A 127,548-nucleotide genomic window follows, 5' to 3' on the forward strand; every position below is an offset into this window, starting at 1 on the left:
CAGGGAATTTTTACTAGGATTAAATGTCAGGAATTGTGAATAACTGAGTTTAAATATATTTGGCTAAGGTGTATGTAAACTTCAAACTTCAACTGTACATTTATTAAACAAATAATAATAAATACAAAAATGTAACATGAGTTGTGGACATCCATAGGATCAGTAGTGTATGCAGTGTATGGAGAGGCCTCCTGCAACAAACAGACTACCAAACAGGAGAACACAGCAGACTGAGTGGAAGGGACGTCACACCATGTCTCTGTCACTAACAAATACAGTCATGGGTGGTAACTCTACATATCACTCGAGAGGAAAAGGAACCATTGGAAACACGCAAATTAGGCTTTACAACATACAGTGTTAAAACAACACCCAAAATGACTTACTGTCACAGTGTTTTTGTTTAACACTAATAGGAGTTAACTCTAGATCAATACTAGTGTTGAATACAAATAACACTGAGTGTTAATTACCCCATACATTTGAGTAACACTGGCAAGTGTAATGCAGTGGTAATTTTTTACACTATGGTGTGTTACATTTTGAGTGTTAATTTAACACTATAATCAGAGTACTTATTACACTATGTAGAGTGGGACCATACAGTATGTACTCTGAGATAGTATTCAAATGAACTCTTTAAGTTTTGATTTAACCCTGCAAAGTTTACTGTGTAACTAGCACCAAAAAGGGTTCCCCTATGGGGACAAACCAAATAACTCTATATGGTTCTACTTAGCGCCAAAAAGAGTTCCCCTATGGGGATAAACCAAACAACTCTATATGGTTCTACTTGGCCCATTTTTTTCTCAGAGTGTATGACCCACCACCACCCAACCCCTCTCCCCCCATCACTCGCTTACTTGTTCTTGGACCAATCAGAGGTCTGGATCCAGAAACCAATTAAGGCATTTTATTGTCATCTGCCCCCCGCTGCTAAATGGCTCTCAGTCCACTTGATTGACCAATCTTACCGGGAATCATTGAGTGTGAAACTGCAGCATCTGGTAATCTGATGATTAGAGAGAGAGAGAGAGGGAGGGAAGGAAGGAAGCGGGTAGAGAGAGTGGGGAAGTTAGAGGGATCGAGGGCGGTAAAGAGAGAGTGAGCGAGATAGTGAGGGAGAGAGAGAGAGAGAGTGAGGGAAGGAAGGAAGCGGGTAGTGAGAGTGGGGAAGTTAGAGGGATCGAGGGCAGTAAAGAGAGAGTGAGCGAGATAGTGAGGGAGAGAGAAATAGAGGGGGAGGGAATGTTTTCATGGAGAGAAAGAGAGAGTAGCGAGAAAGGAGGGGGGGTGATAGAGTGGTAAGTGAGGGTGAGTAGTGTAGCTTTAATACCAAGGCTTTCTCATTTTTACTCCCCCTTTAAAGAGCACACTGAAATTATCTGTCATTTGACCCTCTCTTTTTCTTTAATTGTTGGAGATGGATGATAGATCAATGTTGCTTGTAATTTGCTCACCTCTTAAGTCCATTAGTATTTTTTTGTATGTAAATGGAACAGAGATCCTATTCATTTCTATATGTAATTCTAAGGCATTATACCTTGAAGCTCTTTGTGTTTTTCCAAACTTATTAGAAGGAATGGTTTCCCTGTTGTCTTATAGAAATCTTGTGTTATCTTATGTTCCATTTTGTTCATTTTAGTCACATGAATAGTCTGTGATACAGCGTGTCTCTTGACATGGCACAGATTGTAAAGACATAAAAGCACATTTTATACTGTCCTTTCGCTGCTTCCCGTCAAATGAGTAATTAAGACAGAACACTGTCAATTTTTACAACTTACATACAGTATCTTAATAGAGACCTTAAGCTTTACGTTAATGGTGAAAGGGGAGAGGAGCAGGAGGAGAGTAAACGTATGTCTTTGCATCCATCACCTTGCTGCCGTTAACCCACACCACCTGCACCACCATCCTGTATCACCAGGGATACCCCACACTCTAAATCCTCATTGAATGACAGACTTTGGCACTATTTTCCACCATAGGCGAGCGGCACATCTTTCCATGACATCATAGGTCGCTAATAACCAGCCATCTCTCTGTAAGGTTGACTTACACTCAGGCACATCTAAACAAAAAGGTTGTTAGACAATGGTGGAATATCAGATTCATTCTGCAATCTTTGATATAGGCTTAGAAATGATTTGGCTCTGGACCAGGGTTTTCCAACGCACTCTGTACTGTAGATGAGATGATAGTCTTATGGCCTCTGTCTAACTTCCCCAGTCGCTTGAAATGATGCAGTTTTATAATTTCATTCTTCGTCCCAGTCAACATATAATAAGACAGTAGAAAAAAATGACACTGCGTGCAACGAACCAACATGCAGCTAAACCAACAGTTCCTGCTCTGCTCTGTCTGTCTTGTTCAGCCTTTTTATGATACTAAAAAAAAAACTGGAATCTCAATTAAACAGAAGTAAATATCAAAGTCCAGAGAGAGCGAGAGACAAAGTTTTACAATGTATAAGTATTTAAACTCTTTTCAAATTCACATGGCCACTGCTGGTCTTCTAATGGAAGCCACGTAGCCTTGTACGTATGCTGAACTGCACAAAACACTAAATACAGAATGAAAGCTCAGAATAGCTGTTATATAAAAAACATAAGAAACCTATAAAGACAATAGAATATTGTTAATTGTCTCAATATGGTCTGACACATTACAAGCAGAGTACAGCTGCACACAAAGACAGACAGACAGACAGACAGACAGACAGACAGACAGACAGACAGACAGACAGACAGACAGACAGACAGACAGACAGACAGACAGACAGACAGACAGACAGACAGACAGACAGACAGACAGGTAGGTAGGTAGGTAGGTAGAGGTTCCTTGGTCAATTCATAACACAACAGCTTGTAATTCATGAACTCCAACAAAACCGAATTTATCCATGGAATAGAGGAAATTAATCAAAATACTTCATGTCTGCATTTGTGTGGCACAGATAACATTTGTGCGATGCAGGTAACAATGATGGCATCTCATGCATTCACCACAATGGACATCCTTTCTACCCAAACAGCTAAAAAAGTGTATTGGGCAAGTTGGTGGCATTGGCAAGAGAGGGACACACACTCTCACTTCCTCATCAAAAACAGGTCATGTGCTTAAAACTTACTCTGGGCATGTCCAATTGTGCCCAGTCATTGATGGGTGGCACAGATTATGAAACTTCTCTGGCATTATATCAGAAACAGAGAAAGAAAACAGCCATTCGTGCCACGAGAAAATTCTAAAGATACCTCTCGCTCTTCCTCAAATGAAGTAAACACAGTGACCACGCTCTTTTAGAAAACTAAACGACCCGTTGATACTGATGTTGGGCATCAGTAGGCTGAAGGGAGGGCAGAGTCATATGGGGATGGCTGCTGGTGGATACAGATCGCTTGTGACTAGAGAGGGAAACAGCCAGGACACGACACACGATGAGCATGGTTAGTTGAACTCACCTGACTCAGTCAGAAAATTCTCTGACAAACACACAGGGGAAAGGGGATTCCTAGTCAGTTGCGCAACCTAATGCTTTCAACCTAAATGTGTCTTCTGCATTTATTCCAACCCCTCTGAATCAGAGAGGTGAGAAGGGGTGATCAGAGTGAATAAGAGACTATTCCCAGCTTGCTGCACACCATGATGGAATTCTGGAGTGGCTCACACTGTGAAACATGAAAGGCTCCATATTGAATTTCCAAACTTTGGGAGGAATTTCCATCAAATGTGACCACACCGCACGGGCAAAACTTCAAAGGCTTCGCTGAGGTCATACTGGAACTCCAAGGAAAGTGTTGATGTAACACTGTAAAGCAACTAAGTGCAGTTACTGATGAACTCAGATACAGCATTCTTTTAGAGCATTACTGTTGGTTGCCTATTGTGATAATTCTGTCAATTCAACAAACAATGCAGGTCTGGAATAGCCTGGTTGCCGTCTCTGCTATTACATTCTACTCCTTGCAACTCCTGTCATTTGGTCAAAGAGGCTGGCCTTTTGTCAATCTTCAAATATGAACATCTAAGGATTTGATCCTAATTTGAGAACCCTCACAGCTATCAGTCAATCACCATGTTTATGCAAATAGACTGATTAATTCATACATTTGATTGGAAACATTCTAAAATTGGGCATTCTGACGTAATGCATTAAATTGTATGTATTGGGCACGGGGAAAGAGGATTCCCATTTATTGCATTTTTACCACCAATCAATGTGATCACATCAAGGCACAGAAGCTCTCGCCATTCAAACTTCCCTGACAGTTCATTGTGAAGGCTGTGGCCAAGAGCAAGGTGCTTCTTTCCTGGAATATATATGTTTTTTAATTGCTCAAAGTTAGTGACCATATTGCTACTTCTGGGACAGACACACTGTAGGTGCTCCAGAGTGGGGCAGCGGTCCAAGGCATTGCATCTCAGTGCTCGAATCCAGGCTGTATCACAACCTGCCATGATTGGGAGTCCCATAGGGCGGTGAACAATTAGCCCAGCGTCGTCCAGGTTTGGTGTCGGCCGTCATTGTAAAAAAAGAATTTGTTCTTAAGAGACTTGCCTGGTTAAATGAAATTCAGCTAGGTTGGTTCAAGAGTTATAAGAGGAATAGAGAGAGGATGGAAGATGCATGAATTACGCAAGCAGGGAACAGTGAAGATACGTGTAAATTGGGAATTGATTCATTTGTATGCTAGCCTACTATAGTGAATTTAGGCGACCATCACTTGTGCTATGCAAGCCAGGGACAAGAACATATGAGCCAATGAATTGAAGTTGAACATCGCCAACTGCGGCAGTTGAATTAAATGTGCAATAAAAAAGTATAGTTCTCTAATATCACCCATTATGTTTAATGTAGCCAAGGCCTACTTTCTGATGGACTACAGATTTGAAGGTAGGTTTTGAACAGGATTTTAGGAAATGTGATTTCTGTGTGTCTGATATACGCTGGTGGCTTTGATTGATGGGTCCTTTGTTTTCTTTTTTTTCACCTTTATTTAACCAGGTAGGCAAGTTGAGAACAAGTTCTCATTTACAATTGCGACCTGGCTAAGATAAAGCAAAGCAGTTCGACACATACAACGACACAGAGTTACACATGGAGTAAAACAAACATACAGTCAATAATACAGTAGAAACAAGTCTATATACGATGTGAGCAAATGAGGTGAGATAAGGGAGGTAAAGGCAAAAAAAAAGGCCATGGTGGGGTGGTTGTGTGGGTGGGTGGTTGTGTGTGTGGCAGTTAGCTAATTCTCTCTATGTCCATTCAGAAAGTTTCCTAAAGTAGCCTGTTTATGGACTCCATCTCTTAATAATAAGAGAGGAGGGACAAACAATATAACAGAAATGAGCAAAACAAAATTGGGTACCACTTTACTTGACACCCAGCTTCATAACACATTATGACATGGTCTTAACCATTTCATAATATGTCAAAACAGCTGAGAACTTTTCATTCATAACCTGTTATAATATGGTCATAACTCTGTCATGACACATACATTTAGACCTGTTGTGACATGTATTAAGTTATTTTATGGCTGGTAATGACACCTACACAAGAGTGTCAAAACCCACATAAACAGCATGTTATATATACAGTGTCACAGTGTGAAAAAGTGTATTTTATCAGTCCAAATAAAGGGACACAGGATGGTCATAATGCTTCTTGACAGTGTCATAAAGTCTATTTTATCAGTCCAAATAAAGGGACACAGGATGGTCATAATGCTTCTTGACAGTGTCATAAAGTGTATTTTCTACCAGTTATTTCAAATATGATCAGAAAAAAACAATGAAGAATTAATTAAAACAAAAACATAAGATTTAATAGACAAACTCGATGGAATTGTTTTAAATATATATATAAATGTGGGTTTTGACACTTTTATGTAGGTGTCATAACCAGCCATAAAATAATGCAATATATAACAGGTCTAAATATATGAGTCATGATGGTGTTATGACCATATTATAAAAGGTTATCAAATCAAATCAAATGTTATCTGTCACATGGGCCGAATATAACAGGTGTAGTAGACCTTATAGTGAAACGCTAAATACAACAGGTGTAGTAGACCTTACAGTGAAATGCTGAATACAACAGGTGTAGTAGACCTTAGGGTGAAATGCTGAATACAACAGGTGTAGTAGACCTCACAGTGAAATGCTGAATACAACAAGTTTGAGTTGAGTTTATTTTTTATTTTTACAGGGACAGTGCACATTAATCAACGTTTCAGTAAAAGTGCCGGTTTTAGCCAGCCGGCTAATTTTCAACCGCAGTCCCTGGGCAGGTTATTAAAAACAATTACAATATAGACAATAGCAACATAGAACAAGCAAGACATAGCAACATAGGACAAGCAAGACATAGCATACAGACAGAGCAACATAGGACAAGCAAGACGTAGCATACAGACAGAGCAACATAAAACAAAAAGCAGCAAGACAAAATTCATAAAAGCAACAAAGTGTTTCCACACCTCACAAGCTACAGACAACAGACAACATGGAAAGCGGCAACACACAGCTAGGGACCATGTTCACAAATCTGATTGACCTTTAGCCATGTCTTCAAGCATTTTGTGAAAGTGTGATATGTGATGCAGTTATGTGTGTCTGATGGCAGTGTATTCCAGACATGGGAAGCTCTCACAGAGAATGCAGATTTACTAAAGGTGCTTTTCCTTAGGGGAACTATACAGTCACCTCTCATGGCAGACCTTGTGGATCTGCTGCCATATGTCTGGGTTTTCTGTTTAACAAAAATATTGAGTGGAGGGGGAGCCAGGCCATTAAGGATCTTGAATACAAGACATGCGTCGGTGTATTGCACAAGATTTTCCCAACTCAAGAGCTCATGCTTTCTAAGGATGTGACAATGATGATGGCTATTGGGTTTCCTATCAAGCACTTTGAGAGCCTGTTTGTAGACAGACTGAATAGGTTTTAATGTTGTACAGCAAGCTTGGGCCCAACTAGTCAAGCAGTATGTTAAGTGGGGGAGTATCATAGCTTTGAAGTACAGTTTTGCTACCTCTGTAGTCAAACAATTTCGTATAAATCGGAAATTAGCTAGGTTGAATTTGGTTATTTGAATGACCTTTTTCACATGCTTTTTAAAAGAGAGGTTGGAATCAAGTATGATTCCAAGGTACTTAAAATCGGATACCACCTGGAGCTTCTCCCCTGACACATAGACATCTGGCTCAGTAGCATCTGTTGCCCTCTTTGTGAAGAACATGCAAACAGTTTTTTTCACATTGAGATGCAAACACGAGTCACTGAGCCACTTTGTAACCTGGACCATTACAGTAGTGAGTTCTTGTGCAGCTTGTTGTTTGCTCTTTGCATGCACATATATCACTGTATCATCTGCATACATTTGAACTTCAGACCCAGTACAGACAGAAGGCAGATCATTAATGTACAGGCTGAACAGGAGGGGCCCCAGTATTGACCCTTGGGGCACGCCCACATCATAGCTACGAAAAAAAAACAAGAAAAAAAGCAACAAATTAAGGAGCAACAATAAAATAACAATAGCGAGGCTATATACAAGGGGTACCGGTACAGAGTCAATGTTCGGGGGCACCGGTTAGTCAAGGTAATTGAGGTAATATGGACACTACAGTTCAAAAGTTTGTGGTCACTTAAAAATTTCCTTGTTTTTGAAAGAAAAGCAATTTTTTTGTCCATTCAAATAACATAAACTTGATCCGATATACAGTGTAGACATTGTTAATGTTGTAAAAAACTGTTGTAGCTGGAATCGACAGATTCTATATGGAATATCCACATAGGAGTTCCCGAGGTCCACTATCAGCAACCATCACTCCTGTGTTCCAATGGCACGTTGTGTTAGCTAATCCAAGTTTATCATTTTAGAAGGCTAAATCATCATTAGGAAACCCTTTTTGCAATTATGTTAGCTCAACTGAAAACAGTTGTCCTGATTAAAGAAGCAATAAAACTGTCCTTCTTTAGACTAGTTGAGTATCTGGAGCATCAGCATTTGTGGGTTCGATTACAGGCTCAAAATAGCCAGAAACAAAGACCTTTCTTCTGTAACTCGTCAGTCTATTCTTGCTCTGAGAAATGAAGGCTATTGCATGCGAGAAATTGCCAAGAAACTGAAGATCTCACACACCGCTGTGTACTACTCTTCACAGAACAGCACAAACTGTCCCTAACCAGAATAGAAAGAGGAGTGGGAGGCCCCGGTGCACAACTGAGCAAGAAGACAAGTACATTAGAGTGTCTAGTTTGAGAAACAGATGCCTCACAAGTCCTCAACTGGCAGCTTTATTAAATAGTAGCTTCAAACACCAGTCTTGACATCAACAGTGAGGAGGTGACTCAGGGATGCTGGCATTCTAGGCAGCGTTTCAAAGAAAAAGCTATATCTCAGACTGGGCAATAAAAATAAGAGATTAAGATGGGCAAAATAACACAGCCACTGGGCAGAGGAACTCTGATTGGCCAAATGGATGAGCGGTTTCCTGTTTACAGCTCATTGAGTGTGGTCTTAGTGCCAGCATAGGTTTGTGGTGGTAAATAGACAGCTACGAAGGATATAGATGAAACTCTCTTGGTAAATACTGTGGTCTACAGCTTGTCATGAGATACTCTACCTCAGGCGAGAAAAACCTTAAGAATCGCTGTTCTGATTTCGAGAAGCTCTTTTCAGTCATTACAGATGGTGGCAGAGACATTACGTACAAAATAAGTTACAAATAAGGCAAAAACAACACACACACAATATCACAATTGGTTAGGAGACTGAAAAACAGCAGCCATTCTCTCCTGCACCATCAACATTGGTTGTCAGCTGTTTTGACACATGGTGTCATGTTATGACACTGGGTGTCAAGTAAAATGTTGTAAACATGTAAGAAAGTCATGAGGATCAGAATACAGTATGTGCAAGTCCCACTGGGTACACACTGGTTGAATGTTTCCACGTCATTTTAATGAAATGATATTGAACCATGGTGGAATAGAGGTTGAATTGACGTCTGTGCCCAGTGGGGTGCCTTTATTTCCTCTCATTAATGCAACTGAACTGAAGGAAGCGTAGCTTGATTGAATCTTGTAGGCTGTATCAATATTTCTCTCTCTCATTACGGAGTCCTCTCTAGTCACTTTGAACAACATGATCTTGACACTGCCTTTTCACAAGGGAATGACCGCGGCAGGTCATAACCATAGAAATAAGAAGTTTGTACACTGCAAAAAATAAAATGTTTATTCAATATTTATCATTGCTGATTAAATGCAGTGTTAACCATTCCAACTTTGGGATCTGTTTTATTTATTTTTCTTCTATTTAACTATGCAATTCTGTTAAGAACAAGTTTTTATTTTCATAGACAGCCTAGGAACAGTGGGTTATATGCCCTCTGTCTAGACATGAGCTCGAAACAAGGCCAATAATAATACCCAGTGTGCTTTGCAGTTCATGTAGGTATGTTCACTTTTCATGTTTACATTAACATTTTGGTAATTTAGCAGACACTCTTATCCAGAGAGAATTAATGTCAGTGCATTCAACTAAGGTAGTTAGTTATAAGCAACACACATCATAGCAAGTCAGTAACGGTTTCTGTAACCGTTACTGAGAATATTGTTGCTGTTTGGGCCGTGTAATTGCAAATGTATTTCTGTATTTTAAAAATGTATTTAGTGGTTTATTTTGCTAAATGATCTTTATGGTATTTATTTGTGTATTGTTTCATTTTTGGCCATCCTTGCTGACGATGAACCCAAAATTGAAGAGAGTCATGAGAAGGTCACTGCAGCGCAGACCCTGGTGAAAAATATTATTTGAAATCATGTAAAATACTTCAGCTGTGTTTGATTGAGCTTGCCAGGCAAAATGGAACCAATAGAGTTGAAGTGTCCCAAAAGTGTAAAACACACCAATCTTTAGTCTGCATTCCAGGCAGGCTAAAGCAAACGCTCAAAGTATTTGAAAGAAAGTAAAATAATCAGAGTGAGGTGTCTCATTTGTGTCTGGAAGTAGTTAGCAATCTTGCCAACGTTAGCCAGTTGTCTTGGGTGCTTGACTGCCGTTGTGAGGTCAGAACGCTCGGATCAACCCTACTACTCGGCCAGGTTGTTGAGTATGCAATCTGAACGCTCCGAGAGCGAAACGGTGTGAAATTTTGAATGGATAATCTGAAAACGCTCTGAATTTACAAATGCCCAGAGCGCACTCCAGATTGAATTTATGAACACACCCAATATTTATTGCCACTAGCGCAATTTGTTTTTGGAAGACAATTCACTCAGGATTTAATTTTAATCTGTGGCAAAACTATTCAACAACTTCCAAGACCAGTAACAGTTGATGACCAATCAGGGGGATTAGAAGCATCTGTTGGTTAAATGGAAACCAAGCTATTTTGCTAGCTACCTACCATCGTTGTCCTGTGAGTGTCTAACTTATTAATTAAACTTCCTAATAAACTTTTACATTTTATTAACTAAATGATGACTAGTTAGCAATGTCATGTTTTATGGGAGAGAGTGAAACATATTTTGTTGATACCAGTTTCAATCTGTCAGTGCCACTGACTGACTGGTTAGCGCATAGCTAGCTAACATTAGATATCATATTTTTGCACAATTCATGTGATAGGTAGCTAGCTAGATAACTCATGATTTGCCTATTTTTAGGTGAATACGTTGCTGTCTTTTAAAACCAATATGCATGTCAATATGCTAGTGTCACGGTTCAGTATCATGTTAGCTAGCCTAACAGCTAAGGTAGGTAGCTATCTAGCAAAACTATGAGTTTATTTGACATCAACGCAAAACAAAACTTTTGAAGATGGATAACCTTCCCCTACCCATGGTGTTGGAAGAGGATGTATTGGGAGGAGGATGCATCAAAACCCAGAAAATATGTTTGTGGTGAACTCATAACACATTTTTTGAGTGATAAATTAGTGTATCGTCTTCAAGATTGATAGGGTAAGTAACTGCAGGTATTATTCTCATACATGTAGCCCATAGATTCATGTTTTGTAACAATTAGAGCTTTCATTGCTTTAAAATAGTAGCTAGTTCATCTTGATCATGTGTTGTTCCTTCTCTCTTTCTAGAAGCAATCAGGCAAAAATAGTTTGGTTGTTTACTGTAAATACTGTACAGCAAGGTTGGGTTGTTGGTGCTGGGTTATTAAGATTGGGTTATGGATATTTTGACCCAGCCAGTGGGATAATTGTCCCACGTGAATTCCACCAGAATACTTGCAAGTAATTCTAGTTATAGTTAATGTGACTGAGTGACTGACGGGTATTTTGGCTAACTGAAAATGCTAAGTAACAAACGTAACGAATTATGAATTTGATGGTCATTCAGGTTAAATATCCTATCATAATTAGGTAGGTAGCTAATGTTAGCGAATGAACTAGCTAGCCATTTTCTGTTCTAATATGGTGTGGTAACATTAGCCTCGCGACCATGCTCTCAACGCAAGATTACTGAAGTGTTGTAACTAAATGTAGTTTTTTTTGTCAACGTTTGGCTAGTAGCTCTATGTCAGTAGCTAGCTAAATTTAGCTACCTTAGCTAGCTTAGTCTGACACTTCTTCTGGACTGTCTCGGACACTGTTTCACTCGTTAGTTACATTAGCTGGCTAAGTTAGCTGGCTAACTAGCTAAGTTACCATAGCTAGATTTTACTTATTCTCCATCTGGTTTAATTTAACAAAGCTATTTAGCAGGCTTATCTCATGCTTGCATGGTGATTGATTGAGTTAGCTAGCCAGCGTTACTGAACTGGTTGTCACTGGTTGCTGACAGTGGCAGCTTTAGTCGGACTTGTGTAGTTGAGGAGGATGGATGCAAATTCTGTTAGCTAGCTAATGTTAGAGTTTATCTTAAATTGGATGTAGTCAATTTAGTTTAGCTAACATTTCTTCATTGCAGAGGTCAAGACCAATGAATGAACAGCTTTGTAAACATACACTGAATGAGTGGAACCTTGCCTCTTTAATACCAACCTGACACACTACACCATCACAGGCTTGGAGCAGCTCATGGGCACTTCCTCAACATCAGTAGGTAGTATAGAGATATTCTAGATGGTAACCCCCTGGCTGACAGATCACTCCATGCAGATTTCCCCGCAGGCAGCTCGGGCGTTCGAATATCGGCCTGCCTTTCTAACCTCGAAGCTACTGCCACACCTATAAATTTTGCGTTTCCTCACTCCCTTGCCTTTGTTCAACCATTTGACCTGGCTTATCAACCCTTCCCTCAAAGTATTTAATTTAGAAATGTGGGTGAAACTATCCCTTAAAAACTCCCCACTCCTGGTTAAGCCAGGAGGTTAAGAGCAGTGGGCCAATAACTAATATGTCGCTTGTTCGAATCCCAGAGCCAGCAAGGTGCAAAAACACACTTTCTTTGGCACAACTATAGCCTGAAATAAAGAAGAACATAAAAGCCTTACACGCAGTGAGTGTTCTGTAAATACACGAGGGGAGGTTCTTGAGACACACACGTGAAAAGATAGGAATGTGGACCGACCAAGCTTGATCAGTAGCCGGGTCTTGCCAGGTACATGTTGAAAGATCTGTTTTGTATTTTGAAAATTGATTGTTAAAGGGAATTTATAATTCATTGAGTACTTTGTGCTCACAACAGAGTCAAATGTGAGAGAGCAGCCCAGATGACAAAGTGGCTGAACAACATCTGGCCGCAATCCAGAGGGCTCAGTGGACTAGACAGAATGGGGCCAAGACAGTCAAAATAGTCTGAGAGTATCCGCGTCTGCTGTATACTCCAGGCATTGTGTCTTACCTTTTTTACAAAAACATTAGACTGAATTTGATTCTGTTTGCTGTGATTAACTGACGTGACTCACAGCACAGGGAGAGCTGTGACCACACTGGCTGGAAAAGAGGAGATTTGTTAATGTAATATTCGCTAATAAATTGTGCAACGGGGTTTGATTGGTTCTTTCAAAAAAACTCTAGACCACCTTTACTCCACACACAGAAACACGTACAAAGCTCTCCCTCACCCTCCATTTGGCACATCTGACCATAATTCTATCCTCCTAATTCCTGTTTACAAGCAAAAACAAAAGCAGGAAGCATCAGTGACTAGATCAATAAAGAAGTGGTCAGATGACGCCGATGCTAAGCTACAGGAATGTTTTGCTAGCATAGACTGGAATATGTTCCGGGTTTCTTCCGCAGGCATTGAGGAGTACACCACATCAGTCACCTGCGTCATCAAAAAATGCATCGATGACGTCGTCCCCACAGTGACTGTAAGTACATACCCCAACTAGAAGCCACAGATTACAAGCAACATCTGCACTGAGCTAAAGGGTAGAGCTGGGACTCTAACCCGGACGCTTATAACAAATCCCGCAGGCCAGACGAATTACCCGGCCTTGTGCTGACCAACTGGCAAGTGTCTTCACTGACATTTTCAACCTCTCCCTGTCTGAGTCTGGAATACCAACATGTTTCAAAGAGACCACCATCGTCCCTGTGCCCAAGAACACTAAGGTAATGTGCCTAAATGACTACCGACCCGAAGCACTTACGTCTGTAGCCATGAAGTGCTTTGAAAGGCTGGTCACGGCCCACATCAACACCATTAACCCAGAAACTCTAGACCCACTCCAGTTTCCATACCGCCCCAACAGATCCACAGATTATGCAATCTCTATTGCACTCCACACTTCCCTTTGCCACCTGGACAAAAGGAACACCTACGTGAGAATGTTCTTCATTGACTACAGCTCAGTGTTCAACACCATAGTGCCCTCAAAGCTCATCACTAAGCTAAGGACCCTGGGACTAAACACCTCCCTCTGCAACTGGATCCTGGACTTAGTTAGTTGAGGTATTTTGTATATGTAGGTCGGGGTGAAGTGACTATGCATAGACAGTAAACAGCAAGTAGCAGCACTGTACAAAAAGGAGGGGGGGGGGCGATTTTATTAATTGTTCAGCAGTCTTATGGCTTGGGGGTAGAAGCTGTTGAGGAGCCTCTTGGTCCTAGACTTGGCCCTCCGGAACCGCTTGCCGTGCGGTAGCAGAGAAAACAGTCTATACTTGGGTGATTGGAGTCTGACAATTTTATGGGCTTTCCTCTGACATCGCCTATTATATAGGTCCTGTACTGGGCTGTTCGCACTACCCCCTGTAGCGCCTTATGGTCAGATGCTGAGCAGTTGCCATACCAGGGGGTGGCACGACCGGTCAGGATGCTCTTGATGGTGCAGCTGTAGAACCTTTTAAGGATCTGGGGACACCAAGGAACTTGAAACTCTCGACCCGCTCCACTACAGCCCCGTCGATGTTCATGGGGGCCTGTTTGGCCCGCCTTTTCCTGTAGACAATGACCAGCTCCTTAGTCTTGCTCATATTGAGGGAGAGGTTGTTGTCCTGGCACCACACTGCCAGTTCTCTGACCTCCTCCCTATAGGCCGTCTCGTCGTTGTCGGTGATCAGGCCTACCTGTTGTACTCGGCACACGTGACAAATCAACTTTTATTTTATTTGATGTTGACTTATATAATTTACAAGCAATATAGACAGCATACATGGTTCATATTTGCCATTTACCTTTGCTAGATCACATTTACTATTAAAAGCGTTATTAGTTTTTTTATAAAAAATATGACTGTCACGTTCTGACCTTTATTTCCTTTGTTTTGTATTTATTTAGTATGGTCAGGGCATGAGTTGGGTGGGCAGTCTATGTTTGTTTTTCTATGTTTTGGGGCATTTCTTTGTTTCGGCCTAGTATGGTTCTCAATCAGAGGCAGGTGTCATTAGTTGTCTCTGATTGAGAATCATACTTAGGTAGCCTGGGGTGCACTGTTTGTTTGTGGGTGATTGTCTATGTTGATGGCTTGTTTCAGCGCAGCTCGCATTAGCGTCACGGTTGTTCTTTTGTTTACTGTTTTTGTATAGTGTTTCAGTGTTCAGTTCTTTCTTTAATTAAACATTCAACATGAACACATATCATGCCGCATTTTGGTCCTCCGATCCTTCTCGCCTCTCCTCTTCAGATGAAGAGGAGGACGACCGTGACAATGACAAAATATAAATAGTTTTCTGTATCCCAATTTTGTTTTCTGGTTGTTTCAGTGTCTGCATTCAATACGCTTTGATCGAAGGACTTCCACAGGGCCGCCGTGTCCGAACTCAAAACGTTTTTGTTTTTATTACATTTATTATCTTTTAAACTTCCATTGGTTAATCTATTGCTCAGCTATCACTTGGCTCATGTACATAATTATGTAGTTGTCCCTTTAAACATCCTAAGGTCATCCTCCCCATAGTGCAAATGTTGTTTTTATTAAACAATTAATTTGTGAAATATACAGTTGACAATGTTCTTCATTTACCATGCTGATGATTTCAAGTTGTATTTTAGAATATATTTTTATCTGTTATCTGACATTGATTATATGTTAAGTATATTTACTACATTTAGTATGTTTTTTACTCTGAAGTACGTTCACTTAAAGTTATGTGATTTGGTTTATGTAGATATATTTCAATGTTGTTTAACACACAGTAACCAAAAACCTGATAGAATTTGCATATTCATACTGAGTTTGCAGCAACAGAATGTTTGCCACAAGTTCCCCAGAAGTTCACAAGTTGCCGCAAATTTACCGCATCAGTATGTCACAAAATTAATTTGCATGTGAAAATATGAGCTTGCCTCAAATTTGCAGAAAATTGGCCAAAGTTTTGCCACAACTGTTGTCCAGAAGCCTGTTTCTTTTTTTGGTAAGGGGGTGTAGTTCTGAAAACGCATTCAGCATGGATTTACAACAAATCACAAGAGCCTGTACAATCTAAATGAACCTAGCACCGTTATTGCTACAGTATGTCTAAACATTGTGCAAATAACTGGAGAAGATAACAGTAAACATGTACTGTAGATTATAGGGGTTGGGTGTAGCAAGGTGGAAAGTACAGTAAGTAGTTAAAAGCAGCCTTTTAGTGTCAGGCCATTGATATAGGGGTTACAAAGAGAGATGGTCACCAACTAACTATACAATGAAGAGACCGCAACAAAGATTTTCAGTAAGATCATTTATATACATATATGGCTTCAAAAACATTTGCAAAAATTGAAGTTGTTGCATTTTGTTGTTGTAAATGTGGCGCAAATAGAATAGTGTTAGGCACTTGCTCCTCGAGGAGAGGTTCCGGGTTTCACTGTGGTGTAGATAGCTGGTCTGGGTTGTCATTTAAAGATATGACTACTGTCTAAAGGCCTGGGGCTGGATTTCTACTAAGCTAACACGTAATTATTTTAAGATGGTCATATCAAGGATAATTTTGCTATTTGATTTGGAAAGGCACACACCTGTCTATACAAGGTCCCACAGTTGACAGTGCATGTCAGAACAAAAACCAAGCCATGACATTGAAGGAATTGTCTGTAGAGCTCCGAGACAGGATTGTGTCGAGGCACAGATCTGGGGAAGGGTACCAAAACATTTCTGCAGCATGGAATGTCCCCAAGAACACAGTGGCCTCTATCATTCTTATATCGAAGAAGTTTGGAACCACAAAGACACTTCTAAGAGCTGGCCTCCCAGCCAAACTGAGCAATCGGGGGAGAAGGGCCTTGGTCAGGGAGGTGACCAAGAACCCGATGGTCACCCTGACAGATCTGGAGAGTTCCTCTGTGGAGATGGGATAACCTTCCAGAAGGACAACCATCTCTGCAGCACTCCACCAATCAGGCCTTTATGGTAGAGTGGCCAGACAGAAGCCACTCCTCAGTAAAAGGCACATGACAGCCCACTTGGAGTTTGCCAAGAGGCACCTAAAGGACTCTCAGACCATGAGAATCAAGATTATCTGGTCTGATGAAACCAAGATTGAACTCTTTGGCCTGAATGCCAAGCGGCACATCTGGAAGAAACCTGGCACCATCCCTACTATGAAGAATGGTGGTGGCAGCATCATGCTGTGGGGATGTTTTTCAGTGGCAGGGACTGGGAGACTAGTAAAGATTGAGGGGAAAGATGAAAGGAGTAAAGTACAGAGAGATCCTTGATGAAAACCTACTCCAGAGCGCTCAGGACTTCAGACTGGGGTGAAGGCTCACTTTCCAACAGGACAATGACCCTTAGTACACAGCCAAGATAACGTAGGAGTGGCTTCGGGACAAGTCTCTGAATGTCCTTGAGTGGCCCAGCCAGGGTCGTGAATCCGATCCAACTTTTCTGGAGAGACCTGAAAATATTTCAGGTTTTTCTTTACAATAAATTATTAGCAATTTCTAAAAACTTGGTTTTGCTTCGTTGTTATAAGGTATTGTGTGTAGATTGATGAGAAAAAAAAACAATTTATACATTTTTTAAAAACGCTGTAATGTAACAAAATGTGGCAAAAGTCAAGGGGTCTGAATACCTTCCGAACTGTATATAATCCCATACATTGTTTGTACCGGGCAAGTCTTGTGAGGCCAAAGCACTCGGACGCTAGACATTTTCGTGAGAATACCGATTTTCTAGATGTCTCCTGGTCTGACAAGCTCCGCATCTGCGGTGGAAGGCTGACATAGAGGGATACAGTGGATTGATATGCAGCCTATGCAAGAAAACACATCTCACCTTAGACAGAAAGATTTTGATGGGGATTTTTGTTTTATGCTAATTAGATTTCCGTGGGGGCTCGGACATCGACTCTAGGGGGGTGGTTGGATGTATTTTTTTTAACACCAAGGCTAAATAATTCCAGAAAGCATTTTCATGGCAGAATAAACATTTACCAATAACATTAACATGTAATGAACACTTACCAGAAACAACTTCAAGTCAGAGTCAACACCAACTCAACAGTGATTTTAAGGTCAGAATTAACATTGAACAATAACCATTGACTTCCATGGTCAAAATATGATACAAATCATATCAACAGTTAACAATTCTACCTCGCTCCAAATCATAACTAACAAAACAGTAAATTGTCTATATAACAAACAGCAACAGCTACCTTACAATATATATTCTGAATATAGATCATCTGTAATGCATAAACAAATCGCATTGAATAATTATATTATACTTTTATGGTATTTCCCACATACTGTATATCAAAATACATTTTTCTTTCTGTACATAAGTTAAGAAATGTAACAGGCTCAAACACTTTTTTACGTTTGAAGATAAGCATTTTTCTGTAAAATCTTTTTTAATCAAAACAAATTCTAAGAAACACTTGAGCAACTACAAAACTTTAGAAGTGCAACATTTTAAATGAAAATTGGTCCTACTTGTATTCATTGAACTTATCTTTTTATTTAACGAGGGAAGTCAGTTAGGAACAAACTCGTATTTACAATGACAGCCTAGGAACAGTGGTTTAACTTCCTTGCTCTGGGGTAGAACAACAGATTTTTACCTTGTCAGCTCTGGGATTCGATCGGTTACTGGCCCAACGGTCTAACCACTAGGCTACCTGCCGTGTATGTTGTTGATAAAGTCTATTTTAACATTTGTACTTTTAGTTATTGTTTTTTTTATATATACAAACAGCAGCTACGTAAATGTATGTTACGAAATCAAAAAACAACACTTAAATCAAAATCAAAATAGTAACAAAAAGTTTATATTTTATACAATACAATTGTCTCGTGGATGATTATCTTAAAGCTGGCATTTACAAAAGTGTTTGCATCCCAAATTGCACTCTAATCCCTATGGAATTTAGCCCCAAAAAGTGCACTACAGTGCATTTGGAAAGTACTCAGACCCTTCGACTTTTCCAACATTTTGTTATGTTACAACCTTATTTTAAAATGGATTAACTCGTTTTCCCCCTCTCATCAATCTACACACAATATCCAAAAATGAAAAAGCAAAAACAGTAATAAAACAAAATAAATGAATAAAAAAAGAACATGAAATATCACATTTACATAAGTATTCAGAACCTTTACTCAGTACTTTGTTGAAGCGCCTTTGGCAGCGATTACAGCCTCGAGTGTTCTTGGGCATGATACTACAAGCTTGGCACACCTGTATTTGGGGAGTTTCTATCATGGGCCACTCAAGGACATTCAGAGACTTGTCCTGAAGCCACTCCTGCATTGTTTTTGTTGAGTGTTTAGGGTCGTTGTCCTGTTGGAAGGTGAACCTTCGTTCCAGTCTGAGGTCCTGAGTGCTCTGGAACAGGTTTTCATTGAGAATTTCTCTGTACTTTGCTCCGTTCATCTTTCCCTCGATCCTGACTAGTCTCCCAGTCCCTGCCGCTGAAAAACATCCCCACAGCATGATGCTGCCACAACCATGCTTCACCATAGGAATTGTGCCAGGTTTCCTCCAGACGTGACGCTTGGCATTCAGGCCAAAGAGTTCAATCTTGGTTTCATCAAACCAGACCAGATCTTGTTTCTCATGGTCAGAGTCCTTCAAGTGCCTTTCGGCAAACTCCAAGCGAGCTGTCATGTACCTTTTACTGAGGAGCGGCTTCGGTCTGGCCACTCTACCATAAAATCCTGATTGTGGTGGAGGGCTGCAGAGATGGATGTCCTTCTGGAAGGTTCTCCCATCTCCACAGAGGAACTCTGGAGCTCTGTCAGAGTGACAATTGGGTCTTGGTCACCTCCCTGACCAAGGCCCTTCTACCCCTGATTGCTCAGTTTGGCCGGGGGGCCAGCTCTAGGAAGAGTCTTGGTGGTTCAAACTTCTTCTATTTCAGAATGATGGAGGCCACTGTGTTCTTCTTCAATGCTGCAGACGTTTTTTGGTACCCTTCCCTAGATCACAATCCTGTCTCGGAGCTATAAGGACAATTCCTTTGACCTCATGGCTTGGCTTTTGCTCTGATATGCACTGTCAACTGTGGGACCTTATATAGACAGGTATGTGCCTTTCCAAATCATGTCCAATCAATTGAATTTACCCCAGGTGGACTCCAATCAAGTTGTAGAAACACCTCAAGGATGATGAATGGAAACAGGATGCACCTGAGATCAATTTCGAGTCTCATAGCAAAGGGTCTAAATACTTATGTAAATAAGGTATTTCTGTTGTATTTTTAATAAATGTGCAAAAATGTCTAAAAACCTGTTTTCGCTTTGTCATTATAGGGTATTGTGTGTAGATTGATGAGTAAAAAAAGGATTTTATACACTTTAGAATAAGGCTGTAACGTAACAAAATGTGAAAAAAAGTGGAAGGCTCTGAATACTTTCAAATGCACTGTATGTAGGAACTAGGGTACTATTTGGGACGGAGTCACTCACAATAAGATCTCTGTAGATACTGCATACCCTATCTTAAACTTTTCATTCATTTTAAACAATCAACATATTAATGTATTATTATTTACAGTGAGGTCACATATATATGCTGAAAGTTAGTAATGGATATTATTTTGAAATAAGCAAAAAAAAAATGGAAACAACAGAAATTGAAAGAATAAATATATAACTCAGTGCACACATGGCTGGTAAGGTTTGTGAACAGTCTATTCTAGCATCAACAACTTATCCATACTGTAAATGAAGAAAACAGTTACGTATCATATTTTCCATACACAATCCCTACGCACTGTGACAGAAAAAGGAAATGCAAAAAAAATAAAATAAAAATTCCCTTCAAGATGTTGAGAGGTAAAAAGTCGAGGTATGAGTGTGTGAGTGTGCAATAACTCATCTTGCAGACCTGATATCGCTCCCGGGCCTGGAATTTGAGACTGATGATTCATGTCCCAAAAGGCACCTATAGGGTACCATTTGGAATGCAGAGTTAGACTCTAACAGGTTACTCTGGGAATTACTATACATTACAATGCTACGTCCACTAACAAATAACATCTAAGCCTTCACTTTCCCAAACTTAGATTCTAAATCAGGGATGGGCAATTTTGATGGGGGTGGGGTCAAGAAAAACTTGGCTGCGTCTGCGTACCCACATCCGTTCCCACACATGCATTCAGAGATGGCCCTTGCCTTTTGGGGGCCCTAAGCTACATTTTGTTGAAATTCTACACATTTTGTCATGGGGGAAGAGAAATGTTTGTAGTTTTTAATATGATCTATGAGGGAGAGTGACTAACAAAATCAATGTGGGTTCCCCAGTCAGGAATTCAACCATGATTACTACAAGTTTAGATAGCTGGAGACTAGACTTAAAAAAAAAAATGCTAATTGGGTGACTGTCACTAGCTAGGTTTCCATCCAATTGGCGACTGATTTTCATGCAAATATTCTAAAATCGGCATAAAAAAAACTATATGTGCATTAACAGAGACGTTTCCATCATTTACTTATTGTGGATAAAAGGCTGTGCATGAGGACTTTGTACAGAATAAAAAATACAAGTTCAATTCATTTCCATCTCAATTTTAAATCTACTGATGGTGTTCTCACAAAATAAATTGTGCTATATAGCCAAAAGCTTGCAGATACAGTGCGGGTATAGCCTACAGGATGAGATTATTATGGAAAAAAGAAAGAGATTACCAAACGGCAGCCAAGCATCATTGATCATGTCTCCAGAATAAGACCCCCAATATTTATTGGAAACTAACATCAAACTCATCACCTTGCACTTTCACCACCCTGCGAAGTTCATTATAACTTATTTCATATGTAGCCTAATAAACAACATGCTTCCCCGACGATTCTTAATGGGAGGACCGCACAACATCTCGGGAAAATAATGTTCTAAATGAATAGGAACAGAATAGTAACAACTATTTTCAGCAAAATGTGAGACTATATACAGGTAACTGCCAAAATAAATCACCTGGACTGTGCTCCCACCCATCCAGGACATCTACTTGCCTGGGGAAGGCCTGCAGCATCGTCAAGGACCCCACACACCCCAGCCACGAGCTGTTCACTTCCTTACCATTGGGAAGACAGTATTGCATCATGAGGTCTGACTCCAACAGGATCAGAGACAGTTTCTATCTACAAGCCATCAGATTGCTGAACACTTGAACTGGACTGACCACCTGCAATGACTCTCCGCACCTCAGCACACATGCACTCACTCACTCACCCACACAGACAGACATGCGCATACACACGCACGCACGCACACACACCAACAAACAAACACACACACACAAACACATTCATGCTACACATATCACAACTGCTGCTACCAGCCTCTAATTATTATTGATAAATACAGCACAATTTAAACACTTGCCCCCCCAATCCCCCATTCTCCAAAACGTGTAAATATTGGACTATAAATGTATTATACTTATTCTAAAATGTTAATTTATTCTACTGAGCAATTTCCTTTATGTACATATTGTTATTTTGTAATATTTTTTTTATTGTTGTTGCATTGTCGAGAAGGAACATACGACTAATAAAACTCGAATAAAGGAAACACCAACATAAAGGTTCTCAATAGGTTGTTGGGCCACCACAAGCCAGAACACCTTCAATGAGCCTCGGCATAGATTCTACAAGTGTCTGGAACTCTATTGGAGGTATACGACACCATTCTACCATGAGAAATTCCATCATTTGGTGTTTTGTTGATGGTGCTGGAAAACGCTGTCTCTGGTGCCGCTCCAGGATTTCCCATAAGTGTTCAATTCAGTTGAGATCTGGTGACTGAGACGGCCATGGCAGATGGTTTACATTGTTTTCATGCTCATCAAACCATTCAGTGACCACTCATGCCCTGTGGATGGGGCATTGCCATCCTACGGTGGCATAGCCATGGTAGTCAAAATAATGTTCCTCATCATGATAGGATGTTAATTGCTTAATTAACTGAGGAAACACAACTGTATGGAAGCACCTGCTTTCAATTGACTTGTGTGTTATTATTTTGGCAGTTACCTGTAGAATAAGTACACTGACTACAAAACATCAGGTTAATTGGGTAACACGGTGTGGTCCGTGATAAACAGGGAAGCAAAGATGCAGGTCTAATATGGAAGAAAATAGCTCAAATCCTGTGTTCTGTGAGTTAAACTAGGTTCCATTATCAGCCTTTCAAATGACCACTAAAGCATACAGCGCCCTCACACCCACAGGCAGGGAGGGAGAGACAGAAAGAGGGCGAGAGAGAGAAGGAAGGAGTAGAGATAGTGGGAGAGAATATTAAGGCATAAAGAGAGGTGAGTGAAATCAAATTCAGGAGAGTGGGAGGGAGATATTTTGGAAGTGAGAGAGAATATTAAGGCATAAAGAGAGGTGAGTAAAATCAAATTCAGGAGAGTGGGAGGGAGATATTTTGGAAGAGGGAGAGAGAACAAGTGGTGTATTGGGAAGTGAGCTGATTTGAGAAAGGCCAGGAAGGGAGAGTTTGATTGTCAAATACATTAGATGATGAGAGAAAAGTAGATGGAATTAGGAATAGTAACTGAGGAGTGACTTGAAGAGGGAAAGAATGGAAGACCGATGAAAGGCTGAGGTGAGAATAGCCTAAAATGTTGGATAAGTAACCCCTTGCTACACCTCTCGGATTTGTCCTGTCACTGAAATACACTGAATCTATTATCACTGAACTAGTCTGATATGTACTATCACTGATATATAAATCACTGTGATTATGGCTATTCCTATGCTGGACTGGTTCCTGGGTACAAGGTTCAACATAGAATATCGGCAGTTTGAAAGGCTTTTTAATGCATAGACTGAGAGAAACTAAGACATTTCTGGTTTTAGGGAAATATGAAAAAATTTAAGAATATTCTGTATCACAAATATACACACAGCATATAGCATATACTGTGCATTTGGAAAGTATTCAGACCCCTTGACTTTTTCCAAATGTTGTTACGTTACAGCCTTATTCTAAAATGGATTAAATAAATGTATTTTGTCATCAATCTACACACAATACCCCATGTTGACGTCACAATACCCCATAATGACAAAGCGAAAAGTTTTTTAAATATATATTTTTAGCAAATGTATTAAAAATAAACAACATAAATACATTATTTACATTAGTATTCAGACCCTTTGCTATGAAACTCGGAAGAAGTTTGGAACCAATAAGACTCTTCCTAGAGCTGGCCGCCCGGCCAAACTGAGCAATCGGGGGAGAAGGGCCTTGAGCTGGAGAGTTCCTCTGTGGAGATGGGATAACCTTCCAGAAGATAAACCATCTCTACAGCACTCCACCGATCAGGCCTTTATGGAACAGTAGCCAGACGGAAGCCACTCCTCAGTAAAAGAAACAAGACAGCCGCTTGGAGTTTGCCAAGAGGCACCTAAAGAACTCTCAGACCATGAGAAACAAGACCTTCTGGTCTGATGAAACCAAGATTGAACTCTTTGGCCTGAATGCCAAGAGTCAAGTCTGGAGGAACGTGGGACCATCCTTACGGTGAAGCATGGTGGTGGCAGCATCATGCTGTGAGGATGTTTTTCAGTGGCAGGGACTTGGAGACTATTCAGGATCGAGGCATAGATGAACTGAGCAAAGTACAGAGAGATACTTGATGAAAACCTGCTCCAGATCGCTCAGGACCTCAGACTGGGGTAAAGGTTGACCTTCCAACAGGACAACGACCCAAAGCACAGCCAAGACAATGCAGGAGTGGCTTCGGGACAAGTCTCTGAATGTCCTTGAATGGCCCAGCCAGAACCCGGACTTAAATGTGATTGAACATCTCTGGAGAGACCTGAAATAGCTGTGGAGTGATGCTCCCCATCCAACCTGACAGAGCTTGAGAGGATCTGCAGAGAGGAATGGGAGAAAATCCCCCACTACAGGTGTGCCAAGTCTCTAAATGTCCTTGAGTGGCCCAACCAGAGTCCGGACTTGAACCCAATCAAACATTTCTGGGGATGCTCCCCATCCCACCTGACAGAGCTTGAGAGAATCTGCAGAGAAGAATTGGAGAAACTCCTCAACTACAGGTGTGCCAAGCTTGTAGTTGTAATGTGTGCGCTGGGAGTCGGGAAGCAAGTTCAGGGAGTGAATCATTTAATAAACAAATGAAAACATAATACAAAACACGAAACACGAACAACGCAGACATGAAACTGGAACAGAAACAATAACACCTGGGGAAGGAACTAAAGGGAGTGACATATATAGGGAAGGTAATCAGGGAAGTGATGGAGTCCAGGTGAGTCTGATAATGTGCAGGTGCGCGTAACGATGGTGACAGGTGTGTGCCATAAAGAGCAGCCTGGTGACCTAGAGGCCGGAGAGGGAGCACACGTGACAGTAGTGTCATACCCAAGAAGACTCAAGGCTGTAATCGCTGCTAATGGTGCTTCAACAAAGTACTGAGCAAATGGTCGGAAAACTTATGTAAATGTGACATTTCAGTTTTTTTTTTATTTTAAATAATTACAAAAATGTAAAAGAAAAAAAATTTAAAAAAGATTTTGCTTTGTAATTACTGTGTATTGTGTGTAGATTGATGCGGGGGCAAAAATCTGGGGGCAAAAAACAGTTGAATCAATTTTAGAAAGAGGCTGTAACGTAAAAAAAAATAGGAAAAAGTTGAGCGGTCTGAATACTTTCCCGAATGCACTGTATGTTTGAAGTATAGTAGCATATTTACATCGATAATATCTTACTCAGACATAATATGTCAAACTTTTTTTGACAACCTTATAGAGAAGCACCTTGAAGGGTGGGACAGACCCCACTTGAATGTGAAACAGAACCGACTCCATTCCAGTTGTTTTTGAAGAGCTAAAGCCAAACTAAAAAAGATAAATACACACTCGTAAAAACATAATGTGAGATCCAAAAAACTAAAATAACATACTAAACACAAAACATTTTTCACAATAAAACATTGCTTTAAGAGTCTCCAGCTTCTTCCAAGTACTGTTGAAGTGAATGGTATTGTGCTGCTATATTTACAAGGCCAACTTCAGACCAGCCTTTCCCTCACAGTCTCAGCCAGCGCAGTCCCTCCGTACACCTTGATCTTTGCAAATCTAAAGGGTCTAGATATGTGAACACAGTTTAGTGATGGAGCTTCCACCTGATTTCTTCCACCTTACATATCTGCAATGGATAGTGACAGAATTGGGACGGGCTGATGATAGTCCTCTGGAGAGGGGCAATGGTTTCTTTAGACTCTTCCATTCTCTTCATGAAGGCCAGTGGAGAATGTTGAAAAATCTGAAAAATCAAAACTGTAAAACCATCAATAACTGCATAATGAATCTATTAAAGGATTTGCAAAACATTTACCATTGAGACACAATTTAATAGTAAATATATGATATTATATTTACACTGTTGTATTATATTGCATCTCTATACACTAACCTGTCTGCTCTGAGTCGGAGAGGTGTGTGTGTGTCTTAGCCAGACACCCAGCTGTGTGTGGTGGTCTTCACCCCAACCCCCTGACTAAACCCCTGGGTGGTCACCATGGGGTCAAAGTTGAAGTCCAACGAGTCTCCGTCCATCAGCGTGTCATGAAGAACAGACTCCATGTCACACTCAAACCTCTCGATGGACATGTCGTCTAGATCACTAGGCAGCCTCTCCTGATGATGATGATGATGGTGGTGGTGGTGGTGGAACTGGGGATGAGCAGAGCTGGGACCTGGACCTGGTCTCCCATAACCATTAGCACTGCTGCTGTAGCTGGGTGGGGGAGCTCCATTGTGGTGGGGACTGTGGTTGTGACGGCCTGAGACTGGGTGACCACCACCACTGTGGGGCCGCTGCTGTAGCTGGTGGATGTGTGTCCTGAGGCTGGCTAAACGGGCAGGGCCCCCAGCGTGGTTGAGGCTGGTCAAGGGAATCAGGCCACAGCCGTTCATGGAGGGCCCAGATGGGGGAGGGCACTGGCCCTGGCTGTGGAAAGGCTGCAGATGTGGGTGAGGGTGTGGATTTTGAGTGTGGGACTGAGGGTGTCGTGTGTGTTGCTGAGGAGCGGGACTCATCATCTTCACACCTCCGTGCCCCCCCACTTGTCCCACCTGCCCCTGGCTGCTGTAGTTGGGCAGCATCCGCCCTCCTCCTCCTCGCCCTCTCCCTGACTGGGACACTACTGTCTCCATGGTGGGCATGGCCTCCCCACCACGGGGGTCAGCTACTTCAGAGGTCAGCAGCTCCTTAAGGAGTCCAGCAGGGCAGTTGTAATGGCTCCGGAAGTGTGCAAAGGACCCTGGAGGCTTGCTCTCTGGCAGCGTCTGCATGGGGATGGGGGAGAGATGTGGGCTGTTCATGCCTGGCCCAGCCTGGCCATAGAGGCACTTCCTGTAGTCCTGCTGTTGGGGTTGGGGGTTCATGGAGGGGGAGCTATAGGGGCTGTTCTGAAGCATGGAGGAGGGGGAGTACCGTGAGGAGTCGGGCCCAGACCCAGGCCCACCACATACCACCAGCTGGCCTTGATTCTTGGGGGACAGCAGGTTGAGGTTGTCAAGGAGACTCTCCATGACATTCTCTGTTCCGTGGTGACCATGATGATGACCCCCCATGGAGCCGGCCAGGCCCACTTCTGATAGGCTGGGCAGGGTGGCCATGGAGGTAATCTTAGGCCCCATCCCTACAGGGTAGCCCATATGGACATCGGCCTCTGATAGGTCGATGTCCTGTTCCAGGAAGGGAGAGCGACGGCCAGAGAGGGTGGAGGCGTCGGAGGAGGCACGCGTCCGGAAGGTAGTCCAGGCCTCAAAGTCATCATTGCTGTGGCTGTGGGAGTTGGGGCTGCCGAGCCACTTGGAGTACTGGGAGCCTCCCGGGCTGTCTGCACCCCCAACTACCCCGTCCTGGAGAGCCACCTGGGGAGACAGGAGCGGGACAGAGGTGAGCTCAGGTAGACAAAGGTACACAGGTGTACAGGCCACTGACACAAAGCTGACAGACGTGCAGAACAACTCTGCACAGTAGGTAAAATTAGAGATTGTTTTAGTTTCAGCACTTTGTGGCACCTCATATTAACCTATAATGGTCTAAGTGATGAGCCCCAATCACTTTCCCATATTGACAAACAAACACTGTAGAGGTGCTGAAATACAGCTGATGATAGACAGTGTATGTACTGTTCTGCTCCTTCCTACCTTCTTCTTGGCAGCCCGTCCTCTGCTCTTGGTGAACTTGCTGTTGTTGTCCATGGAGGCAGCTCTACGTCGGGGGGACTTCCCGCTCTTCCCTCCCTCGGGGTTCAGCATCCACCACGAGCTCTTCCCTGTCCCCTCGTTCTGCACACGAACAAAACGACTGTGGAGGGACAGGTTGTGGCGGATGGAATTCTGGAGGGGAGGAGAGTTTGGATTTAACATCATAATAGACATTGCTAATAACACCATTCAGGCATTACTTGTCTTCAACATTTCAGGATACAATCTATACTCAAATAAAGTCTTTCCTCTGATTTCCGATGACGGTGTAACTTTGTCTTCCTCCCCAGTATTCTTCCATTAAATAATCCATGATCTAACCTGACCTAATGTCCCTACGAAACACTACATCGTGTGACATGTCAGTGTGTATTTGAGGAGACAATTCCAACTACTTGTAGATCAAGTGTTGCCTCGTTACACCACACCACATCACACACATACTGTACGTACACACGCGCACACGTGCACACACACGTGCACACACACACATCCAGAGACTACACAAGGGCTGCCACAGTCCCATCCACTCAATATGAGCTACATAGGTAAGGCATGGCCTATTGGGCTTGAAAGGGAAACCTAATTTGCCAGTTTTTCATACGAGAAGGAGGTGGGAGTGAAATCAAATAAACAGGCCAGACGGACAGTGCCCTGCTACATGTATATACACACATCCTTCCTAAGGATGTTTTGTCTACGCTACATGTATATACACATCCTTCCTAAGGATGTTTTGTCTACGCTACACATCCTTCCTAATGATGTTTTGTCTAGCCAGCTTTATTTACCCGGATGAGACCTGTTGGCAGAACCCCCACTGGGCCTCTCTGGTGAGGGGAGGGAGTTTAAAAAAAAAAATTATAAATATATATATATATATATATATATATATATATATATATATATATATATATATATATATATATATATATATATATATATATATATATATATATATATACACAGTGCCTTGCGAAAGTATTCGGCCCCCTTGAACTTTGCAACCTTTTTCCCCATTTCAGACTTCAAACATAAAGATATAAAACTGTATTTTTTTGTGAAGAATCAACAACAAGTGGGACACAATCATGAAGTGGAACGACATTTATTGGATATTCCAAACTTTTTTAACAAATCAAAAACGGACAAATTGGGCGTGCAAAATTATTCAGCCCCCTTAAGTTAATACTTTGTAGAGCCACCTTTTGCTGCGATTACAGCTGTAAGTCGCTTGGGGTATGTCTCTATCAGTTTTGCACATCGAGAGACTGACATTTTTTCCCATTCCTCCTTGCAAAACAGCTCAAGCTCAGTGAGGTTGGATGGAGAGCATTTGTGAACAGCAGTTTTCAGTTCTTTCCACAGATTCTCGATTGGATTCAGGTCTGGACTTGCACTTGGCCATTCTAACACCTGGATATGTTTATTTTTGAACCATTCCATTGTAGATTTTGCTTTATGTTTTGGATCATTGTCTTGTTGGAAGACAAATCTCCATCCCAGTCTCAGGTCTTTTGCAGACTCCATCAGGTTTTCTTCCAAAATGGTCCTGTATTTGGCTCCATCCATCTTCCCATCAATTTGAACCATCTTCCCTGTCCCTGCTGAAGAAAAGCAGGCCCAAACCATGATGCTGCCACCACCATGTTTGACAGTGGGGATGGTGTGTTCTTTTACGCCAAACATAACGTTTTGCATTGTTGCCAAAAAGTTCAATTTTGGTTTCATCTGACCAGAGCACCTTCTTCCACATGTTTGGTGTGTCTCCCAGGTGGCTTGTGGCAAACTTTAAACGACACTTTTTATGGATATCTTTAAGAAATGGCTTTCTTCTTGCCACTCTTCCATAAAGGCCAGATTTGTGCAATATACGACTGATTGTTGTCCTATGGACAGAGTCTCCCACCTCAGTTGTAGATCTCTGCAGTTCATCCAGAGTGATCATGGGCCTCTTGGCTGCATCTCTGATCAGTCTTCTCCTTGTATGAGCTGAAAGTTTAGAGGGACGGCCAGGTCTTGGTAGATTTGCAGTGGTCTGATACTCCTTCCATTTCAATATTATCGCTTGCACAGTGCTCCTTGGGATGTTTAAAGCTTGGGAAATCTTTTTGTATCCAAATCCGGCTTTAAACTTCTTCACAACAGTATCTCGGACCTGCCTGGTGTGTTCCTTGTTCTTCATGATGCTCTCTGCGCTTTTAACGGACCTCTGAGACTATCACAGTGCAGGTGCATTTATACGGAGACTTGATTACACACAGGTGGATTGTATTTATCATCATTAGTCATTTAGGTCAACATTGGATCATTCAGAGATCCTCACTGAACTTCTGGAGAGAGTTTGCTGCACTGAAAGTAAAGGGGCTGAATAATTTTGCACGCCCAATTTTTCAGTTTTTGATTTGTTAAAAAAGTTTTAAATATCCAATAAATGTCGTTCAACTTCATGATTGTGTCCCACTTGTTGTTGATTCTTCACAAAAAAATACAGTTTTATATCTTTATGTTTGAAGCCTGAAATGTGGCAAAAGGTCGCAAAGTTCAAGGGGGCCAAATACTTTCGCAAGACACTGTATACCTGCTGAAGCGAGTGCTATGGGTGGGTGCTGCTATGGTGACCAGTGAGCTGAGATAAGGCGGGGCTTTACCTAGCAAAGACTTATAGATGACCTGGAGCCAGTGGGGTTGGCGACGAAATAAAGCGAGGGCCAGTCAACGAGAGCATACAGGTCGCAGTGGGGGGTAGTATATGGGGCTTTGATGACAAAATGGATTGCACTGTGATAGACTACATCCAATTTGCTGAGTAGAGTGTTGGAGGCTATTTTGTAAATGACATCGCCAAAGTCAAGGATCGGTAGGATAGTCAGTTTTACGAGGGTATGTTTGGCAACATGATTGAAGGATGCTTTGTTGTGAAATAGGAAGCCGATTCTGGATTTAATTTTGGATTGGAGATGTTTAATGTGAGTCTGGAAGGAGAGTTAACAGTCTAACCAGATACCTAGGTATTTGTAGTTGTCCACATATTCTAAGTAAGAACCGTCCAGAGTAGTGATGCTAGACGGGCGGGCAGGTGCGGCCAGCGATCAGTTGAAGAGCATGCATTTAGTTTTACTAGCATTTAACAGCAGTTCGAGGCCACGGAAGGAGTGTTGTATGGCATTGAAGCTTGTCTGGAGGTTTGTTAACGCAGTGTCCAAAGAAGGGCCAGAAGTATACAGAATGGTGTTGTCTACGTAGAGGTGGATCAGAGAATCACCAGCAGCAAGAGCGACATCATTGATGTATACAGAGAAAAGAGTCGGCCCGAGAATTAAACCCTGTGGCACCCCCATAGAGACTGCCAGAGGTCCGGACAACAGGCTCTCCGATTTGACACACTGAACTCTATCTGAGAAGTAGTTGGTGAACCAGGCGAGACAGTCATTTGAGAAACCAAGGCTGTTGAGTCTTCCGATAAGATTTATTGACAGAGTCGAAAGCCTTGGCCAGGTCGATTAAGACGGCTGCACAGTATTGTCTTTTATCGATGGTGGTTATGATATTGTTTAGGACCTTGAGCGTGGCTGAGGTGCACCCATGACCAGCTCGGAAACCATATTGCATAGCGGAGAAGGTACAGCGGGATTCGAAATGGTTGGTGATCTGTTTGTTAACTTGGCTTTCAAAGACCTTAGAAAGGCAGAGTACTGTAGCTACCGGGTGTTCAGGTTTCTGTTCCAGACCATCCCTGATATTCTGCTTATTATTTGTATTAGACACTATTATTTGAACTATTCAATATTCTCTTGTTTTGGAGTAAGATTAATGTCTAAACCCACTAACAATTTACATGATATGTATGATATGAAATAAAGTGTAAAGTGTTTAATTAAGTATAGTGGATTTTTTGGTCATTGAACAGTCACTGTTTCTGTTTTATTTGGTTGTCACTCACTCTCATTTTGTCTGATGATATTGCACAGATTTGCAGCTGCAGCTGACGTCCTTGATCATTGCTGTGGTTGTAACAATCCCTGTATGGCTGACCTAGGATGAAACCCCGGTCCACAACAGCACTGCATACCCACAAAGCAGCGTCTATTATCATACCAAAACCTTGATCTTGGTTGGGCTAGGATGACAGTACCTTAGGTCTCAGGGTGGGTGACGTCACCACACCATGGCTACTAGGGCATTCTCACTTTGTCTTTCCTTTATTATTTGCATCCTATCTCCTCAACTGTATTATATTGCAACTGTATTGGAGGAGAAGGTACAAAGTCCCTCCCCTCTGACCTACTTCTCCAATGGGTTTTTAGAAGGAGACTAGGAGAGGAATCGAGTAATGATGAATTGAGAAAGAGCCTAGCACTCACCTGTCAACTAGCTCACATGTGATACACACTCACCTCTCTTCTACACTCACTGACCTCGTCCTCCTCCGCATCAAACTCAGCAGCCAGCAGAGCAGACTGTGTGAACTGAGTCAATCTAGCACCCACAGAATTTGTGGATGTTTAATTCTGCTACATTGACTCTGATCACACAGTCGGTGGCTGAGTTATACTGTCGCTGGCATAGGAGGAGGTGAAAGGGTTGTGACTGTAGTAGAGGTGAGCTGCATGTGAGTTCTAATAGCCAATGTGATGTCATCCCTCTTGAGACTTGAAGTAGTGTATCCTCCTGTCTATCATGACGATATCTCTATTTTAATACTGTAAGCATCTCGGCTTACGGGAGGATCTCCTCCTGCAACTTTGCACCGATTTGTTTCATTCCGCTACACTCATTGTCCTCCTTCTCCAGTGGTTAGCATGCTAGCTACAAGTGTCATTTGGTTAGGGTTTGTGTCCTGGCCGGTCAGCCATACAAAGATGGAACTCACACATTACTACATAGCTGCTTTGCAGCCCATGTAAAAGTTACCCTTCACAGTGGTCACTCTCAAAATACATGATGGTTGAAATAAAGTTGCAATTTGTTTGCTTCATGTAATGTATCATCCTGGAGTAATTAATATGCAGTTCAACATTATCACCACAAGGTGCAGCATTTGTATTATAAGCTTTACTACATGTAAACAAACAACTAGCTTGGTCTTGTAACGTGAGGTTTATAATACATGTCTAGCACAAGCTAGCGGTTCATTAGAACTACAGTATGTTCCTTAATTGAAACTAAGTGGGCAGTACACCTGGTTAAAATATAGTTGCGTTTTGGAGGAAGCAGATGAAGAGCTAGGAGAGAGAGATTAGTGAGGGGGAGAGAGAGAGGTCGATAGTGGGGTAATTACTGCTGCTAGCTAACTTTGATGTAGCTAAACAATGTGGCCGTCAAACATTGGACTCGTATGCTAGCTACATTTAGTTTAGTTATATTGTTGGCTGTCGTGAGATAAATTCATCTATCTAGCTGGCTAACAAGGTAAGCTGATCTTTGTCTACCTTCCCAATGCTAACTCCGGTTATTTGCTGTGCTAGCCAAATGTAACACCATCAGATTAAACAGATAATAAACGGGAAATAAAACATTTCTGATGATTTTGTTTCGTAGATCTGGTAGCAACAAGTCAATGTGTGTATATAATTCATTTGTTACATTTTTGGGTTGGATCAATAAATACTAACTTATAATTTTGTGCTAGCTAGCCAACTAACTAGGTAGTTAACAAATATGGTGATCTGCAGGATTGGATGTTTACTGGAGAAGGTCTTGGTTGCGCTTGCATATAGAACATGTTATTGTTTTGACTGTTGAAAAGGTCTAGAACCTTGAATATAATCAAAAACATATGTGTAGATCTTTGAGGTTTGCACTCTGAGCCAGAGAGGGAGGGGAGGTGCTAGCCTTGCGGTGTGATTTAAAAAGAAACAAAACAGAGAGCATAATAGTGTTTTTTTTGTTTGTTTTACATTTCACTGACAGCACATATACACACGAATATGCATACACACACAACCAATGGTTGTAATCCTTTTCACAATAGCTCTGAGTAACACGTTTCCTGTAGAACTCCACCCTGTTTCACCTGTACAACCCTCTCCCACTCATCTATCAACTCCCCCTCAGAAGCATGCACATGCGCACACACACACACACCCTAACTGCCTACACCATCAAACAGAGAGAAAATAGAGAGAGAGAAAGAACAAAGGGAGGGGAAAATATCAAAAAAAGGTTTTCTTTTTACAGGCGGGGCCGGGCAGCATTACAAAAGACACCCAGAGAAACAGTTTGAAGAGCTCAGTAAACGACAATGGAAATAGTTCCCCACACAAATCGTTTCTCCGTCAAAAAACACAATAATGAAGAACATAACTGACAAACAATATACCTAGATGACAGTAAGTTGAGTTACAATTTCACAACCACATACACTACCGGTCAAAACTTTTAGAACACCTACCCATTCAAGGGTTTTTCTTTATTTGTACTATTTTCTACATTGTAGAATAATAGTGAAGACATCAAAACTATGAAATAACACATATGGAATCATGTAGTAACCAAGAAAGTGTTAAATAACTCAACATCTATTTTATATTTGAGATTCTTCAAATAGCCACCCTTCATCTTGATGATTGCCAAGTGTGTGCAAAGCTTTCTCTCAACCATCTTCACGAGGTAGTCACCTGGAATGCATTTCAATTAACAGGTGTGCCTTCTTAAAAGTTAATTTGTGGAATTTCTTTCCTTCTTAATGCGTTTGAGCCAATCAGTCGTGTTGTGACAAGGGTATACAGAAGATAGCCCTATTTGGTAAAAGACCAAGTCCATATTATGGCAAGAACAGCTCATGTAAGCAATGAGAAACGACAGTCCATCATAACTTTAAGACATGAAGGTCAGTCAATCTGGAAAATTTCAAGAACTTGTAAAGTCTCTTCAAGTGCAGTCGCAAAAACCAATCACGCGCTATGATGAAACTGGCTCTCATGAGGACCGCCACAGCAATGAAAGACCCAGAGTTACCTCTGCTGCAGAGGATAGGTTCATTAGAGTTACCAGCCTCAGAAATTGCAGCCCGAATAAATGCTTCACAGAGTTCAAGTAAAGAACACATCTCAACATTAACTGCAATATTTTTCAGTCACAAGAGAATATATACTGTATGAAAACAACGTTATAGTTTTTTGGTGAAGTGACAATGACAAGTGAATAGTTAGTCCTATCTGGTGTATGTGACAATAAAGCTTTTTTTTCTCTCTTCCAGCCCGACTTGGCCAGTGGGTTTTGTGAGGTAAGATATGATTAGCCTGGCTTTACTCAGAGGGGTTTAAGGCAACGCTGTCTCCACATGACTCACTTCCCTTCTGTGTGTGTGTGTGTGGGTTGAGTTGAGTTGAATACAGTAAGTACTGGAGTAATCCTGCAAACAATAATGAGGCATTAGGACATCCCCGGGATGTCACAAAATTGCCACCTAAAGTCATCTGGACTTTTTGTCATGGTTGCATGGAGGTTTTGCCTAGTTCCCAGTTAGTCCCAGGGACATTTTTGAGACACTATGTCATGGTCCCCTGGAGGTCTTTGTCACCTGATTGTCACAAAGAAACACCCAGCCCAAATGTGTTCTTTATTTACCCAGGGCACACACACCCTAGTTTCATTTTACATCACCCTTGTTACTTTTGCCAAGCCCATCAAGACCCTGATTGGTGAACCAAAACTGATCCAGTCACAACCACAGCATTCAACACAATGTTTTCAACTTACATATTTGACACACATGATGTTACGTTTATTCATACAGTACTTATTATTCAACATGTCGTCACCTGGGATTTGAACTCACAACCTCTTGATTCACAGCATTCCAATCCTCCTGCTACACCACCATGTCTGCATCATTGACTGATGGCCTTTTCGTTTCACATCTAAGTAAATGTCAGCTCTGGTAAAAATACACTGAAGAAAAACGATTACATTTATCATAGTGATTCAGGAGTAACATTAAAACTGTATAATGAGCCCCACCAACAACTCTACTGAAACCCCAAACTCAAATTGCTGAAATGAGTAAATTAAATCAGTGAGAGAATAGTCAGATTACCTGATAACTAAAATAGCAGTGCAGATGACATTATTTTGCTAAGTGCAGAGATGTATTATAAGTAATACATGTGGTTTGGGACACCTGGGACCATCACGTGACAAAAACCTCCAGGGGACAATGACAGAACGTCCAAAAACTTTCAGGGGACCATGACACAAACGTCCCAAGAATGTCCTAAATATGACAAACTGGGATCTAGACAAAACCTACCAAGAAAGTTCATGTGACCTTAAGGGGATCATAGCACAACGACCCAAGAAAATCCTAAAAACTCCCCTGGGACAAACCGGGAACTCTATATAAAGGTCCCGCAGAGAATGTTGCCTTCGGACCATCCTAAGGACTAGTAAAATTAAAGTTGTGAGAACGTCCTAAAAAGGTCCTGACATAGTGACACGCTGAGAACTTACAGGGAAGATGACAAAGGTCCCCCAGAGAACATTCCCTTGGGACTATCACTCAATGTTCTTATAATGTTCTTAGAACAATCCTAATAAATAAAATAAAATCTCAGAACATCATTGGGATAACATCACGTCGAAACCCTTAAGGGACCAAATGGGAACATCACCAAATGTCATCAGGACGTCCCCTGCTTGCTGGGAAGAGCTTAAAGAGAACGAATACACACACACACACACACACTCAATGACCAAGGTCAGCAGAAGGATGTAAAGGGCAACAACAGCATATACTAAAATTTTAAGTTCCAAAGTTGTATTGTCACGTGCACAAGCACAGTGAAATGCCTTTCTTGTATGCTCTTTCCAAACAATGCAGTAATCAATAACAGTAGTACTATAAAATAAAGTAGAATAAAAACAGACAGGAAATAGAAATAAGAAGAACACGAGAATGGAAGTAAGCTACACTACATGACCAAAAGTATGTGGACACCTGCTCACCGAACATCTCATTCCAAAATCATGGGCATTAATATGGAGTTGGTCCCCCTTTGCTGCTATAACAGCCTCAACTCTTCTGGCAAGGCTTTCCACTACATGTTACAATATTCCATTAAGCCACAAGAGCAATAGTGAGGTCGGGCACTGATGATGGGAGATTAGGCATGGCTTTGTGCACGGGGGCATTGTCATGCAGGAAAGGGCCTTCCGCAAACTGTTGCCACAAAGTTGGAAGCACAGAATTGTCTGGAATGTCATTGTATGCTGTAGCGTTAAGATTTCCCTTCACTGGAACAAAGGGGCCTAGCCTGAACCAAGACAAACAACACCAGACCATTATCCCTCCTACACCAAACTTTACAGTTGGTACTATGCATTGGGGAAGGTAGTGTTCTCCTGGCATCCGCCAAACCCAGCTTTGTCCATTGGACTACCAGATGGTGAAGCATGATTCATCACTCCAGAGAACGCGTTTCCACAGTCCAATGGCGGCGAGATTTACACCACTCTTAGTGTGCGGCTGCTCGGCCATTGAAACACATTTCATGAAGCTCCCGACGAACAGTTCTTGTGCCGACGTTGGTTCCAGAGGCAGATTGGAACTCCATAGTCAGTGTTGCAACCGGTGACAGACGACTATTGCACACTACGTGCTTCAGCCCTCGGCAGTCCCGTTCTATGAGCATGTGTGGAGCTGCTGTTGTTCCTAGACGTTTCCATTTACAGTTGACTGGGGCAGCTCTAGCAGGGCAGAGATTTAACACACTGACTTGTTTGAAAGGTGCCAGGTTGAAAGTCACTTAGCCCTTCAGTAAAGCCATTCTACTGCCAATCTTTGTCTATGGAGATTGCATGGGCGTGCGCTCGATTCTATACACCTATTAGCAAAGGGTGTGGATGAAATAGCTGAATCCACTCATTTGAAGCGGTGTCCAGATACTTTTGTATATAAACTCAGCAAACAAAATAAACGTCCCTTTTTCAGGACCCTGTCTTTCAAAGATCATTCTTAAAAATCCAAATAACTTCACAGATCTTCATTGTAAAGGGTTTAAACACTGTTTCCCATGCTTGTTCAATGAACCATAAACAATTAATGAACATGCACCTGTGGAACGGTCGTTAAGACACTAACAGCTTACAGACGGTATGCAATTAAGGTCACAGTTATGAAAACTTAGCACACAAAAGAGGCCTTTCTACTGACTCTGAAAAACACCAAAGGAAAGATGCCGATGGTCACTGCTCATCTGCGTGAACGTGCCTTAGGCATGCTGCAAGGAGGCACGAAGACTGCAGATGTGGCCAGGGCAATAAATTGCAATGTTCGTAATGTGACACGCTTAAGGCAGTGCTACAGGGAGACAGGACGGACAGCTGATCGTCCTCGCAGTGGCAGACCATGTGTAACAACACCTGCACACGATCGGTACATCCGAACATCACACCTGCGGGACAGGTACAGGATGGCAACAACAACTGCCTGAGTTACACAAGGAACGCACAATCCCTCCATCAGTGCTCAGACTGTCCGCAATAGGCTGAGAGAGGCTTATAGGCCTGTTGTAAGGCAGGTCCTCACCAGACATCACCGGCAACGTCGCCTATGGGCACAAACCCACCGTCGCTGGACCAGACAGGACTGGCAAAAAGTGATCTTCACTGATGGTTGGATTCGCGTTTATCGTCAAAGGAATGAGCGTTACACCGAGGCCTGTACTCTGGAGCGGGATCGATTTAGAGATGGAGGATCCGTCATGGTCTGGGGCGGTGTGTCACAGCATCATCAGACTGAGCTTGTTGTCATTGCAGGCAATCTCAATGCTGTGCGTTACAGGGAAGACATCCTCCTCCCTCATGTGGTACCCTTCCTGCAGGCTCATCCTGACATGACCCTACAGCATGACAATACCACCAGCCATACTGCTCGTTCTGTGCATGATTTCCTGCAAGACAGGAATGTCAGGATTTTGCCATGGCCAGCGAAGAGCCCGGATCTCAATCCCATTGAGCACGTCTGGATTTTGATCCCCCCCTTTGTTCAGGGACACTTCTGTTAGTCACATGTCTGTGGAACTTGTTCAGTTTATGTCTCAGTTGTTATGTCTCTTGTTATGTTCATACAAATATTTACACAAGTTTGCTGAAAATAAACGCATTTGACAGTGAGAGGACGTTTCTTTTTTTGCTGATTTTATAGTGTATATACAGGGTCAGTGCCAATACCATATTTACAATGTGCAGGGATACTGGAGTGGTAGGGGTAGAGATACATAATAATAATAATGATAATAATAATAATTTATTACATTCGTAAAATGTGCTTTTCATTATACAAGAATATTCTCTAATTGCATAAATAAAATAAAAAAAATTACACTCAGAGGCCAGTTTTATAGGTACACCCATCTCGTACCAGGTTTGACACCCCTTTGCCTACAGAACAGTCTGAATTCTCTGGGGCATTTATTCTACATGGTTTGGCGTTCAAACGTTTCTCAATTGGTATCAAGGAACCTAACGTGTGCCAGGAAAACATTCCCTACACCACCAGCCTGTACCGTTGACACCACACAGGAAGGGGCCATGGACTCATGCTGTTTACGTCAAATCCTGACTCTGTCATCAGCATGACGCAACAGGAACTGGGCTTGGTTTCTCCCACAGGACTGCTGCTGACTGGATGTTTTTTGTTTGTCGCACCACTCTGTAAAAAGGGATATATGGTAAACAGAGTAGCAGCAGTGTATATGATGATTATATGTGAGTGTGTGTGTGTGTGTGCGTAGAGTCAGTATGAATGTCTGTTCGTTTTATGTGTGTGACAAAATTAAGTGTGTGTTTGTTGGAGTGTGAGTGTGTGTGAGTGAGTGTGTAGCGTCCTGTGATTGTGCATAGAGTCAATATACACTACCGTTCAAAAGTTTGGGATCACTTAGAAATGTTGTTGTTTTTGAAAGAAAAGCATTTTTTTTTGTCCTTTAAAATAACATCAAATTGATCAGAAATACAGTGTAGACATTGTTAATATTGTAAATGACTATTGTAGCTGGAAATGGCTGATTTGTTATGGAATATCTACATAGGGGTACAGAGGCCCACTATCAGCAACCATCACTAATGTGTTCCAATGGCACGTTGTGTTAGCTAATCCAAGTTTAGAATTTTAAAAGGCTAATTTATCATTAGAAAAGCTATTTGCAATTATGTTAGCACAGCTGAAAACTGTTGTGCTGATAAATGAAGCAATACAACTGGCCTTCTTTAGACTACTTGAGTATCTGGTGCATCAGCATTTGTGGGTTCGATTACAGGCTCAAAATGGCCAGAAACAAATAACTTTCTTCTGAAATTCATCAGTCTATTCTTGCTCTGAGAATTGAAGGCTATTCCATGTGAGAAATTGCCAAGAAACTGAAGATCTCGTACAATGCTGTGTACTACTTCCTTCACGGAACAGCGCAAACTGTCCCTAACCAGAATAGAAAGAGGAGTGGGAGGCCCCGATGCACAACTGAGCAAGAGGACAAGTACATTACAATGTCTAGTTTGAGAAACAGACGGCTCACAAGTCCTCAACTGGCAGCTTCATTAAATAGTACCCGCAAAACACCAGTCTCAACATCAACAGTGAAGAGGTGACCCCCGGGATGCTGGCCTTCTAGGCAGAGTTGCAAATAAAAAGCCAAGTCAGGCCAGAGCTCTGATCGAGGCAGCAATACATCCTTCATCCACTGTTAAATACATACAGTTATTTGGTCATGGGTGATGCCCAGAGAGACGGGTGTTGGACTGGGACGGGAGAGTAGGTGTGGAGGCCTGCAGGTCTGGGCTTCCAGGGAGTAAACTGGACTCTCAGGCCCAGGGAGAGGGAAGGCATTGAAGCAGGGACCAGAAACAGAGTGGGCCCGTCCTCTTGGACTGTGAGTCAGGCCTGGGGGCAGAGTCAGGCCTGACTCACTGTGGCCTTCCTGGAAGTCGTAGTGTCACCAGGTACACGCGGGGGCCCCCAGACTGGGCACTCAGAGTCAGAGCAAGGGCGGCCGGACTCGGGCAGGGCCCCTCTCTGGCGCGGAAACGGAGCGGGGTGTCACAAAGTACATGGTTGGACTTAGGCTGTTGAACGTAGAGTTGGGACTCTATGAACAGAAAAAAGAGCATGTTACAATGTGTACAGAGCCTGTTATAGGTTACCAGGTGCACAGTGCGCGTTTGGGTCACCAGGTGCTGGTGGTCCCTGACAGCGGAGCAATAGAGTTCTTCGTGGCCGGGAGAGGGCTGCTTGAGTGTGGGGCCCAGGTTCACCTTGGGGGTGAGGTTATGGAGGTGGCTGAGCCCTGGCCGGGACGTGGTGATGGGTGATGCCCAAAGAGAGCCAATGAGGGTGAGGTAGGAGTCAGAACCAAACAGGGGTGCTTTGACAGTAGAAGAGGTCACCAGGTCCGTGGGAGCCTGCCTGGAAGTCAGGTAGACCCCAGGGAGAAGGCCTATGTAAATAGGTGTGTGTGACACTGTCCTTCAGGAGAGCAGAGCAGGCAGCATCTGTGGAGGTTGGCTTTTCTCTCCCCCTTTTTTCTGGCTTACTGGGCCTCTAGTGAGTGGAGGGCTTCTGAGGCCTAGAGGTAGGTGACTGGGTGAGTGACACTTTCCTTCTGGGGGGCAGAGTAAGTTCCGTGGGTCAGGGCAGGAAGCTGGCTGGATGGAGTGCCCCTCTCTGGGTCTCACCCTACAGTTACCAACGTTCGAACCGGACCTGTCCCCCCCCGGAACGCCTTCCCCCCACCTCCTCCACCCCTGCTGTCCTCACCTTATTCTATATTACACTTTATCCCAAAACTGATTTGATTATGGGAAAATGCACGTTTAGACATGCTCTTGTGTGCCAGTTATTAACGGTGAAAGTTCAACTTCAGGGATGGGAGATTTGACCACTCCTGGCAGGCTGACGACCCTGTGGTGTCAGACAGGCCTGTGTGGTGGTCTGGTACTCCAACCCCCCCCCCCCCCCCCCCTCTGGGTCTCCGCCAAACCGGCCATGAATGCCCAGCCCACCCCCAAGGGCCCCTGGAGCTATCCCCCCAGCTGGTAGCCTGTTCGGTCACCAGGTCAGACCCGGCGCCAGGGGGCAGATGAAATCAGCGAGCTACATTTTGGGGGGTTCTTGCATTGGAATTATATTGAATTCTGCTTATATCACACTATACCACAATAAACATAAAGTTGAAATTCAGAGACTCCGAGACCACTGAGACCATTGGTTGGCGGGAAATCTGTAGCCCATCACCGCTGCGCTGTGTCAGCGTAAAATAAGGGCATTCAAGTACAAGATTCAGCAGGAGGCATGCAAGTACAGTAGAGGTGCAAATGAGTGTTGGATTTATTTACACTGCGCTGGTGTTTCAAATATTTATTTACAAAGTTTTGACATCAAAATGTCGGCATTCAAAAGAAAAAGCCTCTCCTGGTGGGGTCTACCAGGCTCAGATGCTGCCTCTCCTTACCCAAAACGTTACTAACTAGCTGGAACTTCCTCAAATGGGCACTTAAATACACCTATATACAAAAGTATGTGGACACCCCTTCAAATGAGTGGATTTGGCTATTTCAGCCACACCCGTTGCTGACAGGTGTATAAAATCAAGCACACAGCCATACAATCTCCATACACAAACATTGGCAGTAGAATGGCACTGTCATAGAATGCCACCTTTCCAACAAGTCAGTTCGTCCAATTTCTCCCCTGCTAGAGCTGCCCTGGTCAACTGTAAGTGCTGTTATTGTGAAGTGGAAATGTCTAGGAGCAACAACGGCTCAGGTGCAAAGTGGTAGGCCACACAAGCAAACAGAACCGTACCGCCAAGGGCTAAAGAAAGTAGCACGTAAAAATCATCTGTCGGTGGTTCACTACCGAGATCCAAACTCCGTCTGGAAGTATCGTCAGCAAAGAACTGTTCGTTGGGAGCTTCATGAAATGGGTATTCTGGAGTGATGAAGCACGCTTCGCCATCTGGCAGTCTGATGGACAAATCTGTGTTTGATGGATGCCAGGAGAAAGCTACCTGCCCCGATGCATAGTTCCAACTGTAAAGTTTGATGGAGGAGGAATAATGGTCTTGGGCTGTTTTTCATGGGTCAGACTAGGACCCTTAGTTCCATTGAAATGAAATCTTAACGCTAGAGCATACAATGACATTCTAGACGATTCGGTGCTTCCAACTTTGTTGCAACAGTTTGTGGAAGGCCCTTTCCTGTTTCAGCATGAACATTCCCCTGTGCACACAGTGAGGTCCATACATAAATGGTTTGTCAAGATCTTGACTGGCCTGCACAGAGCACTGACCTGAACCCAATCAAACACCTTTGGGATGAATTGGAACGCCGACTGTGAGCCAGGCCTGATTTCTCAACATCAGTGCATGACCTCACTATTATTCTTGTGGCTTAATGGAAGCAAGTCCCCGCAGCAAAATTCCAACATCTAGTGGAAAGCCGTCCCAGAAGAGTGGAGGCTGTTATAGCAGCAAAGGGGGACCAACTCCATATTAATGCCCATGATTTTGGAATGAGATTTTTGAAGAGCATGTGTCCACATACTTTTGGTCATGTAGTGTACATTTGGCCACACCTATTCTTGGCGCGCAGGCCAGGTATATCTACGCACACTAAAGCGTGCACGTTCACACAACATTAAACATGACAGACAAACTGGACACGTGCTCTCCAAACAAAAACAACAAAGACATTGACAGGAAACTAGTAAATGCAATTAAATAAACCAAACCAAACCATTTATCACAAGTGTTGTGCAGTTTCTGAGCTATCCAAACAACATTTCCACTTGGAGAATGAGAATGGTATGAATGTATATTATATTGAAGTAATTATAAAAAGGGACAGTCTAGCTCTCGGGCTTTGGAGCAGCAGGCAGCCATTTGGGAACTAGGTTCCCAGGTCCAGGGATCATAATAGTCCAACCAACGCAGCAAGCACTCTACCTAAATCCGCCTTGAAACTTCCTCTATAGACCATAAACAAAGTGGCTTTCCACCGAGTGCACAGACTTGGAGCTCGGAGTGACAAGACCAAGGGTCCCTGACCGATTATCACAAAATGTGAACACTACCAACAAAAGGAGCTGATCATTAGGGAGCTGATCAACCATTAATATTAATGGTTGTACAGTCGTCTCAAATAAAAATGTGAAGGACCTCGGCGTTACATTGCAAAAATCAGAAACTTTCTGTGCAAAAATGATACAGAAAAATGTATCCATTATTTTGTTACTTCTAGGTTCTAGGTACTGCAATGCTCTACTTTCCGGAAAAAGCTCTAAATAAACTTCAGTTAGTGCTAAATATGGCTGCTAGAATCCTGACTAGAACCAGAAAATTTGATCATATTACTCCAGTGCTAGCCTCCCTACACTGGCTTCATGTTAAGGCAACGGCTGATTTCAAGGTTTTACTGCTAACCTACAAAGCATTACATGGGCTTGCTCCTACCTATCTCTCTGATTTGGTCCTGCCGTACATACCTACACGTACGCTACGGTCACAAGACGCAGGCCTCCTAATTGTCCCTAGAATTTCTAAGCAAAAAGCTGGAGGCAGGGCTTTCTCCTATTTAGCTACATTTTTTGTGAATGGTCTGCCTACCCATGTGAGAGACGCAGACTCGGTCTCAACCTTTAAGTCTTTACTGAAGACTCATCTCTTCAGTGGGTCATATGATTGAGTGTAGTCTGGCCCAGGAGTGTGAAGGTGAACGGAAAGGCTCTGGAGCAATGAACCACCCTTGCTGTCTCTGCCTGGCCGGTTCCCCTCTTTCCACTGGAATTCTCAGCCTCTAACCCTATTACAGGGGCTCTGGCTTACTGGTGCTCTTTCATGCCGTCCCTAGGAGGGGTGCGTCACTTGAGTGGGTTGAGTCACTGATGTGATCTTCCTGTCTGGGTTGGCGCCCCCCCCTTGGGTTGTGCCGTGGCGGAGATCTTTGTGGGCTATACTCGGCCTTGTCTCAGGATGGTAAGTTGGTGGTTGAAGATATCCCTCTAGTGGTGTGGGGGCTGTGCTTTGGCAAAGTGGGTGGGGTTATATCCTTCCTGTTTGGCCCTGTCTGGGGGTATCATCGGATGGGGCCACAGTGTCTCCTGGCCCCTTCTGTCTCAGGCTCCAGTATTTATGCTGCATTTGTTTATGTGTCGGGGGGCTAGGGTCAGTTTGTTATATCTGGAGTACTTCTCCTGTCTTATCCGGTGTCCTGTGTGAATTTAAGTATGCTCTTTCTAATTCTCTCTTTCTTTCTTTCTCTCTCTCAGAGGACCTGAGCCCTAGGACCATGCCTCAGGACTACCTGGCATGATGACTCCTTCCCCAGTCCACCTGGCCGTGCTGCTGCTCCAGTTTCAACTGTTCTGCCTGCGGCTATGAAATCCTGACCTGTTCACCGGACGTGCTACCTGTCCCAGACCAGCTGTTTTCAACTCTCTAGAAACAGCAGGAGTGGTAGAGATACTCTTAATGATCGGATATGAAAAGCCAACTGACATTTACTCCTGAGGTGCTGACTTGCTGCACCCTCGACAACTGCTGTGATTATTATTATTTGACCATGCTAGTCATTTATGAACATTTGAACATCTTGGCCATGTTCTGTTATAATCTCCACCCGGCACAGCCAGAAGAGGACTGGCCACCCTTCATAGCCTGGTTCCTATCTAGGTTTCTTCCTAGGTTTTGGCCTTTCTAGGGAGTTTTTCCTAGCCACTGTGCTTCTACACCTGCATTGCTTGCTGTTTGGGGTTTTAGGCTCGGTTTCTGTACAGCACTTTGAGATATCAGCTGATGTACGAAGGGCTATATAAATACATTTGATTTGATGATCAAAAGCAGGGGAAGGCAGCTTAAAGGGGCCAAATTCGGGCTCAATGACCAATTTCCAAGGGAGATAAACGACTGGCGTAAAGGCAACAGAGGGAGAAGGGCAAGCGTGCCTTTATCATTGTGAACAAACTCTTTATAGATGGACAGTTCTTCTGCGACAGCTCCATAACACCATGGCTATACTAAATTCTATGGGGACATCAGGCTCCAGAAATCTGAACACTATGAAGTTGATACACACACACACACTTGATCTCTCACTCTCTCTATCTTCTCTCCTCTCTCTCTATTGTTGAGAACTTTTCTATAATTTAATATGTTTTTTGGTTGTCTATTTTTTGTATGTCTTTGCCTACATCTATGTTTTCAACAAGCAATGGGAAGATATCAGAACAAGGACGTTGGGAAATAATAACATATTATACGGTATACATTTGTACTGTAGTGAAGCCGTCTCTAGAAAATACTAGGAAATATGGAAATACTAGGATGTTTTTTTCTATGAAAGTTATGTTTATTAATGTAAATATGATGCAACTATGATGGTGATACGATAATGATTACAATTATCATCCTGAATATTGAGGCTATACTCACTTCATGTTACACACATCGACAATCAACAATGCAAAATGGCTGGATTATTATTTATTTAGACATCACACATTATAGTCTTACTCATCCTGACATCTAATTGGCTTTCACATAACTCTTACAGAATTCCCACGTGGCCGGGGATATTGGAAATGTAATCAAAGTCCCCTTATTGTTTGGGATACCTTTAAATGTACTGTACCTTCATAGGTCCTTCAATTCCGTACGCATCAATAATAAAAAAGCAGTTCCAGTCTAAAGAGACAAGACTAACAAGGAAATACATGAACTAATAGTAGATAGATGGCAATAAAAACGATACTACAGAGATACAAAACAAGTTAGAGAAAAAACAAAAAGAACTTGAGGAACTTATTCAAGAATGATCTAATGTAATCTATTACAAAAATAAAGCAAACTGGATGGAATATGGAGAAAAATGCCCAAATTCTTCCTGAATCTCCAACACAGGAACGCAACAGAAAATAATTTGCAGAAACTCTTTACTAAAGACAGAGTCATCTATGATTCTCCTAATTATATTTTAAAAGAGAAAGCTAAATATTTGAAGTAGATTGTCACGCCCTGACCTAAGAGAGCCTTTTTATGTCTCTATTTGGTTGTGGGTGTGATTTGCAGAATATGATTAACCTACCCCACGCTACATCTTGGTCTAATTCCACCAATGACGATTGTTACAGAAGATCCCACCACAAAAAGACCAAGCAGCGTTTTCTGGAGGAGTGGACATGGGAGGAGATACTGGAAGGCAAGGGACCCTGGGCGCAGGCTGGAGAATATCACCGTCCTAAGGAGGAAATGGAAGCAGCAAAAGCAGAACGGCGAAGATACGAGGAGTTGGCACGAACAAGCATGCACGAGAGGCAGCCCCCCCCAAAAAAACGTGGAGATTGGCGGAGTCAGGTTATAGAGCTGAGCCAACTCCCCGTGCTTTCCGTGGGGAGAGTGTGACTAGTCAGGCACCATGTTATGCGGCTCTGCGCAGTGTGTCTCCGGTGCGCATGCATAGCCCGGTGCGCTACATTCCAGCTCCTCGCATTTGTCGAGCTAGAGTGGGCATTCAGCCAGGACGGATAGTGCCGGCTCAGCGCATCTGGCCTCCAGTGCGTCTCTTCGTTCCAGGATATCCTGTGATGGCTCGGCGCACTGTGTCTCCGGTGCATCTCCACAGCCCAGTACGTCCACAGCCCAGTACGTCCCAGTACGTCCTATGCCAGCGCCCAACAGTTTTCTGGCTAGGGTGAGCATCCAGCCAGGAAGGGTGGTGCCAGCTCTACGCTCCAGACCTCCGGTGCGCCTCCTCGGCCCAGTATATCCTGCACCAGCTCGACGCACAGTGTCTCAGGTGCGCTTTCACAGCCCAGTGCGTCCTGTGCCAACGCCCTGCAGTTGCCGGGCTAGGGTGAGCATCCAGCCAGGACGGGTTGTGCCAGCTCTGTGCTCCAGACCTCCAGTACATCTCCACGGCCCAGTATATCCTGTGCCAGCTCCACGAACCCAGCCTCCAGTGATGATCCATGGCAAGAAGCCTCCAGTGATGATCCATGGCACGAAGCCTCCAGTGATGATCCAGGGCACGAAGCCCCAGTGATGATCCCTGGTACGAAGCCTCCAGTGATGATCCATGGCACGAAGCCTCCAGGGATGATCCATGGCACCAAGCCTCCAGTGATGATCCATGGCAAGAAGCCTCCAGTGATGATCCATGGCACGGAGCCTCCAGTGTTGATCCGCGGTCCAGAGCTTGCAGCGACGGACTCCAGTCCGGAGCCTCCAGCGACGGTCCCCAGTCCGGGGCCTGCGGCGAGGGTCCCCAGGCGCCACCAAAGTGGGGGGAGCCAGAGGTGGAGCCGGGTCTGCATCCCGCACTGGAGCCGCCACCAAATATAGATTACCACCCGGACCCTCCCCTATAGGTTCAGGTTTTGCGGCTGGAGTCCGAATCTTTGGGGGGGAGGGGGTACTGTCACGCCCTGACCTTAGAGAGCCATTTTATGTCTCTATTTGGTTTGGTCAGGGTGTGATTTGGGTGGGCATTCTATGTGTTGTATTTCTTTGTGTTTGGCCGAGTGTGGTTCCCAATCAGAGGCAGCTGTCTATCATTGTCTCTGATTGGGTAGCCTTTTTTTCCCACCTATGTTGTGGGATCTTGTCCTTGTATTGTTGCTGTTAAGCCCTACAAGGCTCTCTTTCTTGTTTTCGCTGGTTATCATTAAAGAATATGATTGACCTACCCCACGCTGCATCTTGGTCTAATTCCACAAACGCTGATCGTTACATAGATGTAGACCTTTTCTGTCTCATCCTCACCCTCTAAATGACAATCAGTGTAAGGAATACTTTCCAAACGATTATAAAATATTTTACAAAAACATCCGTTCCAAGGCCAAGATACAGAGGAATATCTTTTTGAGGCTATTAAATCCGTTTAGTCTGGAAAAAACCCAAGCTTGATGGCATTCTGGTAGAGAATTTTTTTGATATACTAAAAGCTCCATTATTAGCTTGTTTTAACTACTCCTATAAAAATGGTAGTCTATCAGGTGCTCAGCAGGAGGGTCTGATTTCTCTATTATTAAAACAAGACCCTGATGGCAAATATAAAGACCCAGTCCATCTAAAAAATGGGAGGCTTCTTACACGTCAATGTTGTGATGCAAAAATATTTGCGAAATGCATAGCACTCAGAAATTAAAAGGTTTTACCAGGTATTGTTCATCCTGATCAGACAGGTTTTTTTACATGGATGATACATTGGAGATAATATATGATGACTACTAGAAATAATAGAACAACAGGAAACATCTAAGAAGCCAGGCCTGGTATTTATAGAGGATTTTGAAAAGGTATTTGATAAAGTAAAATTGGATTTAATTCATAAATGTTTTCAATTTCGATGAGTCTCTTATAAAATGGCCTAAAGTAATGCACAGCAACCACAGGTGTAAAATAGTATATAGCAGCTACTTCTCAGAGAGTTTTGAATTGTCAAGAGGAGTTAAACAAGGGTTTCCGCTGTCACCATATCTATTCGTTATGGCCATCGAAATGCCAGCTATTACAAGCAGTGCATAGAACAACATTATAGGATTAGAAATCCAAGGCTTAAAAACAAAAGTGGCCATGTATGCCGATGTCTCAAGTTTTATATTAAGTCCGCAAGGTAGATACGATTCTCATTGAAATTCTAAATAACTTTTCTGGATTCTCTAGACTAAAACCTAATTATGATGTGTACAATATTGGATCATAAAAAAATGCAACATCTACATTACCCTACAGTTTACCTATAAAATGGACTGATGGTGAAGTAGACATACTTGGTATTCATATCACAAAATATATAAATGAGCTCTCCACTATGAGCTCTCCACAATGAATTTCAATAGAAAACTAGTACAAAAACTGATTAACTCCTTAATATCTCAGTTTACTCACTTACTAATGGCACTGGTTACTCCTGATGATTGGTTTTTCAAATGATATGAGCAAAAAATATTTTGCTTTATCTGGGATGCTAAACCAGACAAGATAAAGCATGCCTATCTATATAATGAATATGAACTGGGTGGGTTGAGATTATTAAATATAAAAGCACTAAACCTCTCTCTAAAAGCTTCACTTATACAAAAGGTTTTACTTGAACCCTAAATGGTTCTCAAGTGGATTACTAAGAAAAGCTCATCCATTGTTTAAAGATTGCCATGTCTCTGTCAGGTTCTGACCATAGTTCTTTTGCGTTTTCTTTGTTTTAGTGTTGGTCAGGACGTGAGCTGAGTGGGCATTCTATGTTGTGTGTCTAGTTATCCCATTTCTATGTTTGGCCTGATATGGTTCTCAATCAGAGGCAGGTGTTAGTCATTGTCTCTGATTGGGAACCATATTTAGGTAGCCTGTTTTGTGTTGGGTTTTGTGGGTGGTTGTTTCCTGTCTTCTGTCTATGCACCAGATAGGACTGTTTCTGTATTTTTTTTTTTGTAGTGTTCATGTTTATTGTCTTTATTAAACATGTTGAACACTAACCACACTGCGCTTTGGTCCGATCCTTCGTCCACAGAAGAAAGCCGTTAGTCTCATTTTCGATTAATTGAAAATGAAACCTTTTTCAAAGTATCTCTCTTTTTCAAACAAGCATTGCAGAGCTGGTTACAACTTGAATTTCATCCCCCTGAAAAGATAGAACAAATATTACGGTTGAACTCAAATGTGCTGTTTAATAAAAGACCTGTGGTACAGGGTGTATGAGTTGAAACATAAAACGATGCAAAATTCAAGAAGTGTTTTTCAGCAAAAATTATCGTGCAGTATTCTTGCCACCAACAAAATGTTGAATATTTGGGGAATACAATCATTGCAGCTCTGCAGATTTTGTTGTGAGGATACATAATCAATAGACCATTTGTTTTGGTATTGGTTTCAGGTAGCATGTTCATGGTCTCAGGTTCAGGAATGGCTGAAAAAGCATAACATTAATCTAAAATTGACCCTAAAAATAACATTGTTGGACAGACACCTGGTCAGTCAATTACTAATACTTTCAGGAAAACTGAAAGCCCGAACCACTGCTTTTAATCATGGCAAGGCGAACAGAAACATGACCGAATACAAACAGTGTAGCTATTCCTTCCGCAAGGCAATCAAACAAGCTAAGTGTCAGTATAGAGACAAAGTAGTCACAATTTAACAGCTCAGAAAAACCTGCGGGCTCTCCTTCACCGCAGCCAACGTGAGTAAAACATTTAAACGTGTTAACCCTCACAAGGCTGCCAGCCCAGATGGCATCTCCGGCCGCATCCTCAGAGCATGCACAGACCACCTGGCTGGAGTGTTTACGGACATATTCCAATCTGCTGTTTCCACATGCTTCAAGAGGACCACCATTGTTCCTGTTCCCAAGAAAGCTAAGGTAGCTGAGCTAAATGACTATTGCCCCGTAGCACTCACTTCCATCATCATGAAGTGCTTTGAGAGACTAGTAAAGGATCATATCACCTCCACCCTACGTGACACCCTAGACCACTCCAATTTGCTTACCGCCCCAATAGGTCCACAGACAACGCAAGAGGAATACTTATGTAAGATTGCTGTTCATCGATTACAGCTCAGCATTTAACACCATAGTACCCTCCAAACTCGTCATTAAGCTCAAGACCCTGGATCTCGACCCCGCCCTGTGCAACTGGGTCCTGGACTTTCTGACGGGACGCCCCCAGGTGGTGAGGGTAGGAAACAACATCTCAACCTCAGGAGGTTGAAGAAAATTGGCTTGTCACACTTTTACAGATGCACAGATGCACAATCGAGAGCATCCTGTCGGGCTGTATCACCGCCTGGTACGGCAACTGCTCCACCCACAACCGTAAGGCTCTCCAGAGGGTAGTGAGGTCTGCACAACGCATCACCGGGGGCTAACTACCTGCCCTCCAGGACACCTACACCACCCAATGTCACAGGAAGGCCAAAAAGATCATCAAGGACAACAACCACCCGAGCCACTGCCTGTTCACCCCGCTATCATCCAGAAGGCGAGGTCAGTACAGGTGCATCAAAGCTTGGACCGAGAGACTGAAAATCAGCTTCTATCTCAAGGCCATCAGACTGTTAAACAGCCATCACTAACATTGAGTGGCTGCTGCCAACATGATGACTCAAATCTCTAGCCACTTTAATAATTTAAAATTGGATGAAATAAATGTATCACTAGTGACTTTAAACAATGCCACTTTATATAATGTTTACATAACCTACATTACTCATCTCATATGTATATACTGTACTCTATACTATCTACTGCATCTTGCCTATGCCATTCGGCCATCGCTCATCCATGTATTTATATGTACATATTCTTATTCATTTCTTTACACTTGTCTGTATTAGGTAGTTGTTGTGAAATTGTTAGATTACTTGTTAGATATTACTGCACAGTCGGAACTAGAAGCACAAGCATTTCGCTACACTCGCATTAACATCTGCTAACTATGTGTTTGTGACTAATACAATTTGATTTGATTTGATTAAAAGTATTTATTTAACTCGCAATATGTGGAATCTATTTGATTAGATAGATACAAATGGGATGTTAAACATATATGGTGCGTAGAATTCAGAAGAGGGTGGCCAGCAGAGATAGGTGGGATGGGTGGTGGGATGGGTGGAGGGATGGGTGGTGGGATGGGTGGTGGGATGGGTTGAGGGGTGGGTGGTGGGTTGGGCGGTGGGATGGGTTGAGGGGTGGGTTGAGGGATGGGTGGTGGGATGGGTGGTGGGATGGGTGGAGGGATGGGTGGAGGGATGGGTTGAGGGATGGGTGGAGGGATGGGTGGAGAGATGGGTGGAGGGATGGGTGGAGGGATGGGTGGAGGGAAGCTGAGGGTTGACAAGTGGGAGAGGAGTTGCGTTATTTAAAAAAAAGTATGTTTGAATGACACTGAGGGGCAAAGTTTTTACATCTAATGCCTGCTTGCCTGAGGCTGATGCTGCACAGGTGTTTGTACGCGTGTACACATGCATATACACACACTTGCATTCAAACGCACACACATATACTCTATACCATCTACTGCATCTTGCAGTAGACACACACACACGGACACACACACACAAACATACACACATGTAAATAGTGCCATACACTCAAACATATTCATTTGGTCTGTTATGATTTTTTGTTGTATTGTTGTTTTCTGTTTTCATTTTCTCTCTTTTGTTCATTTTGTTGGATGTTGGTGCATGGCGGTGGGGTCTTTGGGGAGGGGAAATGGAATCATTTTATTTTACTGGGGGGGAATGTGGGGTGGGGGCTAGGATGGTTGAGGGGCAGCACTCGGGAAACTGTGGGAGGATCTTGGAGAGCTGGTGGCCTGGCGGTTGGGAGCTTGGGCCGGTGGCTGACTGGTTGCTGTTTCGGGTCCCCGTTTTTGACCTTGTGGGAGATCTTTCGATGTGCCCTTGAGCAGGGCGTTGACCCTTGTTGCTCCTGTGGGTCGCTCTGGAAAGGAGTCTGTTAGATGACTGGAATGTAATATAAATGTTGAGTGTCTTCACTGCAAGTAGATTGTATGTTTTAAAATTCAATAAAAAAATATGGGGGGATCAAAGGAGAGATGGCCATTCCTCTGGGGGGCTAGTCTGATAACTGCATGTGTTTTCCCCCTGCCTCTTAAATCCCGCCTATTACTAAATGTATTGCTGACTGTTCATTATGTGTATTGTTGTTTGTATGATATTTTTTCACCTACTTGTGTGTTATACGTGGTGCGCTCGCTCGCTGACAGGTCGACATTGTAAATAAAAATTTGCTCTTAATTGACTTACCTGGATAAATAAAAGTGAAATAGACATTTTTTAAATCCCTAAACTGAAACAGGTCTCACTCTGCAGGACACAGCAGAAGAGACCTCAACAACATCAATGACTCTGGGCTGGGGGTGTCCCCTCCTCCCACTCTTCTTCAGAAACAATACCCTAAAATGTCAACCCTGCCCCAAAAAATACCCAGTGAGTCATTTGAGGCACCCCGTCTTCAAAACCAAAGTAGAGCCAAAGTGTCAGGCTGAGAGGTAGGTATGGGAGATTAGATAAATGATAGCAGTGTGAACTCCATCCCTTAGATCTGTGTTTCCCTACAGACAGAAACCTCTGTTTTCTCTGGCGATGAGTGGATATAATCTGCTCTATGTATCTGTGTCTCTGGTCCTGTGTAGCACGGTTGGTAGAGCACGGCGCTTGCAGTGCGAAGGGTTATGGGTTAGATTCCTGTTGGGGACACTCATATGTAAAATGTATGCATGTGTGACTGTAAGTCTGCTAAACGGCATTTAAATATATATTATATAGCTATCTACTGAATCTACAGGCACGTTAAGAGGCAGGCCTGCTGCTGGCACCTTCAGTTCTACTGATGACAAACGTATTTACAATTCAAAGGTGCTCTAAGCAAACAAACCGTTTGTTGTACTGTAGGTTCATTTTCACAGGCGACATACAGCTTTTCTGTAGGAGAATGTCTCCTCTCTGGTCTATTTCCAGTGTTGCCCACAATAAGTCAGAGATGCCAGTGGTGTGCATGTTCATGGTGTGGGGTTTAAAGTTAGCAGAGGGCAGTCAGCCAATGGGATTTAAAGGCATCCCCCTCTCACCTCTCAATGTCATCACATCTGATGGTTTGATGCCCTGGTCCCATCTGCTTCCTGTCTGTTTGTCTATCTGTCCGTCTGTCCATATGTCTGTCTGACTGTCTGCATGTCTGCCCGACCATCCATCTGTTTATCTGAGACAGTTAAGCATCTGCTAACCAGTGCTAGGCATCTTTACATCTCACCACTCACCATGTGACCACTGGACACTCTCCTCTTCCCTATTCTACCCATTGTACTGTGAGTCTATAAATAAGTCTATGAGTAAACGGTGACCTCTAAAGAGATGATATATACTCTATGATGTATCCAGGAGATAGATGTCTTGATTTAAGGCATCGGTCTTGGTGGTGATTCTCAAGTGCTCCGACGTATTTAAGTCTTAATGATGAACTGAACTGTTTTCCAACAACAACAACATAATCATCATCTTTCTAATATGAATAACCAGTTCATGGTCCCAGCTGTTGAGACTAGTGAGGTGTGAGGAGGATCACATTAACGGTCACAGGTCACAACAAGACCCAGATCCTGCCAGGCGCACCCTGGGTGACCGAACAGCCTCGACAGCTAATAGAGGGTATACTGACTGCTCTATCTACAGAGAGAATACTAACTGACAGAAGCATCACAACCTCACTAATTGTAACTGCCAAAAGTATCTCCAGGAGATTGACAACAACCATAAGAGTGTTAGCAAAACAGCACAAAGAACATTCCTGCTTTTTAAGATACACAGTTGTCAGTGTCAGTTTTCAAGTGGGTCCGATGGTCATGGTTAGAACGACAAGCATGTTCACATTGCTGAGATTTGTTTAAGAGGTTTAAGAGAACTGTCTTACGGAGATTAGATAATAAATGGAGAGAGAGACAAGAGAGAGAGAAAGAAGAGACGTTCACAATGACAGGCTGAATGGGCTACCCACATCCTTATGTGCTCTTCCTGTACATAACTCTCTATCTCTTTCTTCTCTTTTCTCCCTTTCAAGCTTTCTATCTTTCTCTGTCTCTCTCCCCCTTGACACTCTCCACCACGACCTCTTTTTTCTCTCACTCCACACATTCGCTAGCCCAGGAGCAAACTGACAATTACAAAATGAGAGTTGAGCAGAAAGCAGAGTCAAAGAGAAACAGAGAGAGAGAGCAGTCTTGGCTGGTGTTACGGGCCTGTAAAGAGGCCAGTAGTGATGCATGTGCACAGTGGGTGCAGATGAACATCACTCTTCTTGCACAATCTGGAGACAGAGAGAGAGAGAGAGAGAGGGGGGGTGGGGAGGGAGAGAGAGAGAGAGGGTGGGGAGAGAGATAGATGGTGGGGAGAGAGAGGGGAGAGAGAGAGGTTGGGGAGAGAGAAAGAGGGTGGGGGAGAGAGAGAGAGAGCGAGAGGGGGTGGGGGGAGAGAGAGAGAGAAAGAGAGAGAGAGAGAGAGCTGAATGGCACCTATGGGCTCTGGTCAAAAGTAGTGCACTACAAAGGTAATATAGTGCCATTTGGGACTGACTTCTAATGGTCCTAGTATAGTGCAGCCTTCTCCTCTGTGAACACTAAGCAACATGACGTCTATGTCCCAAATGACACCCTATTCCCTATATAGTGCACTACTTTGACCAGGGCCCATAAGGCTCTGGTAAAAACTAGTGAACAACACAGGGAATATGGTGCCATTTGGGTTGCATACTCTTCTCTGTGAACACTAAGCAACGTGATGAGTGACCTTTTTATGCCAGGCCTGCTAATTTGCTTGTGAGTGAGCGTATAGTCAGGTTGAAAACAACAAAGCTTCATCAGGCTTAATGGACCGAGAGAGTCACATTTTACTAGCATAGACAGTCTAACACTTCATGTTGCTGCTCATATCTACATGCTGTATTAACAGTAGCTGAGGTACCAGTTCTTCAGAAAACAACTCATTATGTCTGATTCCAGGTCTCTGTCGCTCAGTTGGTAGAGCATGGCACTTCAAAGCCAGGATAGTGGGTTTGATTTCTGGGACCACCAGTAAAATGTCCTGTGTACATTCAGAGACTTGTCCCGAAGCCACTCCTGCGTTGTTTTCATCAAGAATCTTGCTGTACTTTGCTCCTTTCATCTTTCCCTCGACTATTCTAACAGCCCCAGTCCCTGAAAAACATCCCCACAGCACGATGCTGCCACCGACATAATTCACCATATGGAGTTTCCTCCAGACGTGACGTTAGGCATTCGTGCCAAAGAGTTCAATCTTGGTTTCATCAGACCAGAGAACCTTTAGGTGCCTTTTGGAAAACTCCAACCTCTGACATCCACTGTCAACTGTGGGACCTTATATAGACAGGCGTGTGCCTTTCCAAATCATGTCCAATCAATTTAATTAACCACAAGTTGACTCCAATCTCAACTCCAGTCTGAATAGGGAAAGGGGGATAACCTAGTCAGTTGTCCAACTGAATGTATTCAACTGAAATGTGTCTTTCCGCATTTAACCCAACCCCTCTGAATCAGAGAGGTGCGAGGGGCTGCCTTGATCGACATCCATGTCTTCGGTGCCGGGGAACTGTGTGTTAACTGCCTTGCTCAGGGGGAGAATGACAGATTTTTACCTTGTCAGCTCGGGATTCTATCCGCTCTAACCACTAGGCTACCTGCCGCCCGTATAATACTTATGTAAGGTATTTCAGTTTTTTATTTTTAATACATTTGCAAAAACTTCTAAAAACCTGTTTTCGCTTTATCATTATGGGATATTGTGTGTAGATTGATGAGAAAACATTTTTTGAATCCATTTTATTATAAGGCTGTAACGTAACAAAATGTGGAAAAAGTCAAGGGGTCTGAATACTTCCCGAATGCACTGTAGACTATCCTAGCCTATTTATGGCACCAGGGTTGCCATGTCTAGCAAAACATTTCCAGACCAATGACTATTCAAAGCCCGCCCACAAGGCCTGAAAACTCTCCTAACATGTTTTTTTTTTTGTGCAGCAAGAGAGGAGTTGCCACATTTATCCAATAAACCCTTTTTCCAAAATGTTATCGATTGGATTAAGAAGGAATATCGATGTAATTCGTAACAACGTCAGAAGCTAAATTTGGTTTTCCATCAAAATAAAAAAAAATGCAAGCTTAACGTGACGTTAAGGAATTTGAATATGTCTGAAGAGAAAATATAACTTTCCTTTATTAACCTCGCCAGATCATTTTCCATCAGTGGATGTTGACTGAACTTTGACCTATGATTGTAAATAAATCCTGATTGCGCATGTGCATAACTATAGAAAAATCCGACAGGCGAGTTTGAGTGATGAAAGAGAGGATCTCGAAATCTCTGTGTAAATTGGACAAAGTTCAAAACACTAATGTCAGGCTATTTTCTGGCAATTGTGCTGTTATTATGTGCCAGATGTTAAGACCATAAGCTGTTACAAATGGACTATTTGCGAGTTTGACTTGTAATTTATATAAGCATAGGCTACTGACTAAAATCTGGGTTTATGATTGTAATTACATTTTGGCTACCTGGGGGCTGTGCTTTGGCAAAGTGGGTGGGGTTATATCCTTCCTGTTTGGCCCTATCCAGGGGTACTGTCGGATGGGGCCACAGTGTCTCTTGACCCCTCTTGTCTCAGCCTCCAGTATTTATGCTGCAGTAGTTTATGTGTTGGGGGTCTAGGGTCAGTTTGTTATATCTGGAGTACTTCTCCTGTCTTATCTGGTTTTCTGTTTTGAATTTAAGTACGCTCTCTCTAGTTCTCTCTTTCTTTCTGTCTCTCGGAGGACCTGAGCCTCAGGACTACCTGGCATGATGACTCTTTGCTGTCCCCAGTCCACCTGGCCGTGCTGCTGCTCCAGTTTCAACTGTTCTGCCTGCGGCTATGGAACCCTGACCTGTTCACCGGACGTGCTACCTGTCCCAGACCTGCTGTTTTCAACTCTCTAGAGACAGCAGGAGCGGTAGAGACACTCTGAATGATCGGCTATGAAAAGCCAACTGATATTTACTCCTGAGGTGCTGACCTGTTGCACCCTCGACATCCACTGTGATTATTATTATTTGACCATGCTGGTCATTTATGAACATTTGAACATCTTGGCCATGTTCTGTTATAATCTCCACCCGGCACAGCCAGAAGAGGACTGGCCACCCCTCATAGCCTGGTTCCTAGGTTCTGGCCTAGGGAATTTTTCCTAGCCACCATGCTTCTACACCTGCATTGCTTGCTGTTTGTGGTTTTAGGCTGGGTTTCTGTACAGCACCTTGAGATATCAGCTGATGTACGAAGGGCTATATAAATACATTTGATTTGATTTATGGCCCCTGATAGGCCTACATCTCATTTCAGAGAAAAGTACACAATGAAACGGACATTAAACGTGGAGAATGATACATTTGCGATAGCGCTGTGACCAGGCGCTACAGAGGGTTTAGTGCGTACGGTCCATTACATCACTGAGGACAAGTTTCCTGCCATCCAGAAGCTCTATACCAGGTGGTGTCAGAGGAAGGCCCCAAAAAGTGTCAAGTCATAGACTGTTCTCTTTGCTACCGCACGGCAAAGCGGTACCGGAGCGCCAAGTCACCAAAAGGCTCCTTAACAGCTTCTACCCCCAAGCCATAAGACTACTGAACAATTAATTAAAATGGCCGGACTATTTACATTGACACCCCCTCCATTTGTTTTTTCACTGCTGCTACGCGCTGTCTATTCTCTATGCATAGTCACTTTACCCCTACCTACATGTACAAATGACCTCAACTAACCTGTACCCCCACACATTGACTCGGTACCGGTACCCCCTGTATATCGCCTCGTTATTGTTATTTTATTCCGTGACTTTTTAATATTTTTTACTTTAGTTGATTTAGTAAATATTTAGTAAATATTTTCTTAACTCTTTCTTGAACTGCATTGTTGGTTAAGGGCTTGTAAGTACGCATTTCACTGTAAGGTCTACATCTGTGGTATTTGGTGCATGTGACAAATAACATTTCATTTGATTTGAATAGCCTACCTACAACCGGTAAAAAGTTTGCAGGAAGTGAGTCTCCTCACTCACTCTCCTCGGTCATGTGACCCACACATCCAGCCCTCCCCACCGCACACTCACTCAGCAACAGCCTGCTCACTGCCTGATGCAGCAGCAGGTCACAGTGAAATCTTCGTTTTGAGAGAGAGAGAAATGCCACGGCGGCTGTGGTGCAATGTAGAAGTAGCCCAAAACCTGCAATTCTCGACCAAAATATTTTCACCTGCAACATTGTTTTTAAAGTAGCCCAATTTGTCTAGAAAACTGCAAACATGGCAACCTTGCATGGCACCGATTTCGCTGGGATACAGAGAGAGGTATCTTCAGGTCAGTCTTGCGAGAACAGGGTCAATATGTCGGGGCATGGACTCTAAAAGATGTCGGAAGTGTTCCACAGGGATGCTGGCCCATGTTGACTCCAATGCCTCCCACAGTTGTGTCAAGTTGGCTGGAAGTCCTTCGGGACATCTTTGCTATTCTGAATACGCACGGGAAACTGTTGAGCATGAAAAACCCAGCAGCTATGCATTTCTTGACACAAACCGGTGCACCTGGCACCTACTACCATACCCTTTTCAAAGGCACTTAAATATTTAGTCTTGCCCATTTACCCTCTGAATGGCAAACATACACAATCCATGTCTCATTTGTCTCAAGGCTTAAAAATCCTTCTTTAACCTGTCTCCTCCCCTTCATCTACACTGATTGAAGTGGATTTAACAAGTAACATCAATAAGGGATCATAGCTTTCACCTGCATTCATCTGGTCAGTCTACGTCAAATAAAGAGCAGGTGTCCTTAATGTTTTATATTCCCCGTGTAGGTCTATTTGCATGATAATAAGGACTCAGTCTTAGTTCCACAGGCTGAAGCTATGACAGATATATTCAGACTTGTAATAGTTCCACAGTATGAAATTGAGGCATAAATTCTAGACAGAGATATTATGAACTGTCATCTCTGACTGGGTCTAATCTGAAAATGAATGTCTCACATTTCTGCATCTACTTACATGGTAAAAAGGCCAAATAGTCTTAACAGGAATGAACTCTAATTTCTTTATTTTTCTTCACACCATGTCACACTCTTTGTCCCCCTTCCCTGCCTCTCTCGTTCTTTTTGTCTCTCGTTCTCCCTCCCTCTCTCTGTCTCATGTTCTATTTCTCACCATTTCTTTCTCTTTTTTTCTCTCTCTGTGATTTATATAATGGATTTCAGAAGATCAGATTGTGTGTGTATGTGGGTGTGGGTGGGTGTGTGTGTGTGTGTTGGACATAAGTACATGACTAAGTGTGTGTGTGTGTGTGTGCTGTGATAGTCTGCAGTACTCTGTACGAAGCCAGAGCAGTGTTATGCCAGAGAGAGAGAGAGAGACAGAACAGAAAGCGAGAGAACAGAGAGAGAGAAAGAGAGAACAGAGAGAGAGAGAACAGAGAGAAAGAGAGAGAACAGAGAGAGAGAGAACAGAGAGAACAGAGAACAGAGCGAGAGAAAGAGAGAGAACAGAGAGAGAACAGAGAGAGAGCGAGAGACCTCAGTGCCCCATTGGGCTTGTTAGTGGGCAGTTCAGTCAGAGCACTGCACTCCCTTCTCCATCATATCCGCTCAGGAAGTGCTGCCTGGTGCTGATATGGCCTTTCTGACTGCCAAACACAGGAGACAGTGGCCCCCTAAAGGGCACCATGAACACACTGGGGCTAAGTGTGTGGGTGTGTGTGTGTTCATGTGTTTGTGTGTTTGTATGTGTTTGTGCATGAATGTGAGTGCGTGCGTCCGAGGGAAGTCAGGGGGAAACGTCTAATGAGTCAGGAAGAAGGGACCTCTGCTGCCTTTTGAAGATGGCAGCCATACTTCATGTTCTTAGAGAATACCTGGGTCTACATCCTCCCAAAACAGCCTCTTAAAACCAAACCTCCAATCACAGGAGAGAGATTTTGTGAGTGAGGGAAATGGTTTGGCCACATCAGCTGAAGAAACATGCATGTTTGGCGCTAGAGAGGATGGCTGACGTTTTACAGGCTCCTAACCAACTGTGCTATTTGTTTGTTTTTTTGCATTGTTTGTAACTTAATTTTTTACTTATGTTGTACATGATGTTGCTGCTACCGTCTCTTATAACCAAAAATAACTTCTGGAAATCAGAACAGCGATTACTCACCTCGAACAGGACAAAGATTTTTCCTTTAACAAGTCCGACGAAAAGGATATACTGCTTTCTCAGGAACAGGCCCAAATCCCCATCATTTGCGTGAAGATAAAATGGAGATAAACTAGGGCGGAGGTCGGAATGCCTTCTGAGAATTCATTTGTGAGCGAGTAAACTGTCACTGCCATCCGTTCTATTGGCTAACGTGCAACCATTGGAAAATAAAATAAAACATGATTATCCTACCAACTAGACATACAAAACTGTAATATCTCATGTTTCATTGACGATACCGATAAAATAGAGCTAGAGGGATTTTCCATGCACCGTCAGGACAAAGACGAGGGGTGGGGGTGTGTGTCTATTTGTCAATAACAGCTGGTGCGCAACGTCAAATATTAAAGAAGTCTAGCCTGATTACTAGCCTGAGGTAGAGTACCTTATGATAAGCTGTAGACCACACTATCTACCAAGAGAGTACTCATCTGTATTATTCGTAGCCGTCTATTTACCACCACAAACCGATGCTGGCACTAAGATCACACTCAACCAACTCTATAAGGCCATAAGCAAATGAGCTGTATTCCGCCATAAGCAAACAAGAAAATGTTCATCCAGAAGCGGTGTCCCTAGTGGCCGGGGACTTTAATGCAGGGAAACTTAAATCCGTTTTACTACATTTCTACCAGGAAGTTACATGTGCAACCAGAGGAAAAAAAACTCTAGACCACCTTTACTCCAACCACAGAGATGCATACAAAGCTCTCCCTCACCTTCCATTTGGCAAATTTGACCATAATTATATCCTCCTGAATCCTGCTTACAAGAGAAAACTAAAGCAGGAAGTCCTAGTGACTCGCTCAATACGAAAATGGTCAGATGACGCGGATGCTACGCGACAGGACTGTTTTACTACGACAGACTGGAATATGTTCCGGGGATTCATCCAATGGCATTGAGGAGTATATCACCTCAGTCATCGGATTCATCAATAAATGCATTGACGACATTGTCCCCACAGTGACCCTACGTGCATATCCCAACCAGATGCCATGGATTACAGGCAACATCCGCATTGAGCTAAAGGCTAGAGCTGCCAATTTAAAGGAGCGGGACACTAATCCGGATGCTTATAAAATATCCCTCTATGCCCTCAGATGAACCATCAAACAAGCAAAGCATCTATACAGGATTAAGATTGAATCCTACTACACCGGCTCTGATGCTCGTCAGATGTGGCAGGGCTTGAAAACTTACGGACTACAAAGGGAAACCCAGACGCGAGTTGCCCAGTGACGCGAGCCTACCAGATGAGCTAAATGCCTTTTATGCTCGCTTCGAGGCAAGCAACACTGAAGCATGCACGAGAGCACCAGCTGTTCTGTACGACTGTGTGATAACACTCTCGGTAGCAGATGTGAGAAAGAACTTTAAACAGGTCAACATTCACAAAGCCATGGGGCCAGATGGATTACCAGGACGTATACTCAAAGCATGCGCAGAACAACTGACAAATGTCTTCACTGACATTTTGCATCCTCCCGGATATCTTAGACCCACTCCAATTCGCATACCCCTCCAACAGATCCACAGATGACGCAATCTCAATCGCACTCCACTCTGCCCTTTCCCACCTGGACAAAAGGAACACCTGTTCATTGAGAATGCTGTTCATTGCCTACAACTCAGCATTCAACACCATAGTGCCCACGAAGCTTATCACTAAGCTAAGGACCCTGGGACTAAACACCTCCCTCTGTAACTGGATGCTGGACCTCCTGACGGGCCGCCCCCCAGGTGGTAGGCAAAAACATACCTGCCACGCTGATCCACACTGGGGCCCCACAGGGCTATGTACTTAGTCTCCTCCTGTTCTCCCTGTTCACCCACGCCTGCGTGGCCAACACTATCATTAAGTTTGCAGACGACACAACAGTGGTCGGCCTGATCACCGACAACGATGAGACAGCCTATAGGGAAGTGGTGCCAGCACAACAACCTCTCCCTCAATGTGAGCTTCACCACTTCACCCCTACCTCCATGTACAAATTACCTTGACTAACCTGTACCCTCGCACATTGACTTGGTACCAGTACCCCCTGTATATAGCCTTGTTATTACTTTTCATTATTTTTTACTTTAGTTCATTTGGTAAATATTTTCTTAACTAATCTTGAACTGCACTGTTGGTTAAGGGCTTATAAGTAAGCATTTCACAGTAAGGTCTACACTTGTTGTATTGGTCCAATATTGACCCATAACGTTTGATTTGATTTGACGTGGTCAGCTAGTCATCACAACATCTGCAGATATCGATATGACGTCCAATATCTAACATGGGTTAGGATGACATGTGCTGATGCCCACTTAAACGTTGAAGAGTTGTGGGAATCTGTTGTGAGAGCATTGGAGAATGGCTGAGAAGTTTGGTAGAGAAAGAGGTTGGAAGCAGGAAACTGGCCTGCGTTTTTATTTCCACTTGCTTTGTTTCACCACAAATGCACCCAGGCAGGCAGGCACACTGACTGAGTTCAAAGTGACTTTATATCTTGTGTTCTTGTGGTCTACAACAAGGTCTAACTACAACATATTTCTACCAACACATATAGAAAAACAACAACAGTAAAAACAATTTCAAACTAGTTTATCCGTCCTCCCTACTACTATAGAAACCACCCCATGTTCTTCCAGTCTGTCTGCCCTACAACAGCCCCAGCAAGCCCGATGAATGCTCTACTACTATAGAAACCACCCCATGTTCATCCAATCTGTCTGCCCTACAACAGCCCCAGCAAGCCCGATGAATCCTCTACTACTATAGAAACCACCCCATGTTCTTCCAGTCTGTCTGCCCTACAACAGCCCCCTGCCAGCCTGATGAATCCTCTACTACTATAGAAACCACCCCATGTTCTTCCAGTCTGTCTGCCCTACAACAGCCCCCTGCCAGCCTGATGAATCCTCTTAAATACTTGCATTTATATATTTTTTTTATTTTACCTTTATTTAACCAGGCAAGTCAGTTAAGAACAAATTCTTATTTTCAATGACGGCCTGGGAACAGTGGGTTAACTGCCTGTTCAGGGGCAGAACGACAGATTTGTACCTTGTCAGCTCGGGGGTTTGAACTCGCAACCTTCCGGTTACTAGTCCAACGCTCTAACCACTAGGCTACCCTGCCGCCCCAGATATGATGTGTGTTGTATTGTTAGTGGTGGCCCAGAGGCCCCCCAGTGCCCCGAATAGAGGGGGAAGTGAGGGGTGGGGTGTAGTGTAAGGGTTGTGATTATCCTGTCGTTGGCTGGCTGGAACTGTAGGACAATGCAGCGGCCAAGCGTGCCACACATTCCACAGCCTCACACAGTCTGCTTCTTGCACCATAGACCCTGCACTGTACTGCTTCTGCACAGCCCCTCTCAGGCCTCAACCTCACACACATAGACACATATACACAGATGCAGGATGGCAGGCAGGCACACACACACACACACACAGACCCTGCACTGTACTCAAACCCTTAGCCCTCCTCAGCCCCTGAGCTCTAAACCACAGCCCCAGCAGTCAGCTGACAGTTCCAGACAGACACCCGTCCTACTTAAGTCTCTCTCCCCCTGTGAAAGCCCATTTCCCAACCCTCCCTCTCCTTCCACAAGCCCCTCTCTCTCTCGTTCCCGCTCCACTCCCTCTCTCCCCTTCACCAAGCCTCTCTCTCCCTCTCTATTTGTATCATCTCTCTCCCTCTCTCCTCTCTTGTCTCCGTCCCATCTACCTCCATCCCTTCCTCCTTCTATCTCTCCCTCTCCTAGAAGTAGTAGGCCACACAAGCTCACAGAAAGGAACCGCCAAGTGCTGAAGAACGTAGCGTGTAAAAAATGATGTGTCCAACGTTGTAACACTCACCACCCTAGTTCCATTCTGCCTCTGGAAGCAACGTCAGCCAAAAGAATGTTCGTCGGGAGCTACACGAAATGGGTTTCCATGGCCGAGCAGCCGCACACAAGCATAATATTACCATGCACGATGCCAAGCTGTAGTGGTGTAAAGCTAGCAGCCATTGGACTCTAGAGCAGTGGAAACGCGTTCCCTTGAGTGATGAATCACGCTTCACCATCTGGCAGTCCGACAGACGAATCTGGGTTTGGCGTGTACCAGGAGAAAGTCACCTGCCCCAATGCAGAATGCCTTACAATTGAATTTCTGTAATTTCCTTTTCAACTAAAATAGCAAATTTTGAGACGTGGTGGTAGTGACATTTCCCCTCGGGTATTTGGGGAGACCAATAAAAATCTTTATATTCTTAAACGGTATGGACTCAGCCACTATTAGATCTTGTTTCCAGACAAGAGTGAAGAAATAATTCAGATAGACAAAAAGAGGTTTCAAGAGGTTTCACTTTCCAAAACATTTAACATCCAAAAGTTGCTGTATTTGCAAAATCAACCATATACCGTATACCGGGGTATTTGTAAATAGCCACGGGGTGGTTTTTCAATAGGTCAATAACATTGAAACAATTCCTTTTAAGTTTTGCAATACATTTTAATATTTGTAGCTACTTTTTGAGTCAATACCTGAAGTCAATTTACATTAGGAGATTAAGCAGATTGAGTTCTTCATTTCACCTGTCACATTATTTTACATTATGAAGCTTACCGTAGTTCCCCAGAACAGTTGAGCCAGTCACGTGTTTGTTTGTAAATAGCACAACAGGAGAAAGCGGGAGCAGGTGAGTCAAACTGTGTATTGATTTGTTGCTTCAATAGAGTGATCAGGGATGTGCAACTATAGTTTTCCTTCACAGAAATACAACACATTCAGCATTAAATAGCTTAATTTTAATTTGACATTTGAGTCATTTAGCAGACGCGCTTATCCAGAGCGACTAACAGTCAGATAGCTAGGTGGGTCAACCACATATCACAGGCATAGAAATGTCAGTAGAGTCAGAGCTAGAAAGGGGTGGGAGAACAAGTGCAAGTGATGATTTTCTTGTCGAGGTGAGGAGGGGGATTATTTAAGATACTGTTTGAAACGGTAGGGTTTCAGATGTTTTTGGAAGATGGGCAAGGACTCTGCTGTCCTAGATTCAGGGGGAAGCTGGTTTCACCAATGGGGTTCCAGGACAGAGAAGAGCATGGACTGGGCTGAGCGGGAGCTACCCTCCTGTAGGGGTGGGAGGTCCAATGACCATAGCCTGAAGGTAGGGAGGGGCAGTTCCTCTTGCGGTTCCATAAATAAGCACCATGGTCTTGTAGTGGATGTGAGCTTCAACTGGAAGCCAGTGGAGTGTGCAGAGGCGCGGGGTGACATGAGAGAACTTGGGAAGGTTCAAAACCAGGGGGGCTGCAGCGTTCTGGATAAGTTGCAGGGGTTTGATGGCACAAGCATTGAGCCCAGCCAACAGAGAGTTGAAGTAGAGAGAGTAGTAGGAGAGATAGAGCAAAGATTGTGATGGCGCATGACCATCTGGATAGGGCCTGAGTGGTTAGGGTTGGAGGAAAGGGAGACAGAGAAGGAAACAAAGTAGTGATCAGGGTTGCAGTGAGATTAGTAGGCGTGCAACCTTTAGTAAAGATGTGGTCAAGCATATTGCCTGCCTTTCGAGGGGATTGGGAAAGGGTGAGGTCAAAAGAGGCACGGACGGGAAAGTGTGAGTTGGAAAGAAATGGATCGAAGGCGGTTGAAGTCGCCAAGTAGGAAGAGCAGTGAGCCATCGTCAGGAAAATAATTTATCAAAGTGTCAAACTTTGATAAGCTAAATGACAACAAGTTTGAGTGGACAAGTGACAGTGACAGCAACAGCATGGAATTCATATGAAGAGATGGACAGGTGGGAGAGGGAGAAAAGAGAAAATCTCAATTCAGGAGAAATTAGTAGCCCTGTGCCACCCCTGCGATGACCAGAAACTCTCGGACTATGAGAGAAAACATAGTCAGATGAAGAGAGCAGCTGGATTAGCCGTGTTCTCTGGAGTGATCTATGTCAGTGCCAAAAAGTAAAGTGGCTGAAGGGAAGCATAGGCTGAGATTAACTCGTCGTTCTTGACTGCAGATCGGCAGTTCCAAACGCTGCCAGAGACCCGGAATTCCACATGGGTTGTGCGCGCAATGTACACTAAATTAGAAGGGTTGCAGCAAATGGGTGCGGAGCATCTGTAAAGCCTACAGGGAGATAAGGAAATAGGTATAGAAAACACACACATAGTTGCTGAAGCTACAAAAAGAGCAGTAATTAGATTAAGTGAGAGAGTGATGTGAGCCTTCTTCTCTTTCCTTCCTCGAATAACTCTGCAGGACAACTCATCAGAATCGTCTTTGTTTCAGCGACAGTATTATTATTATTTAAAAAATATATATGTGACCCGATTCAGGAAACTAGGCATATGTCGCTAGTCACGACTTCACAGGAGAGCCATTTTAAATATTTTTTTAATCAAAATGTGTTTTTTGGCAGGAATGCCTTCTCGAATATTTGAACTTTGAGCTGCCTTACTAACAAACTTTTATGCCATCTGTAAATACGAATAAAGTTGTTAAAATAAGAGCCTAGTTGGTTTAGCCAAAGAAAAAGTCAGGAACCTTCTCACTAGCCATTTTTGGCTTAGATAATGAGTCGACTGGACATGCCGAGAGATGAGTTTCAGATTGGTTCAGCATCTTGTGTCTATAAAATGAGCTGCTCGTAATGCGTAGATAGTCCTTTCTAATGCCGTTTTTTCTAAAGATATAATGTTAGCCATGGAGAACAGCAAATATGTTGCTACTGCTCTCAATAACATTGCTGCACTGAATTTTGTAGGCGATATCAACAAAGATCAGTGGGAAAAAGTTGTGATGGACTACTTTCTGGAGGACAATCGGGCCATGCTGACACTCTCTGACTCTGAAAATGAATCAGATGATGAGGAAATCCCTGATTTAGGTAAAAACATTTTCATTGACGAAGACATTGTAAAGTCTTCTGATGACGGTGATGGGGAAGAAACAGCGATCAACAGTGGTGTTGTCACGGAAGAAGTTGAGTTTTGAAATCGTTGGAATATAACGGGCCAAACAAACTGTGCAAACTAAACAGAAATGACACATGACGTCTTATTCAATGAAAGGGGTTGCAGTCTGCCGTGAAGCGTTGATCCATGTAAGAGTCTAGCTATAGTTTCAGATATTATACGTTTTAATTTTGTCAGAAAGTTGTTTTCATTGTAACATTGAACCTAACTTATTTGGTTAACTATGACAATAAGCTATGACAATCGGTTTGTATTGCTAGTAACGTTACATTATGGATTGGGATTATAGTTCAATTTTTTAGCTAGCTAATGTTAATGTGACATGTCTAAACAAAAGACCCCAAGTGAAAGCTTGCTGTTAGCTAACTAACATTAATGTGACATATCTAAAGAAAAAAACACAAGTTAAAGGTTGCTGTTAACTAACTAACGTAAGCTGAGGTTAGATGGCTGGCTTGCTAGCTAACGTTAACATTGAACCTAACTTATTTGGTTAACTTTAGCTATGACAATCGGTTTGTATTGCTAGTAATGTTACTCTATGGATTGTGATTCTAGGTCATTTTTTAACTAGCTAATGTTAATGTGACCTGTCTAAACAAAAGACCCCAAGTTAAAGCTTTCTGTTAGCTAGCTAACATTAGCTGATGTTAGATGGCTGGATTGCTAGCTAACATTAATTTACGTGTATGAATTGTGTGTAACGTTAGTGATGTTTTTCAGAATTGCCATTTTGCATTGCTAGTTATAGCCTAATGTTAGCTAGCTAACATTGAACCTATTTAGTTAACTTTAGGTAGCTATGACAATCGGTTTGTATTGCTAGTTAAAGCTTGCTGTTAGCTAGCCAGCTGACGTTATACGGCTGGCTAGCTAGCTAACATTACGTGTATGAAGTGTGTGTAGTGATGCCATTTCACATCTATTGTATAATAATGCTAAAATATTTGTATCTGTCTTTCAGCATCAGTAGAACACGCCTGAATCTCCTCCATCAGTCATAGGAGAATGGTCTAATGCCTCCCATCAAAAAGAGAGCTGGCCCAAGCAAGAAAAGGCAGCAGCGCAGTCATCAACTACATGCACCATTTCTTCACCAACTACAGAGTTGGGAAAACACGTGTGGACCTGAATTGTGATAACTGCAGTGGCCAAAACAAGAACAAGTCTGTGCTCTGGTATTGTGCCTGGTGGAACATGTACAAGCTACACCACAGTCTGAACCTTCACTTCCTGATCACAGGCTACACCAAGTTTGCCCCCGACTGGTGCTTCGGCCTCATCAAGCAGCACTTCATAAAGACCAGAGTGAACACTTTGTCTGAGATTGCTGGTGTTGTGAAGGACAGCACTGTGACGGGTCAACATCCCACAGCTGGTTGGACTGGAGGATGGTATGGAGCTGGTGAAAGCTACGACTGGCAACAACACCTGACTCCGTACTTTCGGCCGCTGCTACAGATCAAGCAGTACCAGCACTTCAGGAAGTGCTTGGGAAGTGAATTGATGTTTTGCGAGATTTTTTGTTGTTATTATTCACTGTTTTACAGCTTCGATGCTCTGGAGCCTGGTGATGTTGTCGCCAAGGAGCGTTCGGACTGTCGGGACCAGGTTTCAGCTGCTGCGCAACGCTGACACAGCTCGACAAATGTATCTTTTTGAGAAGATCAGGGAGTTTTGCTATGGACATCACATGCCCTGTACCAAAGTCAAAGGCAGAACAGAAACAGGCTCTGAGAATATAGATTCCCTTGTTCATGCGTGGTTTGGACGGACCAGTTCATCAGCACTATCTGCAGTGCCTCTATTCAAATGACTCTCTCCTAACACACACATCATACGTTGCTGCTACTATTTTTTATCCCGCTGCTCAGCCACTCTACCCCTGATTGTATGCATATAACTACCTCTACCACTGATATTGTTCTTGATATTATTTTATTTTGACACTATCTTTTTCTGATATTGCTACTATGCAAGTAACCATTTGGCTGTACCGTTTACACCTTCTGTAGAGACCCATCCACTTAGCGAGACTTATCAAAATTTTAATATATAAAATGAATATGTGTGGTCGTAACATGATTTTGTGACATACCACAACAATATCATGTGACCGTATCAAGTGTACACCGCATAAATACATGGTGCATCCACATAAATATATGGCGCATGCATACTAAGTGTGGTAATAATGTATATTATTATATATATATTATATGAGAGAAGGACGGTATGACGATATGAACATCTGGATACCACCCAACCCTACTATCTACTATCACCCTTATCATCATTATGTCAGTATCACTGGGTGTGGTGTTGGGGAATGATTTCCCACACCCTATATTGTTTCAGAATTATGGTAGTGTAATTACTGTACATACTAAATATGTACTGTAGATAAGCTCTGACCTATGACCTTTTTAGAGATATGATCACTACTAGAGCAGTGAGAAAACTGTTGATAAGGTGATAGACAACACAGTGAGCACAGGGAATGACCGTTGTGGAGAATGGAGAGCAGCTAGAGAAAACACACACACACATGCACGCATGCACGTGCACGCACATACACATAATTAGCCTGAGCCAGGAACCATACCTCTCCCTCCCTCCTTCCCTCCCCTCTCTCCCTGCCTGGCCCTTATGTTTTTCAGGGCAAAGGGAGGAGATGTGAACAGCAGGCCGGTGCTATTTTCCAGCCAGTCAGCAGGATGTGCATCATAGTTCATTGTGGGGGACGAACCAACACACCAACCGAGCTGCTGCTGTTTTTACAGGAAGGGGTAAAAATAACCAATCGCCAAAGGTTCCACCGTCCGGGGCTTGGCGGCCGGGGGCTGGGGGCTGGGGGCTGGGGCCAGGGGCTTGGCAGCTGGGGTTGGGGCTGGGGCCGGGATCGGCCGGCATTACATGACATGAAAAGCTCCTGTTGTGTTTTTTAGTTGTACATTAAAGGAAAATGACAGTTGGCAAGCAACAAGTGAGGATGCTCTTTCAGATTGTCTTTCAGGAGAATTTGTCACAGCACTCTCTAGAAAATGAGTGTAGACACAAAACTAGTACTTTTGTATTAACAATTCTTGAATATTGTATAAAAATATGCTAATTCTATGAATATGCACATATATGCATATCATGCATATCACACATATATGCATATCACGGTTTAATATGGTTAAGACACTCCAGGAATGGATTTAATACACAGCCCGATTCTGGATAAAAACATAAAATTTTTCTATCTGTAAAATACAAAAAAAATCCATATTTTTTGTATTTTTCAGAGAAAATGGTATCTACAATTAACAAAAATAAAACATATTAACAATTACCGATGTATAATTCTGGATAATACGTCTAAGGATAACGATACAAAATCTGGTGAGGGCAGATGCTTCTGAGGCTGAGAAAAATGTGTTGACTTTCAGGAAATGGCAGTTAAGGACAAGGACATTTAATTCAGACTACCAAATGACAAACATCGATTTAGACCCAATCACCATCAAAACTATGAAATAACACATATGGAATCATGTAGTAACCAAAAAAGTGTTAAACAAATCAAAATATATTTTAGATTCTAGATTATTCCAAGTAGCCACCCTTTGCCTTGATGACAGCTTTGCAAACTCTTTGGCATTCTCTCAACCAGCTTCATGAGGTAGTCAACTGGAATACATTTCAATTAACAGGTCTGCCTTGTTAAAAGTTAATTGGTGGAATTTCTTTCCTTCTTAATGCGTTTAAGCCAATAATTTGTGTTGTGAAAAGGCAGGGGTGGTATACAGAAGATAACCATATTTGGTAAAAGACCAAGTCCCTAATATGGCAAGAACGGCTCAAATAAGCAAAGAGAAATGACAGTCCATCATTATTTTAAGAAATTGCAGTTCAAGTAACAAACACATCTCAACATCAGCTGTTCAGAGGAGACAGGAGTGAATCAGGCCTTTATGGTCTAATTGCTGCAAAGAAACCACTACTAAAGGACACAAATAAGAAGAAGAGACTTGATTGGGCAAAGAAACACGAGCAATGGACATTAGACCCGTGGAAATCTGTCCTTTGGTCTGATGAGTCCAAATTTGAGATTTTTGGTTTCAATCGCTGTGTTTTTGTGAGACGCAGAGTAGTTGAACAGATGATGTCTGCATATGTGGGAACTACATCAAAGACTGTTGGAAAAACATTCCTCATGAAGCTGGTTGAGAGAATGCCAAGAGTGTGCAACGATGTCCTTAAGGCAAAGGGTGGCTATTTTGAAGAATCTCAAATATAAAATATACTTTGGTTACTACATGATTTCATATGTGTTATTTCATAGATTTGATGTCTTCACTATTATTCTACAATGTAGAAATTAATAAAAATAAAGAAAAACCCTTGAATGAATAGGTGTGTCCAAACTTTTGACTGGTACTGTATATTTCAAACCACAATCTATGCGATATTTGTCATGGCAGTATTCTTGTGTTTTATATATTGGTTATTGACAACAAAGTAGTACCAAAGCCATGACCTCAGTTCTTGTCAAGGATTTCTCTGACTGACCCACACAAACTTTCAGGCTGCAGCTCTCCCTGTGTGTCCTATATGAGTGGTCCTCTACTGCAGGACAAGGCTGAGGGCTAAAGGCTCAGACAGGAGACTTTGTGGTCATGAGTGGTTAAAGTGCTTGATTCCAATCCTTAGAGTTCATGGTGACTACATGCAATACCACACTCCAACTCACCCCATGGCCAACACACATGCATGCGCGCACAAACACACACACTCCCTTACCCCACTCCACCCCACCCCCCAAGATTGTCCCACTGCTAAACTGAGTCTTGTACTGATTTCTGGTCGCATAGCAGCATACACACTACAGACAGACAGTCAGACACACAGATGGCCGCATTCACATACATGCATGATGTTGTTATATCGAACATGTATTATGAACGATGGGTTAGACAAAGTATGACAGTTAAAGATACACAAAATAAGTCAAATTATAGACATGTAACAAATAAATCAAATTATCATGAGTCCACCATTGAGACTGTCATCTGCTTATCAGCATTTTCAGATCTCTGTTATTGTTATTATCAATAAAGCTATATGCTACATGAACCCAAACCACTGCACACTACTCTCACTGCTTTAAACATATACAGTCAGACATCACTTCATACAGTAAAACCAGAGGGGGAAGGGAAGTTCTAGGAGAAGATACAACAACAACAAGCCCTTCTTTCTCAGAGAGAGAGAGAGACAGAGCCTGGTTGGGCCTGGTCTCCTGGTCAAATAGCACCTTATTGCCTATGTTGTGGGCTCTGGTCAAAAGCAGTGCACTAGATGCAGACCCAAAAGGCCAAGCAGTGGCAGCCGCTCAGGAAACTCTAGAGGACACGGACAAGGCAGGGATATGAGCACACAACTCTGGAATTTGAGGATGTTTGATGCCCCCCCCCCCCCCCCCCCCCCCCTCCTCCTTTTGAGTGAATTGTAGAGTTACCAACCATGACTGTACTTTTTGGTGACAGAGACATGGTTGTTGAATTTGTTAACTTTCAGTCCTGTGGCAAGTGTTAAAGCTATAATTAAACTCTTTATGACCATACATTAAATAGCTCATAAGGCTTTATTTTGAGGCCTAGCTTTAATCGACATACACAAAATAGTCCAGGATTTCATGTAATGGACAAAATAATCCAAATTGGTGAAGGGAAATGGAAAAAATAACTTGTTTCAAAACATTCTTAAAAATAAAAAATGAAAAGTGGTGAGTCCATATGTATTCACCCCCTTTGCTATGAAGCCCCTAAATAAGATCTGGTGCAACCAATTACCTTCAGAAGTCACATAATTAGTTAAATAAAGTCTACCTGTGTGCAATCTAAGTGTCACATAATCTGTCACATGATCTCAGTATATATACACTTGTTCTGAAAGACCCCAGAGTCTGCAACACCACTAAGCAAGGGGAACCACCAAGCAAGCTGCACTATGGAAACCAAGGAGCTCTCCAAACAGGTCAGGGACAAAGTTGTGGAGAAGTACAGAAAATTTGAACACCCCACGGAGCACCATTAAATCCATTATTAAAAACAAGAAAGAATATGGCACCACAACAAACCGACCAAGAGAGTGCCGCCCAGCAAAACTCACGGACCAGGCAAGGAGGGCATTAATCAGAGAGGCAACAAAGAGACCAAAGATAACCCTGAAGGAGCTGTAAAGCTATGCAGCGGAGATTGGAATATCTGTCCATAGGACCACTAAGCTGTACACTCCACAGAGCTGGGCTTTACGGAAGAGTGGCCAAAAAAAGCCATTACTTTAAAAAAAAATAAGCAAACACGTTTGGTGTTCGCCAAAAGGCATGTGGTAGACTCCCCAAACATGGAAGAAGGTACTTCGGTCAGATGAGAAAAAAATGTAGCTTTTTGGCCATCAAGGAAAACTCTATGTCTGACGCAAACCCAACACCTCACATCACCCCGAGCGCACCATCCCCATAGTGAAGCATGGTGGTGGCAGCATCATGCTGTGGGAATGTTTTTCATCAGCAGGGCCTGGGAAACTGGTCAGAAATGAAGGAATGATGGATGGTGCTAAATACAGGGACATTCTTGAGGGAAACCTGTTTCAGTGTTCCAGAGATTTGAGACTGGGACAGAGGTTCACCTACCAGCAGGACAATGACCCTAAACGTACTGCTAAAGTAACACTCGAGTGGTTTAGGGGACAAAATGTAATATCTTGGAATGGCCTAGTCAAAGTCCAGACTTCAATCAAATTGAAAATCTGTGGTATGACTTAAAGATTGCTGTACACCAGCGGAACCCATCCAACTTGAAGGAGCTGGATCAGTTTTGCCTTGAAGAATGGGCAAAAATCCCAGTGGCTACAATTTATAAAATGGTCATACATCATTTTATATACAGACTAGCTAACAAAAAAAAATTGGGGACAAATTATCCAATGGCTTATGATATTTTTCAGGTAAACAAAGTGCAGGTGTCAAAACAAGTTTGCACCCTCTATTTTAATTTGTGGCCAAGTGGACCAATGGCTTATGATATTTTTCAGGTAAACAAAGTGCAGGTGTCAAAACAAGTTTGCACCCTCTATTTTAATTTGTGGCCAAGTGGACACAAGGCTGTTTGGCTCATCTCAGTCTCAAAGAGGAATAACTTTGCAGCTGTTTCTGATTAATAAACAGCACTACGCTGGTGGGTGGTAACATTAAAATAAACCCAGCCCTGAATCAAAACATAAGCTGAACATCCTTCAGTTCTAAATTACTACAAGTTACTGGAAAATGAAAAGTTATCTCTTAACCTCTTTGGGCTAGGCGGCAGTATTTTGACGTCCAAATGAAAAGCGTGCCCAAAGTAAACTGCCTGTTACTCAGGCCCAAAAGCTAGGATATGCATATAATTGGTAGATTTGGATAGAAAACACTCTAACGTTTCTAGAACTGTTACAATAATGTCTGTGAGTATAACAGAACTGATATGGCAGGCGAAACCCAGAGGAAAAGCCATCAACAACAAAAAAATTCAGCCTACCACTGTTTTCAATGGCTGTCATGTTTATTGTGAGATTAAATCCTCCCAGATTGCAGTTCCTAGGGCTTCCACTAGATGTCAACAGTCTTTAGAAAGAGTTTCAGGCTTGTTTTTGGAAAAATTAGCTAGAATTTCCTAAGTGGCTCCCATTTTGTCTGTAGTGTTTTCATGCTCGTGGAAGAGAGCGCGTTCTTTGTTGTAGGTAAAGACAATAACAATTCTGTCTTAAATGTTATAGTTTATTTACGTATTAGTGTACCTGAGGTTTGATTATAAACATTGTTAGACTTGTTTGGAGAAGTTTATTGGTAACGTTTGGGATTCATTTTGTATGCATTTTGAAGGAGGGAAACCGCTGGATTATTGAATGAAGGGCGCCAGCTAAACTGAGTTACTACAACTCAGTAGTCGGTAACTTACTATCAAATTACAGGTAATTTTTAACAGTGTGTGCCATATGCATAACTGAAGTATCCTATAAGTATAACTGTAGAACTTGTCAATGGTTCTACTTGGAACCAGAGGGTTCTTCATGAGAGAGTTCTAAATGCAACTCAAAAGGGTTCCCTTATAGGGACAAATCTAAGGGTTCTATGTGGCACCAAAAATCAAATCAAATCAAATCAAATCAAATTTTATTTGTCACATACACATGGTTAGCAGATGTTAATGCGAGTGTAGCGAAATGCTTGTGCTTCTAGTTCCGACAATGCAGTAATAACCAACAAGTAATCTAACTAACAATTCCAAAACTACTGTCTTGTACACAGTGTAAGGGGATAAAGAATATGTACATAAGGATATATGAATGAGTGATGGTACAGAGCAGCATAGGCAAGATACAGTAGATGGTATCGAGTACAGTATATACATTTGAGATGAGTATGTAAACAAAGTGGCATAGTTAAAGTGGCTAGTGATACATGTATTACATAAGGATACAGTCGATGATATAGAGTACAGTATATACGTATGCATATGAGATGAATAATGTAGGGTAAGTAACATTATATAAGGTAGCATTGTTTAAAGTGGCTAGTGATATATTTACATAATTTCCCATCAATTCCCATTATTAAAGTGGCTGGAGTTGAGTCAGTGTCAGTGTGTTGGCAGCAGCCACTCAATGTTAGTGGTGGCTGTTTAACAGTCTGATGGCCTTGAGATAGAAGCTGTTTTTCAGTCTCTCGGTCCCAGCTTTGATGCACCTGTACTGACCTCGCCTTCTGGATGATAGCGGGGTGAAGAGGCAGTGGCTCGGGTGGTTGATGTCCTTGATGATCTTTATGGCCTTCCTGTGACATCGGGTGGTGTAGGTGTCCTGGAGGGCAGGTAGTTTGCCCCCGGTGATGCGTTGTGCAGACCTCACCACCCTCTGGAGAGCCTTACGGTTGAGGGCGGAGCAGTTGCCGTACCAGGCGGTGATACAGCCCGCCAGGATGCTCTCGATTGTGCATCTGTAGAAGTTTGTGAGTGCTTTTGGTGACAAGCCGAATTTCTTCAGCCTCCTGAGGTTGAAGAGGCGCTGCGGCGCCTTCTTCACAATGCTGTCTGTGTGTGTGGACCAATTCAGTTTGTCTGTGATGTGTATGCCGAGGAACTTAAAACTTGCTACCCTCTCCACTACTGTTCCATCGATGTGGATAGGGGGGTGTTCCCTCTGCTGTTTCCTGAAGTCCACAATCATCTCCTTAGTTTTGTTGACGTTGAGTGTGAGGTTATTTTCCTGACACCACACTCCGAGGGCCCTCACCTCCTCCCTGTAGGCCGTCTCGTCGTTGTTGGTAATCAAGCCTACCACTGTCGTGTCGTCCGCAAACTTGATGATTGAGTTGGAGGCGTGCGTGGCCACGCAGTCGTGGGTGAACAGGGAGTACAGGAGAGGGCTCAGAACGCACCCTTGTGGGGCCCCAGTGTTGAGGATCAGCGGGGAGGAGATGTTGTTGCCTACCCTCACCACCTGGGGGCGGCCCGTCAGGAAGTCCAGTACCCAGTTGCACAGGGCGGGGTCGAGACCCAGGGTCTCGAGCTTGATGACGAGCTTGGAGGGTACTATGGTGTTGAATGCCGAGCTGTAGTCAATGAACAGCATTCTCACATAGGTATTCCTCTTGTCCAGATGGGTTAGGGCGGTGTGCAGTGTGGTTGAGATTGCATCGTCTGTGGACCTATTTGGGCGGTAAACAAATTGGAGTGGGTCTAGGGTGTCAGGTAGGGTGGAGGTGATATGGTCCTTGACTAGTCTCTCAAAGCACTTCATGATGACGGAAGTGAGTGCTACGGGGCGGTAGTCGTTTAGCTCAGTTACCTTAGCTTTCTTGGGAACAGGAACAATGGTGGCCCTCTTGAAGCATGTGGGAACAGCAGACTGGTATAGGGATTGATTGAATATGTCCGTAAACACACCGGCCAGCTGGTCTGCGCATGCTCTGAGGGCGCGGCTGGGGATGCCGTCTGGGCCTGCAGCCTTGCGAGGGTTAACACGTTTAAATGTCTTACTCACCTCGGCTGCAGTGAAGGAGAGACCGCATGTTTTCGTTGCAGGCCGTGTCAGTGGCACTGTATTGTCCTCAAAGCGGGCAAAAAAGTTATTTAGTCTGCCTGGGAGCAGGACATCCTGGTCCGTGACTGGGCTGGATTTCTTCCTGTAGTCCGTGATTGAATGTAGACCCTGCCACATGCCTCTTGTGTCTGAGCCGTTGAATTGAGATTCTACTTTGTCTCTGTACTGACGCTTAGCTTGTTTGATAGCCATGCGGAGGAAATAGCTGCACTGTTTGTATTCGGTCATGTTACCAGACACCTTGCCCTGATTAAAAGCAGTGGTTCGCGCTTTCAGTTTCACGCGAATGCTGCCATCAATCCACGGTTTCTGGTTAGGGAATGTTTTAATCGTTGCTATGGGAACGACATCTTCAACGCACGTTCTAATGAACTCACACACCGAATCAGCGTATTCGTCAATGTTGTTGTCTGACGCAATACGAAACAGGGTTCCCCCATAGGGAAAAATGACAGAATGTCTATTGGTTCTAGGCTTTTAACAATCTTTATTATACTCACAGATCCAGTGGCAAAGCAGGAAACTGAGAAGTTGTGAGATCCAATCTCAAATGAGGCTGACTCCCAAGTAATCAGAATGTTGCTGGTCTGCAAAACCACACCTGTACTTTTCATATTTCCCAGCATGCTCTTTTGCAGTTAGATTTTTTAAAATTGTTTCTTTCAATATCTGTGTTTTGCATGTACTGTACATTGATGGATTAATTAATCAATTAATGTATCTTATACTACACAAATATAAATAAAAAAACTAAACTAATCTAAGGTGTTAGTTTAACTTATTTCACCTGTTACTGAAATGATTGTTCCAGTTTAGATGGTTTAGGTAGTCTCGTGTATTGTTCTAATCCTGGCAGTCATTCTGAATGCAGTTTGTGGGAATTCACTCTGATTGGATTTCAACAGGAATGAATCATGTCTTCATAAGGCTGTATAATGTGACTTGATGCTAGTATTTTTTAGCTAATGCTGGTTACCAGTGTTGAAAACACAGCAAATACTGATCACCAGCGAGAACACAACAAAAGCTGGTCGGCCAGCAGCACCAGTTAGACCATGCTGGTCACAATAGCTTGACAAGCGTCCGACCAGCTTAAAATGAATGCTGGTCTAAACTGTTCTTTGTTTTAGCAGGTAAGCAGAACATTTAATTGAGTTATGGTTTTCAGGCCTAAAAATAAGGTCTGTGGCTACTAGCAGCGCCTAGCGTCCCTACCCTACCCTTCCTGCAATGCACCCCCAGGCTATGTCGAAGAATATCAGACATATTTAGGAGGAAAACGGCTTCTTTATAGACAGGGCAGTAATTCATGCAGTGACAAAGCCGTTTTGTACATGTACGGTTTTCACACGAGGGAAACTGATTTTGTTCAGCCCCGGCAGCCAGTCAGTCACACATAGCTCTGCAGGCATTTCCTGACATAAGGTTGTTAGTTTCATCTCACAGAAGAGGAGGTACTACAGCTCAGAAGTATTTCTGTCTGCACTTGAACTCCCTTAACACTCAACTATTAGGCATTTAGTGCAGAACGTCAATTGAAAACAAGTCAAGCACAGAAGGATGTGTGAGATGAGTTAAAATGCTAGGCTTAATCCCTATGAGTCCATGTTCGTGTCTGTGCCTGTCTTCCTGACTGTCTGTCAGTCCACAGCTACCTGTCATTCTGTATTTCTAACTACGTCTGCATCTCCTCTTCTATTTGTTATTCCATCTGTCTGTCTGTGTATCTGATCTAATTAGAAGTGTAGCTCACATAATCCTCCTCACCTCCCGAGTCGGTTCTCCCCGGCTCTCCTCTCCTGTATCATCACCACTGAGCTGACTAACTACCACGGCTTTGGCCCAGGGCATTCCAATTCCAGTACATTTTTGTTGCAGAACATCTCTTACCCTATCTGAACTCACACATCCATATTAACACTTAGCCTCAGACAGCGCTGGCAAGATAGCGCCAAAATAAAAAACATGAAATAGATCTTGTAAGAGTCCAAGTGTTTTGACTGAAAAAGAAAATGACGGTCCATACAAGAATATTGTTGTGCATTATTATATATATTTTATACATTCCTTTCGCCCAGAGGGATTGGTTTAGAGTCCCAAAATATAGTATGTGGGGCCCAAGGTTATTATAGTTTTGTGTTTTTCTATTTGTTTTTTTTTCTATTTAGTTTTACGATTTTTATATGAAATTCAGTTTAGTTTCAGTTAGTTTTCAGATCCACTTGACTAGTTTTTATTTAGTTGAACTTTTATAAAAACATTTATATTTTGTTTCTGTTTTAGTATTAGGGACATAAAGTAGCCTATACATGGGAGGCTAGGAGCCATTTATGTGTTGTGTAGCATTTGTTTTGTTGGGGTGATGGGTCATGTCATAGGTTAGGTGAGGTTTAAAAGTAGACTCAGCGAGATGACGTAGATGCATGAAGTAAACAGTAAATCTTCGCCACAACCAAGAGTGTTGAAACGCGAGGCTAAACTCTGTTATTTTGGTCCTGTGGCTACCACTTTGTAGTGTGGATACTCTGTCTACTAAAATCAATGGGCACGTTTGAGCAGATCACTTTAGTCAAGTCAGCATTTCAAAGTGTGTTGCATTCTGGGGATAAAATTGTCAGACTTGCGCCTACATTTCAACTGCAGGAACTTTACAAAAATCCTGGGATCAAAGGTCATGAAGTTTTGACTGCAGTCGACTGCATGTTTCTGCAGTTGCTCTTCACCAATTTCCTCCTGCAGCCATCGCCTGCATTGTCGAAGGCTCTATTGTCAACCAATCATTGGTGTTTTTGTTTAACCCACACAAATGTGAGCAAAGACATGACTGAAACAGGAACCAATTTGCCATTATTTATGTGTACAGTGGATATTTACAACAATATTTGATATTGGAAGCTCTCTCTCACTAACTGATTTTACAATGTGTACACACATAATATTATATTATGATTTCAGTGTGTAATGTGTGATATGGGGGTTAGATACATGTTAAATTCAACATTATAATATATATATTCTTTATATAAAAAATTGTAAAACTGCGATGTTGATCTGAGTCTTGCTGTTAGAAAACCACATTAGTATCTGACTTTCAGCTGTTGCAGATGCACCTCCCCCGACTTCAGTCCTCGGCTTTCGTGTACCATTGGTGACTTTAACCTTACCACTCAAACTATTTTATAGATGACATCACCAAAGTCGAGGATCGGTAGGATGGTCAGTTTTACGAGGGTATGTTTGGCAGCATGAGTGAAGGATGCTTTGTTGCGATATAGGAAGCGGATTCTAGATTTAATTTTGGATTGGAGATGCTTAATGTGAGTCTGGAAGGAGAGTTTACAGTCTAACCAGACACCCAGGTATTTGTAGTTGTCCACGTATTCTAAGTCAGAGCCGTCCAGAGTAGTGATGCGGGACGGGCAAGCAGGTGCGGGCAGTGATCGATTGAATAGCATGCATTTAGTTTTACTTGCGTTTAAGAGCAGTAGGAGGCCACGGAAGGAGTGTTGTATGGCATTGAAGCTCGTCTGGAGGTTAGATAACACAGTGTCCAAAGAGGGGCCAGAAGTATACAGAATGGTGTCGTCTGCGTAGAGGTGGATCAGAGAATCACCAGCAGCAAGAGCGACATCATTGATGTATACAGATAAGAGAGTCGGCCCGAGAATTAAACCCTGTGGCACTCCCATAGAGACTCCCAGAGGTCTGGACAACATGCCCTCCGATTTGACACACTGAACTCTATCAGAGAAGTAGTTGGTAAACCAGGCGATGCAATCATTTGAAAACCAAGACTGTCGAGTCTGCCAATAAGAATGTTGTGATTGACAGAGTCGAAAGCCTTGGCCAGGTCGATGAATATGGCTGCACAGTAATGTCTCTTACCGATGGCGGTTATGATGTCATTTAGAACCTTGAGCGTGGCTGAGGTGCACCCATGACCAGCTCTGAAACCAGATTGCATAGCGGAGAAGGTATGGTGGGATTCGAAATGGTCAGTAATCTGTTTGTTAACTTGGCTTTCAAAGACCTTAGAAGGGCAGGGTAGGATAGATATAGGTCTGTAGCAGTTTGGATCTAGAGTGTCACCCCCTTTGAAGAGGGGGATGACCGCGGCAGCTTTCCAATCTTTGGGAATCTCAGACGATACGAAAGAGAGTTTGAACGGGCTAGTAATAGGGGTTGCAACAATTTCGGCAGATAATTTTAGAAAGAGAGGATCCAGATTGTCTAGCCTGGCTGATTTGTAGGGGTCCAGATTTTGCAGCTCTTTCAGAACATCAGCTATCTGGATTTGGGTAAAGGAGAAATGTCATTCAATATGGTTTTTATTTCATTTTAGTTCGTTTTTTTGGATTCAAAGATAATAGCTTCATATACTTTAAGTTTTTCAAACAGGTTTCTTCATTATTTTATTTCAATTTACTAAATAGTTTATTCATGATTAGTTTTAGATGCAGTTTTAGTGTACTATAATAACCTTGGTGGGGCATTTTATTTAAAAAGCACAAACAAGCCGTTAAGGAATGTCTTTGGCGAACGTCGAGGAGGATAATTCTTCTATGACGAATCCCCAAAGCAATGCTCTTCTTGTTATTCTGCAATATCCATTGGGCTCTCTCATTGCTCTTTCTCTCTCTACTCTTCCAACCACACACTTACAGCAGTCAATCACCCTAGTCCAGGGCTATGTGTAGCCTATCAAGTGTCTCCGAGTAAGACTGCTGATTTAGGATTATTTTTGCCTTTAAGATCACAATGGATAAGATGATGCGGACAGGGGGAACCTGATTCTAGATCAGCACTCCTACTCTGAAATGCTTGATACATGTGGCCTCTAGTCTGAGCCCAAGCCTGCTCTCAGCTCACAGTGCTGTAGTAAAGGAGACAACTTCCTGTGCCAGCATTATGATAGCTCTTATTGAACTGGCCTAGTGCCAGACCAGCTCCACTGAGGCTTATGGTACTTTTACAACTGTCTAGTCTAGTGCAGTGTCACTGTCTGCTGTTCACGTGTGACCCAACACTAAGTGGCAAAATAGAGCTGAGTGAAGCTTTCTCTGATTGCCTGGATGTCTGTAAGACACCACAACAAACTCAGAGCGCTGTAGAATGGACAACAACAGGGAATTGTGTCATTGTGTCCACGGGAGTCATGCAGTGCATTTGGGTGCCAATAACCTGCAGTGCATGCCAAATCTTTCCGTGACCAACTCTGAACACACACACTCACTCACTGTTTGTTGTGCTTCTCTTGTCCTACAATATCATCGCGTGTATCGACCGATAGTGTGTTTTGTTTTGTTTACTTTCAGATAAGTCTGCTACGGGTCTCTCTCTATAGTTTTCCGACAGAGGTTCTAGAACTTGTTTGTTTCGAAAGAAGTCACTAAAATGAGTGACAGAGAGGAGGGAGGCCGAAGCACGTGCTGTATCACTGGACAGGGGGGAATCTCTCCGCTCTCTTCCCTCACTCCTCTGGAATTTAAAAGTTGCTGGGGTACCAAGGTTCATCCAGCAACCAGCCACATCAATGCTGACTGTTAAACATTTGCACAGCCACCAGCAGCAGGGTAGTTTGCTACATAAACAGTGCTGTTGAGGAATATGGACAGGTACACAGAGTAATACATTACTAAAATAAACAGAGGTGTTTTTGTGTTAGAGTTTAAAAGGAACCAAACATTCAGGATTGACACACAAACAAACCATAGCATCATGGACACTGTGTCTATAGGCATAGTTAAATTGGGTCAAAAAGGATTATGTGAGAAAATATAGCATTTATTCTGCTTTAGAAGGACAGTAAATGCAATACTCTGAAATAAAATGTGCATACAGTATAGGTGGTGTAAATGACTTTGGGACATTTCTTTAGCAAGTCTATTATGATGGAGAGAAACTATTCTTCAGTCTTGGCTGAGCTGAGTACATCATAACGAAATGCTGGACTGAAAAGAAGACCATAACACAATAGCCTTTCTATACTAGAGGGGAACCTCCGAGCAGGGATTCTCAAACTTTTTTGGGCCGAGGACCCCTTTTGTGATAGCAAATTCATCAGGGACCCACTCATAGTTTTACTATAACTTCGGCAGTGTACGGACGGACGAACCAAGTCTCAGGCCCTGGAAGGCCACATTTTAAAAGCGGCTTCTGGGCAAGGCTGATTTTTTTCTCTCGCAATTTTCAAGCTAATTTCATGCAATTTTCAAGCTAATTTAAGCAATTCTACACATTTTGCCATAAGACAGAGAGAAGACTTTGCTAGTCTCTCTTTCTTCTCTCTCTCTCTGTCTATTCATTCTCTCTCGGTCTCTCTTCCTATTTCTTCTCTCTCTCTCTCTGTCTCTCTCGATTTCTTCTTCTCTCTCTCTCTGACACACATACCTACAGCTAAAGCTTAAAAGTGGCTCCAAAGAAACATCCCATGACCGCATGGAACGTTGACACTGACCTTTAACAAGGAGAACGAGGGCAAATGGCAATAACTGTTACGTCTTGAAACACACCTCTGGAGTATCGCAGGTAATTCCACCTGTAATTCCAGGTAAATCCTCTCTTTTTAGCCTGAAGAAGGGAGGGGTGCCTGGCGTCCATAAGAGTAACATAACAGATTTGAGACTGATTCGCAAAAACTTCAGCTCTGTAGTGGAGTGAATGAGAGGCAGTTCTAAACACACCTGTGCCTGTGAGTAGGCCTCCATTCCTGTCCACAGATTCGGCTTTAAGCAAACAACCATTTATAAAGGCTTTATTGTACATTTTATTACCATTCGTTTTTTGAATGATTTGTGAAGCACGCAAGTAGTACATTTGAATAGTTAATGAATGCTCTATGAAGCACTTATGATAAGCAAGTTGGTTCACCTATAATGGAGAAACGTGTTCTTCACAGGAAAGGATCAGCTGTGAGAAATGTGTAGACAGAATCAACTAGATATAATAGGGAATTGTCTTGGCTCTATTCAATCTATTTCCATCTGCTGTGATCAGAGTGTTTCACATCCCTGAGAATACACTTCAGCTTTGAGAAACGAGTCAACTTCTCCAAAGTTGTACTGCTGCTGTTGTTACGTTGAGGTTCCCCTGAAGACTACCATTATTTCTAGTAACATAATGTCACGCCCTGGCCTTAGTATTCTTTGTTTTCTTTATTATTTTGGTTAGGTCAGGGTGTGACATGGGTGATGTATGTGTTTTTGTTCCTGTCTAGGGGTTTTGTATGTCTATGGTTAGTTGCCTGTGTCTGCACTTGTTTATATATAGCTTCACGTTTGTTTTGTTGTTTTGGTAAGTTTGTTAAGTTTCTTCGTTTCATTAAAGAAGATGTATTCTCATCACGTTGAGCCTTGGTCTCATTCATTCAACGAACGTGACACATAAATATCAATGTTGGGGTCAATTCGGAATTTCTACATTTAATTCAATTAAAACAATGAATTGATCCCACACCACAGTAAGCAGAATTTGAATTCAATTTGAATGCAAGGAAGTAGAATTTAATTCCAAGCAATTCAAACCAATTCAACATAAAGCATGAAAATCTCATTAATTTGGCAAATATTTTATCGAAGGGCCACTTATTAATGCAAAGAATACACATACCATTTCAAATATTAGTTTGTTTACAACTCAAATATATCAAACAGTATTTTTCTTTGACATGAGATGTTTGATCTAATGAATTCTGATATTTTTAAATACAGTGCATTCGGAAAGTATTCAGACCGCTTGACTTTTTTCACAGTGTTATGTTACAACCTTATGTTAAAATGTATTAAATCGTTTTTTCCCCGTCATCAATCCACACACAACACCCCATAACGATGAAGCAAAAACGGGTTCAGAAAGTTTTGCAAATGTATAAAAAATCCTAAACTTAAAAATCACATTTACATAAGTATTCAGACCCTTTACTCAGTAATTTGTTGAAGCACCTTTGACAATGATTACAGCTTTGAGTCTTGGGTATGGCGCTAAAAGCTTGGCACACCTGTATTTGGGTAGTTTCTCCCATTCTTCTCTGCAAATCATCTCAAGCTCTGTCAGATTTGATGGAGGGCGTCGCTGCACAGCTATTTTCAAATCAAATCAAATTTTATTTGTCACATACACATGGTTAGCAGATTTTAGCCAGAAGCTAGCCGGGAGCTAGCCAGAAGCTGGTCCAGAAGCTACTCTGAAGCTGGTTCAGAAGCTAGTTAGCTTATTTACTGGCTAATCGTTAGTACTCAGCTAACCACGGTTTGTGGTCATCGGCTGTCCTTTGGCTCGAGAATCTATCGCCAGTTTTGTACGGTGCGGTGCAGCGCAGCGCGGCTCGGAACGGAACATACCGGATTTCGGCCGCTGGCTCTGGACATCCATACCTGGATCTCACAGCTAGCTAGCTGCTATCCATGTGACTATCGGCTTTCGTCGATTCCGGAGCTAAGATCAATTGTTCCGGAGCTAGCCAGCTGAAGATTTCCATCAATCACTCCTGGGCTGCAGTCACCTATCCGGACCCGTTTTGCTGCCTAAGCGGAGCCCCACCGGGCCTTCACAGTTGGACTGCCGACGTTGTCTACCCGAGGGAATTGTCCGGCTGTCTCCTCCGGCGCAACGTTGCCTGGGCGCCCATCTGCGGCCTGCTAGCCGTTGGCTATCTTATTGGCTGCTATCTGAATAGACAATCGGACAATTTTTATTTTATTTTATTTTTATTTATTTATTTATTTTTCTTCTTGGGCCTCTATAACTATATCTATTGTTTTTATTTTTGTTGTTGTTGTGTGATTTGGATTAATCCCCTCTACCACACGGAAACCCACTAATCTACTGACGGAACGCAAGAGTTGGCTAATAACAGACCTCCATGCTATGCTAGCTTGCTCCTATGCTAGCTTGCTACCAATTTAGCTGTCTAAATCGCCGTGACCCCCAACCAACCTCTCCACTCACTGGACCCTTTTGATCACTCGACTGAGCATGCCTCTCCTTAATGTCAATATGCCTTGTCCATTGCTGTTCTGGTTAGTGTTTATTGGATTATTTCACTGTAGAGCCTCTAGTCCTGCTCATTATACCTTATCCAACCTATTAGTTCCACCACCCACACATGCAATGACATCTCCTGGTTTCAATGATGTTTCTAGAGACAATATCTCTCTCTTCATCACTCAATACCTAGGTTTACCTCCACTGTATTCACATCCTACCTTACCTTTGTCTGTACATTATACCTTGATGCTATTTTATCGCCCCCAGAAACCTCCTTTTACTCTCTGTTCCAGACGTTCTAAACGACCAATTCTTATTGCTTTTAGCCGCACCCTTATTCTACTCCTACTCTGTTCCTCTGGCGATGTAGAGGTGAATCCAGGCCCTGCAGTGCCTAGCTCCACTCCTATTCCCCAGGCGCTCTCTTTTGACGACTTCTGTAACCGTAATAGCCTTGGTTTCATGCATGTTAACATTAGAAGCCTCCTCCCTAAGTTTGTTCTATTCACTGCTTTAGCACACTCTGCCAACCCGGATGTTCTAGCTGTGTCTGAATCCTGGCTTAGGAAGACCACCAAAAATTCAGACATTTTAATTCCAAACTACAACATTTTCAGACAAGATAGAACTGCCAAAGGGGGCGGTGTTGCAATCTACTGCAAAGATAGCCTGCAGAGTTCTGTCCTACTATCCAGGTCTGTACCCAAACAATTTGAACTTCTACTTTTAAAAATCCACCTCTCTAAAAACAAGTCTCTCACCGTTGCCGCCTGCTATAGACCACCCTCTGCCCCCAGCTGTGCTCTGGACACCATATGTGAACTGATTGCCCCCCATCTATCTTCAGAGCTTGTGCTGCTAGGCGACCTAAACTGGAACATGCTTAACACCCCAGCCATCCTACAATCTAAACTTGATGCCCTCAACCTCACACAAATTATCAATGAACCTACCAGGTACCTCCCCAAAGCCTTAAACACGGGCACCCTCATAGATATCACATCATCCTAACCAACTTGCCCTCTAAATACACCTCTGCTGTTTTCAACCAAGATCTCAGCGATCACTGCCTCATTGCCTGCATCCGTAATGGGTCAGCGGTCAAACGACCTCCACTCATCACTGTAAAACGCTCCCTGAAACACTTCAGCGAGCAGGCCTTTCTAATCGACCTGGCCGGGGTATCCTGGAAGGATATTGATCTCATCCCGTCAGTAGAGGATGCCTGGAAATTTTTTTTAAATGCCTTCCTAACCATCTTAAATAAACATGCCCCATTCAAGAAATGTAGAACCAGGAACAGATATAGCCCTTGGTTCTCCCCAGACCTGACTGCCCTTAACCAACACAAAAACATCCTATGGCGTTCTGCATTAGCATCGAACAGCCCCCGTGATATGCAGCTGTTCAGGGAAGCTAGAAACCATTATACACAGGCAGTTAGAAAAGCCAAGGCTAGCTTTTTCAAGCAGAAATTTGCTTCCTGCAACACTAACTCAAAAAGGTTCTGGGACACTGTAAAGTCCATGGAGAATAAGAACACCTCCTCCCAGCTGCCCACTGCACTGAAGATAGGAAACACTGTCACCACTGATAAATCCACCATAATTGAGAATTGCAATAAGCATTTTTCTACGGCTGGCCATGCTTTCCACCTGGCTACTCCTACCCCGGTCAACAGCACTGCACCCCCCACAACAACTCGCCCAAGCCTTCCCCATTTCTCCTTCTCCCAAATCTGCTCAGCTGATGTTCTGAATGAGCTGCAAAATCTGGACCCCGACAAATCAGCCGGGCTAGACAATCTGGACCCTTTCTTTCTAAAATTATCTGCCAAAATTGTTGCCACCCCTATTACTAGCCTGTTCAACCTCTCTTTCGTGTCGTCTGAGATTCCCAAAGATTGGAAAGCAGCTGCGGTCATCCCCCTCTTCAAAGGGGGTGACACTCTTGACCCAAACTGCTACAGACCTATATCTATCCTACCATGCCTTTCTAAGGTCTTCGAAAGCCAAGTCAACAAACAGATTACCGACCATTTCGAATCTCACCATACCTTCTCTGCTATGCAATCTGGTTTCAGAGCTGGTCATGGGTGCACCTCAGCCACGCTCAAGGTCCTAAATGATATCTTAACCGCCATCGATAATAAACATTACTGTGCAGCCGTATTCATTGATCTGGCCAAGGCTTTCGACTCTGTCAATCACCACATCCTCATCGGCAGACTCGACAGCCTTGGTTTCTCAAATGATTGCCTCGCCTGGTTCACCAACTACTTCTCTGATAGAGTTCAGTGTGTCAAATCGGAGGGTCTGCTGTCCGGACCTCTGGCAGTCTCTATGGGGGTGCCACAGGGTTCAATTCTTGGACCGACTCTCTTCTCTATATACATCAATGAGGTCGCTCTTGCTGCTGGTGAGTCTCTGATCCACCTCTACACAGACGACACCATTCTGTATACTTCTGGCCCTTCTTTGGACACTGTGTTAACAACCCTCCAGGCAAGCTTCAATGCCATACAACTCTCCTTCCGTGGCCTCCAATTGCTCTTAAATACAAGTAAAACTAAATGCATGCTCTTCAACCGATCGCTACCTGTACCTACCCGCCTGTCCAACATTACTACTCTGGACGGCTCTGACTTAGAATACGTGGACAACTACAAATACTTAGGTGTCTGGTTAGACTGTAAACTCTCCTTCCAGACCCATATCAAACATCTCCAATTCAAAGTTAAATCTAGAATTGGCTTCCTATTTCGCAACAAAGCATCCTTCACTCATGCTTCCAAACATACCCTTGTAAAACTGACCATCCTACCAATCCTCGACTTTGGCGATGTCATTTACAAAATAGCCTCCAATACCCTACTCAACAAATTGGATGCAGTCTATCACAGTGCAATCCGTTTTGTCACCAAAGCCCCATATACTACCCACCATTGCGACCTGTACGCTCTCGTTGGCTGGCCCTCGCTTCATACTCGTCGCCAAACCCACTGGCTCCATGTCATCTACAAGACCCTGCTAGGTAAAGTCCCCCCTTATCTCAGCTCGCTGGTCACCATTTCATCTCCAACCTGTAGCACACGCTCCAGCAGGTATATCTCTCTAGTCACCCCCAAAACCAATTCTTTCTTTGGCCGCCTCTCCTTCCAGTTCTCTGCTGCCAATGACTGGAACGAACTACAAAAATCTCTGAAACTGGAAACACTTATCTCCCTCACTAGCTTTAAGCACCAACTGTCAGAGCAGCTCACAGATTACTGCACCTGTACATAGCCCACCTATAATTTAGCCCAAACAACTACCTCTTTCCCTACTGTATTTTATTTATTTATTTATTTTGCTCCTTTGCACCCCATTATTTTTATTTCTACTTTGCACATTCTCCCATTGCAAATCTACCATTCCAGTGTTTTACTTGCTATATTGTATTTACTTTGCCACCATGGCCTTTTTGCCTTTACCTCCCTTATCTCACCTCATTTGCTCACATCGTATATAGACTTGTTTATACTGTATTATTGACTGTATGTTTGTTTTACTCCATGTGTAACTCTGTGTCGTTGTATGTGTCGAACTGCTTTGCTTTATCTTGGCCAGGTCGCAATTGTAAATGAGAACTTGTTCTCAACTTGCCTACCTGGTTAAATAAAGGTGAAATAAATAAAATAAATAAAAATGTTAATGCGAGTGTAGCGAAATGCTTGTGCTTCTAGTTCCGACAATGCAGTAATAACCAGCAAGTAATCTAACTAACAATTCCAAAACTACTGTCTTATACACAGTGTAAGGGGATAAAGAATATGTACATAAAAATATATATGAATGAGTGATGTTACAGAGCAGCATAGGCAAGTGGCATAGTTAAAGTGGCTAGTGATACATGTATTACATAAGGATGCAATAGATGATATAGAGTACAGTATATACGTATACATATGAGATGAATAATGTAGGGTATGTAAACATTATATTAGGTAGCATTGTTTAAAGTGGCTAGTGATATATTTTACATCATTTCCCATCAATTCCCATTATTAAAGTGGCTGGAGTTGAGTCAGTGTGTTGGCAGCAGCCACTCAATGTTAGTGGTGGCTGTTTAACAGTCTGATGGCCTTGAGATAGAAGCTGTTTTTCAGTCTCTCGGTCCCAGCTTTGATGCACCTGTACTGACCTCGCCTTCTGGATGATAGCGGGGTGAACAGGCAGTGGCTCGGGTGGTTGTTGTCCTTGATGATCTTTTTGGCCTTCCTGTGACATTGGGTGGTGTAGGTGTCCTGGAGGGCAGGTAGTTAGCCCCCGGTGATGCGTTGTGCAGACCTCACCACCCTCTGGAGAGCCTTACGGTTGTGGGCGGAGCAGTTGCCGTACCAGGCGGTGATACAGCCCGACAGGATGCTCTCGATTGTGCATCTGTAGAAGTTTGTGAGTGCTTTTGGTGACAAACCGATTTCTTCAGCCTCCTGAGGTTGAAGAGGCGCTGCTGCGCCTTCTTCACGATGCTGTCTGTGTGAGTTGACCAATTCGGTTTGTCTGTGATGTGTATGCCGAGGAACTTAAAACTTGCTACCCTCTCCACTACTGTTCCATCGATGTGGATAGGGGGGTGTTCCCTCTGCTGTTTCCTGAAGTCCACAATCATCTCCTTAGTTTTGTTGACGTTGAGTGTGAGGTTATTTTCCTGACACCACACTCCGAGGGCCCTCACCTCCTCCCTGTAGGCCGTCTCGTCGTTGTTGGTAATCAAGCCACTGTTGTGTCGTCCGCAAACTTGATGATTGAGTTGGAGGCGTGCGTGGCCACGCAGTCGTGGGTGAACAGGGAGTACAGGAGAGGGCTCAGAACGCACCCTTGTGGGGCCCCAGTGTTGAGGATCAGCGGGGTGGAGATGTTGTTGCCTACCCTCACCACCTGGGGGCGGCCCGTCAGGAAGTCCAGTACCCAGTTGCACAGGGCGGGGTCGAGACCCAGGGTCTCGAGCTTGATGACGAGCTTGGAGGGTACTATGGTGTTGAATGCCGAGCTGTAGTCGATGAACAGCATTCTCACATAGGTATTCCTCTTGTCCAGATGGGTTAGGGCAGTGTGCAGTGTGGTTGAGATTGCATCGTCTGTGGACCTATTTGGGCGGTAAGCAAATTGGAGTGGGTCTAGGGTGTCAGGTAGGGTGGAGGTGATATGGTCCTTGACTAGTCTCTCAAAGCACTTCACGATGACGGAAGTGAGTGCTACGGGGCGGTAGTTGTTTAGCTCAGTTACCTTAGCTTTCTTGGGAACAGGAACAATGGTGGCCCTCTTGAAGCATGTGGGAACAGCAGACTAGTAAAGGGATTGATTGAATATGTCCGTAAACACACCGGCCAGCTGGTCTGCGCATGCTCTGAGGGCGCAGCTGGGGATGCCGTCTGGGCCTGCAGCCTTGCGAGGGTTAACACGTTTAAATGTTTTACTCACCTCGGCTGCATTGAAGGAGAGTCCGCATGTTTTCGTTGCAGGCCGTGTCAGTGGCACTGTATTGTCCTCAAAGCGGGCAAAAAAGTTATTTAGTCTGCCTGGGAGCAAGATATCCTAGTCCGTGACTGGGCTGGTTTTCTTCTTGTAGTCCGTGATTGACTGTAGACCCTGCCACATACCTCTTGTGTCTGAGCCGTTGAATTGAGATTCTACTTTGTCTCTATACTGACGCTTAGCTTGTTTGATAGCCATGCGGAGGGAATAGCTGCACTGTTTGTATTCGGTCATGTTACCAGTCACCTTGCCCTGATTAAAAGCAGTGGTTCGCGCTTTCAGTTTCACGCGAATGCTGCCATCAATCCACGGTTTCTGGTTTGGGAATGTTTTAATCGTTGCTATGGGAACGACATCTTCAACGCACGTTCTAATGAACTCGCACACCGAATCAGCGTATTCGTCAATGTTGTTATCTGACGCAATACGAAACATATCCCAGTCCACGTGATGGAAGCAGTCTTGGAGTGTGGAATCAGCTTGGTCGTACCAGCGTTGGACAGACCTCAGCGTGGGAGCTTCTTGTTTAAGTCTGTAAAGGCAGGGATCAGCAAAATGGAGTCGTGGTCAGCTTTTCCGAAAGGAGGGCGGGGCAGGGCCTTATATGCGTCGCGGAAGTTAGAATAACAATGATCCAAGGTTTTTCCAGCCCTGGTTGCGCAATCGATATGCTGATACAATTTAGGGAGTCTTGTTTTCAGATTAGCCTTGTTAAAATCCCCAGCTACAATGAATGCAGCCTCAGGATGTATGGATTCCAGTTTGCAAAGAGTCAAATAAAGTTTGTCCAGAGTCATCGATGTGTCTGCTTGGGGGGGAATATATACGGCTGTGATTATAATCGGAGAGAATTCTCTTGGTAGATAATGCGGTCGACATTTGATTGTGAGGAATTCTAAATCAGGTGAACAGAAGGATTTGAGTTCCTGTATGTTTCTGTGATCACACCACGTCTCATTAGCCATAAGGCATACGCCCCCGCCACTCTTCTTACCAGAAAGATGTTTGTTTCTGTCGGCGCGATGCGTGGAGAAACCCGCTGGCTGCACCGCCTCCGATAGCGTCTCTCCAGTGAGCCATGTTTCCGTGAAGCAAAGAACGTTACAGTCTCTGATGTCCCTCTAGAATGCTACCCTTGCTCGGATTTCATCAACCTTGTTGTCAAGAGACTGGATATTGGCGAGAAGAATGCTAGGGAGTGGTGCACGATGTGCCCGTCTCTGGAGTCTGACCAGAAGACCGCCTCGTTTCCCTCTTTTACGGAGTTGTTTTTTTGGGTCGCCGGCTGGGATCCATTCCGTTGTCCTGGTTGAAAGGCAGAACACAGGATCCGCTTCGCGAAAATCATATTCTTGGTCGTACTGATGGTGAGTTGACGCTGATCTTATATTCAGTAGTTCTTCTCGACTGTATGTAATGAAACCTAAGATGACCTGGGGTACTAATGTAAGAAATAACACGTAAAAAAACAAAAAACTGCATAGTTTCCTAGGAACGCGAAGCAAGGCGGCCATCTCTGTCGGCGCCGGAAGTCACTATTTTCAGGTCTCTCCAGATATGTTCGATCGGGTTCAAGGTCTCTCCAGAGATGTTCGATCGAACATCTCCAGAGATGTTCGATCGGGTTCAAGTCCGGGATCTGGCTGGGCCACTCAAGGACATTCAGAGACTTGTCTCGAAGCCACCCCTGCATTGTCTTAGCTGTGTGCATAGGTCGTTGTCCTGTTGGAAGGTGAACCTTCGCCTCAGTCTGAGGTCCTGAGCACTATGGAGCGGGTTTCATCTAGGATCTCTCTATTATTTGCTCCATTCATCTTTCCCTCGAACCTGACTAGTCTCCCAGTCCCTGCTGCTGAAAAACCTCCCCACAGCATGATGCTGCCACCACCATGCTTCACCATAGGGATGGGGCCAAGTTTCATCCAGATGTGACGCTTGGCATTCTCTGGTCTGATAGTTTAATCAGACCAGAGAATCTTATTTCTCATGGTCCACGAGTCCTTTAGGTGCCACTGTGTTCTTGGGGACCTTCAACGCTGCAGAAATGTTTTGGTACCTTTCTCCAGATCTGTGCCTGAACACAATCCTGTCTCAGCGCTCTACGGACAATTCCTTTAACCTCATGGCTTGGTTTTTGCTCTGACATGCACTGTCAACTGTGAGACCTTATATAGACAGGTGGATTCCAATCAAGTTGTAGAATCATCTCAAGGATGATCAATGGAAACAGGATGCACCTGAGCTCAATTTCGAGTCTCATCGCAAAAGGTCTGCACTTATGTAAATAAGATATTTCTGTTTTTCATTTGTAATAAATTTGCGAACATTTCTAAAAACCTGTTTTCGCTTTGTCATAATCGGGTATTTGGTGAAGATTGATAAGGGAAAACATTAATTGAATCCATTTTAGAATAACGTATACATATGTAACGTATATATTTCAAAATAAGTAAGGAATTATCAACTATTATAGACAACTGAACCCTCAACATGACCACTTTAATTATTTCAAATTGTTTTAGGAGAATGACTTTTAAAAATGACCTTATACTACATGTCAAAATAAACATTACTATGGCGATAAGTCATTTGAATTTCATTGAATTTAATTGAATAAAACATGTAACTTCTCTTATATGTAAAGTCCCCTGTTTTGGGTTCTGGTACCGGTTCCGATAGAGATTTTCACTTTAAAATGTATATTTGGACACCATAGTTCGAAATTGATTGCATTGAGGGGTAGCCCTGATTCTCACAGACACAGGAGTATGTCTTCTGCCTATGTGAAGCAGGATGTGAAATCTGACACTACTTGAAGCTGGGATGTCCCTCGTACCATTTCATTCGCTCTTCCGACTGTCCCATCAACTCCTGGATGAAATCTACGTCACAGCCACTAAAAACATATATGCCTGGAATCCGTACACCGTAGCGCAGCAGGCTAGAATGGTTTCGTCGCTGTAGCTCATTCAGAGATGGATTTCATGTCAGTAATCTAAAATAATTCATTGATTTTAAACAAAAAAACACTTTCTGTTTGTCATAGACGGAAGAGATTAATATGAAATGAAAGATGAGATCCGGCCGAGTGGCGCAGCGGTGTAAGGCACTGCTTCGCAGTGCTAGAGGCGTCACTACAGACCCGGGTTCGGTCCAGGGCTGTATCACAACCGGAAGTGATCGGGAGTCCCATGGGGCAGCGCACAATTGGCCCAGCATCGGGGAAGGGTTTGGCCGGGGGGGCTTTACTTGGCTCATCATGCTCTAGCAACTCCTTGTGGTGGGCTGGGTGCCTGCAGGCTGACCTCAGTCGTCAGTTGAATGGTGTTTCCTCCGACACATTGGTGTCGGTGCGCCTGGCTTCCGGGTTAGGCGGGCGGGTGTTAAGAAGGGCAGTTTGGCGGGTCATGTTTCGGAGGACGCATGACTCGACCTTCGCCACCCGAGCCAGTTGGGGAGTTGCAGTGATGAGACAAGATCGAAATTGGGGAGAAAAAGGGGGTAAAAATATATATATATATTTAAAAAAAGATTACTTAGATATCTGTGAGACGTTGACAGCAATGGGGGCAGATGTTTGAATCAAGAGAGAACTTTAGAAAATATGCACATTTTCTCTAACGCTAAATATACAAATATGTATTTTACAGTTATAAAGAAGGTGAAATCTTATAGTTAGTTGTTTTATAAATTCAATATACTAAAAAGATATGAGTCATTTCAAGCCTTATTCATACAGTTTTGTTGAATAGGAAATAAATAATATTTGTATCATATTTGTACTTGAGCTTTTGTCCTCAAAAGTGACTATACCTCAGCAATTTATAACAATTTTTACCAGAAAGGTGAGATTTTAACCTTTCTTGGAGTATGCAGGATTACTATTTATTGTTTATGGCCCTCTCATGATAAATAATTACTTTTGGGGATTACGTAGATTACATTTTCAATTACATTTAATTACATTTACGAGGTTTTAATTCAAATTACGTTTCCTGTGGGGTGTGGCCAATTCAAATTCAAGAACTGAAAAAAAAGAGCAAATTGCAACTCAATTCAGAATTACAATGTGATTATCATATATGCCATTAAGCAGATTTTTTTATCCAAAGTGACTTACATGCATGCATCATATTTTTACGTATGGGTGGTCTGGAAATCAAACCCACTCTCTTGCTGTTGCAAGCGCCGTGCTTTACCAACTAAGCTAAAGATGACCATCTAGCTAACCATCATGGTAAACCAGAGCATAAAGCAGGAAGAATGCTATTGATCCCTGGTCAGGCTGGTCTAATCTGCACCTCTGAATCTGTGATTCCTAGTAGCAGTCACCAGACACACTGAGGCCCCACAAGACTTAATACGTCAAACTGATCATTAAATCACAAGACAAACTGTGACCTCACAGCCTAGTGTGAGTGTACGGGGCATGTTAGCAGGACTTGCATTACAGGGAGGTCAGATGACTTCGCTCAGATTAACGTGACGGCATGGTAAAATTTTAGGTGCTGCTTTAGGTCTCCATGCTGGTGTACCCTGGTAGCCTAACGGTTAGAGTGGTTGGTCCCATAACTGAAAGATTGCTAGATTGAATCCCTAAACTGACTAGATGAAAAGTCTGTTGATCTGCCCTTGAGCAAGGAAGGCATTTAACCATAATTGCTCCAGGGTTGCTGCCAAAAATGGCTGGTCCCTGGTTTTGACCCCACTATCTGTGGGTGTATTTGGGGGAGTAGGATACGTTAAAAAAAATACACTACACACTTGTACATGTGTCAAAGTCATTCTGCTGAGTGTCTGTGGATTTTTGTTCCTCCCTTGTACTTGATTGATAAATTAAGGTCACTAATTAGCTGTATCGTCCTGACCTTCATCAGAGGAATGGACAGAATATCATCAGATCGCAGGCACCACACTCAGCTTGACAGACACAGGAACCTGGAGCAGGCAGCCGGTCAGAGATGAGAGGAATGTCGTTTCTTACAATATCAGTGTTCAAATGAAAGCCAGGTTTGATCATTTTTATCACTTTATCACAGAGAAGTTCAACATGAAAGACTTACGAATGCATTTTTGGTTGCGGGTTAGGCTAGTCTTTTATTGTTTTATGCATGGCTTTCTCCAAATCAAACTGTGAATGTGACAGAGTTCCATCTCAAAAGGTGGTTTTAATAGCCTAAAAACGTAAGGTAGCAATGGGACTAATAACTAGAGAGAACAAACCATATCAATAGCCTATAGAAACATTTAATGACAAGTTTAATCAAGTTTAGGCGTAATAATGACCCATACGGGCTGGGAAAATCCATTCACGCAAGGTTGAAAACTAAATGGCCAATAATCTATCCTCCTACTAGGCCTATCATAAAATCTTAAATTAAAGTTAAAGTTATTAACAGTATCTTATTTCCCAAATATTATATCCTAAGGTGTTAAGAAAAAAAGGTCTATAGCCTAAGCCTGAGCATAGACTATTCTCAATTGTGAATGAACATGTGAATAGACAACATCGCTTTCATGCATTTGATTTATCAAGCTAGAATTTTGTTTTGATGACACTTTGACGTTTTAAATGTTTTAAAGTCAGTGTGTTGGTTTGATTCTGGATGGCCAGATAGTTAGCAAAAATGACAAGAAACTGCCATGTGAGGAATTGTAAGTGACTTGTTTAAGCTAGTTTTATCGTGTTCTTGATTCCATGTCTTTTGAGGTGTTTTGACTGATTTCATGTCATTGCTAATACGGCTCAAATTTGCCATATAGCTAACAGTTACAATGTATTTGAGAGACACAAGTGCAAATTGTGTAAATGCATTTATGTTTTCAATAAACATTGGCGATGAAACATAGTTTACAGGTTGTCAACAATTTAAGCCAGCCCTGTCCAAAACATATTTGCGCGCACACGTTGGTTTCATTGCTAAACAACCAACCTGTCTATGGTGTTTGTATTGCAAACTAGTGAGAAGAAATGTGCCATATACAGTGCATTCAGAAATTATTCGGACACCTGACTTTCTCCACATTTGGTTACGTTACAACCTTATTTTAAAATTGTTTAAATTAATATTTTCCCTCATCAATCTACACACAATACCCCATGATGACAAAGAAAAACGACTTAATGACATAGTGAAAACAGGTTTTTAGAATGTTTGCAAATGTATTACAAATAAAAAACAGAAAGAACTTATTTACATAAATATTCAGACCCTTTGCTATGAGATTCGAATTGAGCTCAGGGGAATACTGTTTCCAATGTCCCTAGAGGTCTGAGACAGGATTGTGTGGAGGCACAGATCTGGGGAAGGGTACCAAAACATTTCTGCAGCATTGAAGGTCCCCGAGAACACAGTGGCCTCTATCATTCTTAAATGGAAAAGGTTTGGAACCACCAAGACTCTTCCTAGAGCTGGCTTCCCAGCCAACCTGAACAATCGGGGGAGAAGGGCCTTGGTCGGGGAGGTGACCAAGAACCTGATGGTCACTTTGATAGAGCTCTAGAGTTCCTCTGTGGAGATCGGATAACCTTCCAGAAGGACAACCATCTCTGCAGCACTCCACCAATCAGGCCTTTATGGTAGAGTGGCCAGACAAAAGCAACTCCTCAGTAAAAGGCACATGACAACTTGCTTGGAGTTTGCCAAAAGGTACCTAAAGCACTCTCAGACCTTGAGAAACAAGATAATCTGGTCTGATGAAGACAAGATTGAACACCTTGGCCTGAATGCCAAGCGTCACGTCTGGAGGAAACCTGGCACCATCCCTACGATTAAGCATGGTGGTGGCAGCATCATGCTGTGGGGATGTTTTTCAGTGTCAGGGACTGGGAGACTAATCAGGATCGAGGGAAAGATGAACGGAGCAAAGAATGTAGCTAACCTGCACAAGAGCGCTCAGAACCTTAGATTGGGGTGAAAGTTCACCTTCCAAAAGGACAATGACCCTAAGCACACAGACAAGACAACGCAGGAGTGGCTTTGGGACAAGTCTCTAAATGTCGTTGAGTGGCCCAGCCAGAGCCCGGACTTGAAACCGATCGAACATCTCTGGAGAGAGCCGAAAATAGCTGTGCAGCAACACTCCCCATCCAACCTGGCAGAGCTTGAGAGAATCTACAGAGAAGAGTGGGAGAAGCTCCCCAAATACAGGTGATTTGTTTAGAATTCAAGGCTGCATGGCTCCCACAGCATTCAGCAGCGATACGCCATCCCATCTGGTTTGCGCTTACTGGGACTATCATTTGTTTTTCAACAAATGACCCAATGGATAACTTATTTGTATTGCTTTTAATCCTTTTTAAATGAATTTATCTTATTAACACTTTGTTCTAGCTAGCTATTTGTGTAGGTAGCTATCAAGTAAACCCAATGATAATAGTAACAATGACCCAAAACACACTTCCAGGCTGTGTAAGTGCTATTTGACCAAAAAGGAGAGTGACTGAGTGCTGCATCAGATGACCTGGCTTCCACTATCACCCGACCTCAACCCAATTGATATGGTTTGGGATTAGTTGGACCGCAGAGTGGAGGAAAAGCAGCCAACAAGTGCTCAGCATATGTGGGAACTCCGTCAAGACTGTTGGAAAAGCATTCCAGGTGAAGCTGGTTGAGAGAATGCCAAGAGTGTGCAAAGCTGTCATTAAGGCAAAGGGTGGCTACTTTGAAGAATCTCAAATATAAAATATATTGTGATTTGTTTAACACTTTTTTGCTTACTACATGATCCCATATGTTATTTAATAGTGTTGGTGTCTTCACTATTATTATACAACGTAGAAAATAGTAACAATTTAGAAGAAAAAAAAATGTGTAGGTGTGTCCCAACTTTTGATGGGTACTGTATGTAAATGTGTTATTTCGGGGGTTTATACATTTGCAGAAATTTCTAAAGACCTGTTTTTGCTTTGTCATTATGGGGTATTGTGATGTCATCATGGGGTATTGTGTGTAGATCGATGAAAAAAAAACGATTTAATCAATTTTAGAATGAGGCTGTAACGTAACAAAATGTGGAAAAAGTCAAGGGGTCTGAATATTTTCTGAATGCACTGTATTGGCTCCATTATTCTATGGCTGAGCTGAGTTGAGCAGTGTGTCCTTTTGTTGGATGACATGAAATATGCCGCCATCAGAGGCTATTTCTTGTATAGCTTGATATTTACATTTGGTATATACATTTGGTGAAAATTGTTTGTCAAATTCGGTGAATAGCCTATGTCACTCTGGTTGTTGGAGTTATATGTTGTATGGTGAACTTGGGCTTCATCAAGGTTTATTTGTGAGTAAATCTGGCTTTGATAAAATAGACAATGCCTAACCAGCCACCGATCGCACCGTACTCACTGGGTGAGACCACAGCACCATGTACATGCAACAGGTGGGGGGAATATCAGCCGTCCTTCATAATTATACACAATTTGGTTATTGTCTTTTATCACTGCTCCGTGATCCCCAGATACTTCTATCTATCCATGACGCTGCACTGCAGGACATTGTGGCACACAGTGAATTAATGAAGTGGGACATTCTTGGCATTAAATCTCGTAATTGTATTGACTTGAAAAATTAAACAGGGTTTACTACAAAACGAGTTGGTTATAAAATAGGCCTACATAATGTTATATAGATATCACGTAAGAACTGATAAGTATTGCTTACCTTCCAACCTGCTGAGCTATTACTGTCTCCTTTATCCTTAAAATATGGCACGCTCTTCACCATCCAGTCATAGATCTGAGACAAGGTGAGTCGCTTCTCCAGTGAGCTCTCTATCGCCTTGGTGATGAGGTCCGCGTAGGACATATTCCCCCACGCGTTCCGACGCGACGAGCTGCTTTTCCTCTGCACGGCTGCGGCGGCGGCCACCGAATTCGACCCGTTGGGGGATGAGACCGGGGGCACCTGTTGCTGGTGCGGCAGCTGAGGACACGGGTGCTGCTGATGATGCTGTAACTGCTGTGGATGTTGTTTCTCCTGCTGCGGGTGTATGCAGTTCCCCTGGCACTGAAAATCATTGCACAAAACAAGCGGTTTCTGATCCTCCGGGTAGTCCTCTGACTCTTCTAAAAAACTGAGGTTACTGATGTATTCGACAGGCTCCTGTTTGACTGAAGGCGCCGGTGAAGATGTGTTTGAGCAGGCGGGTTCGATGAACTCTGGTCGAGGCAGAGGCCAGGTGCATGACCGGGGCCTCGAGAGTGGCTCGAAATCCGGGTCTATATCAACCAACTGTTGCGGCAGCGGTAAATCTGCCATCTCTAAAGTAAACGGACAAATAGCTCAACTGTCACATAAAGACACTCAATGAATCGTCCAGTCCAGGCACCAAATGTAAAAGTGTAAAAAGCGTCGTCACTTCTTCATGAACTCTGATAGAGGGCACTAGTTGAAAACCGTCTGTTTGCGATGATGGAATAAAAAAATACAACTCACTCTGGATGTCCTTTATCTAAAACTGCGCGGTTACAGGCAAAGTGTATCTGTGTTCTGTTCGTAGTGTCTATAGCGCCTGACTGTCGTTGTCTACTGTCAATCACAGATCTATTACGTTCGTAAATCCTACGAAGTCAACTGGTAACACCCACTAAGACCTTGAGTGACAGTCAGCGGCCACCAATGGTATGTGTATAAGGTAAACAGGACTTGGTTTTGACATAATACATGTTTCTGTTCTTATTCTAACGTGAACAATATTTCCCACCCTGAAAACGGGGGCCAGAGCAATGAGTTAAAACGTTTAAACATGGAAAATGTTGAAGGAAGTGCAAGCGGGTCAGAGCATTGTGTTTTCGAGTTATGTCTGTTAAAACATTTGTTGGCTACTTCTTAGGGGAAAGTTGTCTGGCGTGTCAATGTTAAGTATAGGCCTAAGATACTTTATATAATGTTGGACAAGCCTTGGATTTATAAAATAATTAATAACGTCTATATACTATTAACTGTTATATTTTCTTTATTATACATAGCTTATAAATGTAATAAACATTTTATAGAATGGTGTATATATGATAAACAGTTATAACACATAGCATGGCTGGCTCTATCCTTTTTGGGGGCCCTAAGTGAGATTTGGTTTGGGTGGAGAGAAATATTGGCAATTTTACAGTACATATTCTGCAATTCTACACATTTTGCTGTGGGGTGGAGAGACGTTTTTGCCGTTTTACAGTTCATTTCCTGAAATTCTACATATTTTGCAATGACTTATGGCAGGGGTTCTCAAAGTTTTTGAGGCCGGGGACCCATTTTGTGATAGCAAATTCATCAGGGATCCTCTAACTTGAGTGAGATAAGAATCGCATACAAGGAGTTTTACTATGTCTTCGGCAGTGCATGGCCGGACGAACCAGTTCCTTGGACCAGGAAAGGAAGATTTTAAAAGCCCACCTCTTGGCATAAGAGAGAAAATGTTGCCGTTTTCAAACTAATTTCCTGAAATTTTACAAGCCTCTGTTTTAGTAAAAAGCTGAGGGATGGGCCTGGAGGATCATAAACACTCTCAAATTCATAAACAGAACGATGGACTGACCATCCCACGATAGCAAAATTATATTTTTGAACAATGTTCTTGAGCCTATACAGTGTTTTTTTACATTTACAAGCTTACAATTTGGGTTCTAATGGGGTACTATAGTTGAACTACGCTCATGAGGCAACTCAGGATTTTAGCTTTACATTACAGTGCATTAATGGGTTAAGAACATAAACTGTATATATAAAATATAATACAATGTAATATTATTTAACACCCTCTAAACTTATTCCACGGATAGCTTGGCCAAAATGTGTATAATCTGTTGTTGTTCGATATATTCATAAAAAAAGAGAAATGTACACATTTTTAAAAAGCCTATGTACAGAATATACAGTTGAAATCAGAAGATTACATACACCTTAGCCAAATACATATAAACTCAGTTTTTCACAACTCCTGACATGTAATCCTAGTAAACATTCCCTGTCTTAGGTCAGTTAGGATCACCACTTTATTTAAGAATGTGAAATGGCAGAAAAATAGTAGAGAAAATGATTTATTTCAGCTTGTATTTTTTTCATCACATTCGCAGAAGTTTGCATACACTCAATTAGTATTTGAGTAAATTGCTAAATTTACCTCAAACGTTTTGAGTAGCCTTCCACAAGCTTTCCACAATAACTTGGGGACATTTTGGCCCATTCCTCCTGACAGAGCTGGTGTAACTGAGTCAGATTTGTAGGCCTCCTTGCTCGCACACGCATTTTCCGTTCTGCCCATACATTTTCTATAGGGTTGAGGTCAGGGCTATGTGATGGCCACTAATATACCTTGACTTTGTTGTCCTTGAGCCATTTTGCCACAACTTTGGAAGTATGCTTGGGGTCATTGTCCATTTGGAAGACCCATTTACGACCAAGCTTTAACTTCCTGATTGATGTCTTGAGATGTTTCTTCAATATATCCACATAATTTTGCTCCCTCATGATGCCATCTATTTTGTGAAGTGCACCAGTCCCTCCTGCAGCAAAGCACCCCCACAACATGATGCTGGCACCCCCGTAATTCATGGTTGGGATGGTGTTCTTCGGCTTGCAAGCCTCACCCATTGTCCTACAAACATAACAATGGTCATTATGGCCAAACAGTTCTATTTTTGTTTCATCAGACCAGAGGACATTTCTCCAAAAAGTATGATTTATGTCCTCATGTGCAGTTGCAAACCGTAGTCTGGCTTTTTTTATGGCAGTTTTGGAGCAGTGGCTTCTTCCTTCCTGAGCGGCCTTTCAGGTTATGTCGATATAGGACTTGTTTTTACTGTGGATATAGATAATTTTGTACCTGTTTCCTCCAGCATCTTCACAAGGTCCTTTGCTGTTGTTCTGGGATTGATTTGCACTTTTCACACCAAAGTACGTTCATCTCTAGGAGACAGAACGCGTCTCCTTCCTAAGCGGTATAATGGCTGCGTGGTTCCATGGTGTTTAAACTTGCGTGCTATTGTTTGTACAGATGAACGTGGTACCTTCAGGTGTTTGGAAATTGCTCCCAAGGATGAACCAGATTGGTCGAGGTCTACAATTTATTTTCTGAAGTCTTGGCTTATTTCTTTGATGTTCCCATGATGTCACGCAAAGAGGCACTGAGTTTGAAGGTAGGCCTCTAAATACATCCACAGGTACACCTCCAATTGACTCAAATTATGTCAATTAGCCTATCAGAGGCTTCTAAAGCCATGACATCATCATCTGGAATTTTCCAAGCTGTTTAAAGGCACAGTCAACTTAGTGAATGTAAACTTCTGATCCACTGGAATTCTGATACAGTACATTATAAGTGAAATAATCTGTCTGTGGACACCAAGAAACTTGAAACTTTCGAACCACTCCACTTCAGTCCCGTCGATGTTAATGGGGGCCTGTTCAGCCCTCCTTTTCCTATAGTCGATCAGCTCCTTTGTCTTGCTCACATTGAGAGAGAGGTTGTTGTCCTGACACCACACTGCCAGATCTCTGACCTCCTCCCTATAGGCTGTCTCGTCGTTTTTGGTGATCAGGTCTACTGTTGTGTTGTCAGCAAATGTAATAATGTAATAATGATGTTGGAGTCGTGTTTGGCCACGCATTAGTGGGTGAACAGGGGGTACAGGAGGGGACTAAGCACGGAGCCCTAAGGAGCCCCCGTGTTGAGGATCAGCGTGGCAGATGTGTTGTTGTCTACTCTTACCACCTGGGGTCGGACCGTCAGGAAATCCAGGATCCAGTTGCAGAGAGAGGTGTTTAGTCCCAGGGTCCTTAGCTTAGTCATGAGCTTTGTGGGCACTATGGTGTTGAACGCTGAGCTGTAGTCAATGAATAGCATTCTCGCATAAGTGTTCCTTTTGTCCAGGTGGGAAAGGGAAGTATGGAGTGCGATTTAGATTGCATCACCTGTGGATTTGTTGGGGGGGGGGATGTGAATTGGAGTGGGTCTAGGGTTTCTGGCATGATGGTGTGATCAACCTTTCAAACCTTTCTCTTTCTTGGGCACAGTGACTATGGTGGTCTGTTTGAAAAATTTGGGTATTACAGACTTGGCCAGGGAGAGGTTGAAAATGTCAGTAAAGACACTTGGTCCACGCATTCCTTGAGTACACCTCCTGGTAATCCAGCTTTGTGAATATTGACCTGTTTAAAGGTTTTGCTCACATCAGCTAGGGAGAGCGTGATCACACAGTCATCCAGAACAGCTCTCATACATTTTTCAGTGTTGCTGGCCTCGAAGCGAGCGCGAAAGGCATTTAGCTCGTCTGGTAGACTCGCGTCAATGGGAAGCTCTCGGCTGGGTTACCCTTTGTATTCCATAATAGTTTTCAAGCCCTGCCGCATCCGACAAGCATCAGAGCCGGTGTAGTAGGATTCAATCTTAGTCCTGTACTGACGCTTTGCCTGTTTGATGGTTCGTCTGAAGGCATAGTGGGATTTCTTATAAGCGTCCGGATTAGTGTCCCGCTCCTTGAAAGTGGCAGCTTTAGCCCGGTGCAGATGTTGTTTCCCAACCATGGCATCTGGTTGGGAAATGTACATACGGTCACTGTGGGGACGACGTCGTCGATGCACTTATTGATGAAGCCGATGACTGAGGTGGTATACTCCTCAATGCCACTGGATTAACCCCGGAACATATTCCAGTCTGTGCTAGCAAAACAGTCCTGTAGCGTAGCATCCGCGTCATCTGACCACTTATGTATTGAGCGAGTCACTGGTACTTTAGTTTTTGCTTGTAAACAAGAATCAGGAGGAGAGAATTATGGTCAGATTTGCCAAATGGAGGGCAAGGGAGAGCTTTGTATAAGTCTTTGTGTGTGGAGTAAAGGTGGTCTAGAGTTGTTTTCCTCTGGTTGCACGTGACATGCTGGTAGATATTAGGTAAAACAGATTTAATAAGTTTTCCTTTGTTAATGTCCCTGGCCACTAGGAACGCTACTTCTGGAATAGCATTTTCTTGTTTGCTTATGGCTTTATACAGCTCATTGATTGCGGTCTTCGGTTTGTGCAAGCATCGGTTTGTGGTGGTAAATAGACAGTTACGAATAATATAGATGATAACTTTCTTACTTCTTTAATAATAGACATTTGCGCACCAGCAGTTATTGACAGATAGACACACACCCCTGCCCCTCGTCTTACCAGATGTAGCTGCTCTGTCCTTACCAAAACACTGAGAAGCCAGCCAGCTCTATATTATTTGTGTTGTCATTCAGCCAAGTCTCAGTGAAAAGATATTCAAGTTTTTAATGCCCCGTTGGTAGGATAGTCTTAACTTCTCTAGGGTAGGGGGCAGCATTTGGAATTTTGGATGAAAAGTGTGTCCAAATTAAATGGCCTTCTACTCAGGCCCAGAAGATAGGATATGCATATAATTAGTCGATTTGGATAGAAAACACTCTAAAGTTTCCAAAACTGTTAAACTAATGTCTGTGAGTATAACAGAAGTGATTTGGCAAGCGAAAACCTGAGAAAAATCCATTCAGGAAGTAGGATTTTTTTGTGTGTAGTTTTCTATTCAATGCCATTACAGTATCCTTTGACTTAGGACTCAAATTGCAGTTCTTATGCCTTCCACTAAGATGTCAACAGTCTTTAGAAATTCTTTCAGGCTTGTATTCTGAAAAATGAGGGAGTAAGAGCAGTGTGAATGAGTGGACCCTGCCGTGTCACAGAGCTTTTTCATGCGCCGAGAGAGTGCCTTTCTTGTTTACCTTTTATATTGACGGCATTATTGTCCGGTTGAAATATTATCAATTATTTAGGTAAAAATAACCTGACGATTAAATATAAACATAATTTGACATGTTTTTATGAACTTTACGGATACAATTTGTATTTTTCGTCTGTCTGTTGTGACTGCGTTTGAGCCTGTGGATTACTCAAGAAAACACGCAAACAAAATGGAGGTTTTCGGATATAAAGAGAGACTTTATCAAACAAAAGGAACATTTATTGAATAAATGAAGGTCTTCTGAGTGCAACCATATGAAGATCATCAAATGTAAGTGATTAATTCTCCCTCTATTTCTGACTTGTGTAACTCTTCTACTTGGCTGGTTACTGTTTGTAATGACTTATGTCCAGGGGGTATGTTCTCAAATAATCGCATTGTATGCTTTCGCCGTAAAGCATTTTAAAAATCTGACACCGTGGTTGGATTCACAAGAAGTTAATCTTTAAACCTATGAATTTGTATAATGAGTATTTCTGTATTTGAATTTGGCGCTCTGCAATGTCACTGGATGTTGGCCCGGTGGGACGCTCCCACATACCCTAGAGAGGTTAATTGTAGATCGTCCAGTTTGTTTTCCAATGATTGCACTTTGGCCAATAATACGGAGGGTAGTGGTGGTTTACCTACTCATCTGCAAATTCTTACAAGGCACCCGCCCTCATCCCCCTTATTCTCTGTCTTTTCTTCTCGTTGATGACAGGGATTTGGGCGTTGTCTTGACAAAGCAGTATATTCTTCGCGAAGTGAGTAATCGCTGTTCCAATGTCCAGAAGCTCTTTTTGGTCATAAGAGACGGTAGCAACACATTATGTACAAATTGAGTTATGAACAACGCAAAAAAACTAACAAAATAGCACAGTTGGTTAGGAGGCCGTACAACTGCAGCCATCCCCTCTGGCGCCAGTTACCTACATAAGCACAATTAAACACTGTAAAGGTTATGAAATCAGTACCTGATTTGTCTGCGGTTATAAAGGAATACACACATATACATTATCCTCCATACAGAAATATGGTTTGCTACAGTAGAAACTATATAACACAATATACAGAAACTATTATGATATAAGATCACATACTTTGATGGGAATGCACACATGTCCAAAGTTTTTGAATAAGGTGAACAGCAATGAAGGCAATGTGGGCGCCAGCTGGAACATGCGCCAGGGGGAAAAGTTCATGCAGGTTCTAACTGGGGGTGTGTCTGCATACTTGACCTGGGGAAACACTGGGGGACTGCTTGGGCTCGAAGAGAGTAGTTTGCCCGGCTCATCTAGCTAATCCTGGCCTTACATTAGCATAGCATGCCTCAAAAGTAAATTGGCTGCCCCAGTAAAATGGGGTACTTTTATGTGCATTAATGAGGAGGCAGAAATCCTAATTTCAAACTGTTGTTTGAAAATAAAACTGTTGTTTGAAAACAACTTTAAATTGGTCAATTGAAACAGCCTGAAACAGCCTAGCCATTAGCAGGCAGCATGCCTTGGTTTGAGGGCAGCGCAGGATAACTGTTCTGTTGCGTAACAATCACATTTTGAAACAGTGAGTGCATTCTGACATCAAGCACATAAAACAAACTCATGCTCTCAGACCTTAAGAGATGGATTACATCATAATAACACCCATCTGCAGGGTCAAACCTGTTTGCAACCCAACTGGCTAGGTCAAAATAACCCAACTTGTGTTCTGTCCAATATTTAACCAAATGAGGTTGTTTTTAACCCAGCATTTTTTAGAGCGTAGTAGTCTGGAGGCACGGTGTCTTCAGTAAGACAGCAAGAGGAAGTACAGGAAAGTGAAAAGAAGGGAATACATTTAGCCTGTTTCCAGATCTGTTTGTGCTCTTGCAAACTCCATTGCTCAAAACAATAGTTTTGGCATGACAATGAGTGACAAGGAGTTGGCATGATAGCGCAAACAGACTGGCACTCAGGCTTGAATACAGGGGACTGACTCAGAGAATTCAGTAAGCATAAAATCTTTCATTGGGCCTAACATTACCACTGCCAAAGAGCAATTACCTGAGCACACTGTCTGACCACATTATTCTGTCTAGACTCTAGGTCCCAAATGGCACCCTATTCCACACTACTTTTGATCAGGGCCGATTATGACTCTGGTCAAAAGTAGTGCACCATGTAGGGAATAAGTTGCCATTTTGGACACAGCCTGCCATACAAGTGGTACCTGTCCGTCCTTGTGACTTCTACTGCCCTCACACAGGCAATTACACCATTGGCTAAAACAGGCAACCTGTGTCGGACATCTGAACCTGTATCTGCCTCTGGTCCTTAAACTTGCACACATACACCAGTGTACAAAACATTAGGAACACCCCTTTTTGCCCTCAGGGCATGGATTCTAAAAGGTGTCGAAAGTGTTCCACAGGGATGCTGGCCCATGTTGACTCCAATGCTTCCAACAGTTGTGTCAAGTTGGCTGGATGTCCTTTGGGTGGTAGACCATTCTTGATACACATTGGAAACTGTTGAGCATGAAAAACCCAGTGGCGTTTCAGTTCTTGACACACTCAAACTGGTGCGCCAGGCTATGTCATGGAAAGAGCATGTGTTCCTAATAGTTTGTACACTCAGTGCAGTATTTGGTCCAATCCCAAGTGGACCCCTAGAGTCTACACCCTATGCACTTGTAGAGATCTGAGAGGAGGTGATTAGTATAAACAATATAGTGAAACTTCAACCTAGCCTATCAGACAACAAGATGGAACTATTACTGTATTGGAGGCATTACCATGCCCTAAGCTCTCTCCTGGCCCCTTACACTAAGTCTGAATGTGTCCTGCTAGATGACATAAACTGGGACATGCTTAAACCACCTGACCAAGTCCTAAAGCCATGGGACTCCTTAAATCTTTCTCAGATTATTACCAATTCCACAAGGTATGACTCCAAACACCCAGAAAAAGCTACTCTACTGAAAGTTATCCTCACAAATAACCCTGATAGGTATCAGTCTGGTGTTTTCTGTAAAGACCTTAGTGATCACTGTTTTACAGTCTGTGTTCGTAATGGCTGCTCAGTGAAACGACCTGTCCTGATTTGTCATAGACTCTTGCTAAAAAACTTAAATGAGCAAGCCTTCCTTCATGAACTGGCCTCTGTAAAATGGTATAGAATCAGCTTGACCCCCTCTGTTGAAGACGCTTGGACCTTCTTTTTAAGGAGCAGTTCTCTCTCTGTGGGTCTAACCCAAGAAGTTCTGGAAAACGGTTAAAGATCTGGAGAATAAACCCTCCTCCTCACAGCTGCCCATCTCCATTAAAGTTGATGTGATTGTTACTGACAAGAAGCACATGGCTGAGCTCTTCAATCACCACTTTATTAAGTCAGCATTCCTATTTGACTCAGCCATGTCTCCTTGCCTGTCCAACATTTCCTCATCTCCCACCCCTTCTAATGTGACTAGCCCTGATGCTCCTCCCTCTTTTTCCCCTGCCCGCTACAAAGTTTCTCCCTGCAGGCAGCCACTGAGTCCGAGGTGCTAAAGTAGCTCCTGAAACTTGACTCCAAAAAAACATCTGGGTCAGATGGTTTACACCCTTTCTTCTTTAAGGTTGCTGCCCCTATCATCGCCAAGCCTATCTCCAACCTTTTTAACCTGTCTCTCCTTTCTGGGGAGGTTCCCATTGCTTGGAAGGCAGCCACTGGCTTTCGTGATGTCTATAGTATTCTCTCTGGTATGCAATCTGGTTTCCACTCAGGTTATGGATGTGTCACTGCAACCTTAACTTCTTGACGCACCCATCCCGTTAGCGGGATCATTCGACCTCACCGGCTTTCTAGCCATCCGCTCTCCATTTTTCCATTGTTCCATTTGTTTTGTCTTGTTCACTGCACACCTGGTTTACATTCCCCAATCACACTGCATGTATTTATTCCTCTGTTCCCCCTGATGTCTTTGTGTGAAATTGTTTGTAATACGTGTTTATTGTTGACGCGCCAGACTGGTTTGCTTATACCATGTTGTTCACAAAGATGTTTATTGTTAAACATAAATTATTGTGACTGTTTTGCTCGTTTTGTACTTTGGTATATTGGCTGGAGGTTTTGACGCAGTTGCGTCCGTCTGTTGGTTTCTCCTGCCTCAATAAAGTGTGCGCCTGTTCACAACACTCTGCTCTCCTGCACCTGACTTCGCTGTCAGTACGCACACACCTGACAAGAAAGTTTAATTGACTCTGCAGCAATACCTTGCCCCGACAAGAAAATGTTTCCCTGTCAAGACGAACAGTGACACTGCCTGTTGAGGACATTGCAGAGAATATGGAACAACAGTTGAAAGACAAGGTAAAGGATTTCACCTATTTCTCCTTGGCGCTGGATGAGAGCAGTGATGCAAGTGACACGATGCTGTTGTTGATATTCTTACGAGGCATAACCCCAGACTTTGAAATTACAGAGGAGCTTGCTTCAGTGCAGTCAATGAAGAGCACAACCACAGGGAAAGATTTATTGGAGGAGATTAATAAGTGTGTTGCAAAAGTTTTCGAGTGTGACCAATGATGGGTGCTCAACCTTGACAGGGAGAAACGTTGTCCTTTTGAGCTGAGCTGAACCCAGATCAGAAAATGATTTTCCTGCATTGCATTATTCATCAGGAGGTGCTCTGTATATGTGTTCTGAAAATGAGCCATGTTGTGGATACAGTCACTAGAGTGGTAAACTTCATAAAAGCATAATCTTTAAACCACAGGCAGTTTGTCTCACTATTGGAAGAGACAGAGTCGGGTCATGCAGATCTCCCCTACCACTCAAACGTGAGATGGCGGAGTTTGGGGAAGGTGCTTAAAAGGGTCTGGGACCTGAATTTGGAGATAGTTGAGTTTTTGCAAATGAGGAAAATATGTGGATTTCCCTCAACTGCAAGATAAAGAATGATTGGCTGATTTTGCCTTCACCGTGGACATCATGTCCCTCATGAATTAACTGAATTCCAAACTACAAGGGAAGGGCTTTTTTGCTAATCAGATGTACAGCCATGTCAAAGCCTTCAAGGGAAAATGACTCCTTCTGACCCGCCAAGTAGAAGCCAACAATCTCACCCACCTTCCGACACTACTAGTCTGTTCCCTATTAGATGACCAGCGGGAGAAGTACACATCGCTGCTGCATGCTTTGAACTGTGAGTTTTCTCGTAGTTTTGAGGATTTCAAAGTGTTGGAAAATGACATGCTGTTGGTTTCCTCTCCTTTCACCTTCAATGTGGATAGCGCTCCAATTGACCTACAACTTGAGCTTATCGATCTTCAATCGGATGCTGTGATTGGAGAACTATTCAAAACAATGTCACTGATGAGGTTCTAAGCATGAATGAACAATGAACAAAACTTTCCAGAGATTAGGAGTCATGCTCAGAAGTTGTTTGTACTGTTTGGGTCAACCTATGTATGCGAACAGACATTTTCAGTGATGACATATAACAAGTCAAGGCACAGATAATTTCTTACTGACTCTCACCTCTCAGCAATCCTGCGCATAGAGACGTCAGAAACTATACCTGACTTCACTGCTCTAGTCAATGCCCATCAGAGACTTCACTCCTCACACTGATTGAGTATTTTAAATGCAATGTTGAGCTCTCTCTTTCTTGTGTTTTTGTGCATCCCCGTTAACAAGAGTTCTGTCCGTGGTGCTGAATGCACAGAATACTCTTCCCTCTGTGTAGTTCATTGCATGTTTAATAATGAAAATACCTACCAAAAGGAGAACATGGATGTGGTTTATTTCTGTGCATGTTAAAAAAAGTAAAATAAGTAGCACATCTGGATGTGACTTACAGTAGACATATCTGTCAACACAGTCATACACATGATGTATAATCCTGTAATATGATTCTGGCCCAAGGTGGCAAAAAATATATTCTAATGTGGCCCTCCATGGAAAATAATTGCCCAGATCTGGCTTAGGGTGTAGGGTGTAGGGTCCCATTTGGGACTGGGCCTCTGTCTTTCATGGAAAATTGAGCACAAGTAGAAACGGGATAATGTGCGGCAGTGACTGAGCAGTGGGTGACAGAGAGCAGAGCAGTCACTTCAATAGGGAAAATACTGCCACCTTGTGGGCAATTCACAGATTACCTTTTGTGACCGAAACCGAATGGCATAATTATTGTGAAATTATTTTTCACATGTAACATTTTGACATGAAAAGGAGGTTGAGAAAAAACAAAGAAAGCAAATTCCTACTTATAGTCTTGTTTTAAAAACACACTTTATAGTTCCATTGTGTAAGATGGGTGGAAGAATCAGCACAACAGTTTTTAGCTGTGCTAACATAATTGCAAAAGGGTTTTCTAATGATAAATTAGCCTAGCTCACACAACGTGCCATTGGAACACAGGAGTGATGGTTGCTGATAATGGGCCTATGTAGATATTCCATACAAAGTCAGCCGTTTCCTGCTACAATAGTCATTTACAACATTAACAATGTCTACACTGTATTTCTGATCAATTTGATGTTATTTTAATGGACAAAAAATGTGCTTTTTTCCAAAAACAACAACATTTCTAAGTGACCCCAAACTTTTGAATGGTAGTGTATATGTTTACATGACTTATTTTATTGATTTCCCACCGTTTTATAAGTCAGAAGACAGCAATCCAGTTCTCTGTTGAATAAACTTGTATTTGCCTCCCTCTGGTGATCGGGTACATCATTACATTGATGAATATCACTTCACTGCAACATTATGTCAAAGGGCCTATACTTAAAATATGTATCCAGCTCGACTGCTACATGGCACAGACATGGCAAAGCAATCACTGAATTTGTCTCGAGCAGGCAGATCTAAATGCATAACTATCATAGCTTTACGGTAAAGAATGTGACCTACATACTTTCTTAAACCTAAAATAAGTAAAGAAGTCATTTTGTGTGGAAGTCAAACATTTGTTTAATGTCAGAGGCAGACACATTGCAAATGCTCAGAATGACAAAATCTAGCTGTTTACTTTTCTCCCCTTGTCTATAGGAGGGACACACAATGTTTAAATGGCCCAAATGTTCACAAGTTCACAAATTTAACAGCTTTTAACTATCACTAATACCATGATATGTTTGGTAAAGTAATATAGAAGGTGAAATATTTTGGGTAGATTTTCCTAAAACAAATTATAACAGTATATGGACATATTATAAAGTATGAAAAGGCTTATTCATTCACATTTTTTTTATCATGTCATCATATTTGTACAGTATATATTTTATTATACTTTTATTGGGTACTAGATCATATAGCTTGAAAAGTGTTTTTTTTCTTCTCAGACATAAATAAACAATTCCAGGTGAAAGCCAAAGGTCATAGCTTTCTAGGGGGGGAAACACTGCTACATTAATAAAATAGCCCTCTTGTTAGATTGATGACTAAAGTCACAGCGAAACAGTGCAAAACGGCTGTCAGCTCAACTGGTTATTAAAAAAAAATAAAAAAATGGAACCTTTATTTAACTAGGTAAGTCAGTTCAGAACAAATTTTTATTTTACAATGATTGCCTACCCCAGGCAAACTCTCCCCTAGCACGGACAATGCTGGGCCAATTGTGGCCCACCCGATCATGATACAGCCCAGGATCGAACCAGGGTCTTTAGTGATGCCTCTAGTACTGAGATGCAGTGCCTTAGACAGCTGCGCCACTCGGGAGCCACTCGGGAGCTACTCGGGAGCCACTCGGGAGCCACTCGGGAGCCACTCGGGAGCCACTCAGGAGCCACTCGGGAGCCACTCGGAATTCCCCCTGAAGTTATTAAGTTATAGAACGGTGCCATTGTAATATTAGAGGAGACTACCTTTAGCTAGCAAATTATCTAAGTATCTAGTTAGCTAAAATTATGTCACAGAAAACCAAACCAGCCAAGTTCTCGCTATCTGAATAGCTATTTACAGACATGCGACATTCGGAAACGCGACACCGTTAACTAGCTACAGGCTTGCTTGTTAGCGTTGCATTCCCTCTGCTAGTATCCTCTTCATTCCGGGAGACCTGTACACCTTGGATATACAGTACAATTGACATGTAAGTTACAGGTCTCCCGGAGTGAAGTGGCTATCCTGTTAGCTGACATTACCAATTACTTATTTTCCTGTCAGCGATCACATCTAGGTCCTAAAAGTTATGACGTTAGCTACCTAGCCAGTTATTTAGCAAGCTAGCCATTTATAACCATGCCAGAAATACTCATATCTGGCTATACATTTATTTGACCCAGTTAGTTAACGTTATCAACCAGAGAGACATTGAAGTCTTAGCTACGATTCCTAGCTGGTTGTCTAATGCTAGCTGTAAACAGCTGAGATGACAGCCAATCTGCTTGTGCATGTCCTGATTGAGCATGTCCAACAAAGAAGTCCATTTGCCATGGCGGTGGGTAAGTTAAAATGTCTTACTTTTCTGTCTAGGTAGCAAGCTTTTTTCTTATTTATTATAAGTTTTTGGAAGCTATTGTCCAAGTCACTGTTAATAAGACTTTTCTACAAGTGTAACTCTAACGTTGTAGCCTGATGCTATCTTCCATTTATTCAATTCCAGGCATTACAATGAGCCCGTCCTCCTATAGCTCCTCCCACCAGCCTCCACTGGTATGGAGCCATTGCTAGCTAGCATAATCATGAGAAAAGCAGTCATTCACTAGCTAAGACCTAGCAACTGACATAAATCCAATGATTTATTGGTCACCCATTCAGATCTGGAGTTTTAGTAGAAGCATTGGATTCTGTGAATATGTACTGGCCTTTGGTTAATGTAAAGCCCTATCTGAACTGTTTACAATTATCTGTCCCCACTCTCCAGGCTGCCATCCACTCCCAGTTAGACAAGGCCTCATACGTACAGGCCTCATTCAGCTCCCTAAGGCCCTGGGGGATATAAAGGACATTCAGAACTCCTTGGCAGATGTCAGCAATGACTGGAGGCAAAGCAACAACACCATTGAGAACTTGAAGGATATCTCTTCATGTGACCTCATACGGAACCAATCAGTCTCAGCAATTGGGTGCAGAGATGTAGCGGAGTCAGGCGCAGGACACAGGTTTTGAGCAACACAACTGAGTTTACTCAAAAAGTCAAGCACAAATTCCAAATAGGAACATACATACACACTAGCACAATCAACAACCACTAAAGACACCAACAATCACGGACAGAACAGAAATGTATGCCAGAGGGTTAAATAAGGAACATGATAGGGAATTGAAATCAGGTGTGTGTAATACGGACAAAACAAAACGAAACTGAAACATGGATCGGTGGTGACTAGAAAGCCAGTGACGTCGCTCGCCGAACACCACCCGAACAAATAGAAGGGCCGACTTCGGCGGAAGTCGTGACACAGTCGATATAATTAAGATTTTTGACATGGTGTCATTTCTTATTTTGGGTGCTAAGCTGTGTCTCTTTTCTCTTTCTGCATCTTAATTCTCCAGGATTCTTCCAAAGTAGTACACCTCCTCCCATGAATTTAAACTTCCACTAGCCAATGGTTACAGCATTTCTATACTTTTAAATCCATAACAAGGAGTGTGCATGTGCACACTTCTGAAAAAGGGTAGAGAATCAGGATGAAGCCTATGTCCTTAAGCCTGAAGTGTGCTCTTCATCATTCACATGAATTAATCTTAAATAAAGTGACTGGTGCATTATGGTGAAAAATCCCCTATCCCTTGTTTACACCAGTCAAATGAAATGACAATTGGGATGAAAGGAACAGATAGACAAAGCCATTGCCTAATGTGGCTTATGTAGATAGACTAGGACAGTGGTTCCCAATCAGGAACCAATATTTGAAGTGGGTACTTAGAAAGACTAATTTCATATGCCTACATGTAAAATGCACATGAGGGGTGTGTTCTGAGGGCACTCTGGGCAAAGCAAGATGTAATGGGGGGGGGGGGGGGGGCTACAATGGCCAAAAAAGGTTGGGAACCACTGGACCAGGCTAATATTAGATAGTACATTCTAACAATTCCAACAATATTCATCCATTAGACTAGTAGCCCAGTATATTCCTGTTCCAAGCCCAAGGATGTCATCACCTGTCTCTGAAGTCATTGCAGACTACTTAGGTCAATGTGAAGCACAACTTGCTACCCATAAATGTCTTTAGATTTTAGAAAACAATTAAGTGTAAGCAACGTACCTCTGCTAGTCAAGCATTATGATTGATAATTGTGTCCCATGTATCAGTTCATTTAAATGTAATATTCTGCATTTAGAATAAATCAAACGTACATTTGAAGTCTGAAGTTTACATACGCTTAGGTTGGAGTCATTAAAACTCGTTTTTCAACCACTCCACAAACTTCTTGTTAACAAACTATAGTTTTGGCAAGTCGGTTAGGACATCTACCTTGTGCTAGATACAAGTCATTTTTCCAACAATTGTTTACAGACAGATTATTTCACTTATAATTTACTGCATCAGAATTCCAGTGGGTCAGAAGTTTAAATACACTAAGTTTACTGTGCCTTTAAACAGCTTGGAAAAATCCAGAAAATGATGTCATGGCTTTAGAAGCTTCTGATAGGCTAATTGACATCATTTGAGTCAATTGGAGTGTACCTGTGGATGTATTTCAAGTCCTACCTTCAAATTCAGTGCCTCTTTGCTTGACATCATGGGAAAATCAAAATAAATCAGCCAAGACCTCAGAAAATAAATTGTAGACCTCCACAAGCCTGGTTCATCCTTGGGAGCAATTTCCAAACGCCTGAAGATACCATGTTCATCTGTACAAACAATAGTACCCAAGTATAAACACCATGGGACCACACAGCCGTCATACCGCTCAGTAAGTAGACGCGTTCTGTCGCCTAGAGATTAATGTAGTTTGGTGCGAAGTGTGCAAATCAATCCCAGAACAACAGCAAAGGACCTTGTGAAGATTCTGGAGGAAACAGGTACAAAAGTATCTATATCCGCAGTAAAACGAGTCCAATATCGACATAACCTGAAAGGCCGCTCAGCAAGGAAGAAGCCACTGCTCCAAAACCATATTAAAAAAGCCAGACCACAGTTTGCAACTGCACTTGGGGACAAAGATCGGACTTTTTGGAGAAATGTCCTCTGGTCTGATGAAACAAAATTAGAACTGTTTGGCCATAATGACCATTGTTATGTTTGGAGGAAAAAAGGGGAGGCTTACAAGCCGAAGGACACCATATCAACCGTGAAGCACAGGGATGGCAGCATCGTGTTGTGGGGGTGCTTTGCTGCAGGAGGGACTGGTGTGCTTCACAAAATAGATGGCATCATGAGGTTGGAAAACGATGTGGGTATATTGAAGCAACATCTCAAGACATGAGTCAGGAACTTAAAGCTTGGTCGCAAATGGGTCTTCCAAATGGACAATGACCCCAAGCATACTTCCAAAGTTGCGACAAAATGGCTTAAGGACAACAAAGTCAAGGTATATTAGTGGCCATCACAAAGCCCTGACCTCAATCATACATTTAGTCAAGTCCAAAGCCACGAGCAGTGCAATGTTGTAAGAGAGGATCCACAGTGTCTGTTGCAGTGTCTATTGATTCAAATAGGGTCTCACACAGCACATCCAAAACCAAAGTCAAATCCCAAGTGGGCGCAATAGGTTTAGAAACTGGCCTGAGACGTACACGCCCTTTTAAAAACCCTGGAGTGGCACCAATAATTCTCCCACATGACACGCTGTAAGCACCCGCTATTTACAGATGAAGTCGAAAGTTTACATACACTTAAGTTGGAATTATTAAATCGTATTTTTCAACCTCTCCACAAATTTCTTGTTAACAATCTATAGTTTTGGCAAGTCGATTAGGATATCTACTTTGTGCATGACACATAATTTTTCCAACAGATTATATCACTTATTCCACTGTATCACAATTCCAGTGGGTCAGACGTTTACATACACTAAAATGACTGTGCCTTTAATAAAAACAGATTGGCACAATAACCCTAACCCTTTCTCAAAGATATATTGATAAGGTGTTTCTCATTTCGAATGGTCCCTCAATGTGTTCGATGATTTTCTCGCTTACCTTAATGATATGGTTCAATATATCAAGTTCACAGCCGAGATTAGTCAGGGTGAGAACCTTCCTTGATCTCTTGTCCTTGTCCACTACTTTGTATACAAAGCCTACAGACAAGAACAGTATCCTACATACCTCTGGTGTGTATCCCGCATTTCCGAAGAAGGGATTACCGTACACACAATTTCTGAGACTGAAGCACATGAAACAGACTTTTGAAATGAGACTATGAAAATATTTTGAGGCAAGCTCATACCCTAAAGAATGGCTTGATGATGCTCTCCGTAAAGAATGTACCATTGATGAGAGGTCAACCTGAAAGGATAAAAGTAAAAAATCCCAAAACATGAATGTGTCTGTACCACTATATATTTTCCTTTGAGTGATGATATCAAGGGAGTGATAAAGCAGCATTGGAATGGCTGATCCTGCTTGCCAAAATATTTTCTCTGACCCTCCTCTCTTTTCACATTACACGGCCAGGAATGTTATGGACTTAATTACTCGGGTTGACACTCATGTCCCCCCGAAAATAAATGGCAGAAGACTGGACAAGGTGACTGGCTTGTACCCCTGCCGTAGTTATGCGACATGCATCCTATAAAAAATTGAGCATATTTAGCAAACAGTTCCTCACATACAGCTCTTCTAGCTTCATAGACCGTATCTCCTGTCCTTGCAATAAGCAATATGAGGGTAAAACCAGTAGACAGATAAGAACGCATATTATTGGACACAAGAGAGCTGTAAGGAGAAATTACCCCACATTCCCTATTGCACATCATTTCTCAGAGACCGGTCACCCCGTCTCTTCCATGTCCTTCTGTGCTATACAGCAGATAAAATGTTCACGTAGGGGTGGTAATCTTGAACTTAGTCTTCTCCAGGCAGAATGAAGGTGGATGTTCTAGACTCAGCAAAAAAAGTAATGTGCCTTTTTCAGGACCCTGTTTTTCAAAGATAATTACTAAAAATCCAAATAACTTCAGAGATCTTCATTGTAAAGGGTTTAAACACTGTTTCCCATGCTTGTTCAATGAACCATAAACCATTAATGAACATGCACCTGTGGAACGGTCGTTAAGACACTAAAAGCTTACAGACGGTAGGCAATTAAGGTCACAGTTATGAAAACTTAGGACACTAAAGAGGCCTTTCTACTGACTGAAAAACACCAAAATTAAGATGCCAGGGTCCCTGCTCATCTGCGTGAACGTGCCTTAGGCATGCTGCAAGGAGGCATGAGGACTGCAGATGTGGCCAGGGCAATAAATTACTGTGAGACGCCTAAGACAGCGCTACAGGGAGACAGGACGGACAGCTGATTGTCTTCGCAGTGGCAGACCACGTGTAACTTCACCTGCACAGGATCGGTACATCCGAACATCACACCTGTGGGACAGGTACAGGATGGCAACAACAACTGCCCGAGTTATACCAGGAACGCACAATCCCTCCATCAGTGTTCACACTGTCCGCAATAGGCTGAGAGAGGCTGGACTGGGGCTTATAGGCCTATTGTAAGGCAGGTCCTCACCAGACATCACTGGCAACAATGTCGCCTATGGGCACATACCCACCGTCGCTGGACGAGACAGGACTGGCAAAAAGTGCTCTTAACTGACGAGTTGTGGTTTTGTCTCACCGGCGGTGATGGCCGGATTCACGTTTATCGTCGAAGGAATGAGCGTTACACCGAAGCCTGTACTCTGGTGCGGGATCGATTTGGAGGTGGAGGGTCCGTCATGGTCTGGAGCGTGTGTCACAGCATCATCGGACTGAGTTTGTTGTCATTGCAGGCAATCTCAACGCTGTGCGATACAGGGAAGACATCCTCCTCCCTCATGTGGTACCCTTCCTGCAGGCTCATCCTGACATGACCCTCCAGCAAAACAATGCCACCAGCCATACTGCTCGTTCTGTGCGTGATTTCCTGCAAGACAGGAATGTCAGTGTTCTGCCATGGCCAGTGAAGAGCCCGGATCTCAATCACGTCTGGGACCTGTTGGATCGGAAGGCGAGGGCTTGGGCCATTCCCCCCAGAAATGTCCGGGAACTTGCAGGTGACTTGGTGGAAGAGTGGGGTAACATCTCACAGCAAAAACTGGTAAATCTGGTGCAGTCCATGAGGAGAAGATGCACTGCAGTACTTAATGCAGCTTGTGGCCACACCAGATACCGACTGTTACTTTTACTTTTTACTTTTATTTTGACCCCCCTTTGTTCAGGGACACATTATTCAATTTCTGTTAGTCACATGTCTGTGGAACTTGTTCAGTTTATGTCTCAGTTGTTGAATCTTATTATGTTCATACACATATTTACACATGTTAAGTTTTCTGAAAATAAATGCAGTTGAGAGTTCATTTAAAAACTCTCCACCCATCAGGCATTGTTATTGAAGTGTATTCTGTAACTGGTAACTGGTATCGTGCCTCTCACTGGTGTTGCATACCCCCATCTAGTGGTCTCTCTAGCTACCTACTCTATTACAATCCCGTGTTATGTTTTCTGAGGAAATGTTGACATGGTATACCCTATGTTAAAGCAATAATTTGTTATTTCTCTGTCCACATTTGTACATTTTGTATATCATCTCATGCATTCTGTTGTACTAAGCACTGATTTATAGATTTTCTGATACATTGTCTTGCTGGATCATCTGACATATGCAATTATCCTTGAAATAGAAGCCAGGTGTTTGTGCCAACGATTTACACTGATGATGACCTGAGGCCCGAAACGTTTGTTTTGTTTTCACCTGATTTGTTTTGGCACGGTGCTATTTTAATAAGCATCTTTATTTTGCATTCAAGCCTCAGTTTTGGATTTATTCCTTTTTTCTTTTTTTCGACAGTGCGGGTCTCAATCTTTTCCAGTATTCCTATTTGGACTCCTATGCACCTGTAACAGACACTACCTAGTAGTAAGGACCTTAAAAGAGCACAGATGGCTTCTTATCATTCATAATAGGAAATCAAAATATAGCAGACAGTCTTATCCAGAGTGACTTACAATTAATGCATTCATCTTAAGATAGCTAGGTGACAATCACGTATCACAGGTGTAATAAGTCAGTCATTTTCCCTCAATAATGTAGTTAGTCTTTTTATATATCTTATATCATTGCATTGCCAAACAGTGTTAAGCAGCAATAACATTGCAAGCCTTTCAAAAACCCAACCCCTCGTCCAAGATTTTGGAGCCGGAAACAGGTTACGTATGGGAATTGCCAGACAGGGCAAAGCATGGTGGGCGGCTTTGTCACCTGGTATACTACGGTTACCATGAAGGCCTGTCTATATCCACCTGGAAACAGGTGGATACAGTGTCTGGTGTTCCTTTGTAGGAGGAGCACCAGACATACCAACTGAAATGTACTGGATTTTCAACAATGGGATTTATCTCACAATCGGTTTGTTTCACTGGCATACGTCCATGTGACCTGTGTTTTGGTGTAAAAACCAGCAGCTGGGCTGATGCTTGATAAGTAAAATGGTTTGATTGAACTAAGTAGAAGCCAATTGTGACCTGTTTCAGGAAATTAAGAGTATGTCACACATCACTACTTATTAGGAGAGGCATTTGAACGTCAACATTACATTTTTTATCTAAATGTGTTTTTTGGGGGGCAGAAATACCTTCTGGAACATGTGAAATTTCATGTGCCTTAAGAACAAACTTGTATGCCATCTGTAAAAACAAATAAAATAGTTAAATTACGAACCTTAATGGTTTAGCCATGGAAAAAGACAGGAACCCACTAGCCATGATTGGCTGAGATAATGGGTGGGCTGGACATGCTGAGAAATTAGTTTGAATTGGTCTGCCATGTAGCTGCTTCTGTCTACAATATGAGCTGATCAGTATGTGTAGGTAATCCTTTCTAATGCTGCTTCTTTAAAAGATATTACGTAGTAGAACTGCAAAGGGGCTGCTACTGCTCTCCACTTTCTGGAGGACGATCATGCCATGCTGAAAATGAGTCCGACGATGAGGAAATCTCTGATTTAGGTAAAAACATTTTCATTGACCCAGACATTGAAGAGACTTCTGTTCACAGTGATGGGGAAGAAACGGTGATCAACAGTGGTGTCGCGGAAGAAGTTGACAGAGTTCTGAAATGTAATGCTCGGTGGAAGCAGAGTATGATAGCTAAGGAGATGGAGAAAATTCTGCCGTTTGATTACAAATATGTGGAGGGAGTCGAATAGAGAACACAGAAAGGCTGTTGTATAAAACACCTCTCTGGATTACATCGTCAAACTAAAGGCAACCATGGCATCCATAACAGAGGGAGAAGCTTTCAGCCATGGATACGGGTAAGATTCTGGCTAGCTACATTTTCGATATTATACGTTTCTAATTTAGTCAAAGTCGTTTTCATTGGACATTAAAGCTTACTGTTAGCTAGCTAGTGTTACATGTATGATATGTGTAGTAAGATTATTTGTATCTCAGAATGCCATTTGCAACATTGAACCTAGCTAACATCACTCACGCCGCCAAACTTACCCTAGTAAAACTGACTATCCTACCGATCCTCGACTTCGGCGATGTCATCTACAAAATTGCTTCCAACACTCTACTCAGCAAACTGGATGCAGTTTATCACAGTGCCATCCGTTTTGTCACTAAAGCACCTTATACCACCCACCACTGCGACTTGTATGCTCTAGTCGGCTGGCCCTCGCTACATATTCGTCGCCAGACCCACTGGCTCCAGGTCATCTACAAGTCCATGCTAGGTAAAGCTCCGCCTTATCTCAGTTCACTGGTTACGATGGCAACACCCATCCGTAGCACGCGCTCCAGCAGGTGTATCTCACTGATCATCCCTAAAGCCAACACCTCATTTGGCCGCCTTTCGTTCCAGTTCTCTGCTGCCTGTGATTGGAACGAATTGCAAAAATCGCTGAAGTTGGAGACTTTTATCTCCCTCACCAACTTCAAACATCTGCTATCTGAGCAGCTAACCGATCGCTGCAGCTGTACATAGTCTATTGGTAAATAGCCCACCCATTTTCACCTACCTCATCACCATACTGTTTTTATTTATTTATTTTTCTGCTCTTTTGCACACCAATATCTCTATCTCTACCTTTACATAACCATCTGATCATTTATCACGCCAGTGTTAATCTGCATAATTGTAATTATTTGCCTACCTTCTCATGCCTTTTGCACACAATGTATATATAGACTCCCCTTTTTTCTACTGTGTTATTGACTTGTTAATTGTTTACTCCATGTGTAACTCTGTGTTGTCTGTTCACACTGCTATGCCTTATCTTGGCCAGGTCGCAGTTGCAAATGAGAACTTGTTCTCAACTAGCCTACCTGGTTAAATAAAGGTGAAATAAAAAAAAATAAAAAATAAAAAACATTGAACCTAGTTGGTCAGCTTTAGCTACCTGCAGATTTGTGCATGGTGGCTAGCTATGACAATCAGTATGGGTTGGGATTATTATCGTGTTCAAAACAACATGGAACTGGGAACTGAAATCTCTGACCTCGTATTTTTCCAAGTTCCCAGCTGTCTTGAAAGCACCATTAGGTTCATTGTTTAGTTAGCTAGCTAGCTACATGTCTAATCAAAATACTCCACTTCAGATGATTACATGACCCATCAATTTAGACAAGTGTGTCTGTGTAAGAATAATCTAATAATTATAAAAGATGTATGCAATATTTATCTGGACGCTTACTATTTTTGATATTGCCATTTCACTGTAATGTTTACACTTTCTGTACCCTGTGCATGTGACAAATAAACATAGATTGTATTTGATATAGTGTGTTTACCAGAGACGGTAATGTGAAGAACACCTGCACTAAAGTCAGACTAGGATATAGGCCAAGTTCTAGATAAAGTGTACTCTTTCTACAACTTTCATCACTTTGTCTTGAAATCTTTGGTTATTTACTAAACTACTCACTCTGTTTAGCACATGGCCTCACATGTGAGATGGGTGGGGCTCAGGCTTAAGAGGGTATGAACGATGCTGAATGGGTGTAGACAAAGAAGAGCTCTCTAGTAGGTGTACCAAAACATTAAAGGGACATTTTCTCAAAAGTGGGATAACAAGTTTATTAACTTTCAAAGCAGAATTACTTTCTCGTTGTTGGTCAACTGCAGTGCATGATATACCATTTTATAGCTCTGAGTCTCTACTTTTATCCATTGTAAAAAACACAATTTAAAATGACTGCCGGTCAGTCACATTTATCCTTGGTTATGGGACCATCCTTTCCTTAAACATATATTTTTTTAATTGAACAGATTAGTGAATATGGAGGACCTTTTTCATTCATGGGTAGCGCTTTACCTTAAGTGTACATTAATGTGTAACTAAATAGTAATATATGTATTTATAACATAGCAGTTAAATGTAATTACGCTGTAAACGTTTTAGCGATATAGGTTAGTACATAAGTGGAACAAGGATATGTAATTACAACTCAGCTTGTCATTCCATGAGTTATTCCATGTGTAATTACTCATGATTTATGTATATGTAATTACAAGATGTCTTGTTCCAAATGTTACAATATGTTCTGTAATTACACTTCTGCAGTCTCCTGTGTAGCACCATGCTAACAATGAATCCTATTATGTAACTTTGTAACATGTGACTACATAAGTCACTACCACCCAAATAAACTAGGCTAGGACTCTGTCAGCTGCTGTAACAATGCATACTATTATATAACCTTGTAACATGTGACTACATAAGTCACTACCAACAAAATAAGCTAGGCTAGGACTCCGTCAGCTGCTGTAACAATGAATCCATGAATCCACATTAGCACGCAATGCTGCGGTACGGTTTTGGAAGCATAAGGATCATATCTTTATCAGCGGGAAAAAATTGTCAAAAAACTCAAACTTAACATAAATCCCTCTGTCATATCACATCAAAATAATTTCACAAATGCAAAATACACACTTACTCTACAGTGTTTTAAACAGTTGCAGCCAACAGTATTTTTCAGTGACAACACGTTTCTGGCGTCTGTCTTCCATGGTGAACACACATTTATAAGGTTAGGCTCCCACAAGGCCATATTTCCATGTTACAGTGCTTGTTTACATAAAACAGACGGAAGACCTGTGCTAGCTATAAGCGTCTCCCGAACACCAGTGTATAAACGGAAGACAGACGCCACAAACGTGTTGTCACTGAAAAATATTGTGGGCTGCAATTAAGTGTGTATTTTGCATTTGTGAAATTATTTTGATGTGGTATGATAGTAGAACCGCAATTGAGAATTGATTCACGTTCAGGATATTTTTATGTTTTGGCTTCCAGAGCCAATTTGCACTCTTAAGGATTAGCCACTTTTCAATTTTCA

General features: G+C 42.7%; 1 protein-coding gene and 1 pseudogene across 2 annotated transcripts; one reads left to right on the plus strand and one right to left on the minus strand.

Moving 5' to 3' along the window:
• Nucleotides 1-22,296: 22,296 nt before the first annotated feature.
• Nucleotides 22,297-102,997, minus strand: LOC110490984 (forkhead box protein O1-A). Of its 2 annotated transcripts, none has more exons than XM_021564373.3 (4): nucleotides 102,087-102,997; nucleotides 27,991-28,182; nucleotides 26,246-27,711; nucleotides 22,297-26,109 (listed from the first exon to the last, which is right to left on the minus strand). In XM_021564373.3, the coding sequence occupies exons 1-3, from the start codon at nucleotides 102,681-102,683 to the stop codon at nucleotides 26,281-26,283; spliced, it is 2,220 nt and encodes a 739-aa protein (XP_021420048.3). In that variant the 5' UTR covers nucleotides 102,684-102,997; the 3' UTR covers nucleotides 22,297-26,109; nucleotides 26,246-26,280. The 2 variants fall into 2 exon arrangements, with proteins under 2 accessions (XP_021420048.3, XP_021420047.3); XM_021564372.3 differs by having other exon boundaries at nucleotides 23,605-26,095.
• Nucleotides 102,998-112,448: 9,451 nt separating this feature from the next.
• LOC149985135 (general transcription factor II-I repeat domain-containing protein 2A-like) lies at nucleotides 112,449-117,218 on the plus strand (annotated as a pseudogene).
• The last annotated feature ends 10,330 nt before the right edge of the window (nucleotides 117,219-127,548 follow it).

Source organism: Oncorhynchus mykiss, chromosome 2, assembly GCF_057628025.1.
Source record: "Oncorhynchus mykiss isolate SJ-2025 chromosome 2, ASM5762802v1, whole genome shotgun sequence".
NCBI classification, from domain to species: domain Eukaryota; kingdom Metazoa; phylum Chordata; class Actinopteri; order Salmoniformes; family Salmonidae; genus Oncorhynchus; species Oncorhynchus mykiss.

Excerpts from the sequence above, each read along its gene's own strand:
- LOC110490984 (XM_021564373.3), bottom strand. The coding sequence starts at position 102,683 with ATGGCAGATTTACCGCTGCCGCAACAGTTGGTTGATATAGACCCGGAT. Across the intron at positions 28,183-102,086 it reads ATAGCTCAGCAGGTTGGAAG|AATTCCATCCGCCACAACCT; the intron begins GTAAGCAATACT and ends CCTCCCCTCCAG. Across the intron at positions 27,712-27,990 it reads GACGGGCTGCCAAGAAGAAG|GTGGCTCTCCAGGACGGGGT; the intron begins GTAGGAAGGAGC and ends CTGTCTCCCCAG.